Source organism: Oryctolagus cuniculus, chromosome X, assembly GCF_051225735.1.
Source record: "Oryctolagus cuniculus isolate XC-2025 breed Fujian yellow rabbit chromosome X, ASM5122573v1, whole genome shotgun sequence".
In the NCBI taxonomy this organism is placed as follows: Eukaryota; Metazoa; Chordata; class Mammalia; order Lagomorpha; family Leporidae; genus Oryctolagus; species Oryctolagus cuniculus.
The window spans coordinates 109,177,374-109,321,552 of NC_142888.1; the positions used below are offsets into that span (position 1 = coordinate 109,177,374).

Sequence of the window (144,179 nt, forward strand, 5' to 3'; positions counted from 1 at the left end):
CTAGTGAGAGGAAGAAAGAATTACAACATGAGTGCTGCTTCTCCTGACAGGCAGTAGGAGGAGTTTGCAGGAGGGCGTGCAGCTTCTAGAAAGGCTAATTGGCAGTGTGACTGAAGAGGGCTCTAGCCATAGAGCTTGATTCAGACCCTTGCTGCTTGAAAGTATGATCTCGGATCAATTGTGTATCACCTCCACCTGGAAGCTGTTAGCAACCCAGAACCTCGGGCTCACTGCAGACTGACATCTCATCCGTGGACATTAAAGTTTAGGTGGCACCGCTTGTTCCCAGCCAGGCTGGCACTGTTAAGTGTGAGCTGGGCTGGTGGGCCTGGAGCCCACCATCAGGTTGGAAATAGTGAGAGCCTGGATTTGCGGGACTAGGAGTAAGGACAGTGAGTGCAGTGATAGCTTTTAGCATCACTCAAAACAAACAGAAACCGTAAAGGAAGTAGTAAGTTCATGACCAGTCAGGTGGGTTTATTTTTTAAGATTTATTTTTATTTATTTGAAAGACAGAATTACAGAGAGAGATAGAGACAGAGAGAGGTCTTCCATCCGCTGGTTCACTCTCCAGATGTCTGCAACGGCCGGAGCTGCACCAGTCTGAAGCCAGGAGCCAGGTGCTTCTTCCTGGTCTCCCACATGGGTGCAGGGGCCCAAGGACTTGGGCCATCCTCCACTGCACTCCCGGGCCACAGCAGAGAGCTGTGGATGTGGAGCAGCCGGGCCTCAAATCGGTGCCCATATGGGATGCCAGCGCTTCAGGCCAGGGCGTTAACCCACTGGGCCACAGTGTCGGCCCCGGGAGCCTGGATTTCAATTTCTAGCTCCACCACTTCGTAATTATGTGATATTTGGGTCAAATTATTTAACCCGGCAGAGCCTTTCCCTTCATGTGTAAAATGAGAGATGAGCAGAAAGCCCTTGTGAATGCAGTGGTCCCTGGGACAAAGAAAATGACATCCACTAATACTAAGACTATGAATACCCCTGCATTATTCCCTGAAAAGGTTTCAAAAGGAAGAAGGAAAATATTTACTGTATGTCTACTAGAGCCCCCAACTCCACGGAAATTGTATGGAGCTGGTGTGTGTGTGTGTGTGTGTGTGTGTACATTTATTACGTGTACAGACCCCTAACAAACTATAAGGGTTTTGAAACTGGCACTTGGATACTATATCCTTCCAATGTAATTAACCTCCTATGCCTTCCCAAAGGTATTTTCATAATGAGATTCCTGCCATTGGTATTATTACCATTGTTACTGTTGTTGTTACGCGTATTAAGTACTCTCAAAAGAGCCCGTATGCCTCCTGGAGTGCCACAGAAAATGGGGCAGAGGCAGGGAGCGCCAGAGACCACTGCCGTGTGTGCTGAATGCAATCATACGTCCTGCTAATGATCCAATCTCATTTCCCCTGCCTCTATTATCCTCATTAATTTGTCTGCCAATATACCATCTGTTTTCCAATTTTCCTCTCCGTTCCACGTGCAGAACTTGGCGATGGTGGTGTAGGTGAAGGGGTGGGGGTGGGGGAGAGGGAGGTAGGGAAGCCCCAGTCTGGCAGTTATTCAACTGATAGCCCAAGAGCTAAGGGTTAGCCTCAGGCTGAAGCCACCTGAGGCATGTCTGGGGACAGGGAACCTGGAAAGAATGCGAATGGCTACGGATCCACCGAATGTTGCGGCCCACGGCTGGGGAGACCCGAAGGCGGGAATGCGCAGAGGTCTGCCGTCTCAGGGGCTCTGTGTGGCCCCACCTTCTGCCAGGTCCGGAAGCCAGGAAAGAGTTCCAACCCTCTGCAAGTTTCAACTCAGGACGTCTCCGACGCTGCCCGCGTCCCAGCCTCGTTTGCCTGTCTGCAACGTGGCCGCGACTGGGACGCCTTCATACCCCCAGGGTCTCCTAAACTCTTCCATTCTCTCTCCAGCCCCAGCCGTGTTCCAGGTCTTCCTATCCCTGGGTTCTCCCCGCCGCTTGCCCACAGAGTCTCCCCCTTCTCAGGCTCCAGCAGCCCCAGCCAAGCCCCTTTGCTGCCTGGAGCCTTAGCTCCCCCGACACCGCCCAGCTGCTGGGCGGGGGCAGGGCCAACGGCGGGACCGCCCCCAACCGCCTCCCCGGCCAGGCGAGCAGGCGGGTTGCTGGGGCGCCTCCACCTCCTCTTCCTAAAGCGGCGAGGCGCAGACGAGCGGCATCACTCGAGCCCAGGTCCCAGCCACCGCCGCACACAGCGGCCCGCATTTAGGAAGAGGAGCAGCAGCGGAGGCGGCGGCGACAGCAGCGGGCGGGCGCCAGAAAGGTAGACTGAGTCCCGGAGAGCCGCACTGCCAACCGCCCACCTCCCAGCCGCGGGCTACGCGCCACTAGCCCAGTAACCCCACTTCTGTGTGTCCTTCCAGGCCCCGGTCGAAAAGCCTGGGAGGGCCGCCGAACTACCCCCGGAGGAGGAGCCAGTCGGAGCCCCAGGCGCCACCGCCGCCGCCGCCGAAGCCGTGCGGAGCAGCAGTCGTCTTCATGGCCCACTCACCGGTGGCTGTGCAAGTGCCCGGGATGCAGGTGAGGAAGCCCAGGCCTCCCCGCCGCCCACGTGACTGTCTTGGAGTCCCGGGAGTGTTTGGCGCTAGGCACCAGGCACGAGGGGCGGCCCCACGGCCCCCATCTGATGGCAGGGCCGGACGCCCGGCCCAGGTGACCCCGGATAGGGCTCGAGGTGTTTCCTGGCGTCTAGGCTAGGTGGTGCTCTGCGCTGGGCAGGCGAGGAGGGACGGGGCGTGCAACTAGGTGGGAATTGCCCGGAGGAGGTTAGAAAAATAGGCCAGAGACACCTGCGCCTGCTAAGTTGTGGCACGATTGCAGATTGGGAGTGGAGGAAGTTAACCTGGGAGAGATGGAGGTGGCTCGGAATGTGTGGGGGCAAAACGCGAGTCGTCCCCACCTCCCCCCCCCCCCCGCGCGCACACATACACACACACACACACACACACAAGTTGGGGCGGGGCAAGACACGGGGTGGTGGTGGCGGTGGCCTTGAATTGGGCTCTTCCTGTGTGTATGAAGCGAAGAGCAGGGTGACTTCTTTTTCCCTTTCGGTGCTGCTGTCTCAGAGCGAAGTTGAAGGGCTCTCTCCCACCTGGCCCAGCCCCTAAGGGTGGCGTGAGAAAGGCAGGGTCCTATGAAGAGTAGCCGAGGTGATGAGTGCCCAGCCCCCTCTGCCTCCCTGCCCCACATGATGACTGTTGCAAGTGGAAAAGCAGCTTTTTTTTTTTTTTTTTTTGTCCTGGACTAATGCAGGGGACCCAGCTTCTTACTGGGACTCTACCCAGCCTCGCCTCCCGCTCCCAGGCGTTATATGTTTATGTATGAAAGAAAAGTTACCTGGAGAGACTTTTTATGCAGTTATGTTTTTAAATCGGAGCCCTTCAGGCTATCTGCTAATTCCAAAACAACTAACTTTTTAAGGCACTCGCACTTTTTTCCCCCTTTGCTAGCTAGCCTAAACAGCTCGTTTGTGAATAGGTCAGAGGCTAAAAACACTAAAGCCTCAGCCCCTGATGATCTTCTAAAAGTGTGAAACTACACTTTTTCAAGTTCAGAACACTTGTGGCCAAGGGTAAAACAGCGTGTGTTTCTAGTGGGAATCAGAGTGCTGTGCATTGGGGCCTCAATTTACTTCTCGATGCAGGAAATTCATCTTCATTTTTTTTAAAGCAGTTGATCTCATTTGATGCCTAGTCACAAAAGTGGTTTTTAAAATCCCTTCCCACGAGAGGGCCGTTTGTGTGGGACACATATCTGACCTAGGACTCCTGGTGTGTCCCAAGAAGCAGGCCTTTCAGCTGCATTTAGGGCATGTCTGTATCGAGTCCCAGGAAGTCGGTGTGTATTTAATAAGGGGGAGGGTGTGTGGAGAGACGAATGTAAAATAAAAAAAAGTAGGGCTTTAACTTTTTTTTTTTTTTTAAAGTTAATCTATACAAGTTTTGCGAAGTGCCTCAAACTTTTTTCTTCCCAGGCCTTTTCCCCTCTCCCTCCCTCTCTCTTTCCCACATCCACCTCCCTCACTCGCACCCATTCATTCAGTTCTGCCTCTGCCTGTGTCAAGGGAATGAGTAGTTTACAAGCTAACTACAGTTTTGTTCTGTCCCATATGGAAGACAGTGTGAGATTTTCCCACCGCGCTCTCTCTGTTCTGTGGAGAGTTGAACGGTACGGATGTTAAAGTTTGCCTCCCGAGGTCTCCATGCTTCTCTCTCCATTGTGTGTGCACACGCCTGCCTGCCTGCCTGCCTGCCTGCTTGCCTGCTTGCCTGCGTGCGTGCGTACGTCAGCAGAGTGCCTCCCGTTTATCAAGTTTGTGATGGTGGGGGAACCGTGTACTGGGCAGAAAATGGTTTCTGGTCTTTACTTTTGGTCTTTTACCTCACTTTGCCTTTACTTGATGTACATGGATTCTGGTCTTTATTTGATTTGTCTTGACTTTATTTCATTTATATGGTTGAGGAGCTGCTTGTATTTCTTATTGCTCCCTGCTTTGTTTAACTATCTGAGCTCCCTATGTTTTGAATTTTTTAAAATCTTAAAGTAGGTTAGAATGTGAATTAATTATTTTTTACAAATTCTGCCTCTCAATTTATGCCCTCTGAAAGTTGCAATGACTTAGTTCAACCTCGTTTGAGTAGCTCAGTCATCTTAGTGTTAGCTGAGAGAAAGCTATATCATTCTCTCCATCTTAATGAACTTGCAGATCCTTAGCTTTTTAGTTCCATTAGCTTTCTAGTTACGGTTCTTAAGCACTTAGTGCAACACAATGCTTTTTGCCACAGCAGAAATTGCACAGTACCCTAAAAATCAATTTGCTAGCACAAATTAAGCCCACACTACTTTCACTATACTTTGTACAAAACTGTTGTGGATGAGATGCACAAATATACCACGTGCTTATAAAATTCTCCTCGAGTTTGGTTTAAAAAGGAGGAGGAACTTTTAGACTGTTCAAGTAGGAAGAAAGCTTGAGTTAGCCATGTGTTCTTGAAATTAATGTATAGTATTTCCACAAGTCACAGTGAAGTGGTTGACTGGCCTATAACTTGTAACAGTTTATTTTAGAGAATTATGAAGATTGATGGAAAAATGATTTTTCCAGAAACAAAAACAAAATTACTTTATCCACAATGTTTTTCTCCCTCTGAGGAGAGACTAGGAGTAGAAGCTGAGCTACCTGTTCTATCACTTAAGACTTCCAGCATTCCTGACTTTCAAACAAAGAAATTTCTGTTGCCACTAGTTTAAAATAGAAAAGAAACTTGGAGTGAAGAAAGAAAACGTAGGATTTGATCCAGTTCAAACTCTTCCTCATGAATCGGTTATTCAACTTCACATTGTTGATTTTTCTTAATATTGTGGTAATAAACATTTTTGCCATATTACACCAAATGTAGAGGGTATGAATTTGTAGGTATTTAACTTGTGCTTCCTTTTTGAGTGCATAAGTAAAGGAATTTTCCGTAGTGGGTGGTGAACTCTCGAAAAATATTTAAAGTACAGCTTTAAAAAATAATAAACCTATAAACCTGTTTCTTTCTGTCCAAATATTTATTATTTAATGGTTTAGAACGTGTTTTTTCCTTTGAAGCTTTCTGTTATAAATTATATTTAAGTTTAAGATATTTCTTCCTTAGAAGTATTTATGAAGACATATTTTAAATTGATTGTTAGAGCTTGCATAAAATGTAGTTGGGAGAATAAAGTTAAATGTTGGATTAGAGTTGTAAATGTTATTATATATAATAGTTTTTTTAAAGTTCCTGCTAATGATTTTCAAAACTAACCTTCATGTATCTTTAAATAAGTTAAGGTGGTACAGGTTTAAAATAGCTGTTGAGATTTGAAGTGGAAACGAAGTTTAAGGATTCATGAAAACTTTATTGAACACTTTTCATCTAAGAGGTGTAAAATATTGCCTCGCACTGGTGACCCTGGGTTCTGGGTTCTGGGAAGGATACAGAAGTACCCTACATGACTTCACTGTATCTTAAAATCTTTGCGGGTGGTTAAAACGAGTGCGTAAAATACAATGAAAAGCCTGTGAACTTCCTGTAAGGGTAATCACGGTTTGCAACTGGAAGTATTGAAGGCTTCTCTTAGAAGGTGGGCTGGCCCCGTACAGGGAGGGGAAGGTGGAGATGGACAGACAGATGGGGAAGAGCAGATGTGCCTGCACATGCACATGCAGTCTTTGAGAGCAGGATAAGATCACTTGGGCTGCCTTACAGAATTCCTCTAGAAAAGCAACAGAGAGATTATTGGAAAATTGGATCAGGTCCAGGATATGGTGGTCCTTGAATGCTAGGGGAGGATGTTGGCTTTTGAAATTCCCATTAAACATGCCTGAGTGAGGGATACTCAAAGATGTAGACATTGAAATCTCCAGATTGGAGGAATAGATGAAGTGGAGGATTGAGAGAAGTAAGGCAGTTTGCTCTACAGAGGCTATTTCAGTGGGAAAATCAAGCTGTGCTGATACAATGGGCTTTGCATTGACAGCTTGCCTTCCATATGCCTAATACTGTGGTAGAAAATGACTTACCAAACTTAATAATTAGCTAGTTACAGAAGGAGGAGCCAAAGCCTTTGTGGTGTTGAATAGGGAGTATGAGAGAGTTATATTACATCTGAAAGAAATTGGGATGTGATTATTAAGAGCCAGATCCGGTAGGAAATTAATTATTTCTGTTCTAGAATTCTGAATTTCGAGGTAATAGCTGATGACCAAGTAAACTTGTTCAGTGAGTAGTTAAAGATGTAGCACTGGAACATAAATCATTTATGAGACATTTACTGAACATCTATTATATACCAAGTATTTTACTTAAAAATGAAGGATGGAGCCTCCAACACAGGAGAGACTAATTTCTAAGACAATATGTGGAGGTGAGGGCCCCTGATGAGGCTGTAATAAAAGGAAGCATAGCAGCCGGCGCCGCGGCTCACTAGGCTAATCCTCCGCCTAGCGGCGCCGGCACACCGGGTTCAAGTCCTGGTCGGGGCGCCGGATTCTGTCCTGGTTGCCCCTCTTCCAGGCCAGCCCTCTGCTGTGGCCAGGGAGTGCAGTGGAGGATGGCCCAGGTGCTTGGGCCCTGCACCCCATGGGAGACCAGGAAAAGCACCTGGCTCCTGCCATCGGATCAGCGCGGTGCGCCAGCCGCGGCGGCCATTGGAGGGTGAACCAACGGCAAAGGAAGACCTTTCTCTCTGTCTCTCTCTCTCTCACTGTCCACTCTGCCTGTCAAAAAATAAAAATAAAAAATAAAAAAAAAAGGAAGCATAGCTTTAAGATGCAAGGGAGGATGAAAACATGTGTGGAGACCAAGCGAGTTAACTGTGGGGAATTCTTTATTTGCCTGCAATCAAGAAGGAGAAGGAATTCAGTTTAGTAACAATTTCCAGGATGTGGAGTTTTTACCTCTCTTTACACCTTTGGAAAGAACTAATTAAATTTGCAATTTGAGGTGAAGCATTGCCTTGCTTTGTTGAAACCAAAGCATTGTTTTTTTTTTTTTTTAAAGATGGGCCGGTGCCGCAGCTCACTAGGCTAATCCTCCACCTGCGGCGCTGGTACCCCGGGTTCTAGTCCTGGTTGGGGCACTGGATTCTGTCCTGGTTGCCCCTCTTCCAGTCCAGCTCTTTGCTGTGGCCCAGTAAGGCAGTGGAGGATGGCCCAAGTGCTTAGGCCCTGCATCCGCATGGGAGACCAGGAGGAAACACCTGGCTCCTGTCTTTGGATTGGCACGGCACGCCAGCCATAGCGGCCATTTGGGGGGTGAACCAACGGAAAAGGAAGACCTTTCTCTTTGTCTTTCTCTCTCTCTCTCTCTCTCTCACGTCTAACTGCCTGTCAAAAAAAAAAAGATTTATTTATTTGAAAGTCACAGTTACACAGAGAGAAGAGAGGCAGAGAGAGAAGGAGAGATCTTCCATCTGCTGGTTCACTCCCCAATTGGCTGCAGTGGCCAGAGCTGCACTGATCCGAAGCCAGGAGCCAGGAGCTAGGAACTTCCTCTGGGTCTCCCACGCGGGTGCAGGGGTCCAAGGACTTGATCCATCTTCTACTGCTTTCCCAGGCCACAGCAGAGAGCTGGATCAGAAGAAGAGCAGCCGGGACTAGAACCAGCGCCCATATGGGATGCCAGAGCTTCAGGCCAGGGCATTAACCTGCTGCACCACAGCTCCAGCCCCCAGAGCATTATCTTTGTTGTTGAGTGGTCCATGAAGAGGTGTTGAATATGCTGCTGATAATGGCAGAGGACCAGCTAGAACAAAATCATCAATGCCAACTCTTACCTCAGAGACGTGAGGGTACTTGGAAGCTTTGAAGTTAGTGGACTAGGGACTGATAGGGAGAGTAAATTGGAATTGGGGATGTTAGGACATGTGCCTTGAACAGTACTGAAAAATGGCATTTGTGTATATGGGTCCATCTTGTATCTCCCTTGGTTGAGTCATAAAAAAATGAGAGATATAATTTAGCTGGTACTTGAGAACCACCAAATATTTTGATGCTGTACTTTTTATTCTGCCTTTCTTTTTATTCAGTGACCTTGAGCAAATTACCTACCAACTGGGGAATAATAAAAACTGCATTTACTTTGCCTCAATGAGAGGTTAATAGGATAAATTAACTATCATCTGTGCAATATACTTTGCTCTGCTTTCTAAACATTGTTATGATGTATATGGGCAGTTCATCCTGAAAAACAGTGCTAGGCTAAGCACATGAAAACAGGTCATTCTCTCATCTTTCTCCTGCTTGATAAAGCACATTTTTAAAAAAATGATTTATTTATTTGAAAGTCATAGTTACAGCAATAGAGGGAGAGACAGAGAGAGATCTTCCATCCACTGGTTCACCCTCCATCCTCTGGTTCACTCCCCAAATGGCTGCAATGGCCCAGCCTAGGCCAAAACCAGGATCCAAGAGCTTCATCAGGTCTCCAACATGAGGGCAGGGGCCCAAGCACTTGCGCCATCTTCTATTGCCTTCCCAGGTGCATTAGCAGGGAGCTATATTGGAAGTGGAGCAGCTGGGACTCCAACTGGTACCCATAAGTGATGCTGGCACTGCAGATGACAGTTTAACCCACTAAGCCACAGAGCTGGCCCTGATAACCCACATTTTTCTATTGAAACCCAATCTGTATTCTTCCCGCACTCCCCTCCAATCAGATGCAAAGCCCTCTGCTCAGTTTTTCATATGTTCTCTTGTCTGGCTCCTCTAGATAGATCAAAGTTTAGTTCTTACTACTTCCACAAAGAGATCTCTTTTGCTCTACCATGCCCACTACAATTCAGTAGTCACTGATTGGCCCAATCCTACCTGATTTTCAAGGTCTCCATCATACCAACTGCATGAACCTTCTCAAAACATTCCATGCTATAGACATCTATCCCATTTCCAAGCACATATGTACCTACTGTCAGCAAACCAAACTAGTCTTTAAGTTATATACTGCCTTAGATTGTCTCTAATTATGTATGTTACATTTGTCTCCCAAACTAAGTTGTAAATTTCTTGGAGGCAGGGACTATGTATTTTACTTTTCTTTATACCCTTAGGTATGAATCATATTTAATAGTGCTGCCTAATAAGTATACTACAGACTTGACATTTTCATTTTCTCAAGACTGACCCTAAATATGTTGTATAATGTTTGGATTCTGTGGATCATGAAGGTTAATTTGTGTATGAACAACGTAGATTTTCTATACTTATTAAAATAATTGTAATCTATTATACATAATGTGCCTAGCAAAATATACTTGTAACTAATCAGTTGTTCACACAGTGGAATTCCCTTCCCTTCCAAGACCTCTGAGATTAAAAATTGTGCTTCAATGCTTGCCTAGTAAGCAGTGCTGATTTCAGATAAATTCATGTCGTTGGGGAAACATTCTCCCCTCCATCCGCTCCTCCATCTCTTCCAATACAATCCCATCAAGGTGGCATGTACCAATGCCATTTCACTAGTCCAAGGGATCAATTTCAGTTCACAATTGATCATAATGATAGGTCTAAGAGTCAAAGGAATCACATAAATAAGACTAGTGTCTGCTAATACTAACCGATAGAATAAATAAAGGGGAGAGTGATCCAACATGGGAAGCGAGATACTCAGCAGACTCATAGAATGGCGGATGTCCTAAACAGCACTCTGGCCTCAGAATCAGCCCTAAAGGCATTCGGATCTGGCTGAAAAGCCCATGAGAGTATTTCAGGCATGGAAAGCCAAGACACGCTGGCAAAAGATCTCTGTGAGTGAGATCCCAGTGGAAAGAACAGGTCTTCAAAGAAGGAGGTACTTTTCTCTGAAGGGAGGAGAGAACCTCCACTTTGACTATGACCTTGTCTAAACAAGATAAGAGTCAGAGAACTCAAGGGGCTTCCATAGCCTTGGAAACTCATGACTGGTGCATAGGGAGATTACTGATGCCATAGACAGGAGTGTCAATTTGTAAAGTCAACAACAAGAGTCACTGTGCACTTACTCCTCATGTAGGATCTCTGTCCTCTCTCCTTTTTTTCCTTCTTTCTAGTTGTAGTTTCTCTTGACTCTTCAGTGTTCTGTCTTGGTCATTAGGACACACCTACTTCCTGTCCCTTCCCTCTGGCCTACCCTTCCACCTAAAACAAACAAAAAATTCTTTCCTTTCATGTCCCAGAAGTCATGTTAGGAAAATCTGATAAGATGGTCTTGATTAATGGCTCAGTATGAGATCTCTCCTATGGATGTGCATATTTGACAGAATAATGCCATAATGAAATGGAAATCTAATAAGAGAATTTCCCATGTCTTGATAATAGTTTTTGATTGAGTTGTGTCTTCTGAGAGAGTGGTGGTCTTACTGTTTTCATTTGCTACCAGAAAAGGGAGTGAGGAGAACAAAAATTAATACTATGATTAGGTGTGATACATTTCTTGTAACTAAGACTCAAAGAATTTCTACCATAGGTACATATAAAATAATGTCTCTTCCCAGATTGTCTGGCTTCTAACTTTGGCCTGGGCTATCCCTGGGCTGTTGTGGGCACTTGGGGAGCAAATCAGCAGATGTAAGATCTCTCTGCCTGCCTCTGTCTCTGTCTCTGTCTCTGTCTCGGTCTCTGCCTTCAAAATCAATCAATCAATTTCTCTGGAAGTAACTTGCCTGAAAAAGAACAAAAATCAATGAAATACCTACAACTAAATTTGTAAAAAAGTTTTTTATTGGGGGGGAGAGAAACACCCCCATCTGCTGATTCACTGCCCAATGCCCACTAGTCTGAAGCTGAGGGCCAGCAACTTAATCCAGGTCTTCCATGTCGGGGGCAAGGGCCTAATTATTTGAGCTATCACCACTGCCTCTCAGGGTCCCTTATTTACAGGAAACTGGCATGAGAAGTCAGAGCTGGGTATAGATTCTAGGCACTCTGATGTGGGACATTGGCATCTTAACTGGTAGGTTAAATGTCCTCCTTGCACATCTAAACTTTTCACTTCATCTACATTTCTTACTTGGTCATCTGTCATTGTAGACTGAGATGTTGTTTTGTTGTTGCTGTTTGTTTCATAAAAAGATTTATTTATTTATTTGAAAGGGAGAGAAAGAGAGGGATCAATCTTCCATCCTCTATTTTATGACTCAAATGGCTGTACCAGGTAGGTCTGGGCCGGGAGCCAGGAACCCAATCTGGGTCTCTCGTATGTGTGGCAGGGGCTCAGGAGCATTAGCAGGAAGCTGAATTAGAAGTGGGTCAGTTGGGACTCAAACCAGCACTATGATATAGGATGCCAGTGTTGCAAGTGGCAGCCCAACCTGCTGGCCACAGACTAAGGTATTATATGGTAGGGACCACGTCTTTGAGTTAATGTTTGTAGGAATCAGGTATTCAAGATATTAACCAATTCCTCTCAACAGTTCTATGAAATAGGAAGAGTGATTCTTTAGGGGATTTCAAATTTGTATTTAAAAATAAAACCATGAGGGGTGGGCATTTGGTGCAGTAGTTGAGACACTGCTTCTGTACTTCCTGACCTGTGACAACTAATAGAGCACCTAAAAGATAATCTATAGAAGTGAGATTGACACTTTGAGATGTGATGACTTTGAACAGCCCTTGTCTCAACTGTTGAGGAACAGATTTTTTTTTCCATAATATTTGTTGAACTCTTAACATAGAGTTAATCATATGTGTATAAAGTTAATTGAAAATATATCTTAGTAAAAAATAAGAATGGGAATAGGAGAGAGGGCGGATACGGTGGGAAGAATCACCATGTTGCTAAAGTTGTAGTTATGAAATGTATGAAGTTTGTATTCCTTAAATAAAAGGTATCTGGGTGGAAAAATGAAACAAAAACAGGTAATATAGAAAAAAGAAGACACTGCTTCCTGTATTGGAGTGCTTAGTTTTGAGTCCTGGCTCTCCTTTCACTTCCAGCTTCCTGCTGATATGCACACTGGGAGCTAGCATGTGATGGTTAAATACATGGATCCCTGCCACCCAATAGAATAGACACAAATAGAATTCCTGGCTCTTGGCTTCAGGCTGCTGCAGCCCATTGTGGTGGGTATTTGGGGGGGGGCCAACAGATGGGAGAGCTCTCACTGTTTCTCTCTCATCCTCCAATCTCTCTGTCTCTCTGTCTCTCCCCCCTTCCTCATTTCCTCCTCCCATCCCTCCCTATGTCTCTCCTTTTCTAATAAATATTTAAAAGCAAAGGAAACTGCAGCTGCCACTGTAGTGTAGCAGGTAAAGCTGCTATCTCGACCCTGGCATCCCATATGGGTGCCAGTTCCTGTCCCAGCTGTTCTACTTCCGATCCAGCTCTCTGCTATGGCCTGGGAAAGCAGCAGAATATGGCCCAAGTCCTTGGGCCCCTTGCACCCACATGGGAGACCTGGATGAAGCTCCTGGCTCAGCACTGGCCATTGTGGCCATCTGCAAAATAAACCAGAGGATGGAAAGTCTCTCTCTCCCTCTGTCTCTTTCTTTCTGTCTCCCTCTGTAATTCTGATATTCAAAATAAAAAATAAATAAAACTAGGAGCACATTGCTGCCTACTCCCCCCGTGAACCTTGGTTTTCTGTCCCCAAAACTCCATAACTCAGGAAATCACTTGATGTGCATGCTCAGAGAAGCAGGAAAACCTACGCATGGAGTAGAGGTCCTGTCCTGTATTCCTCCCTGCCTGCCTCCTTCCCTCCCGCACTTTTCACTGGCGTGTGCCTCCCTGGGCCAGAGCTACAGGATGCTGTTGAGAAACCCACCCCACCCCACCCCCACACACACACTGCATTTTCTGAACTTGTTTTGGCAGTGCCCTTCCAGCAGCTTGCTGGGCTGCCTTTTCCTTCACTTATCATAAGATTATGGATTAGAGTGATTCATGTCCCCAAATATCAGATTAGCCATTCGTATGGCATAGCTTCGGATCATCTGGCGAAATGAGAACAAAGTTGTGGTGCCTATTTCTTGGCTTCCAGAGTAAACACATTGTAGACAGTTTAGATGAAAGAGCTGAAAGTAATTCTCTTTAAAGTCGTCTACTTTCCCCCTTGTTGGTCAAGTAGCTTTAAAAATGTACTGTTGAGGAAATCCAAGGCATTGTGTTTTTGTATTTTTTTCATGAAAAATACTTTGGATCCTTTCTTTGTGATCCTTGTAATAGATACTGTGTGGTGTTAGTGATTTTCTTTTTTATTCCCCTCTCCCGCTTTTCACCTGTTAGAGTGGCAAAAAGAAATCTGTAAAACCTGTTCATTTAAAATACAAAGGAATGAAACAAGTTGAGTTCATCTCAACCATCATTGGATTTTTTTTTCAATTTGTTTATTATGTCACAGTAGGGTATCTAGCCAAACCCTAACAGTTACTTTCAATTATAAAAGCAGCCTTCCAGTATCAAAGTAGTGAAGTTTTGCTGGATTTGAAATCCATATCACACTAGATATGTTAGGAAATTTCTAAGCATAAGAGTGAATTACTCTACCAGGTTTCAATAGTGCCTGGTAACACAATCCTGTGAGTGAATTTTTGGCAGGTGGTGGAAATACTTCAAGAACATCTAGAAGCATCCAGACTTCTTTAAAAATGCATTTTTAGAAGCTCTGTTAGTGCCTTTTTCACACTCCCCACCCCACCCAGCTTTCCATTAAACTGTTTGCTTTGGGACATTACCACTCACAACCTGTTGTATTAAACTAGGTTTAACTGCTTGACACAATATAGTATAAATAACCAAGCAGTTTCGATGGGAAAAGGCTGGGCAACATAGGTAGGTAGGTAGGGTATAAGTTGTTATTAATGTAACAAAACTTGGGCGAAGCTGGTTCAGTAGGAACCATAAAGTCAGAAGCTTTTCAAGCCTCTGCTTCATCATGATTGCTGCCCACTAGACCTGGGAAAGTTTCTAGACTCCCTGTTCTCAATTTCCTGCTGCCCGCCTTAACTTTAAGCAGAAGCACAATAGAAACCAATCTGCAAAGCATGCACACATGCTACTCAGTATGGTGATAGACAATAGAACTTTGACCTCTTGTGGTTAAAGAGACTATAGTCAGAAAAAAAAAAGAGAGAGAGAGACTATAGTCAGTGTGTCTAGCAGCCTCGGGGAAAGAAGCATATTTCAAATGTATGCTTTTTAAGTGTTACTCACCCCGTGGGAAAAATGGTTAGCAAACTCATTAATTAGAGTCCTGTTTGCTTCTCTGGTTTTTGTTCAGATGCTTTGTTTGAACTGAGTTCTGAGCCTTCCTCTGTGCTTATCAGTAAATGGTAATATATTGGACTTGCCCAGGTTGGACATCGGTGACCTGGGTTTAATGTTTTTACACATTTGGTCTTCATGAGACAATTTCTGATTTAAGCTAGAAAATTATTAACAGCAAAGTTTGGAAGCCCTGTTTTGCATTGGACAAAGGGCTTTTGATGTCTGTCTTTAAGATACAAAAAGTTTACAGAGTCGGTGACCTCAAGAAGTTTATACTCTGCCTGGAGTGACTTAACATCTAGAAGTCTCACAATGCAGACCAATAGGATGAATTGCAAATGACATGGAATCTGATCTAGAAGCATCCCAAGGAAGACTGGAATAGGAAGTGAAGTTATCATTTGTGGAATACCATTATACCGGACACTGCCTGACTTCTGGGCAGGCTGGCCTTCAACATGCCCTTTAAAAAAGAATGGGAGATAATCAGAAGAAAAGGCATAAAATGACACCCATCATGTTCCTTCTATAACCGAGGTTCAAGGTAGGCGTCTATTGGCTGAACCCATGTTAGGGCCTGATTGTAAAAGACCTTGAATGCCAGACTGAGACATTTATTCTTTACTCAGTCCGTAATAAGGAGTTTCTCAGCAAGAGAGTGAGAGGAGGGAAGCAGTATTGGTTGGTTGGTTGGTTGGTTGGTTGGGAAGATTTCATGAGGCCTGCAACCCAGCAGGTGGGGTTGGAGATAGGGGAAGGCTGGAGACTTTAGGTGATAAGAGTTTGATCTAGGGCAGTGATGGTCAAACTGGAACACACACGAGAACCCCCTGGAGGGCTTGTTAAAGCAGTCTCCTGGCTCTGTTCCCGGAGTTTCTGATTTAGTGAGTTTGCAGTGAAGTCCATGTATTTTCACTGCCAACAAGATCGCAGCTGAGCTGGGGACCACACTGAGCACCACTCAAGGAAGAGCTTAGCATATCACGGTGACTAATTGAATGTGGGAAAAGGAGAAACATGATAGGGGACAAGAGAGTCAAAAATTTTGCTGAGTTTGGAAGAAAATGTGTTCATTTCTAGAGATGTTGAAGTGCTGGTCACATATCCAAGTGGAAACAATTAGCAACAGGTTTATTGAGGAGAAAAGCTGGAGATTGGAGAGTCCTGTATGTGAAATTGTGCGAGGTGAACATAATCAGATTTGCAATGATCCTTCCAAGAAGAGAACTCATCGTTGGGTTCAATTCTACAGCTGGCAAAATCTCCCTGTTGCCCATGGTTTCTGTTCTCCTTGATCCAGGTAGGTTTCCAACTCTTGACAGCAAATGCCCATTCTCATGGCTGTATAATTACCTTTGGCCTATGACTGCTGTAAGTAAGGTACTTCTGTTTTTATTCATTTTATTTCTCTATATTTATGTTTTGACACTCTTCTGAATAATTGTCTTAGATGTCAGGTTCTTAGAAATAGAAGCTTTCTGTGGATTTGTGTTATTATCACATTCAGTGTGGTTAGGTGTTTATCATAGTAAACAGTGTAGTAATTGCTCTTATCTTCAAATGTAAACACTAAACATAAAATCTGTTTATGCATACAGTTGTGGAAATGAAATTTAGCTAAAGGCAAATAAAATGTCAGTGTCTTAAATACCAGTAAGTAGTAATATCTCCCCCAGTGGTAGAGATTTTAAGACCTTTGGTAATATTGATAACATTCCACCAAATTTTATTGCTCAAAATTCCTTTCCTTCCCCTTATCACCTCCCCCCAAACAAATAAACTGGACCTAATAGCTCTGAGCTGCTAGTGTATAAAATACTCCCATTCACAATTATGACATTCTGAAGCCAGTTTGGATTACATTTTTGAATTCCTGGAAGGGAAAGGAAGTTACTTCTGAATCTTTAAGGAAATATCAAACAATTTCCCAAATGACTTCTCTGCTATCTAAAATAGTCTCTAGAGGTGACTCTTAACTCCAGTTAGGAAGTCTATATCCCATTCTGGAGTGCCACAATTCAAAAGCCAGTTCAGGTTCCTGACTCCAGCTTCCTGCTAATGCAGACCCTTGGAGGCAGCAGTGATGGCCCCAGTAATTGGGTTCCTGCCACCCATGTGAAAGACCCGTTTCCTGGATCCTAGCTTTGGCCCTAGTCCAGCCCAAGCGGTTGTATGCATTTGGGAAGAGAACCAGCAGATGAGAGCTTTCCCTATCTGTAACACTCTCTTGTGTGTCTCTGCCTCTCGAGTGAATGAATGAAATAAACCATGTGCTCTGTACTCTGAGATTAATATATTACCTTTTACCAACAGGTACCATATAGGAAAGCTCAAACTTTAGTTCAAACAAAGGATTAGAACTGCAAATAAAAGAAAATAGGGCCTATTTCATGAGTTTGCCAACACTAGACAATTTGTGCAAGCTTACCCACCTCATTCACCAGTCTTGCACTTAAATCACTTTTCATGACATATCTAAAATGAATACCCAAGCAACAAAAATGAATCTATCCTTCTGAATCAAATGTTTGCCACCAATAAGATATTTAGCAGCATGTGTCGGAAAGTCCTCTTAAAAACATTTCAAGGTATGTTTATCATTAGAATAAATTCATAGAATCATTACATGACTTGTTTCCCCTTTGGGGAATAAAATTGGTTTGGATATAAGAATTCCAATTTATTTCCATTATATCTTACACTACTTAGGTATCTGTCTCTTTTCCAAGGTGCTTAGTCTTTTGACCCATTTCTCATTGTGGATAGTTAAGGTTTTCTTGTTCTAAATGATAGATAAATGATAGCAAGATAAGTGGATCTTGCATATTTGTGTATGCAATTTATATTACACATGAAGCATATTCTGTGTTTTAATTTGTAATTTAAAAGGCTCAATATTTGCCCATAGAGTTTTTAACCAGTTGCACTAATTACAGATATAACTACTTTTAAGAAGTAGAAAAATGCATTGTCAAAAGAAAAACAGAAAAATACCATCTGACAATGTCATCTAAGGAGGCTTGTGTATAAAAGTAAATCAGTAAAAATTTACTTAAAATTATGTATTCATTAAACACTGAGGTATCAATGGCCTTGATAAAGTTTTTAGTATATGAGAAATGTATAGAAAATAATGAATTGTTTACTTCAATTAACATATTTACCCTAAGGTAAAATCATCTGTGTATATGTCCCTATATCTGAATGTAAAAGGATTATCAGGAGTTGACACATGTTGCACTTTTATTGCGACACATCTCACACTCCTTTCACAGCTACTTCTTTCTGCCTTTGATACTGAGACTCTTAGCATGCTTGAAGAAATTGAACTCACAGCGGTCTATTCCATACAGCCTACAGATCATGGGAAATTACTTTTAATGAAATTCAATACTAGTGTTAAGCAGTTTTGGTGAATTGGAATTGAATTGAACATTACACAGGATTACATTTATCAAGACTTCCAATTCTGCTTAATTTCTCTCATAGAACAGTCTTAGAGAGAATCATTACATGAAAGCAAGTGCTTTTGATAAATACAAATCTGTTTGCCTGTTAGTAGAATCAAAGAAACTGGGTGGTATACAAATGACTTCTAGGTGACAGTAGCTTACCACCATTGTGTAAGCTCTTATTTTGAAGCAAAAATTGCTATAGGTACTTCACACTACAGATTCTAAGGTGATAAGGAAGGGAGAAAGTGGGCTTCGGATTCAGTTTCAGTGACAAACAAAAATCTTGTACCAAGAGAGCTGCTTTTTGTTGTTGTTGTTAACTCTATCTCTTCATGAAAAATGGTGACTGTCTGCAAAAGATCTTTTTTACTCTGTTACAGGCTTCTCAAAGAGCACATAAAATGAAAACGTGGGAATCCACTGGTTAAATAATGAATCAATTTTGAGGTTTTAGCACAGGTGACACCTCCATGGTCGTCTTTTTGGACTGTGCTTTCTGATAATAGCAAGTGGGGAGAAAAACTCTTCTGCTGTTGCTAGGGATCTTCTATCTGCTGAGGTTCAAGCATCAGTTTTTGGAGGCTGCGGTCTAAACCCTGCTTAGGGAAGGTAGAATTTCATAATGCCAGAGGATTACTGCTGCCTCATGAGCAAACAGAAAATGTAGGTGAAGGAAGCGGTGTTGGACTGTGGAAGAACAGAAAGACAGTATTTCCAAGGAAAGAGAAAAAGTAGTCTTTTGCTTTACAGGTTGAGAATTCTCTCCATATTTTTTTAGAATGGGAAATTTCTCTACTTTCTGCAGAGAAGAGAAAAAGCTAACAGCAAGTGAAATTGGGGAGGTAATAGTAATTCATTTCTTACTTGTTGTTTGTGACTTCTGCAATGCAAGTTACATTTCCATAGTTAATTTTTGTGGCAAGAAAATACATGTCTGTGAAGTATCTTTTTTGTTGGGAGGAAGCTTTTGAAAGATTGGGGGAGGAGGAGACATCATGGGGGGACGGTGATTTCAGGTGCTTTTCTATTGAAGATGGCAAATTTGGGGGGCATGTGAATTGGGCCAATAAAAATGTTTCTAGACACTTGGAGTCGTTTGGGGTGGCCCTTTTTGCCTCTGTAGCCAAAATGAATATCTTTCATTAACAAGGGAAAATGCCAGAATATCACCGCATTTTCTTTGGCTAATTTGGACTGTTATTTTGTGGGGAGGGGAGGCTAAACAGGAGTCTCACTTTCAAATGACTGCAGTCAGTATCATTGTTACTTTTCCAGTAGGTTCTGGCATGAAAGTTCGCCCTCGGGGAATGATTTAAACAGTACTTTGGAGAATTTCAAGGCTGAGTAGCATCTCAGATTTACTTTAAAATCAGTTTGCCTGATGACTTTTTAGCACCACTTGATTTATGTTTTGGCTGCAAGAACAGTTCTAAGTAGTAGTAGGCCGGTTAGTTTTTTCTAAAAATACTTACATATCCAAAATACAGCATTGTTTCCGTTAGTGTCCAGTAGTTTAAAAGATAGAAATGTCTCCGTATTAAACAACAAGAAGAAAACAAAACAAGAACTACTGTTTGCCCAGGGATTGCAGCCCCCTTTCCAAGTTTCAGGAAAGAGACACTTCCCTACCATTCTCTACACATGTGGCTGGATTTTAGATACATTTGTTTAACTAGACACATTTTAATTCGGTTACTCTGGTTTATACATTTTGATGACAGTGTGTCATGCAGTTATAGTGTAGTGGAGATCCTGGGTGGGAGATAAAGCACAGTTTTAGATGCTTTAAAAAAGCTCTTTAATTGAAAAGATGATCTGTTCATTTTAAGGGAATATTCTTATTTAATGTTGTCAGGTGGTTCCAGAGCTGAAGAATTTAATTTTCCTTCCTGGTAGGACACTAAATCATTTCCTCTTAAGTACTAGAATGAAGACTATGGTGTATTCTATTCCACTACCCTGTGGAATAATGCCTACATGCATCTCCTTAAACATAAGGTGAGAGAATTGCATAGGTAACCCTTAGGCCCTAAAACTGGGAATTTGGGGATTCGGCTCTGGAGTTGGGATGAAGTTCTTGTTTGTAAAAGATAATACACTCACAGGTGTTTATGCATCAAAGGGTTCAAATGCCCATTCCAAGCAAAATTTGAATTAGAAGTAATTGATTTTCTACTGAGGCAATTAATATGTAATTACTTTTTAAATATGTGTAATTAATTTTTACTAAAGAGGTAGTAAGGCTATCGTGTTTCCTTAAGCTTTGGAGACAAAGAAAGTTCCTGAAATTTTGCATTTTGAAGTTCTTTGTGGTAAATATTGCCCGATGCCTATATTTTAAAAAATAACAATCATCTACCTTCTTCCAGTACTGTTCTTGGCACTGTGTTAATCCAATGTAGCCTTTCTGAAACAGGGCTCCTCATCTGAACCATGAAACAGAGAACACTGTTTTTGTTACTGTTTTCTCAGATTCCCCCAAAAGGACATGTAACTAAGACCAACTGTAGATGCACTGGAGAGCAGTTCATTTATTACATGCGGTGGATTCCTTGTAGCTTGTTTGTGTGTGGCCGGCAAGCTTTTTTTTTTTTTTTAAAGGTTTTAAAAGAGTTATTTAAAAAGAAGAATATGGGACACGGACTCAGGCTGCAGAGTGTACGCGACCTACACAGCCTAAAATATTTCCTATTTGGCCCTTTACAGAAAACGTTTGCTGACCCCTGCCTTAGGGTCTGGAATCCCATTGAGAATTAATTGCTGAGCTAAAGAAAGGAAGCATTTTATAGTATCTTCACTGAGCTTGGAGATGTAGTATGGTAATAATAAAGATTTCCCCTTTACCAAGGTAACTGACTTGTATATCATCCCACTATTGTAGTGCTTAATTCAAATAACCTCAGATTATAGTAAATCTGTAGTCATCTTTTACTGGTGTTATAATGGTAAACTTTTAGCCATTGAATTGTATGAAAAGTTGTATATCTGACAATAATGAATAATAAAGGACATGGTGTGGTTGTGTGCGGGTCCATTTTAATGTTCTTCTCCATTTCTGGAGAAAGAAAAAAAAGGGGGTTACTCTGTAAAGGAATATAAGGGAGGGCAGGGAAGAGCAGTAATTGCTTTTATCAGGATTTTAAATTAGATGGCCAAATGTGTTAGAGAAGGCTAGTGAATAGCGAGTGTTAAGTGTTGTCTTCATCCAACAATTAAAGTCTCAGGTACCTTGTCAGCAGAACAATACCTAATCAAAAATGCATTAAAATTAATAGATCATAACCTATGGAAATAATCAGGCTCTGCCAAATGACACTTAACACTTGATGATTCAGTGGGGGAGGTGCCATCGGTCATCAAACATGGATTGGTAAATTGCAAACTTATCGAGGGCAAAAAAGACCAGGCATTATTTGCAATTTGCTGCTGATTTCCTTTTATGTCCATATTTGGTTCATCAGGAAGTTCTCTTGGCAGTTTTTTTTTTTTTTCTGGAAAATGTCAGGCTTTCTCTCTCCTTTTAGCAAGCCATTCTGGCCTTTGTCACTAAGTAGACCCGAGGCTGTGTGCAGATGTGATGGAATTACCTGAAACACAGCGTTTATTTTTTTTCCCCACTCCTCTGCTGAAAGCTTTCAGTGGCTCCGTCCTAGCCCAGCCAGAAATTTTGAGGAAAGAGGAGTGAAGCCGGACTGCTGAGATGCTAAGAAAAGGTGTCGCCGGATCACAGAACTGGCTTTCAGACTGGTTGTGAAGAAGGAAATAAAGGAAGGGAATGAAATTAGCCAAGGCAAGGGTGGAAAGTATCGCCATGTTCCTAAGTCTATACATATGAAATACATGAAACTTGTATAACGTAAATAAAATTTAACAAAAGAAATTTAAAAAAAGAACACAGAGTTTTAAGGTTGTGTTTTTCAAAACCTTTTTTGAGTCCATTTGGGATGGGTAGTGAGAATTTGGTGAATGGTACTTTCTCTCTGGTTAGGACTGTAAAATGATAGGGTACAAGTTAACTCAAGTTGTAGATCACAAATCTTTTGGGCACACATTGTTCCAAGCATTTCAATTATTTTGAAGTGCTCATCAAGCTTATTTTGGCGATGGCAATTCAAGAACTAATTAGGGAACTTTATCATTTGTCTTTCCTGTGGTTACTTGCTTGTCATTGTCTTTCCCACCCCACACCCAGCTAGAAATCACTCATTACAAAAGCAAAAAACCCAAGTATTTTATAAACATCATATCCAGTTCTAAACTCCTATTGCCCCCTAAAGTTCTTAAAGAGACTGTGGCATCTTTTTGAAGGGAAAATTTAGATTTTGCACATGTATGCGAATTTGGCACTGGATGTTGAGTATTTTAATTGGAGATTTGCAGTTTTGTAAAACTGATTGCTAAGTAGAGAAGGGCTATACATTTTAACTAATCAAATGCTTTGTATTTGATATATATGCTATATATTTGGTATTTGGCATATATATTTGCATGGAGAGCTTGGAAACAGCTCTGTGCTTATACTAGCTAAAAATTGAAAGCATCAACTCATACTAATATTAGTAGACATCTCATGACTTCGGTAGCATTTCCTACTTATTTGAACATGTAATTCATGTTTTGGTAATATGCATAGACTTCAGCAGTGTCACAGATCAACGGATGTAAAAACTGGTGAATCCGCTGCTGTAGAGATATGGATTATGATGTTCACAAATGCTCTTGACAGTGAGCACAACAGGGTGTCGAGTGGAATGGCCATATAATTCATGGACAAATGAAATTTAAAAGTATTTTGGTGCAAAAACAGGTTTGGAATTCATGTGTACTTTTCCCCTAATATATGCATTTTCCTTCAACTTTTTGAAGACCTCTCATAGGATTGAGAAATTTTAGTTCAGGAAACATTGGGGAACTTTAAAAGGAGATTATCCTTTTCTACAAAAATTAGAAGAAGCTGGAATTCTTTGGGAAAATGGAAATATGACAGCGCTGAGGGCTTTGTTTTCAAACAAATGGTACTCCTTGTGCAAAGTGGAAAGAATAATGATGATAAAATCATCATCATTAAGGATGCTGAAATCTAGCCTGCCTCCCGTCTTGTTAACGAGCTACTTTCTTAAGCATGTTGAGTATATCATAGTGCTCAGTGAAGATTTTATGCTTATTTGTAATATTTTTTAGCTTAGGCTTTCGGGTACAACTATTTCAAACATACTGACATATACCATTTTTAGTTGGTTTCTGAGTGTATTTGTGTTTGTTAATGAACTATTCCAAATCTTTTGAAGAAGTACAAAGGATATAAAAATAATAATAAGCATTCTTCTACCTGTGCACACACAAACATACACTCTGATGATATGTTGTACTTTGGGGAAATGAAAAGCAAATTGCTGAAAATATTAGAGACCATTTTTTTAGAATATACTAAAATCTCTCTGCTCCAGTGGTTGCCAAGAGTAAAATCATTTGCTATTGATGCCTTCATGCCATCAGTATTTTTTTCTTGTGATCATAAATGGTAAAGCCAGCAGGCCCCTAGAGATAATTTTCTTAAGTCCTAAGATTCCATTGGGTAACTCTTCACAAACACTATTTGATTAAATGCGTTCAGAGTATAGATTTGATTAAGGAGGAAAATGTTGGAGGGAAATCATTCTGCAGCCACTTTCTCATTAGGAATGAAAAGGTAGGTCTATGTAAAATTCCACTTTTTCAATCAGTGTTAATTTTCTAAAGAACTCATGGTGTTAATAATTTAGTGCTGTGCTTACAAGCCTCAAGCCCATTGATTTTAATTGGAGTTCCACATCTAGAAGGAAGATAGGCTGTGAACAAATCAATTTGGTTTTAATCCAATCCATTTTAATAAGTGTGCTGAAGATTCACCATAACATGATAGTTCGATATTTTCTATAAGAGTCTGCTGCCTTAGATTTTATCCAGAGGTGTTTATTTCTAAAAGTACTAAAATTATATGCTTTAATTTTACCTCTAATGTGAATAGCATAAAATGAGGCTCTCCGTGTCCATCACTTGAAATTGTCCATCACTTTAAAGTGCCCTGTGTGGATTTGATTAAATAATGGCCTGAATAAATTAGGATACCTGTTTTATCATTTATATACAACCATTAAGAGAATCTTAGTCTTCCTTTCATTGTACAGCCTCCTCCCCCTTTCCATATGAATATTTTATAGATAGGGCTTGTTATCAATCCCAGGCCATATCTATGTAACATCCTGGCTAGTCAGTAATAATCCCTTTAATATTAACATGAATGCTTGTGGCTAATCCTGACCCCTGGTTGAATTGTATATTTTTATATGTTTTTAGCCCAACTAAATTAAAAGAAATGTACAGCAGAGTGGTTCTGTGAGGCCTCTAATCTTTACAATGAAGTATGACATCGTTATATATATTCCAGGACATATAGTAGTCATGTGACTCTGGTTAAAAGTGATTGCTGGTGTGTTTCTAAATGAGATTTGCATATATCAGTGATATGCATCCTTATGTATGTGGCTACTACCAATTGTACTATAGCTCCATGTTATTTCAAGAACTACTATTTTGCAACATAAAGAGCTCTCCAGCTGAAAGAAAAATGTCTCAAAGGTGTTACTTGGAAAGTTTTTGTTAATTTAATCATATGAGAGTAGGGATTGACTTTGCATTTCACATATTTTAACAACATTCCCTTTTTTGAATGTAATCTCACTTATACCAAAAGTCAGAAACAAAATTCCAAATGTATCCAAGGGCCATTATGAGGGTACCTGGCTCTGAGTATGATAGAGCTCTATTCTTAATGACCTTAATGAAAATAGAATGGTCATAGCAATGAAAAAGTTTGTGAACATAATAAAATATGTACTCTTATAAAGGCACAAGGAAAGAGGTGGCTGCAGGAGGGCAGAGAATAAAGCATTCAATTCTTCCAGGGAGCTGGGAAGGTTTGTTTGTTGCTGTTGTCATTAATCAAAGATACTTCAATCAGAGATGGACAAATGGGCAGGGTATTGTAGACTAAAAAAATGGTACACATCAAAGGCTCAAAAATAAGAAAGTAATTCCCTAATGGAGAATTGCATTTAAGGTTATTTGTCTAAACTACTACCTACTGAGTCACTGGGCTTGAGTTATGGTTAAGATATGCCTGGAATTTTCCCTTTGGTCACTTAGTTTTGTTGGATGCTCAAATTCAATATGTGGTTGCTTACAGTTATATTACTTTCTGAATACTACTTTACTTTCAAATGAGTTTACTTCACATTTAAAGGAGAGGAAGACTAATAGGAGTTTAGGTCCCGAATAAAGTGAACTGATGACCCTCCATGACTTCTTTGGGGACAGTCACAAACATAATGGGGCATGGCTAGTGTGACAGGTGAGAGATCAATGTGGACAGTGACTCATTTTGCTGCTCTTCAGCCATCTTCATCACAATATCAGAGACTTGAGATATGAATGCAGTCTACTAATGATTCTTAAGTTCTTACTGGGACATTAAATCGTGAAGGTATTTACTGTCACTACAGATTTGGCCATGTGGCCAAAGCCAGTTCATCCCTTAGCTTGTGTGTCAAAACTAGGGTGGTGACTGCTAGTGATAAAGGGAAGGGAATAGAGGGCTTTGGCTTCCAATACTTCACAGATTTACACAGCTTCATAATAGCAAGGGATTCAGAGAGCATGGAACCTACTTCTCTCCTTCATTACACAGATGGTGAGGCTTGCATTTAATCACTGATTTCTTGTAATTTTGGGGATAAGCACAATTAAGCCAATTTTGCCTGACCTCTTTGCTCTTTTTACGTCTGTAATACGTATGAGAAACTAGACCTCCTTTTTCCTTTCTAATGGCTATAAGGTCAGAGAGAAATAAGCTAAATGATGCAATGGAATTTGCATCCAGCATTTATTGTGATGGTAGCCTTGGCTTTTGGTTTATTGAGAGAAGACTCTGATTGTTTGCAGGATGTTTCCTTTGCCCTTACCCATGGATGTAATTAAAGGCTTAAAAGGAACTTCAGATCCCAGAAAACTAGTCAAAAAGACAAAATCAGTTCTTCCCTCTAAGATGTCTTGGATCCAAAGATAATTTAGCTGGCTAGTCAAAATGATCAGACATTTCTACTCTCAATTAAAATAACAGGGATATGAAGACCTCTATATCTGGGAAATGGAGCTAATGACTCCATTATAGGTGCTACCTTTAAGTGACTTCGGTGCTCGCATGGGGAGTTCTAAGATGTAGAAGATATGGTTCAATTTATTTTCTTGCTAGATTTCATTTTTCTTTTGAAAACGGTGGTATGTGGTAAAGTGACAACGGAATCCAAGAAATGTTTCATTCTTTTTTACCCAATTATAAAGTGAGTGTCTTACAGACATATGTAAAGAACTACACTCTTCACATCCCAGAATGTGGCCAGCTTGCCTTGTTGTTCTTTCCCTCAGCTCTGAGCCCAGGTAAAGAGAAGAAGTAAGGTTAGAAGGCAGAGCAAACTCTTCTATCTACGGTTGAGTAGGAGGAATTAAAATGAAGGAAAATACGGTTGAGTAGGAGGAATTAAAATGAAGGAAAATTATCAATTATTCTTTTGTTCTGAAAGGTAAAGTAGACTCAAAATTATTAAGCAGGAGAAATTCCTCCAGCTGCTTTGTTATTCGTGCAACTATGTCAAAACCTTTTCTAATAATTTTAACCAAGTTATCCTTTATGAAAATATTTGCATTCCAAGTGTTTTTACTAATGAGATGCACTAAAAATAGGAATAATAAAATAAAGGAGAGATGGAAAAGTACTTATAAATTTAATTTTATTTCTGCCTTATGAATACATTTTTCTTGTTGCTATGAACAATATGAGTGAATGTTTAAACAGTTGCCTTAAGAGTATAAAATTACATACCATGTGAGACTTTTGACTTCATGCTTTGCCATTAAGACCAAGGTTGCAGTGCTGCTGCCTCCTCCATCTCAGAACTACCTTTCAAGACAGGGCATCAGCTGTGAGTTGAGAAAGTGCTATCTGGTTACCACAGGAAGCCCATGATTGTTGTAACTGTGTTTCTGACTATATTTCATTGATTTTCTTGCATACATGTAAAATTGGCAATTTGGTACTTTGTGTGGCAAAGGAGAGTTATCATAACCTTTCAGAGAGATGTAAAAATGGGAACATTCCAAAAGATAGGTAAACCAAGAACATTTTCTTTACCCACTTAGTTAAATATTTTGAGCTCTTATAAACATGGAAATCCAAACTGAAGCAACTGACCACCTGAAGAAATTTGATCTCAAGCCAAATTCTTCATGTTTAATTTGAAACATACACAGACCTACTTAATTTTTTTATCTTAGTTCTTATTCTGTCATATGCGAAAATATAGCAAATATAAGTATTTTACTTTAGAAATGTAGATCACAGAGGTTTCTTAAGAATTTCAAAAACCTTTATCAGATTCTTGTAACATGAATGGTAGGTTTGCAAAGTAGAGAAATGCTCTGCTACTATCACATCCTTCCCAAATTTAGAAAAATTTATGGGGAGCTTGTTTCACCCTTCTCATTATTAAAGTAATCTGAGCTTTCACATGATCATTTTAATAATTATAAGCCTACATAAAACCTAGTACAAAATCAACAATTGATGCTAAATGTTATTTTTATTCCTGTGCAGTTTCATCAGTTTGTGGTCATTTTTGTGAACAGAACTGGAAACCATAGTATTAAACGGTTACTGAAGTCTACAATAAATCACAGACAAAGCTGGAATTGGAGCTGTTGGCTCACTGACATCAGATCCTATGGGAATTTTGTTATTGAATATCCTTACAACTTTGCCTCCCACACTCTATAGGCTAGCCCATTCCAGTCTAGTTATTGACATGGGAAAAAATGGCACGGGTGTAGTAAACTTGCCAGAAAGTCAGGATTACTTATAGATCACTTTTTCTTAACATTATAATTTGAAATATTTAGCAACACACACACGTGCACACACACACACACGGGGCAGACAGTCTTATAGTTGCTCAAAAATTGTGAGATCATATCATTTGGACCAGTACCTACTTGACAACCCCTTCCTCCCTTCCTCCCAACCACCCAAGCCCCTGGTAACCAGAATTTTGCTCTCTAGTGCTATGGAGGATCAACATTTTTAGGTTCCACATATGAGCAAGATCATACAGTATTTGTCTTTCTGTGTCTGGCTTATTGCACTTAACAGCATGTCCTTCAGGTTCAGCTGTATTATCACAAATGATTGGTCAAAGGATACAAATCTCAATTAGATGGGAAAAATAAGTTTAAGTTCAAGAGATCTGTGTTACAATATGGTGACTATAGTTAATATATTGTATTTGTTAAAAATGCAAAGAGTGGCCGGCGCCGCGGCTCACTAGGCTAATCCTCCGCCTAGCGGCGCCGGCACACCGGGTTCTAGTCCCGGTCGGGGCGCCGGATTCTGTCCCGGTTGCCCCTCTTCCAGGCCAGCCCTCTGCTGTGGCCAGGGAGTGCAGTGGAGGATGGCCCAGGTGCTTGGGCCCTGCGCCCCATGGGAGACCAGGAAAAGCACCTGGCTCCTGGCTCCTGCCATCGGATCAGCGCGGTGCGCCGGCCGCAGCGCGCCGGCCGCGGCGGCCATTGGAGGGTGAACCAACGGCAAAGGAAGACCTTTCTCTCTGTCTCTCTCTCTCACTGTCCACTCTGCCTGTCAAAAACAAAAAAAAAAAAATGCAAAGAGTAAGATGTCTTACCACAAAGCTTTGATAACTTTTGAGGTATCATGTATGTTAATTAGCTAGGTTTAATCATTCCACAATGTATATGTACTTTAAAACATCATGTTGAACATGATAAATACATACACAGGTATTTCAAAAAGTGTGTGGAAGATAGAATTAAAAGATTATTTTCTATGCAAACAGTTTTTGAAGTTCATGCAGTTTTTTCCAATGCTGTGCATTTTCCATGAACTTTTTGAAGATCCCTTGAATGCGTGGATTACAACAATTTTTTAACCAAAATAAATTTTTTAAAAGATTTATTTGTTTGAAAGAGTTATAGAGAGTGAAAGAGAGACAGAGACAGAGAGAGAGAGAGAGAGAGAGAGATCTTTCATCTGCTGGTTCACTCCCAAAATGGCCTCAACAGCTGGGGCAGAGCCAGGCTAAAACCAGGAGCCAGGAACTCCATCCAGGTCTCCTACCTAGGTATCAGGGGCTCATGAACTTTGGACCATCCTATGCTGTTTTTCCAGGTGCATGAGCAGGGAGCTGGGTGGAAAGTGGAACAGTCAGGACTTGAACCAGTGGCCACATCACAGGCTGTGACTTAACCTGCTGTACCACCACATGGCCTCCTAAACTTATCTTTCAGTTTTGTTTTTCCATGAACTTTTTAGAGTTCTCTCATACAATTTTGTCTGTAAATTAAAAATAAAATAAGTAAATATATCATTTGGAGAACAGGAAAGTCCTGTGCTTTGCAAATTCTTTTAAGTTTAAAGTTTTCAAATTCTTTATAAATATTGGGATAGTATAAAATAGACACTGAACAATGGTGTGATCTGTTTATGATAGAAAATCATTTTTATTTTATAGCAAAAGGAAGTATGACTTAAGTTACAAATGAATTCAAGCCCTGATGAATGAACCTTAGACTTAAGAGTCAGGATACTTGAGTTCAACACTGAACTTTGCCACTAGTCAGCTACTTTATATCCTTGAACAATGTATAACCTCTTTAAACTACAGTTTTGTTGATAGAAAAAATTGATTTTGTTTAAGGTGTTTGTTCCATTTCAACTCAAAAGATTGTACACACACACACACACTTTTTTTTTCATTCCAAGCACTTGATCACTTCATCACCCCTCTACCTCTCCCATTGTTTTGACATAATTGATCTCAAATTTCATGGCATCCATTTTATGGTATTGGCCAAGGACACAGCAAGCATACATTAAATGCTTGCTCTTTATGATAGTATAAGGAGTTGGGTTGTATGGCCTATGCATTTCTTTCTAGCCCTAAAAGTCTGTCACTGAGTTAGAAGTCAGTTGTGTGCTGATCATGATTTAGCACGTAGAAAAGGTGGTCTTTTTCTCTATACCTACGTCTACATCTACTGTAGTCTTGAACTCAGCAGTGCTGACATCGATGGCTGTTGATTTTGGCCCCTCTTCTGGCCATACCTTAATTAGGAAACACTCAACAAACACCAATAGCATGGATGTCGTTAATGTAGGGTGACAAATTCAAAACAGTGAGTTCAATGTTGCTTGGCTTAGTTCTTGGTTTTTGAAAGTTCCTCCAGTGTTCCCGAGCTCAGTCCTTCCTGGTCAAATCCTCTGAGCAATCTGTTGATCATTCTCAGTACTATGCTGGCGGTCTTCCTCAGCTACCTCACATTCAAGGTCTTTCACGTTGCTCATCTTCGGTTCTTTCTCACCTTTGGCTTTCTAGGTCTGTGTTCTGCTAGAACTCTATAGCTAACTCTAGTTGTGTCTATGATTCCTTTGGTGCTCCTGGCCACCCATTCCTCATGCTCTCCTTGCAATTTGGACCCATTTTATATTGCTGCCTAGATCTAAACTTTTACTCCACCAAAACTCTGAAATCAATCACATCTTAGCTTATTATCCACTCTGTAGATTATACATAGATTGTGTTGGGTAAAAATAATATTGAAGTATACATACACAAAGAGTTTGGGATATACTGTGCTTAATTTATATGTCTAGCCTCGAGAACAAGTGCTAATTTTAGAGACATGTACTTTTAAGTGTTGCAGATTTGATTCGTTTTAGCATATTAAGTTTATCTACAAAGATACTTCAGGAAGTTCATGGAAATGTAATTAACAGATAAGTTTTTTGGTGTACAATAAATTTGAAATCCATGCATAGAATTTTTCATGATACACCTTTTCCTCAAAACTTTTACAGTACTCTGATATGTAAATACCAGAATCCTCTTGGTTTTATTTTCATTCCCAAGTTGTTCACTGTTAGTGTACAGAATTACATTAGACCCATATGCTTGCCTGGGAAAAATAGGGATAATGAGTTTCCCGGAAACAAGTATACAAAGTTCACATCTGTCTGCTCAGCAGTTCCCACAGGTTGATCTCAAGACTACTGCCACATGCCTACATAGGAATCATTGCGGTGCTTTTTAAAAAGTCTTGGTTGCAAGGATCCAATCTCAGATATTCTGAACCAGTGGTTTTGGATGAAGTCTATTTGCCTACTTTTTTTTAAGTTAAACTCATAATGTTAATGTATCACCAAGATTAGAAAGCTCTTAGAGAACTGTTACAGCTTCATCCAGTTCTCTTTCTGTGGTTTAATATCCAAGAAGTCCTCTTCCATCTACCCCCCGGAAGACAAACAGTTGATCACCTTATATTTTTTCCCTTTTGGACTTCCTGAGACTATTTCCATCCTGAGTAATTGTTGTTGTTGTTGTTTAATGATAATGATAACCTTCTGTTTAAGACTTAAATTTGTGACAATGGACATTAATGTGAAGGGTGAAGATTTAAGGCAAAGAACAGGTGTAAAGTAAATCATGCAACAATGTGAATGTCCTGAGGTGCGTCTGTGAGGTTTTCATTTTCACAGACTCATTTTTATGGGACACGTGGAAATGGTCCATTGTTGTAAATCAATATAAAGTTAATTTACCGGTTCCTCTTGTTTGCTGCTATAGAACCTACTGCTCCTTCCTTTATGGCAGGGGTAAGGAACCTTTTTTTCTCCCAAGGGCCATTTGGATATTTATAACATCATTCACGGGCCATATAAAATTATCAACTTAAAAATTAGCCTGCTACAGATTTATTGAATTTCGAGTCCCATCTGTGGTTGCCTTGGCAGAGCCAGACCAAATGATTTCACAGGCCTTATATGGCCCATGGGGAGGATGTTCCGCACCTCTGCTTATGGCAATGCAAACACAGATATGAACTTATTGCTCAATTGTAATTTTTCAGTAGAGGCAGAAAGATTTAGAAATTTTAATATTCTTAAAAGAATATTGGATTTAGATGGAAAGGGATCTGACTTGGCTTTATTTTCTTACAGGCTCCAAAGAACAATGGGAATTCTTGGATAAACCAGCTTTCTTTTTATAAATGATTTTTAAATTGTTTTACTTGGGATATTTACCATTTATTTACTTGACTTTTTCCCCCTTGTGCTAAAAACAGGAAGGAAATATGTCTTATAAAGATTTAGAAAACTTTGGTTTAAGATGGTAAAAGAGGAGTTAGAACCTGGGAATCATATATTAGGGATTCAGGGATTTATAAATGGGACAGGGATCTCTATCCCTTCAATAGTTCAAGAAAATTGGTTATATTAGTGCAAACTTGTTTTCATGATCCTCTCCACTGTGAAAGTTGATGATTTGCTTGAAAAGTGTAGACCCCAAATAAAAGACTGAAGTGCAATCAATTTGTAAATGATGAGTCTTTCTCCTTTTCTTTCTCCAACCTGCCATTCCTCAATTTAAAATCTTAAACTATATTAATGAGTTAGGCTTCACTTCAGAGCTTCTTTAAACTGCAAAATGTGACTTGGATTTTAAGTCTTTGATTTACATATTTGCAGGAGCTAGTTTATTACAGAAAGCAAGGAACAGCTGTATCCTCCCTGGAGTTGATTGTTTCATTCAAATCCTTTCAAAACACTAATTAGTAAGATTAGGATTTAATTTTTGTTTCTTAACAACAGATGATAACTTCTTATACAATTAATATACTTCCTGGAGTGTGTTATCAGAATGCACAGTCTGAATTTTTCAATACATACTGTATTGTAAATTTTAGAATTATTTTGTGACTGTATGAGAAAAAAAGATTTAAAAAAACTTTCCAAGACCACTACATTTAGGAAGTTTAGAGGGAGGTGAATCCTTCACCAAGTTATTTGGTGGGTATTTTTACCACAAGGTAAAGACAACAACCATCACCCAAAGTAGGAAGAAGTACCTGTGGGTTAGCCACTGTGTAGTAGTAAACCCAATGAAGTACAATGTCTTGGAAAAAGAGGACACCAAATAAATTAATTATGATAGTTCTGTAGTGTTTGAGAAGGCATTATAACAAAATGTAGACGAATTTGCAACTTACTGAAGTCTAAACTATTTCTGAAAGTGGGAAAGTCATGTGGGAAAGTCAACATGTGTATATTTGTTCCATGTGGCTGCTGGATGAGGATGGGGATACACAAATAGGTTGCAACATCAAAGAGACTACCACATGGAAAGTACATCTTTTAAAAATGGGGAAAAATCCAATCAAATGGAATAGAGAAACTCATGAGGTAAACAGGTATGTCTTGTGCAAACTGTATTATAGGCAGCTTGAAACAAGAGAATTTGGTCAAATTCTTTATAAGGAGTTTACTGAAGTAGTGGTGTATAAATTTGGCAATCATTGTGCAAAGAACTTGGTAAGAGAAACATAATAAATTTTAATGGCCTCTTTGTCTAATAAAAGAAGACATAAGGGACATGAATCCTCCATAATTGTCATCGGAAATTGATGATGAAGTGAAACTAGGTAAAATTGTAGTACAGGAACAGGTATTCTAGGTCTAATGGACAAATTAATTATAGATACCTCACCAGAACCAGATAGCATCCTCATATATTTTACAGGAATTCAAAGTAACATTTTAGCATAATAAAGTCATTAAATGTAATTTAGTAATGTTAATTTTTGAGAATTTGGAAATCTTGACTTTCTACTTTATCAACCATGTATCTTAAGCAATATAAGTCCAAATAAAGCTATAAAGATTGTGTCATGGGAGTGTAATTTAAATTCAAGATTGTATATGCATATTATAAGATAAATGGTATTTCTGACCCATGCATGGACACTACATTTATAAATGTAAATGTGCCCTATACATTTTTAGGTCTAAAATCCTACACTTGATTACAGATTTTATTGTAGCATATTCTTGTTCCTCACTGTGAATTGTGAAAGTTCAGCATGCTACTATTTCTTTTTCTTTCTTTTTTTTTTCTTTCTTTTTTTTTTTTTTGCCAGGCAGAGTTAGACAGTGAGAGAGAGAGAGAGAGAGACAGAGAGAGAGTTACAGACAGTGAGAGAGAGACAGAGAGAAAGGTCTTCCTTCCATTGCTTCAATCCTGAAATGGTCACTTTGGTCGGCGCGCTGCGCCGATCCGAAGCCAGGAACCAGGTGCTTCCTCCTGGTCTCCCATGTGGGTGCAGGGCCCAAGCACTTGGGCCACCCTCCACTGCCCTCTTGGGCCACAGCAGAGAGCTGGACTGGAAGAGCAGCAACTGGGACAGAATCTGGTGCCCCAACCAGGACTAGAACCTGGGGTGCTGGCGCCACAGGTGGAGGATTAGCCTAGTGAGCCGCGGCACTGGCCCATGCTACTATTTCTTAATGATATTAACAAAATTAAGGCACAGAACCTTATTTCAACTACTGATTTACCTACAGATAGGATCCTAACTAAAATAACTAACCAGCTAAATAAATAAATAAATAAATAAAAACAGCTTGTTAACCCTGGCTGGCGGTTTTGAAGTGTGGGTGTAGTAACTGTGATGTTGGAGGCAGAGAAGGAAAGTTAGAGGTAACACATACTGGTAGAATGTTCGAATGTTTAGTGATTCACCTTCGCTTAAGGTTATGTGTTCTCTCACCATTGCTAAATTTGCATGATTGTACAAACTGTGCATAATTAGTTGCTGTATTTAAAAAAAAAACGCCTGATCCTCTGGCAGGCACTGGAGACCACGTTTGCTGTATGGGATGTTTTTGTATAGCAGGATCAGCAAAGCCCACTGCATGTGGGTGACTCAGTAGAATGTGGTCTAGCTGACCCTTGGAGATGACAGTAGTTCTAACAAAGCATATATGTAGAGTCAAAAGACTTTGCATGCTTTGAAAAAAAATCAAGAAATGAGAAATGTTTAAGGAGATGAAAATGCCAGTTACCCCAATTTGATCATCACATTGTATACATGCATTGATTTGTCACATTTTATTCATAAATATATACAATTAAGAAAATAATAAAAATAGGAAAAATCCTATAAAATATTATCTTATGTGATTTATTTTCCTTCCATTAAAAATATTTGATTCAAAACATTTTTGTTCTTTGTCTCTTTCCTTCCCCCCTTAGAATAATATAGCTGATCCAGAAGAACTGTTCACAAAATTAGAACGCATTGGAAAAGGCTCATTTGGGGAAGTTTTCAAAGGAATTGATAACCGTACCCAGCAAGTGGTTGCTATTAAAATCATTGACCTTGAGGAAGCTGAAGATGAAATAGAAGACATTCAGCAAGAAATAACTGTTTTGAGTCAATGTGACAGCTCATATGTAACAAAATACTATGGGTCATATTTAAAGGTAATGTATGTGTTGTATTATTTAAGTCATAAGGTATTTTCATTACTTTTTTCTTTTTTAAAAATTCTATTTTTTGAAAGGCAGTATCTTAAATTAGAACTTGGCAGTCTTTGGCCTCAAGACGGAATCCAGCCCCATTTATAGAACCAAATAATCCGTTGTTAGATTTAGCAGATGTATCCTGCATACATCTAGTACTCAGCTGTACCCTTTTTCCACACCTGAACTGGGGGTTGATGGGGGAGCAGAAATACAGCTGGTCCTTGGGACGTATCTTTTGGCAGGAAAAGGCTATCCCCCAGATATCCACATATTATTCTCAATGGGCTGGTGTTCTTCAACCTCAGATTGGATAGACTATGTAAGTATGTCACTTATTCCATTGAGTTATAATAGTTATTTAAATGTCTCTCTGCAAACAGGTTGTGATCTCCTTGATGTCTTGGCTTAACTAGTCTGGGCTTGTACATCAGTTAGCACAGGGTATGACACATCTTAAGCAACTGATAAATATGATTATTTTTCAGTACACGCTGGGGATAGATTGGCTCCACAAGATGCCTTGCAGATATCAAACTGCATGGCTGCCCAAGTCCCTTATATAAAATAGCATTTCCATATAACCCAGACACAACCTCTCAAATAAGTTTATATGTCTTATAACATCTAATGCAATGTAAATATTCTGGAAATCGTTGTTGTTATTCTGTATCATTTGGGGACTGATAACAGAAAAATATCTGTATAGATGAATAGATGCAATGTTTTTTGAATATGTTTGCCCTGCAGTTGGTTGGATCTGGGGACATGGAAAACATGGATGTTGGAGGGCTGACTATACTTGTTAAAATGGAATTAAGTGGAATAATATCTGTGTGCCCTCCCCCCAAAGTTGGAGTTAGCAGACAGCTAAAAAGTTCTGGCAGATGGCGATACCATTGCAAGAGTTCTAGGGTTCCTGTGTTAGAAGGCAGAATTGGTGTCTATTGGAATATGAAGAATAAATAGCTGGGAAAGTCTTAGCTTAGTACAGGGTGGGGAATGTCAGGCGGGCGGGCCATATAAGGCCAGCAAACTCATTTGGTCCAGCCCTGCCAAGGCAACCGTAGGCGGGACTCAAAATTCAATAAATCTACTGCAGGCTAATTTTTAAGTTGATCATTTTCTGTGGCCGAGGAATGATGTTATAAATATCCAAACGGCCCTTGGCAGGCCAAAAAAAAAGGGGGGGGGGGCTCGAGTTTAAGTTATTTTAGAATTAAAATTGTTTCTGACAATGTTGAAAAATTTTTCAAAGGAAGCCAATGAAAGTATTAGGTCCTTGCCCTTCAGGGCTTTCTATAAGGGGGGGAGGGGAGAGGATTTGTTGTTTCTTGTTGCCTTAAGTTAATGTCTGCGAATTTGCTGGTGCACTCACCTCTTCTGCACATGCCAGGCTGGCTTCAGCGTGGAAAGGCCTTCTCCCGTGGGCGAGTGTGAGGGCACTGGCTGGCTGCTCCACAGTGGTTCTGCACCCTTTAGTCTGCTGTGTCGCTCTGCCTGCTGAGGTCCTTGTTAACAGAGATCTGTCTCAGCAACAGAGGAAAGGGCTTGTGCGAGTCTTTGCTGGCTTGAGCGGCTGGGTTTCCCCAGTCTGTTCTTCCTCCCACAGAAGTCATGACCGAGGGGATCCCTCTGGACACGGGGTCTGGCTTATGAGCAGGCTCATCTGATGAGTGGAAGGCCAGATAGCTGAGGCTTGAAGGCATGGGCCCGTGAGTGTCTGCCGGCATAATGCGGCAGTAGTGAGGTGTAGTTCTTCCCATCCTCTCTCCCTACCCCTGCAGCTGCCACGTTGCTAACGGTAGGCAAGGCGTGGGTGCTTGTGCCACACCAGGGTCAGGAGGGCGGGCTTACAGAGCAAGCGTGGTTGGGAGGAAGGGCGGAGTTGAACTCATGGCGGGAGAGCAGGTGCCCAGACCGCTTGCTTGCGCAGAAACCTCAGATCCGGCAGACTGCGAGCCAGCTCGCTGTTGCATTCACTCCGGCCTCTGCATTGGAGGTGTGGTGGTTGCAGGTTAGCCACAGGAGACAATCCAGAGCGCAGACCGGCTCAGTGGTGGCTGAGCCACCATTTAGAGCGCGGACAAGGACAGAGCGCTTGGCTGTGACGCGGTTGGAAGCCATGGCTGGTATGGCAGTGTCAGGATATCTCCATGGCTTGAGCTACAGGCTGGCGAAGTTCACAAAGCGCAGGTCTGCAGTGTGGATGTCACCTCTCCAGGGGGTCAGAAGCGGTCCCCAACAGCGTCTGGTTAAGAGAGGATTGTATCACTGTGCCTTTCTCTCTGCAGTTCACTGGCAGCAATGGCTGCCGGCTACCTCAGTGTTAAGAGACGCCAGCATTCTCCGCCCAAGTGGGGACCATGGTGGTGCCTCCACAGTGCCCTTGGTTCTTGGCAGTCTCCTGGTGGCTTGGACATGTGCATCTCACCAGTGATCCTTTCTGTGCCGAGAGTGCAGTGTTTTACCCCACGGGGTTGCTGAGGATTCTTCTCCTGGGTTATCTTGGATTATGTTATGTTGGCTTATTTGTTTGTCTTTGTGGGATGATTAAGAGTGATACCTCCTGCTACTCGATCTTGGTGACTTTACTCTGTCACCACTTTGTTGAGCTATCTATTACTTAATACAGATGAGGAAATTCATTATGTATTTCTCTGCCTTTTCACAAAGCCTAATTATGCTAATATTACATGAATTAGATGAATATGGAATGAAAGCTTAGAATGAATCATAAATCAGCCAAATAGCTACAGATAGAAAAATGAGATCTCTCTACTTCTGCCATCTAAGAACTTACCTTCGAGTGCGATTCTAAAATGTTGCAGATATTCTGATTAAAGTATGTAGGCAATACAGATAAGTCACAAATGAGGTGGTCATTTTTGTCCTTCTATGGAATTACTTGAATAAAAGACCTCCCAGAGGAGGTAATAAGACTGGAAAGTTTCTATCCAATGTCAGCATTTCCTTCAGTGTTGTAACTACTGTCTGTTCTGTATTTTACCATGTCCATACTCTTTTGATCTTTTGTAGCATAATTTTTCCATTTGTATTCATCCCGTAGAAGTTAATTTAGCAGGTCAGATTCCTTAGAAATCTGTGTGTGTGTGTGTGTGTGTGTGTTTATACATTCTAGTTGGATTCCTAGTAATTCTAGTAGTACTCTCAAGCAAACCTGAATCGTTGCTATATTTAGTTATCTGTAACAGATCAGTTATTTTTGATAACTGACTTAAAATATTAAGTTAACCCTATTCAAAATGGATTGTGCTATGTTAAATTGGATTTTATTGATTGCTTATAGCCTTTATTCAGTACCCTCAGAGACAATGTGTTGCAGCACTGTATTTTTCATTCCTCAGATTTCAAGTTTTTGGAAAAATTCCCTGCAAAACCTAACAAAATAGTATGCATATACTCATCATCCAATAATGGCTTAATCTTAAATACAATCTAATTTGCTGTCTCAAATCTTGACTTTTTTTTCTAAACTAAGACTGTGTCAAATATGATGGGGGTATGTTTAATGCCGTCAGTGTAATTCAAGGCCATGTCCTGTTAGCACCATCAGAGAGCTGCATTATCAATCCGCTGATGTACTTATTGTGGCCCATCCAGCCATTTCAGAGGACATGGAGGATTTTGTGAGTGAAGTGAATTGAACAAAGCAGGATATGGGTTTTGCTCCAGTTGCCCCCCCCCCCCAGGACATCATACATAACCAAGACCTCACTGTAAGCTAGAGGAAAAGGTTATTGCATTTGAGAGAAAATTATATGTTCTCTGAAACTGCATACAGTTGTAGTGATTTCCCTGAGACATGCAAAAATGACTAGGTATTCATTTTGACTGAGGTCACTGTGTAGCTCCAGTTTGAAAAACAAGAGTAAAAACCAGACAAACACATCAGCATGGCCACAGTGTTTTCCTTTAATTTTAGCTCATTGCAGATTTTCTTAACCGAGTTAGTCTTTATGAAGAGTGCTAAAATAAGCAAACCCTTCCCTTCTGATCTCACAATATTTAAAGAATCTTTTATAATCCTGAAATATTTTTCTATTTTGGTATAAATCTTAAAATGAAGCTCACCCAGGCATTGAATAGAATTTGAATCATGCCTTTATTTGCTACTGAAAGAAATTACTTTTAGATTTTTTTTTAGTGAAATACTGAGTTTAATGAAACATAGATTTCTTTTTATGGCAAAGAAATATTGGCCTTCCCTGCACACTACCAGTATTTATTTGAAAACAGCAACAATAATAAAAAATTGGATGAATGAAGTAAAGTATTCCATAATCAAGTTTGTAAGTCTTTTAGCCTCATTTTTCACGGAAACTTTGTGTGTGCTTACATCCAGTGTGTGCTCAATTCTTCTAAAATATTCTATTTTTTAAAAAATAGAATTTTTTTATAAAACTTGAGGGAAATCAAGAATAGAACATTTTCTTCTGTTTAAAATGTTCTTTTCTCAAAATAAGAATAGCTTTAAACCTAGCATAATGTGCTCATAAGCAGCCCCATATTAGTTTTAGTTCAATACATGCTTATTTATTGAGTGCCTACTCTGTATATTTCTCTGATTCTGCATTTTTGCCCTTATCAATCTGCTTCATTCTCACCACTTGTAAATTCCTGCCTCTGGTTCCATCCTCCCTCCTCAGCCCCACCTATGTACTGGCCACTTGCCTCATATTACTCATTAGGCCTGTGGGTACATTAAGTACAATAACTTGACAACAGGAGCGGTAACATTTGAACTGGATCTTGAATGTGATTTTGGTTGGGGTTGGGATGTGAGGGTGGACAGAACATTCTAAACTGGAAAGAAATGACTCAGAGGTAGTGAAGTATCTAGCCACATCTAGGCAAGATGATCTCTGCTGTCCCCTGCAGTTCTATAAAGTCTGTGTGCTGTGTTTTTTCACTTGTGGTAAACTGTACATAACATAGAGTTTCCCATTTTAGCTCTTTTTATGTATCAGTTCTGTAATATTAAGTAAATTCATATGTTTGTGTAACCATCACCACCATCTATCTCCAAAACATCTTCACCAGTTGAAACTTTATACCCACTAAAGCATAACTCCTCATTCCCCCTCCCCACAGTCCTTGGCAACTACTATTCTATTTTCTGTCTCCATGAATTTGACTGCTCCAGGTACCTCATATAAATGGAACCCTATACTATTTGTCCTTTTGTGACTGGCTTATTTTAATTCTACCTGCTAGTATATGTGGCCAGTGTTATGATTGGCTGTTGGATTGAAAGATCAGCTCATTTAATTCAATTTGTATATGTATATATAACAAATTACAGCTCACATAATTCGATATATAAGTAACTTCTATCAAATATATCAGTAAGTTGTAAATTATAGCTTATTTACTCATAGGTGTATTACAAATAATCTAATATCAAATACCTATAATGGTAATTTTAATGTTTTTTTGTATAAACAAATAAACTGTAAGTTCCACAGTAGCATTTCTCTCCTCATTGGCCAAATGCCTGCTTTAGTGGCAAGGAATTGCTGGTCGGAGGCCTCGGTGGGTAATAGTTGATACTTCAGATATCAGTAATTTGTTAACACTAGGCTCCAACTTCTTCCAAGTAACTAGTATAACTCTAGAGCAGTTACTCTTCAGGTGTTCTGAACTTAGGGACAATTTCATAATCCCTGACTGGCCACCCATGTTGATACAGGACGTTACCTTTTTAAAATATTTAAAAAGCAAGCCAAGCACACTTACTTGCATTCTCCACACTAAGTCTCTCAATGTGGAAGTCATCATCCCTCAAAATAATAGGATCATATTATCTAGGTTTTTCAGTTTGGTTTTGTCTGTGGTTGACGTTTCCATTGAGCCAATCATGCATGTTGTGGACGAGGAACATGTTAGAAGAATCTCTTGTGGATTAAGCTTCCATGAGCCTAGAAGGGGCCCACCAGCTGGCCAGTCCCAGCAGTACCCACTTAGGCCTTGCTTCAGGCTATTCCTGCCCAGGAATCTTCTGAATGTCCAGCCCAATGGCCATCTTCCACTGAGGCTTGTCTCTAGATGTAGCAATCAAAAGGAGGCAGCCAGAAAAGCTATTGGGTAGCCCTGGTCCTCTGCCCATTGGAAGAAGTCCTGGTTCCACTGAACAGTTTGCTTACTGATAAGAAGCATTATTTTCAGACCTGAAGTTGCTTAGACATTAACATCAATAACTTGGCAATATGTATGGACTGCTTTATAAAGTCACTTTTAAAGGTTTCTGTGAATACTTTTTAGTGACAGAGAGTTGGTAAGTTTCTGTTTTGCATTAGTACAAACAAAAAGCACACAGTGTTTTTAACTTGGAAAACAGGTGCTTTCATTCACGCAGAACTGCAAAACAGATAAACATGTTTTAGAAGATCATTTTTTTAAAATGTCAGGTGCTTGGGAAACTTTCTGAATTCATAATGTAGAGTACAATGCTTGTTAGAAACAAACATGTCAAAAGAAAATTTTTGAAGTTTATTTTATTTGAGAGGGAGAGTGTGAGATTAAAGAGATCTCCCATCTGCTGGTTTACTCCTCAAATGACTGCAACAGTGGGGCTGGGCCAGGCCCAAGCCAGGAGCATGGAACTCAGTCCAAGTCTCAGAAGCCCAACTGTGTGTACTGTTACCCACTGACCACTCCATTCCCCAAGGTGTGTATTCACTAGCGGCTGGAATCCAAAGCAGAACTGAGACCCAAACCCAGTCCTTTGATACAGGTACGATGTTGGCATCCCAAGCAGTGTCTTAACTGCTAGGCCGAATGTTCACCCTAAGGGAAAAATCTTAAGTTATCATAAATAACACATTTTTCTTCCCTTGATATAAAGATTATTCGGGTTCACAGTTCTCACCTTCTGGTGCTGAATTTCTATACATAAATACAAGGTGCATGCGCCACTCCCAGAACTCCTCTTCCCACCCCACTATTGTGGGAATTTATTTCCTCTCTTCCATATTGTATACACTGCTACTAACAAAGACACTCAACTCCTTCAGTTCAAGCTGCTTTGCTGTGGCCTGCCAGAGTGGATGTCACCATTAGTGGAGGGGCTGAATGGGGTCAGGGAACACTGTTTCTCTCTTTCTCTTATACATCCTACATAGTTGCAGAATTAACAAAGGAGAATCCTTTTGTCTCAATATAACCGAGCCCTCCCTGCAAGGTCCCTAACCTCAGGCCACATCCCACCCCCCACACTACCATGGAAACCCACTTCTGACTCTTCGCCCCTCCTCCACCATCTGTTAAGCACTCATCATTACGTCACTGGAGTTCCTTCTCTGCCTTGATAAAGTTCCAACTCCATGGAGATGCTTGGAAATTTTAAATTGAACTCCTGAGTACTTTCCAGAAGTGGCAGAGTTTGAGAGTTGAGCATCTTCATCCCACAGCTGGGGCTGTAAAGGTGAGAAATGTATTCCTGGCATCCCAAGGTGAACCACAGCACTGAATATAGTTTCCTCCCAGAAAAAAATTGTTAAGGGATAAATAGTAGTTTCTCTGGAACCCTTCATGCTATACTACGAATACATTTCTGTTCAATTGTCTTTTGCAGGGACTACCCCAGGAACCTAGACATTGTTTTTATGGGAAAATGCTTACTTTCAAAATTCCAAACATCTTACTTAGAAATGGACTTTTGGAACCATTTACAACTTGGCTGTTGCCAGTATAGTAAAACCAACCATTCTGCTTCCAGTCAGCTCTGTGGTCCCACAAAAATTCAGAGAATACCACTTATGAAATGGTATGGAGAGATATCCCTAGTATTTCAGGCTGTAGGTGGGGGAAAAGGGGGGGGGTAATGATTCATTCCAAAGTTTAACTGAAAGAGCTGAATGGTATGTGTTTATGTATGTGTGCACAATTGTTTTAGAATTCATATGTATGTATGCTCTTCTGTTTCTTCTTGTGCAACTCATAGTGAAGTTCATTCCAATTGCAGTAATCATCTGCTTTTTAAGCCACATAGTCCCTTTTTCTTAACCATTTACATCAGAAGAAAAATAAGCAATATGCTTTCTAGGTTCCAATATATACTAATCATGACTGGTACATTTAAAAAAGGAAAGCCAAAAAGTGAAATAAAGAAAAACATCCAGCCAGTGTCCCCTAAGCTCAAGACTTGCAAGAAATGGGGCAGGCATTGGGGCAGTGGTTAAATCACCATTTGGGCATCCATGTCCCCCAAGTCAGAGAGCCTGAGGTCCAGTCCTGTTTCCTCCACTGCCAATGCAGCTTCCTGATAATGCACCCCCTGGGGGGCAGCAGGTGATGGTGGCTCAAATCCTTGGATCTCTGTCACCCGTGTGGCACATTTGGATTGGTTCTGAGCTCCTGCTTTTCACCTGGCCCATCCCTGGCTGTTGAGGGCATTTGAGGAGTGAACCAGTAGATAGGAGATCTCTCTCTCTCTCTTTCTCTCTCTCTCTCTCTCAATGAATAACGATCTTTTTTTTTTAAATTGCACAAAGCTATTAAAGAGGATTTTGAATGTTCTCACCACAAAGAAAAGATAAACATTTGAGATCATGCATCTGCTAATTACCCTGATTCAAAGATTGCAAATATGTACATTTATCAAAACATCACATAGTACCCCATAAACATGTATAATTTTATGTGTGAATTTAAAAAATAAATTCTATGAAACTCTAAAATGGCAGGAGAAGGATTCAGAATTTCTACATGTGTCCACTTGCCTCCTCAGTTTTAAATGCAACTGTCTTTTCCTTTCAATCTCATCATTCAATATTAATTAATTAAAGGTGTAGTTTACTTTTTCTGGATTTTCTGAAAATCAGTATTTGCAGCTCAACAACAACAAACAGTACTTGTGTTGGTTTAGCCATATCAAAGGGTGAATAGGTTTGGAGAGGCGAACATTGGCTGGTTCATTTTGTAAAGTTCTATGGAAAAATATGTTCTTAAGTTCCAAGCAATAGCTTTTAAACCTGTATCTTAGCATCAATGCATTGGTATGTGAGGTTTAACATTTTTCCTAGTGTGTTTTTTTGGCTCAGGTTTGTAATTGAAATGTTTCATGACTTTACAGGGTTCAAAATTATGGATAATAATGGAATACCTGGGTGGTGGCTCAGCACTGGATCTCGTAAGTATCTTAATTACACACAAACACATGTACCAATGCACACTTTTTAAAAATGAAGATCATCAAATAATGTCTTCTTATTTTTAAAGTGGAGCTGAGTTTTCCTAACCAAAAGTGATCAAATGCATTTTCTTTTTTTTTTAAGATTTATTTATTTTAAAGGCAGAGTTACAGAGAGGCAGAGGCAGACGGGGGTGGGGGTGGGGGGTCTTCCATCCACTGGTTCACTCCCCAAATGACCGCAACGTTGGAGCTGGGCCAATCTGAAGCCAGGAGCCAGGAGCTTCTTCCAGGTCTCCCATGTGAGTGCAGGGGCCCAAGAAATTGGGCCATGATCTACTGCTTTCTCAAACCATAGCAGAGAGCTGATTGCAAGTGGAGCAGCGGGGACTCGAACAAGCGCCTGTGGGCTATGGCTTCACTTGCTATGCCACTGCACCTGCCCGTCAAATGTATTTTCAAGACTTCAACCCTGACTGCAAGTGACTCAAAGTTTCAAATAGTATTAGGAACAGAGATGACTATAGGAGATTTTCTTTCCTTTAGGCAGAATGATGGTTAAACCATTCTAAAGAAATGGTAATTAAACTTGAGGGAGAGCCTCATCTACTTCTAGGCATTCATCTCCATGCAATCAGTTGTGCTGTGCTGTTTGGTAATCCTTCCCTGTGTCTCTGTGTCTCACCTGATTTTTGTATCCTAAAGCTTGAGTTTGTTTTTTCCTCTCTCTGTTCTGTAGTGAGAGAACTCCACTGGCATTTCTTTGCATAATAATTGATCCCGCAAATGGAGTCAGGCTTCATTCTCTTTTTTTTTTTTTAAAGATTTTTAAATTTATTTATTTGATAAGTAGAGTTACAAACAGAGAGAGAGAGATAGAAAGGTCTTCCTTCCGTTGGTTCACCCCCAAAATGGCCGCTACAGCCGGTGCACTGCACTGATCCGAAGCCAGGAGCCAGGTGCTTCCTCCTGGTCTCCCATGCGGGTGCAGGGCCCAAGCACTTGGGCCATCCTCCACTGCCCTCTTGGGCCACAGCAGAGAGCTGGACTGGAAGAGGAGCAACCAGGACAGAACCCGGCGCCTATATGGGATGCCGGCGCCGCAGGCGGAGGATTAACCAAGTGAGCCACGGCGCCAGGCCCCTCATTCTCCTCTTGAAGTTAAATGATCTCCCTTCCAGTTGTCTTGTCACAGAGTCAAATTGTCCAATACTTTGTTCATTAATTCCACAAGAAGCCTTTCAATTGCTCCACAGTCCTCCTTCCATTGTCTAAATATTACTGGCCCTTTCCAAATTTATCAGTTACCTTATCTGGTCCCCTAGGCAGTCACCAAGTCCCTTCCCTTTTTTTAGGCATTGGCAGCTCTCATCCACTCTTCATCAGGATCGCTGATAACAACATTAAGCCTTTAAAACAGACCAACCCCAACTAATAGCCCTAATTCATATCCCCTAGTAATACGACAGTCACTTTTATGAAATCTCTGAGTGAAATGAATTGTGATATCTTAATCTCATCCTGCCATTCTGATCTCTGCCTACCAAAACAAATGGCAATTAATGAATATGAAGCCAACAAATTAAAACTGTTCTTAGCACTTGGTCCCAGTTTTACCATTGATTAGCTGACTAAAAGTTGGCAAGCCACTTACTGTCTCTCTACCCTAATTTCCTCAAATGTTAAATGAAAAAATTGGAAGCTGTCATCGTGGCACAGTAGGTTAAGCCACTGCCTGTGACTCTGGTGTCTCAGATAAAAGTGCTGGTTTGAGTCCTAGCCACTCCACTTCTGATCCAGCTCCCTGTTAATGCACCTAGGAAAGCAGTAGAAGATGGCCCAAGTACTTGGTCCCTGCTACCTTCTGTAAGGCCACGATGGAGTTCCTCGCTCCTGGCTTTGGCCTGGCTCAGACTTAGCTGTTATGGCCATTTAGGAGGTGAACCAGTGGATGGAAGATCACTTCTTTTTCTGTCTCTCCCTCTCTATGACACTCTGCCTTTTAAATAAATAAAAATAAGTCCTTTTTTAAAAAATATGAATAAAGTAGCTTAGTAATCATTAGTTTTTATTATTTTAACTAGAAAATTCAATAATATGGGATGTCATCCATAAATTTGTGGAACTGGGCTTTGTAGGAAGAGAAATGTACTTCTTCTCCATTTTTAATCCTATAGAAATGAATGCTGTCACTTGGTGGAGCTAAGAAAGAGTTAGGTGTAGAGGACAGCTCTGCTGCCAGGAACAGGAGAAAACAAGAAGCATGTTGAGCAGAGTGTATTTCTCACTTTCAACTGCTGCCTGACTAGATGTCAGCATTATGTAATGTGATCCTCAAGAGTCCCTCCCATTCTTGAAAAAACAGTGGCATGTGAACAAACTTGGAACATATTATACGTTATTTTGTCGAATTTATTATAGCCCACTGCTTTCCAAAAAGAAATATAGCCACCTACAACAAAAATACATATAAAAAGGTACATAGCATAAAACATGAGCACCAAGAAAGAAACTAATATGCTAACTGTAAGAGAAGATATAACATAGCATGCTGCATTGGGGATTGGCTGAAAGTCAAGGCAGTTTGAGGAAAATCTGCAAGTCCAGAAGTGTAAAGTATTGAAAGAGGAAATGCCCCTCTCTTGCATATCCTCACTTGAAAACAGAGGCACATTTCTCAAGATGAGAATACTGCCCTGGAGAGGAGGGGTTACCTATTGGAGACAGTGGCCCAGAGTAGTTCAATTAGCACTCCAAGGACAGTAGGCCAAGACCTTGGCATAATCTTTCCCAAAGTTGTACTGGTAATTTAAAAAGAAGAATCTCTGTTCCGTCTACTTTACTTTCCTGCTGTTTACAACTCCCCCTCTTCTAATCACTACCAACACGTCTAAGGAAGCATTTTAACCAGAACATCTGGGACCATATTCAATTTGATAAGAAAATAGCAAAATGCACCCATACCACCTGTCCATGCCCGTTTACCTGCCACAGTCTTCCTTCCCATCCTCCTCCAGCAGTTAGCTAATAGTTTCACTGAACTTTAAACTGAATTTAGGGTGTAAAGATAAGTCAGTGGGCCTTTAGGACTCCTTTTTGAGGCTTTTACCTAAGTGTATTTTAAAACTCTGGGTTAGGCAGTATACTGTTTTATCCATGTGAGTAGTAGCTAGTACCCCATGGACCTTGCCCAACTTCTTAAGTAAACAGGGCATACCTCCTTTGGCCCTGCCAACGTTTTATGATCAAGTGATCCTGAGCACCAGTCTGAATAGTATGGTGATTGTCCTTCAGTTATTTACTACTACTTGAGAATTTCATTGCCAGCCATCAATGAAATGATATGCCGTTTTCACCTTTTAGAATGACTTTAATCACTACTGTTTAAATAGAAACTTTTGGGGTGGAAGTTGATAGATTTAAAAGTAAATAGATAATGTTACCTAGGAAAGGGACCCATGGTATTAGAGAAATCCCTAGTGTATACTGTATACCCAGACCACAGTTAATATTAAATGGTGAGACCGAAGTATGCGTTCTATTTTAAGCTGTTAAATTGCAACATGAAAAGTGCCCTGTATTCCGCATAAATATGGCATTCATGAAAGATGAAATACACAAGGTGCCAAAGAGCTGTGAATCCCTCCCAGTGTGAGGCAGCATGGGCAGTGTTTGATTTTCACCACCTCTTCCCTCCTTCCAGCAAACAGAACTCTACCTCAGCTCTGACTTTAGCTTCCCACCCTTTCCTGTAATAATATTGTACAGTCCAGTGTTTGTGCTTTATGAGGTACCAGAATTTTAAAATAACCATTTAGTTTTAAAGAGAGATTTTCAGATATTCCATTACAAGTTCTCCTGAAACCTAATCATTGCTTGCCTTGTATTCCAATTGGAACTATTGGCTTTAGTACAGGGATGGGGAAAAGAAAGGGAAATGTGTTACATTGACTTGAAAAACTATCCCTCCATGACTTGAAAAAAAATTATTTTTTTTACAATGGAAGTCTGAAAATTTTAATTATCATATTCCTGGCTAAATTTAAAATTTGACTCTCAAAAAGGCTCTATTCCTTACAATATTAGTGAGATACATGAATGCTAAAAGCTGACCTATCTGAGCAGATAGTTGCAATGGAAATCTCATGGGCGGTCTCATCTAAAAATCAGTTTAGTGTCAATGTCTAAAACTTTGAAATAGCAAATGCAGAATTCTTTTGTTATTTGTGCATATTTAGGCATGAACCTTTCAGGTGAATATTCAGGAAACCCGAAATTCAAAGCTAATAAATAAGTAAAAGTGCTTGTATTATCTTTCAAGCCTGTTCATTCTTTTGGACTTAACTAACCCTTTGGCTATCTTCCCCTACATTTTTAATTTGTCCTCATTTCTTTAAATATTGGTTTAATAAACAGAGCTGTTTTCATATATCTAATTTCAAAGGTAGCCATTTTGAATTTTGCCTTTCCAAACTTTTATACATGTGTGAGTGTGTATGTGTTTTTCCCCTTAAGCTGCGAGCTGGTCCATTTGATGAGTTCCAGATCGCTACGATGCTAAAGGAAATTTTGAAAGGTCTGGACTATCTGCACTCAGAAAAGAAAATTCACCGAGACATAAAAGGTATACAAAAGTCTAATACAAACCTGAGAAAAAAATACGTATATTCCAAGAAAGCTGAATTTTCGTGTTTTTTTTTTTCCTTTTTTTTTTTTTTCCTCCTAGCTGCCAATGTCCTGCTCTCAGAACAAGGAGATGTTAAGCTTGCTGACTTTGGAGTTGCTGGCCAGCTGACAGATACACAAATTAAAAGAAATACTTTTGTGGGAACTCCATTTTGGATGGCTCCTGAAGTTATTCAACAGTCAGCTTATGACTCAAAAGTAAAGTATTACCTATACAAACTGTTTTCGCTAGTACATTTTATATAGCATACTATCCTAGCTAATAAAGTACCTTAGCTTTCCTTTTTTTGTTTTTCTGAAGCTAAGCTTATGTCATTTTGCAACTTATGCATGAACTCCCTTGATTCTGGTACTGTCTGGGTCATATTCATGTCACTGCCTTTCCATTTCACTTGTAATAAAATCCGAAGTCTTTATTGTGACAAATAAGGCTTTACATGACTTGGACACTGTCTGCTTTTCCAGCATCTTCTCTCACCACTCTCTTCTGTGATCTCTCTGCTTCAACCACAGTGGCCTCCTTGTTCATCACACATAGCAATTATAGGCGGGCCTCAGAACCATTGCACTTCCTTCCTTCTGTCTGTGATACCCTTCCTCCCAGTCAGCTCTCTGCTTGAATATCATCTGCACAGTGAAGTCTTCCCTAGCCATCCTATGCAAATCCGCAACTCCCTTGATCCCATCATTCACTATTCGCTTACTCTGCTTTCTTCTCAGAACTTAGCCCCATCTGACTTTTCATATTTATTTATTTATCTCTTATTAGAATGTAACATCCTTGAGAGTAAGGATGTTTGCCTAGCTTATTCACCTGAATCCTCCATGCCCAGAATGTTACCTGGCACAAAGTAAGGAATGTGATATTTTTTGAATAAATAAATGAATCATATTAATAAAATATATTACCATCAACTTTCTCTTACCTTAGGCTGACATTTGGTCGTTGGGAATTACTGCTATTGAACTAGCCAAGGGAGAGCCACCGAACTCAGATATGCATCCAATGAGAGTTCTGTTTCTTATTCCAAAAAACAATCCTCCAACTCTTGTTGGAGATTTTACTAAGTCCTTTAAGGAGTTTATTGATGCTTGCCTGAACAAAGATCCATCATTCGTGAGTATAAAGGGCTCTTACTATCATTTGTTTTCTATTATTAGAACTACTTAACAGCAAAGATGGCCTTTGTAACAGTGGGGATACAGTACATGTGAAAATTGTCAAAGGTCTGTCCAGAAACCCGGTTCTTCCCTCTGTTGTTAATTCTATTCCATGTTTAACCAGATCTTTAGTTTCTTTTTTCCTTCTTCTGCACCTTTTTCTTGGTCCCCAGCTTCCTCTTTATTCTAGTGCTGACTTCCTATTTCAAGGGGAAGGAAATTTGAGAAGTAAAGTTCTTTTATGTTATATCGTTATTAAAGTATGTGTAAATATTCACAGTGATGTATTCACTTGTGTTTTCATTTTTCATGAAAATTTATGTTTGTTTATTTTTATTTAATGTTTATAAAGGGCAATAAGAAGTTATATATTTTGCTGATCCGTTGAACTCCATTCATATACTTAGCACATTTGATTATAGTTGGCTTATTGTTGTTAAAAATAAAAACTGCCTTGTGACTTCTAGAGGTTAGAAATGTAGAAGACCTCTCTAAGCTTGATATAACCATCTTTAAGTTGATAACAAACATTCTGATATTAATAAAATGCTGGTGGGGATAAAGCGCCCCCCCCCCTTCCCAGTGCCTGGTGTTTGCATTTAGATGCATTAGCATTTGATGGATGATGGAAACTGGATTATAAGATCTGTACAGATGAACACAACAGGATAGCCTTGTTTTCATAAATTTTTTTTCTGAATTTACAGTAAACTTATTAAAAGTAGTTTAAAGCATTATTTTTTACATGTATTGTTCTACTTTTGAGAAATCCCTGGTTTGTTAGCTTGGCCACCTTCTACCCATTGGGTTTTAGACAAATTGTCATACCAAAGTAGTGAATTTAATTTGAATGCCTTGAGCCACTTCAAGCATAGAATTAGCAGGGCAGGTGTTGCAGTGCAGCTGGTTAAGCTGCCGCTTGAGACACTCACAGGGCATGTTGGAGTGCCAGTCCAAGTCCCCACAAGTGTGCCTCCTACCCAGCTTCCGCCTAATGCATCTTGGGAGGTACCAGGTGGTGGCTCAGGTGTTCGGGCCCTTGTTACCCACTTGGGAGACCCAGATAGAGCTCCCAGTTCCTGGCTCTCTGCATGGCCCAGCCCTGGATGTTGCCAGCATTTGGGGGCAGTAACCAGTAGATGTAAGATCTCTCTCTGTCTCTCTGTCTCTCTCTGTCTCTACCTTTCAAATAGATGAAGACAAGTAAATTTAAATTATTAAAAGAATTTTAAAAGAGTGTTTTTAAAATAATAGAATTAGCCACTTTCTTCCAGCTTTTTAGTTGTTATATCTTTAGACATACTATTACATCTTTTAGCTTAATGAGTTTGTTTTTACCTCTTTTACAGTCATAAAAAGCCAAGAAATAATCCTGCACCCTTGATATTTTTTCCATAGCGTCCTACAGCTAAAGAACTTCTGAAACACAAATTCATTGTAAAAAATTCGAAGAAGACTTCTTACCTCACTGAACTGATAGATCGATTTAAGAGATGGAAGGCAGAAGGACACAGTGATGATGAGTCTGATTCCGAGGGTTCTGACTCGTATGTACAATTGATTTAATTTTTATGTAGGTAGCCCGTTTTAATGCTGCATGTTTTAGCTATAATCCAGTGCGCTTGCTCTACCATAAAATATCAACTGTGTTCTGAGGTTTTACTTTAGCAGCTATGAAAGTCTTTTTTCAGTCACAGTATGTGGAATACATTGAATTTGGAAATATGTTTTTCTTGGAAGTGAATGGTTCTAGTTTTAAATGGTCTCAGTCTAACCCCTAGTGGATACATGAGTATATTACAAAATTTTGGAACAGAATTTGATTAAAGGTGTTACATAAGTTGGCCCAAACTAATAAGGAACTATGTCTTCTCCTACATTGGTGGCAATCTGTAAATCCCCCTAGAGAACTGACCTCCAGGCCTTTCTCGCCTCATCGCTACATTGCAAACGTCATCAGATTGGTACATTTAAATATTCATTTATGTATGAATTTTGCCCCTTGCAAAAATGGTGTTATTTTTTTAATAGCAGCATTTTCATTAACAATGCAGCCTCAAACTAGGAAAGCCTATTATTCCACCACCAGGGAACTGGTACAAATGCAGCACCAAACTGCTTTCGAGTATACTCTCAGATTCTTGCATTTATGAGATATTACCCAACACTTGAAAATGAGGGGAAAATACCAGAAGAGTCTGTAGCTTGTTCTTCTGGCTGTTAGCCTTAGCTGCTCATGAGAGTTACCCATGGGGCCTTAAAAAACATCACAAGTCCTGCTGCTGGACATCCAGATTAGTGAGTGGGAGCAATGGGAAACATAGTTACAGATGTAGGAAGTCTCCCTGTGGGACTCAGAGTGCACACAAACTGCACGTTTGGCGCTGAGAACTTCTGCTAGTCTGTGGTAGGATGCAGTATCCACCTGAAACTGACATCATGGAAACAATGGGACAATGATCTCTTCCAAGTCTGCCTACATTCATTTGATGTTTTCACCACATTTCATTATTTTGAAATTTATGGAGGTATCTTTGGCGATTTCTTTAGGGAATCCACCAGCAGGGAAAATAATCCTCATCCTGAATGGAGCTTCACCACTGTGCGCAAGAAGCCTGACCCAAAGAAACTGCAAAATGGGGCAGTACGTATGTGGGGGTGATCGCTTCCCCTTTTTGGCCAAAAAGTATTAGAATGACCGTCTGCCTTGCAATATACACAGTGTGCTTCGTTTGCCGTTAGTTTGCAGCTAATTGAGAAAAGGTAGAAGTCGTTAAGGTGGCCATTTGTGTATTTTAAATGTATTTCACTTAACAGATGCCTAAGCCTGGGGAATTGGCAAATCTGATGTAGCCCCGGAAGATAGAGGCCTTCTGGATGGTGGATCAGCAGAAGGCATAGGGACTTGACTTTTGTTGGGGCTTTTGGAGGAGCCTCAAATTAGTGCACATTTGCTATAGAATAACGAAGAAAAATACGAATCCATCTTTTCATTTCATGGATATAACCTTATATTATTTATTCAAAGGAGCAAGATCTTGTACAAACCCTGAGCTGTTTGTCTATGATAATCACACCCGCGTTTGCTGAAGTAAGTGCAGGTTCTCTAGCATTGAATGCCTACGTTAAGTAGTAGTATAGTAGTTTAAATGTTATAACCGCCCATCTTTCTCAGCTTAAACAGCAGGATGAGAATAATGCTAGCAGGAATCAGGCCATTGAAGAACTCGAGAAAAGTATCGCTGTGGCTGAAGCTGCCTGCCCTGGCATCACAGATAAAATGGTGAAGAAATTAATCGAGAAATTTCAGAAGTAAGCTTGAAATGCCATTTAAAAATTATCGTGACATTTTTGTGGCATGTTAATTTATGATGCAGTATAACTTTGATTCAGCCATTCCAGTTGTTGCTAACAGGATCACTGTTTAGTAGATGTGAGTGTGTAAAGTGTTTTATTCACTGCCCAGCTAAACATTAGTTTTTGGAATTATTCTCTTTAGGCATGACAAGGTAATTTTCCACTGAATGAAATGGCCATTTGCTCTCTTTTCTTTTCTCTGCTGGTAAGAGTTGGAAAAAAGGTCACTAAGCATGTTCTTATTTGGACCCTTGTAAAACATCATTTAGGAATGTTTTCATTCTTGCCACTACCCTCAGCCTTTGCAGGAACACCATTATTCACAGTTGTCAGCGCTAACATTCCTAAGTTTGACCCCCATATGAAAAGTTAAATAAAGGATTTTAGATAGAGGAACTGACTCCAAATGATATAAGACCCTTATGTTTAACTTCAGTTTCTCTTCTCTTGATTTTGCTCACATTTAAAAAAGTTCGTACATTTAAGACTTTTCCACGCATGCACACACATACTTCTTAGCTAAAGCAAGCTTCCTTAACCCCATTTTCTCTCTTCTCCGTGCATCTTCATAGTTCTCTGTACAGGTTGGGCATCCCTCTCCTGAAAATCCAAAATGCTCCAAGATCCCAAACTTTTTGAGTGGCAACATGCCACTTAGCAAGTTTCAAATTTCAGATTTTTAGATCAGGGATGCTCCAATGGTACAGTCTATGCAAATATTCAAAGATCCACAGAGCTCCAAAATCTGAAACACTTCTGGTGCAAGCATTTTGGATCTGGGATACTAAACCTATTTATGACGCCGCTGGGATCAAGATGAAACAAATCATATGGTCTGTAAAATCACACACTTTTAAAGATCCTTTTTTTCTGATACAGCCAACTTGTACTCATAAACTAAAGCCCCTTTTAAAGTCCCTTCGATTTCAGTGGAAAACTCCCATCTGTTTTCCAATTTGCCAACAAAGCCATTGGAAGTTGTGAAATCAGAGGCAGCAGGGATTTTTGAACTTACTTTTATTTTGACATCTACACAATAAGTTTGAAGAGAAACAATTTCTCTTGTTTGTTGAATCATTTCCTCAATACAAACATGCAGCATAGTTATACATCAATTGAAGTTTTTCTCTCAATTTTATAGGTGTTCAGCAGATGAATCACCCTAGGGAACTCATTGTTGGTTTCTGTTTCATATGGACCCAGAGAAACCCACCAAAGCTACTTCAAGCTTAACAATGCTTAATTCATGAGCTCCGTGTGCCTTTGGATCTTTGCGACTTTGAAGATTTGGAAGAAGCTATTCGACTATTTTGTGATGGTGTTTATCATTTTATATTTTAAAGAGATTATTTTGTAAGGAATAACTTTTAATACTATAGTTTCACCTGTATTCTAGTAAATGTTGAGATACAGTGTTGCTTTTAGGTATCATTATTTCTTAAGTTACTAGGTTGAATACCGTTCATGTTTTGATCTTTAGTTAACTGTACACTCGTGAAATATGCAGGTCTTTCAAAGTTATCCTAAATATTCAACTTTTATAAATCATCAGGCTTCAAAAAACCATTTATTTTTCAACACAAGCATATTCTAAAAATGCCTATTGGTGATGAGGTGGAAATCAGTCATACCTTCTTAAAACACAAGTTTTTAATAAGCTCTTGGCAACGAAACCTGAAAAAGTATTGACTCTTTTACCAAGTTGGTATGAATTACAGGCAGCTCAATGATTATCACATTTGAGAGCCCTGTGTTTGAAGCATTTTTAGGCAATGTGTAGCAACGGAGGTATCTTGTGGTGTGCAGTATTGACCTTCTCTTTTAGATCGAAGAGGCAATTGACCCTTATGGTTAATGGTTAGGAGTTCAAAGCAATATCACTTAGCCAAGAACGGGGTTTTGGTAATACTGGAAGATTTTGTCTGCCTTCATTTTTAAACTCTTCAGCTCAAACTGCATGGTATATGCTTGAATTTAGAGAGCTTACATAAAGCTGATTGTCATGTGATTAAGCACTTGATCAACGGGTATAACTTACACCAGCATACATGTTTCATTTTATTAAATTGTCCTATAAACTATTTATACATTTTTGTTCTTCATAATTATCAGTACATAAGCATCATTTTTGAAAGGATATTTAAATGAACATTTTCTAGTTCATATGAAAATAACCATAGTACAGGACAATTTCTGTCCACACAAAGATAGACTGTACAGTTAATTTTCAGTTATATTTATGGTACTGTTAAGTGGGTAATACATTTTTTCTGTTAAGCCCGGTATATATATTATGCCTGCCTGAGTTGTGAACTGGGGCTATATTTCAGTAGTTGTAGGATTGTTGCTATTAATTAGTTTTGATGGCTAGTGTTTTATTGTTTGGGTCTGCACAATTTGATTTTTGCACAAGTAATTTTTTAAGAAAATCTGAATAATTGCCAAATATCAGAAGAAAGATGTTCTTCAAGTAACGAGTAGCTTTTAAGAAAATTAGCCATTATATCCCCCTTTTAAAAAAAACAATAATAGACATGAGAAAGTTGTTACATCATATGCCCAGAAAATTCTTTTCATTGGCCTAAACTGTATTTCAAAATAGTGGTTCCATTCAATTTTTACCTACTCTGTAACTGAAACCCAATTACAGTTTATAATCTATGGAGGGCCAGAAATAATTTGGCAATACATATTATGGATTCAATGAACTTTTGTAAAAGTAAAAGCAGCAGATTTATGAATTGATTATTTGAAACTTTACAACACTCCCTCTACTCAAGGTTCTGGTCAAATGTGTGGTGTCTCCATGGGGAACTCTTCACAGTTCCACCACAAAGTTTGTGTTTTCATTGACATGTTCAGTAGAAGACAGGTGCACATAATGCATACACCTGTATTTCTCCATGATGATTGATATTATCAGATTCAGTCATGCCTTTAACTATACACCTCAATTTTACAAAAATTGTTCAATGGAAAAAATAAAAAAACAGCATCACAGATGCAAATTTTACTGCTTTGTCATTATAGTCATTTGTCCTGTACACTGTTTGTATGTGAAACATATTCCAGTGTTTTGGGGATTTTAAAAATAAATATTTAAATTTCATGGTCCTCAGTGTTTGCTTACTTGGGGGATGTTCTATTTTGTTTCAACATATTTCTCCTTTGCCCTTAATTGTCGGAATAATCAAACCACAGTTTCTGTTGGAAATTTGAAGATTCTCTTCACATTTATAGGAGATACTGACATCTACCCCAGTTTCTGCCTTCTATCTTGACAACATTATCAATAAAATCCCCTTTGACTCAAAAGTGCCCTGGGTTAGACAATAAGTTCAATAGTCACCTTAATTACTGTTTTATTAGAAGATCATATACGATTTGAGACCTACAGATCTCTGAAGAAAACATAAGTTCAACAAAGACTTCCAGAATTTGAGGAGAGAAACAGCATATAGCATGACGGAGTTTCAGCTTTTTCTAGAGTAAAGGTTGAGGATGACTTGAATATAGCTTCAGGGATCTATAAGATTATAGGTGATTGGGAGTCAGTATATTCCTATGATTAAATAGCTACTCTAGATTTGTGAGTTACAGGAAATGAATTCAGGATCAGAGAAGAAAGTACTAGAATGTAGGAAAGGGGTGGAACGAGGTATATGAAAACTGATTTTCATGATGTGAGGACTAGAAAGAGTAAAGAAACTATTCCATCCATCTTTTCTCCATTAAGTTATATATAACAACAGTTTGCCCATATAGTTACATCACTTCTTTGAAGTTAGTACTTAACATTATCTTATAAATATATTATACTTATCATTAAAAGCAATAAACAAAGTTCTCAAATACAATATGATACCTTCCAGGAGGGCTAGTAGAAAAATTCTGAATGGGCTAAGAAACAACGTTGATTCCTTAATTTACTCTGGTGGCAATACTATCCTTTTTCTTTTTAGCTATAATTTAATCCTATAATTCTCCACTCCTGACTATACATTTTCTTTTGACTCCCTCCTTTTATTGTGTGTTCTGTAACTGGCCATTTCCTTACTAGTAGAACCGAACCAAACACTTCTGAAACTAACCATACTCATAACTTATTTTTAATTAAATGGAGTTTTCTACTATTTATTAAAATAACATTCCTTTCATTTCCCTGCCTACATACATGCAACAAGATTTGGGAAAAAAAAAACACCACAAATTCTGGCAGGAGGGAGTAGATAAGCTGCCATGTTACTTTTGCCATTCACTAACATGTAATAATTAAGAACAGAGAAGTTTTAAGTTAAACATCATAGTGTCCTCTTCAGGTATATAGCTGGCTTTAGAAATTGTTATGATTCATGAATTCCTTGGGTTTAGAAATTGATGTAATTCCTGAATGTCCTGGGTTAATTGTAAATGTGTGTTCTGTTGAGAGTATCTATGCCACCAACTCATCCCTGAGGCTATAAGGGGCCATGCTCACCTACACATGTTATAAAAATTGAATTCCTTGACATGTAAGACCATTTTTTACTGGGCCCTAGACAAATAATGAGGGCTGAAAACGTTGTTCAGTATCATTTAAGAAGCAAATAATCAACACAGTCACAATCCTCTAAATCACACAGTGTTTTTAGACGCTAATTGCATATGCCAACCCATACCATCACTATTCTTCAGCATGGAAGAGCTCACCTTTCATTTGAAACGTCTCTACAAGGACATGTGTAATGAGGATGACAAATGTTCCCCTTCCCCCACCACGGTTGCTGGAGACGAAAGGGCATGTTCCAGAGTCCATTCGGGTGGCACAGAAGAGTGAAGCTCAGGCAATGAGGCAACAGCTGGAGTTGTCATAAGCTAGGTGCCCCAAATCAGAATAGTCCCTTAACACCAATGAATAGCAGCTAAGAAAATGGTTTAAATAAAAGTTCCCATTTTTTTTTCTTAAGCTGACAACATGGAATTGGCTTTAAAATGTTCAGAGGTCAACTTCTAAGCTAAAAAGTAATTACATGATTCTAGCAAAGTCCTGTCTTCAGCAGCTGGGATGTTGACAGATACATCTTCATCTTCTTCATCAAGCTGTAGGCTGCCAGAAGACAGGCGGATTCTGGCCATGGGTGACCTTATCCCCTTGCCATACAAAGAGTAGTAGTCTGGTTTAAGAATCTCTGATTCAGAATCACTGGATTCACTGGCTACATACCTTTCTGCTGTACTTTGATCCATTAGCACTGCTGGCAGTTCCTGATCTGCAAACATATAGGTAAACAAGTCTGCTTTACGGCTCAGAGCAGGACAAGGCCCTAAAGGTCTAAATTCCGACCCAAAAGGAAAACGGATGGTTTTCATATCTGATTGGCTCTGGGACCGTTTAGGGGTTTGCTCTTGAATGTTACATGCAAATGCATCTTCTAAATGCGGGTCTTCCTCTTCTAGATCTACGCTGATGTTACTCCTACCACTAGTCCTGGCCATAGCTTCTTGGAGTTCTTGGAGGTCTTGCTGAAAGCTCTTCAGTCTGATGCTCCTGGGACTTCTTTTGACTGGCTTCATGGCAGTGGGCTCTTTACAGCTTTCTGGCCTTGACCTTTCCTGTGCCATGATTGGAGACCGTCTGGGCACCTGGGGTGGCTTGTCCACATAAAAAAAGACTTGGGGAGGCATAATATCAACCTGCTGACCCGTGCAAGGAATATAGGGCACATCTGTGTAAGTTAGCTGCCTTGCTGAACTCACTTTAGTTGGGAGCCCAGAAGATGCGCTCATGTGGTTGTCGGCAAACTTGGAGCTGGTCTGAAAGGAACTGAGAGGACTCCTCTCCTCAAAGAAGTCTCTGGGATCAGGGTCAGTGTTAAAGACAGGGTCTGTATACATGAAAGGGAATGAGGAAGTGCTTTGGGACTGATGTAAGGATGTGGTATCTGCCTCTGGCTTGGAACGCTCCAGCTCAGCTGCAAACGTCACCTCCACAGCCGAGTTCCTCCTCCTGCTATCCAGCACAGGCTCCGATGCGTGCACCCCATTCACATTCCGGTAGTACCCCCCGCCGCATGCTAGTCTCAAGTCTTCCACCTTGAGAGAAAGGACACAAGGGTGAAAGAAGGAAGAAGCCGTTTCCTTAGGGTGAGAGCAGAGATCTACGGTAGCTTCAAATGTCAACAAGGTAGACGGTACAAAGTCATTTCAATGCATATTCTATCCCAGGGTTGATAAATAGATATGGAAAGGGTAATAACTTGTACCATGTCCCAACTTGTGTGCTTAAATGTACATGTGAAAAGTTGGGGCCAGCGCTGTGGCGTAGCAGGTAAAGCCACCGCCTGCAGTGCCAGCATCCCATATGGGCACTGATTCGTATCCCGGCTGCTCCACTTCAGATCCAGCTCTCTGCTATGGCCTGGAAGGGCAGTGGAAGATGGCCCAAGTCCTTGGGCCCCTGCACCCATGTGGGAGACTCGGAAGAAGCTCCTGGCTCCTGGCTTCGGATCAGCACAGCTCCAGCCGTTCCGGCCAATTGGGGAGTGAACCAGTGGATGGAAGACCCTCCCCCGTCTCTGCCTCTCCTTCTCTCTCTGTGTAACTCTGACTTTCAAATAAATAAATAAATAAATAAATCTTTTAAAAAAAAGTACATGTGAAAAGTGGCTTTTGAATGTTCCCAACACACAGAAATGCTACTTGTAAATGTCTGAGGTGCTCTATATGCCGGTGACACTGATCTGATAATTTACACATTGTACACATATATTGAAATATCATATTGTCAATTAAAAATTTTCAAACTAAAAGGCAAAGTACATGTGACATTCTTCTTTCCCAATGCCATTCCACTTCCAGCCTCTGAGTCTCTGTACTTCAGGGAGCATTGATTTAGTAGTTACGTGGATGAACTAGCAGTCTTGCCTGCTAGTCCTGGCTCTGTCTGACTCGCTGTGTGACCTTAGGCAAGTCTCAAAGCGTCCCTGTTCCAGCCTCCTCCCTTTTCTACATAAAACGGTGGGGAGGAGAGTAGGTTCACATACTAGATGGTACCTTTCATCATTTTACCTCTGATGCCTTTTAGATAAAAACTGCCTGTGACCTTGAATGAAAGCATGAAAGTTTGAGACCTATAATTAATATTTTAGAAAGAGCCAAAGAAAAATAATTAACAAGGTTCATAGCCCAAATAAAGCCACCATCACCTCACAGTTCCAGGGGAACAACACTTCCTCCTTGAGTTAAAAAATGACATGGCAAAAATGCTGTAAAACCTCAACCCAAGACTATACCTTTCTCTAAAGCCTTAAGATTTTTGTAGGCAAAAGAGGAGAGCTTTTAGTTTAAAAAATACATAACGAGGGAAATTCACTTGGATTGTTGCACTTTGCAAGATGTTAGCAATACCGGTTGCAATGTGAAGATGTGCCAGTTCCCTCTGGTCTACAAGTAGTTTACTACATGTTCTATTGGCAGGAAGGTCTGAGCTGACAGACCCTCCCAGGAGACTAACCTACTCATACAGACTAACCTTTTTACATCCTGGGAGATTCTGGCAGAATCAATTCTTGGAAGCATTTGAAATTTGGATGAATTTCCCATTTAGCTAATGAAACAGGAATTTTCAGAAAGCTTACTTGTTTCGACACATCAGAGAGGATGTCTGGTGAGGACCTGCACTGCCGTTCATGGTGCTGAGATGGGTAATGTTTCCTGAAATCCCCAAACAGAGAAGACATTGAAGTGGTCTTCACATGAAAACTAGCATACACGGTACATATCTAGATTCAGCTTAAAATAGTGTGTGAGAGAGAGAGAAATGAAAGCCAGTACTGGGGCCGGCGCTGTGGCATAGTGGGTAAAGCTGCTGCCTGCAGTGCCGGCATCCCATATGGGCGCCGGTTTGAGACCTGGCTGCTCCACTTCCGATCCAGCTCTGCTGTGGCCTGGGAAAGCAGTGGAAGATGGCCCAAGTCCTTGGGCCCCTGCACCTGCGTGGGGGACCCGGAAGAAGTCCCTGGCTTCGGGTTGGCGCAGCTCCAGCCTTTGAAGCCAATTGGGGAGTGAACCAGTGGATAGAGGACATTTCTCTCTCCCTCTCTTTATCTCTCTCTCTCTCTTTCTCTCTCTCTCTGCCTCTCCTTCTCTCTCTGTATAACTCTGACTTTTAAATAAATAAATAAATCTTAAAAAAAAAAAAAGCCAGTACCTTTCAAATGGCAAGCTCTTCAACCTCCCTTTTTTCCCATATTCCAAAAGTTGCCTTTGGGTTCTTCCACTAGTATTGAAGATAAGATAAAAATCATTCATTCCAGTTATCATTCAATCGGTTACTAAAAGTTCAAAAGCCTCGTTTGTTGTTGAAACCAAGAGTACTAATGAATGACATATGTTGTGAAACTTGAACCATCACATTAATGGTAAAACTCACCCACCCATAAACGAGGAATAGAGCAATCAACAGAAAATTGTTTAAAGTCTCAGAAATTCTGGGCTTGAAAAACAATATACTTTCCTTTAAAAGTCTTTCCCCTCCCTCTAAATCAACTGTTGATTCTTAATTTTACACACAGCTTCTAATGAGGCTGTTTATCTGTTGTCCCAACTCATGGCAGAAGGAAAAAAACATCAAACTAAACAGTAGAAGGAGATTGCTCCAGTCAGGCATACACTAGTAAAGAAAGCCAGCTCACTGCTGGGAAAAATACAAGAGTCTAAGTAAATCCTTCTGAAATAAATAAATAAACAAATAAATAATCATGAGAATAATAAAACCCAGAAAGTCTGGGCCATTTATCACTAAAGTGCAGCATCTGACATGCCTCTCCCGCCCCAAGGCCATCCCCACATTACAGCTGCCTGCAGAGGATAATAAGTGATGTATAGAAAAACTCTGGTCATTATGAAAAGGGCAAAATATGCTCAGTGTCATCTGCTTACGAAGGCAGAGATTTTCAAAATATACATTGGAAAGATTCCATCAGAAACACATAGATTGAAAATTTCAGTTCTTACTGGGGCAGGCTTCTCTTGGAAAAAAATGTCTTAAATAGAAGCCTTTGATTCAAATGTTCTTAGTTTTGAAATGCCTTTCCAAAGAATTCCTACGCTTGTGTGCTCATGTAAAAACAAGATCTTACTTTGACCTCACTTCTGTTCCTCCAGGATGTGGAGATGTGACCTGTCGTGAAGAGCCTCTGGCAAACATTGCTCAATCTTTAACATTTATTTATTTATTTATTTATTTATTTATTTAAGAGGCAGAGACAGGCAGAGATCGCCAATCTACCAGTTCAGTCCCCAAGTGTCTGCAATGGCCCAGGCTGGGCAGGGCCAAAGCCAGGAGCTGGGAACACAATCCAGGTCTCCCATGCGGGCAGCAGGGCTCTAACCACTTGAGCCATCAGGTCCTGCATCAGCAGAAGGCTGCTGTCAGGAGCCAGAGCCAGGCTTTAAGCTCAGGTACAACAACGTGGAATACAAACATCTCTACGGCGGTCTAGCTGCTAGGGTAAATGCCTACCTCTGCTCAATCTTTTTAATGCACTATATATTTCCCTATTTAAAAATGAAACCTGAAGGGCCCAGGTTTGTGACAGAACAGCTAAAGCTGCCACCTGAGATGCTGGCATTCAATATGGGTGTCAGTTTGTGAACTGGCTGCTCCACTTCCAATTCAGTTCCCTGTCAATGGACAGAGAAAGCAGCAGAAGATGACCCAAGGGTTTGGGCCCCTGCTATCCATTTGAGAGACCTGGATGAAGCTCCTGGCTCCTGGATCCTGGCTTTGGTCTGGCCCAGCACTGGCCATTGCGGCCATCTGGGGAGTGAACCAGAAGATAGAAGGTCTGTATCTGTCTCTTCCTCTCTCTGTAAATATGACTTTCAAAATAAATAAATATGGTTTTTAAAAAAAATATGAAACAGAGCCGGCGCCGTGGCTCACTAGGTTAATCCTCCGCCTACCGTGCCGGCACCCCGAGTTCTAGTCCCGGTTGGGGCGCCAGATTCCGTCCCCATCGCCCCTCTTCCAGGGCAGCTCTCTGTTGTGGCCTGGGAGTGCAGTGGAGGATGGCCCAGGTCCCTGGGCCCTACACCGGCTTGGGAGACCAGGAGGAAGCACCTGGCTCCTGGCTTCGGATTGACGCAGTGCGCCGGCTGCAACACACCGGCTGTAGCGGCCACTTGGGGGGTGGACCAACGGAAAAAGGAAGACCTTTCTCTCTGTCTCTCTCTCTCACTGTCTAACTCTGCCTGTCAAAAAAAAAAAAAATGAAACAGAGAAGATTGGATATTGATTTCTTTCACTATAAGAAATTGTTAAATTCTTGAAGAGATAAATATATTTACCAGTTAGACATTATACAATGTATATATGTAACAAAACACCACAAGGTACCCCATAAATATATACAATTTTTAAAATAAATTTTATTACTTTATAAAACAATCTTTTTCATTTTTATCCTATCTAGTGCTTTCTCTATCTTTTCTCTATCTTTTGCCTAAGTTTTCTTTTCCATGACTTATGTGTAAGTTGGATATAGGGGAAATAACAGATTCCTGGAATACATTTTCTCAAACTGCATATGTTCCCCCAACCTTGCTGAGATTCTGATCTAACCCTTAAGTCCCCCCATTTTCCTGCCTCCCAGTAAAGAAACTGTCACCTAAAGAATAAATAGTAAAAGGTATAACTCATTACCTTTTAAATGACTGAAATGGATTTTTTATTGCTTCTAGAATTTGAACGCCTATCACCCTGCTTGTTACTGAAACGAAGCAATGTGTATGCTTGCCTGTGTGCAATTATTTAATTACCTATAGCGGAAACTAGAACCCTTGCTGCAGAGTAAGGTTTTGGGCTTTGATTTGGGCTCTTCAGAAAGCCTGAAAAAAGCATGGTACTCCACACAAGTCTTCCAGAAAGCCTTGCACGCGTCTCGGCTGGCCATGGTAAACTCCAAGGTGTCCTTGCACAGCACCTGTATAAACCAATTCCCATCAAGCAAAACATCTTGCAAGAATATCAAAGACCTTCACATCCCAATGCCTTCCGAACTATGGGTTGAGGGGCCCATGCAGCTTTTGATTTTCCACTTGGCTTCCCATAGGCTTCACACCTACTGAAACCAAATGATTGGCAATCTTCCAAGGAACAGCCAAGGCCACTGCTCGCAAACAGATCCTTCTCTAAGAAGCTAATCTTGCTTTGCACACACCCTCACCTCCAACACTTTTTTACTCCTCTTCTCTGCCAGAAACACTTTTATGAAGCTGTAAATTAGGTCAGAGTGAACATCAAAGGGCATCCTTTCAAGGTGACAAGAAGTTATAAATGACCAGCGGGAAAGGGGAGGGAGATTTCCTGACAGATGCAGTGGTTTGGAGGATGATTACATGTATATGAGTCTTTTTAGTGTGCTAGCTAGAAATACTTCTTCCCCCATATGCTACCTTGTTTTATGATGCCATGTCTTGCTCACTTAGCAAATTCTAATCTGTCCTAGAGAAACTTGGCCTTCCGGATCTAAAGTTCAAGTTTTCCCTAGCTCCTAACTTACAATATACTCCCCTTTAGATGGCATGTTTGTAGCCCAGTTTTCAGCAGCCCCACCAATCCACTGCACTGACCACCTTTTCTCCCATTCATCTCCAGCTTCCTACATGCAGCCCGCAGGGCTTTCCATGAGCTCCACATTGGATCTGGTCTCCTGAACGGCCCAAAAGGATATTTTTACGTAAGGCCCAGATCAAAAGAAGGAAACCCAGACAACTGGATCTTCTATAGGTCAAAAATTAGTTCATACACATGTTTATTGCTTTTATGGTCATAAAAGAAATCCTTTCTAGCCCCTTTGTCTCACCCTGTACAGCGCAGCCTTGTTGAATAATGGCTTCTTTTGTTTATATGTATGGTCACCTCACATATCCTGCTTGGCTTTGGCATGTGGTAGGTAGCAATCGTTTTTGTTAAGGAAAGTCAGTGAAGACACGTTCTAAAATGGAACAGACTATATGGAATTAATATGTCCATAATCCTAGATCTAGTTACTCCCATTTGACTCAAATCCCTGACAAAATAGTATTCAAGGAGACTTGTCTTTCAGGCCAGCTGACCCACTTTCCTATTCCTTATTCACTCTGAACTGCGAAGCTGACTTCTTAATGTTTTGCCTTTAGTGAAAATACGACAAAAGCTCTGGTTTATTTATGAAGACGCAAAGGAGGTGGCACATCATCCCTAAGGACCAGTCAGCTTTTACCCTCATAGTCAAACAATTTGCAGAAGCAACCAAGAAATTCCAACTGAACAGAATGGAAAATAATTTATTAGAAAATTACTTACCAAGATATTGGCATGAAGTTTGATGAGAAAATGCTTTCTCTTGAAACTCAACTTGCGAATTTTAGCCCAGTTGAAAGTATTGATCTTTGTATTTCCCTATAATGAAACACATGGCTGATGACTGAATATCAGCATGAGTCGGTTTGTAAGGTAGTGCAAACCTAATAGCAAATTAACTTCAAGAATGAGACCATCTTGGACCAGTCTCTTATACATATTGATCCTGCTGCACTCATTACAAGATATGGCTAAAGAAGGCATTTCAGGTGGAATAGAAGGCTGCTCTGGACTGCAAGCAAGAAAGGATATGTCTTCCCAGGGCTGAAGGCACAGCAGTGCTTAAGTGATCAGCCAAGAGGGGCTTGGTGCTTAGTAGGTGGTCAATAAAAGTGTGAATGAGCGATGCTGGATTTAAGAAAGATAGGAGGGAAGAAGGGAAGGAGGGAGGGAGGGAGGGAGGGAGGGAGGAAGGAAGGAAGGAAGGAAGGAAGGAAGGAAGGAAGGAAGGAAGGAAGGAAGGAAGAAAAAAGGAAGGAAGGAAGAAAAAAGGAAGGAAGGAAGGAAGAAAAAAGGAAGGCTACGCCTGGAGAAGATCTTGCCAAGAAAGGGAACTCACAATAGGAAAGGGTTACTGCACTAGCTTCTCCAATCTTATCTTTTTCCCATATTTACTGATTCAACTGCTAAAAAATATGCTCTAGTTCTCCTGCCCCCCATTTTGCAAACACCTTCAATAGCTTCCCACTGCCTGCATCATCAAATCTTGGCTGGACTTCCCTGCCCTATCCCTACTGAATATACAACTTGTTTTCCCACTGCTCTCAGAAAACACCATTTTGTCCAACTCTGCACCTTCCCTCCTATAGTCTCCTCATTGTCTTTATCCCACATGCCATCCACATGGTCAAACCTTCTTGCTGCTTCTGACAGCACCTCTTCTAGGATATTCCAATTACTGTAGCCCATACCCATTTCTAACTCCCTTAAACTCCTTCAGGTCTCCTGATCTGCCTCCAAAGCTTAGCTTTTGGTTTCTTTGTTGTTTGTTCAATAGGTTATCTATTTACATGGTCCAAAAATCAAAGGTACACAAAAAGATATATACTATTGAGAAGTCTCATTCCCACAACTGTCACTCCTACTTCTGTCCCTATATTCCCTTTCCCTGTAGGCAACCACATTTATCATTCTATCATGTATACTTGCCAGACAACTACAAGTAAATGTGGCAGATTAGCTGTTGACTACTTACTGTCTGATATTGATCACTATTTCTCTGGTCTTTCAAAATAGACTATAATCATCTTAATGGCAGGCACATGTCTCCTGTTTGATGTTAATTTCTTTATTATGTCATGCTTTATTCTTCTCAGGGTATTTTCTGTTTGCCCTGTCTCTGGAACACCATTCTTTATCTCCCAATCATATCCCTTTGGCCAAAATAACCTCCTCATGTTTTAGCTTAAATGTTAACTCCCAATCACTTGTGTCACCTTAGCAACCCCCCTCCCCCCATTCTCCTCGAGCAAAGCACATCACATGTATTTGGAATTATTTGTTTAAGTATCTTTGTTCCCGCTATTAGAGTTTTAGTTCCATGAAGGCAGAATCATTCCTGTTCAGCTCTGTAGCTCTGCTGCCTGGCACAGAAAGGGTACATAAGAAGCATACTGACGAAAAGGATGAATGAATATATAGCTGCCCGCCTCTGGAAACATACTACAAACCACTGAATTGTACAGTTCAAACAGGTGAATTTTACAGTATGTAAATTATATCTCAATTAAGCTGTTTTTAAAAGAACACAACGAAGAACACATAGAAAGTATTCAATACATAAGTATGTATTCTTTGACTGGATTTGGGGTAGGGACAATAGATACTCTAATTAAGACCAGTTGGGGGTCAGTGCTGTGTTGCAGCAGGTTAACACCCTGGCCTGAAGCGGTGGCATCTCATGTGGGTGCCGGTTCTAGTCCAGGCTGCTCCTCTTCCGATCCAGCTCTCTGCTATGGCCTGGGAAAGCAGTACAAGATGACCCAAGTCCTTGGGCCCCTGTGTCCACGTGGGAAACTCGGAAGAAGCTCCTGGCTCCTGGCTTTGGATCGGCACAGCTCCGGCCATTGCGGCCATCTGGGGAGTGAAACAGTGGATGGAAGACCTCTCTCTCTCTCTGCCTCTCCTCTCACTGTGTAACTCTGACTTTCAAATAAATAAATAAATAATAAAAAAGACCAGCAATACTGTTCCAAACTGTCCACGGAAGTATTCACACTGAAAGCAATCACAGCCAACATAATGGCCTTGCAAAAGTGGGAGGAAGAGGAGAAGCCTTTCCCTCCCCATCCTCTCTCATGCAATATAAAAAGGCAAGAATAAAATGTTCAAGTGGAATTGGATAACAAGTCTCTCCTGGGTGAACAAGTGCTCCATTAGGTATTTTTCCCACCATTGTGATTCTCATACTGAAAAATTTACAAGCAAATAAATGAGAAGGCCAAAACCCTTTGCCAAGTTCATAGCTGCCCTACTTTGTGACTTACTTTGGTCTAAGGAGTTAGTGGGCCTGAGGTCATCCCTTCCTCTCTCACAAGTGGTTTAGTCACAAAACTGCCTAGGTGTCTGTCCATCATTCTTTTATCTTTTTGAAGATTAGGCAAGTGTTCTTGAACCTCAACTTGGATCTAAATTCGCGTGTTCAGAGACATGAGGAGATCTACTAGGCTAAGAAACTGATAAAAAAAAAAATAGCTTCTGGTAAAGTTCCCTGGAGTGGGCATTATTGATGACGGAAGACCAGAGAGTCCTGAATTGGTTTCTAACCATGGAAAACAACGCCCTGGGAAAATAATGATCCAGTAAATAAATAAAAGTAGTTGCTGGCAGGGCTGGGCACTAATCCCCTGAAAGCAGGCTCTGGAACAAAAAGAACTACATTTTTTACTCCTTGTGTTGTCTCTGGAGAATCTGGACAGAGTAGATGCACTTTGTGTCACAGTCTAAGCTTTTACAATGCCCAAATCCAGGGATCGAACTTTCCAAAGAGCCTCTGGAGATTTCGCCTCTCCACCATATTGCCCTAATGTGTGAACGCCTCAGAGGCAAGAGTCGATTTCAGACTGCACGTAGAAGCAGCGCGTTGAGGAGAGAGGGCTTACTCCAGACATTCGCAAGCATAATTTCCATCTCTGGCTGGAGGTAAGACTGAGGAGGGGATCACCATGGGGATAAACATCCCAGTTTGAGCCACCCACCTCCCACCCAAGCTGAAGCGCTTGAAAGGGAAAACGTGTTACCCGTAACACCAGTACGCCCATGTGAGCAACAGCCAGGTGAATCTGCATCCCTTCACCATCACTGGCAGGATGAGGTCTGATGCCGTACATGTCCAGCTTCCTTGCTATGTCCAGTAACAGAATATCAGACTCAGCTGGGCTCCTGCCACTGCAAGGGGAAAGAATTTATGAGCCCAATAAATGCAGCAAGAATGACACTTCCCCCCTGAGGGCCCCATGAGAAGCTCAACATTTTCTTGAACCTGAAGCCTCTCAAACTTGATTATTTGCCTTTTTAGAGTCTGTCCCAAGCTTTAGTGGTCTCTTTTAGGGAAAACAGGTGGCAAGTTAAAGTACTTACACGTGCTTCTGATGAAAGTGCATGATCTTGGCCTCCAAACAATCTTGGTTTGGTAAGTACCGGGTTTGTGCCAGATGTTTCCTATCTGTTTCTTCATGAAAGTCTCCCAGTTCTGCTGCATGATAGAAAATGTAACATTTTTCACATTACCATTGAGGAATTAAGGAATGGAGTGCCCAGCATACCCGCTGACCTCTGCCAGACAGCGGTTTCTTTGCATCTAGTGCAGCCCCATGTCTCCCTTTCCCCACGTTATGTGTATTTATATTCATATGAGGAGGGAGACTCAACTGCATCTTTTTCAAATCAGAAACTGTGGGTTGCTATGAAGTCTCAGTACAGTAAGCCACAGACCCAGTGTAGCTCTGGTTTTTTTTGAAAAAAAAAATATTTATTTATTTCCTTAAAGGCAGAGTTACAGAGAGTTAGAGATCTTACATCTGCTAATTCACTCCCCAAATGGCCCCAACAGCTGGAGCTAGGCCAATCCAGAGCCAGGAGTTTCTTCTGGGTCTCCCACGTGGATACAGGGGTCCAAGTACTTGGGCCATCCTCCGCTGCTTTTCCAGATGCATTAGCAGGAAGCTGGACCAGAAGAGGAGCAGCCAGGACTTGAACTGACGCCCATACAGGATGCCAGCACTGCAGGCAGCAGCTTTATCCACTGTGCCACAGCACTGCCCTCCCCAGTGTAGGTTTCAAAGGCTCTGAGAACATAGTTAGATTTTTCCTGCCCCATCCCACTTTGTATTTGCAATCTTGCCAACTTCCAATAAGCCCCTGGTATAAGTTGAATTGTGTTTCCCTAATTCGTATATTGAAATTCTAACCCCTGCTTGCAGAGACTTTGACTGTATTTACAGAGAGCCTTTAAAAGAGGTGATTAAGTTGAAATAAGGCTATTAGAGCAGACTCTAACCCAATCTGATGGCTGGGCGTTTAGGAAGAGGATATCTGGGGGACAACATTGTGGTGCAGTAGGTTAGGCAGCCACCTGTGATGCCAGCATGCCATATTGGAGTGCTGGTGGAGCCTTGGCTGCTCCATTTACAACCACGCTTCCTACTAATGCACCTGAGAAGGCAACAGATGATGGCTCAAGTATTTGGGCTCCAACCACCCAGATAGGAGACCTGGATGGAGTTCCCAGCTCCTGGCTTCAGCTTGGCATAGCTCTAGATATTGTGGCCATTTGTTAGAGTGAACCAGTGGATGGAATCTTTTCTTTCTTTCTTTCTTTCTTTCTTTCTTTCTTTCTTTCTTTCTTTCTTTCTTTCTTTCTCTCTCTCTCTCTCTCTCTTTCTCTCTCTTTCTCTCTCTTTCTTTCTCTCTCTCTTTCTCTCTCTCTCTTTCTCTCTTTCTTTCTCTCTCTCTTTCTTTCTCTCTATTTCTTTCTTTCTTTCGCTCTTTCTTTCTCTCTTTCTCTTTCTTTTTTCTTTCTTTTCCTTCCTTCCTTCCTTTTCTTCTTCCTTCTTTCCTCCTTCCTTCCTTCCTTCCTCTCTCTCTCTCTCGCAAATAATTATTTTTAAAAATATTTATTTATTTGAAAGGCAGAGTTACAGAGAGGCGGGGAAGGTGGGGGGGACATGTCTTCCATCCCTGGTTCACTCCCCAGATGGCCACAATGGCCGGGGCTGGGCCAATCTGAAGACAAGAGCCAGCAGCTTCCTCTGGGTCTCCCAAGTGGGTGCAGGGGCCTAAGGACTTGGAACATCGTCTACTGCTTTCCCAGGCCATAGCAGAGAGTCAGATCAGAAGTGGAGCAGTCAGGACTTCAAATGATGCCCCTATGGACTTCTGGCACTGCAGGCGGCAGCTATACCCACCATGCCACAGCGCTGGCCCCTCAAATAAATAATTACTTTAGAAAATAAAGAAATCGGGGCCGGTGCTGTAATGTAGTACAATAAGCAACAACCTGCGGCACTGGCATCCCCATATGGGCACTGGTTCGAGTCCCAGCTGCTTCTCTTCTGATACAGCGCCCTGCTATTGCACCTGGAAAATCACTGGAAGATGGCCCAAGTGCTTGCGCTCCTGCACCCATGTGGGAGATCCAGAAGAAGCTCCTGGCTCCTGGCTTCGGTCTAGCCAATTCCTGTCTGTTGTGGCCATTTGGAGAGTAAACCAGCAGATGAAAGATTCTCTCTCTCTCTCTCCCTCTCTCTCCCTCTCTCTCTCTCTCTCTGCCTGTAGCTCTACCTTTCAAATAAATAAATCTTTAAAAAATAAGGAAATGCAGACACCCAGAGAGACACCAAAAATGTTAGTATAAGGTAAGAAGCTAGCCATCTACTTGTCAAGGAAGGAGGCCTTAGAAGAAACCAAGCCTGCTGACACCTTGGTCTTGGACTTCTAGACTCCAAAACTATGGGAAAATGAATGTCTGCCATTTTAAACCCTTCAGCCTCTGGTATCTTGTTATGGTAGCTCTAGCAAACAAACAGTGCCGCGACCTCACTCTACCCTGATTATACACTGTCAAGAAAGGGAAATAAAAATACCAGCGACGATGCAAATCTGTCAGCCGACTACTCTGCACATTTGTAATCTAGTAAATTTCCGGCCATCTAGAATCCCTAATAGATGAATCATTCTGGAACTTACTCTGGCTTTTCTAAATGGCTTGCAGTTTATTCATGATCATAATTTACTCTTTTCTAGATGTCTCCAATTTGTTTGGTTATAACCATCTATTACAATAGGAGACCTACAATGGCAACTGAGGTATTTACCTAATGTAAATGATCTCATACTGTTTTCAGTTTTTAATTCATTTATCTTCTTTGTAATTTTTACACCTCCTCCCTCTCAGATTTATGTAAATCACTTCCTGGTCATTGATTGACCTTGAAGTCAGACTTCAGACCATTGTTGTAAATTGTGACATGTAAATGTTAAGCTAACACAAAATGAGGATCCAGGTATGCAAACCTGTTAGCATAAAAGACACTGTCAGAGCAAATAGACTCTCCACGAAATCCTGTGGTGCTTTCTTCTTAAGTAAAACACAGGGACAATAGGCCCTGAGTTTGGGTGCTGGAAGGCTGTCCTTCTTCTCTTCTATCTTGGTTTTCCATTTGTGTTTTTAGACAGATGATATGTTCACTTGTAGACAGGTGAAGTGTATATGTATATTTCAAAATCACAATAAAATGAAAGCGTCTATATAAAAAGCATTTTTAAGAGACCAAAGGAATAGCTCTTTTAGTTGTGTTTTTTTTCCCACCAATATTGACAAATGTAAAATCTCTCTAAAATACGATCAGCCCCAAATGGTTTCATTAATTAATTTTATCAAAAATTCAAAAAAGAAATAAATAATGAATTCTGTTCAAATTCTTCTAGAAGACAGAGGAGAGGATACTTGCCAACTCATTCTTTGAAGCCAATATTACTTTGATATGAAAAACAGACAAAACCTAAGAAAACTACAGATCAGTCTCTTTCATAAATACACAAGTAAAAATCCTCAACAAAACACTAGTAAACTGAATCTAGAAATACATATAAAGGATTATACACTATGACCAAATGAGATTTAACCCAGGATTGCAAGGTCAATTCAATACATAAAATCAATTAATATAACACATTATGTTAATAGAATAACGGAAAAAACCACCACACATTGTTGTCTGAATAGCTACAAAGAAAAAACCCAACATCCATTTATTGTTAAAACCACTCAACTTCTTCTTTAACCTGATAAAGGTTATCTATGGAAAACCTACAGCTAAGGTCATCATCATACCACATGATGAGAGGTTGAATGCTTCGCCTAGACTAGGAACCACATAAAAATGGATGCTCTTGCCCTGTTAGCTAACTTTATACAGGTGGTTCTAATCAGTGCAATCAGGCAAGAAGACTAATATAAAGAACTTGCACTGAAAGGAAGAGACAAAACTATCTTTACTTGTAGTCAACATGATCCTATATAAAGAAGCTAATAGAATAAAATAGAATCAATAAATGAGTTTAGTAAGGCAGCAAGATAGTAGACCAAAACAAAAAATGTAATTACATTTGTAGATACTAGTAATGAACAATCATAAAATGAAATTAAGTAAACAATTTCATTTACAATAACACCCAAAATGTACAAAATACTGAGAAGTAAATTCAGCGAAAGAAGTAAAAGAATTGTATATTGAAAACTACAAAATATTGGTGAGACAAATTTTTAAGAGTTCTATATAAACAGAAATATATTTCAGGTTTATGGACTAGAAGACTCAATATCATTAAGGTAGCAATTTTTCCAAAATTGATCTATAAAGTAAATGGAATTATCATCAAAATCCCAGAAGGTTTTTAGTAGAAATTGATAAATGATCTTAAAATTTATACAGGACACAGAATAACCAAAACAATTTTGAAAAAGAATTAGAGCATGTACACTTTCCTAATTCAGAACTTACTACAAAGCTACTATAATCAAGTCAGTGTATTAATGGCATAAGGATAGACATAAAGATCAATGGGACTTAACTGAGCGTCCAGAGATAAACTCCTTACATTTATAGCCAAATGGTTTTTTTTACAAAGTTGCCAAGATAATTCAATGGGGAAATAGTAGTCTTCAACAATGGTGCTGGGTCAAATGGATATCTATATGCTAAAATATGAAGTTAGATCACACGCCACACACGCATACAAAAAAATTAAGTCAACAGTGATCATACACTTAAATATAAGAGGTAAACCTATGAAAGTTCTAGCAGAAAATTCAAGATAACATCTTTCTGACCTTCCATTAGGCAAGGGTTCTTAGATGTAATGTCAAAAGAATGATACACTAGAAAATAATCAGAAAGTGGAAATCCAAAATAATTCTTGTACTTCAAAAGACATCATGGATAAATGAAAAGAAAATATTATAAAATAAACTGACAGCCTAGAGATTGGAGGAAAAAATTGCAAATTGTGTATATCATGAAAGACTTTAATTAGAATTTATAAGAATATTTTAAAAGTCAAGATTAAGGTACCAATTTATTGTAAAATGCCAAAAGATTTGAATAAGCATTTTACTAAAGAAACAGGAATACATACGTGAAAAGTTGCTCATTATCATTAGTCATTAGGAAAATGTTAATTATCATTGCAATGAGATATATCTTTATACTTACTAGAATGGCCACAATAAAAAAGACAATCAATAGACAATACCAAGTGTTAGTGAAGGTGTGGAAAAACTGCAAACCTCACATGGAGGACTTTTAAAAAGTACATGGAAAATGCATACTATGAAATAAACTATATTTGGATCTCAAAAGTTTTGCACCAAAATATGCTTACCTTCTAATTCCATTTGCCACAAACCTTTTGAAGTACCTGTACATTTCCAGTGATATTGTAACAATTTGGAAAATAGTTCAGCAGTTTCTTAAAATGATCAACATAAATCTATTTATAAGACTCATCAATTACACTCCTAAGAATCTACCCAAGAGAAACAAAAACATGTATCCATAAAAGACTTGTATGCCAGAGTTTAGAGCATTATTCATAATAGCTAGACTAGAAACAATGCCAACATCCATAATTAGGTGAAGAGGTGAACAAAATGTGGTAAATTCATAAAACAGAATACTGCTCAGCAATGGACATTTATGAATCATGCTAGAACATACATGAATTTTATAAACATTACATTAAGTTCAAAAAGCCAGATGCGAAAGACCACATGTTTTATCATTCCATTGACATGAAATGTCCAGAAAAGACAAATTTACAGAAATTAAACTAGTGGTTGCCTAGGACTCAGCATAGGAACAGGGAATGACTGCAAATGGGCACAAGAGTTTTCTTTTAATGTGATGAAAATGCTCTAAAATTGGAGTGTAGCAATGATTGTACAACTATAAATTTACTGAAAAAATTGAGCTGTATATTTTAAATGGGTGAATTTTATTGTTTGTAAATTGTACCTCAATTGAAATATCTTTTAAAATACATTACACATATATGTGTCCTCTCTCTCTTTCTCTCTCTCTCTCTGCAATCTTTCAGTTCATTAGGCACAAGTCTGCGTGTTGAGCCTAAGGAAACACAGGTGCTTTTTTCCCCTCTACATTCAAGACTGTAACAATCTAGGAAGAGAATGATAACATACAAATGAGGAAATAGCACCAGTAACAGAAGATGAAAAATGTTATGAGCACTTTCACTGTTCCCATGCTGGTCCAAACCACCATCACTTCTCTCCACGGCAGTATCCTCTTATCTGGCCTCCCACTTCCACCACTCCCTCGTAGGGTCTACTTGCACCACAGCAGCCAACACGATCTCGAGAAAACCCTATTTACATTATTTCACTCCAGCGCTTAAACTTCTTCAGTGCCTTCCCATTTCATCTAGACTCGCTTTCTAGGTCTTGAGCATGCTTTTTCCACCCTCCTTGATTACTCTCGTCCTCTCACACTCACATCCAGCCATACGTACAAGCTTTTCTGATGTTTCTTGAACACCTCTGGCATCCTTCCCCCTCAGGCCTTTTGCACTGGATGTTCTCTCTGCCTGGAATTATTTTCCATCAATTTTACCACTCTCACTTCTTCCAAGTCTTTATTCAGCTGTTACCTTAACAGTAAGCCTACACTGACCACCTTATTTAAATATTTAGTACCTACCCCCAGAATCCTCCATCTCTCTTCCAGGTTTTATTTCTCTTCCTTGCTCTTATCACCTTCTAGCATCCATGGTATAATTTGTTTACTTATTTTGGTCATTGTTTGATTCTCCTCCATGCCCAGAGTGTGAGCTCCATGGGGGGGGGGGAGGGTCTTTGCCCATTTAGTTCACTGCTGAATTCCCAGTGCCTATAATAGTATCTGGCACAAGGCAGGGACTCAATAAATTTTTGTTGAATGAATGACAAAGAGTTGTTGCTACAGGAACTAATGAGAGGAGGCTTCATTTGAAATATACAAATCATGTTTAGGAAGAACTGTTTGGCTAGAGCAGAGAGGTGTGTAAAATAGAATTAAGCAGGCAAATCGTCACACGTGGAGGTTCTTCAATGTCTAGAATATAGCAGGCATCCCACAAATATTGGATGAATGAATGAATGAATGAACGAATGAACAGGTGGGCGGTCTGGTTGTGTTCAGTGATACAGTCTGACTGAAAGCAATTCTGACAAGCTATCTCACTGCAAATTTACCCCCCCCCCCCCCCGAAAGCGCTTCTATTGACAAACCAAAACAGCCTCTGGAAAAGCAAGTGCTCTGTGCTATGCCTGAAATGGCCACTAGGGAATGCCCAAACCCATAAGGCAGAACTGTTAAGAATGAAATTGAGCTCCCCCAAAAGAGGCTGTGCAGGAGCTCCAACTCATGCCTGCTGTTCTCCCAGGCAGCTAGTGCAGAAGGATGTCTTCCAGCATTCTTTTCTTTCTCCTCTCTAGGCCATGCCCTCAATCCCAGTGCCAAGTACAATACTGGACATACGGCTAGCATCCTTGGCATTCAAGACCGTCCAAAACAATGCTTCATTTTCCACCACTTCTCCTAAACAGACCCTATGCTTGACCTGTACTGGGTCATTCTTCAATCTCTATTAGTGCTGCTTCTTGTCCGACCACTGTTCTCATGCTGTTTTCTCTATCACTACTTATCCAACTCCCTTTAAATCCCAGCGCCAAGGCCACCTCCTCAATCAGCCTTCTCTGATTACTATTTTTGCTACTTCTCACTGTCTTTATGAGATCTAAGGGTTCCCATCTCCTGTCCCTGTCAGTAGTTTCTTGGTAAATATTCGTTCAGTGCTCCACTGTGGAGTTCCCAGTGAAATCTGACATCTACCATTTCTAAACTATCAGGAAGGTAAGGGACTTAGGTCAAAAATGAATGGATGAAACAAACAAACAAACAGACAAAAACAAAGTTATCATTCTGCAGCACTAGTTAGGAATTGCTTATTCTTGGGAGGCCTCTCTAGAGGAAGGAGAAAGTATAGCTGGCCCTAGAACAAGAAATACCATCTCCAGCTGCCTAGTCCCTGTCCTTATGGCTGCAAGAGCAGCCTGCTCAGCTCAGGATCACCTCCTCCCAGGCAAGCTCTTGCTGTTCCCCAGGGCTCCTTCTACCTGTATTCTTAAGCCTAGTCCAGCTACTTGGCTGTTAGAATATAGGGAACTCTGCTAGATGCCTCAGGCCTTTTTCCCTCTTAGTGTCTCTCCACCTGCTGCACTCTGGCCTTTGTTCTCTGAAACCATGATAAAGCACAAAACAGAAATCACATGGAACGTGACAATGTGCCACACAGAAAGCATTACCAGAGATATATCCTGGGGCAAGCAGAGAGAGCGGGGTTTGCCTGGCAAAATCTATGCCCAGATTTATCAAAACCAGATCCTGCACAGCAAGCCCAGGGGCAGTAGGACAGAAAGGTTGGACAGAGATAAAAGAAAATCACTGTTAGCTTTTCATCTACACTGTCTGCACAGAAGGTATTCTCGTCACTATTTGAAAGACAGGAAACTCAGTCTCAGAGAAATGAGGGGAACTTCACCCTACAATAGTCAGGAGGTGGTAGAACTTGGACTTGAATTCAAATACAAGTGACTACAATGAAGCAGCCTCTTTCTACTGGACCGTGCTGTTTCTCTCAATCTAATCCATGTTTTCTCTCCTCTGGAGGACCTAACACAATGACAGGCATGCTGAGGGTGCGCAGCTCCTTTGCTTGGTTCTCTCCCTGGCTGAGAGGTCCCGAAGCAGACATTTGCTACTTACATTGTAAGATGTGAGATACCATCAACGCTGTACACTTGTCACTGCATGGAAGCCTTCCTAGAGCCAAATCCTTCTTTATTTGCAGAGTAAAAAGATACCTGCAAAGAAGTTGGAGGGAAATCTCTTGAGAAAAGAAACAGGAATGAGAAAGAAGCAGTTCCCTTCTCTCCGTTCCGAAATGATTCAAGACAGGAAGTGCACCCCCAGTAAGTCAGATGCCTTTTGAGGGTAGTGAATAGTAATACAGGCTTTGCTTCAGCTCCAAACCAACCCCAGACCACAACTGGGCTGATCCAGCACTCTGGCAGTTTTCACAGCCATTAGGAATAACCCTGGTCCAAATGCTCTCGACAACTTGAGGGAGTTAGATAATCAGTCTCTGGTGGTTTCTGCCCCAAAGCAAAGGCACATCCCTAGCTAGAGAGAAAAGGAGATCCAACAAGAATAAGGACACTTGGGAAGCCAGTACTGCACTGTTCACAAAGTGTCGCCAAGCACTCACTATGCCTACAACTTAGGAGTTTGGTGGGACAGGAAAGATCACCACATTGTACAATTAGGAAAAAGGACAGGCCTTTAGCTTTGTCATGAAGACGCTAGTTAAGACACCTGTGCCCCATATTGGAGTACCTGGGTTCAATACCTGGCTCAGGCTCCTGACTCCAGCTTCCTGCTAATGCAGACTCTATGTGGCAACAATGATGGCTCAAGTAATTGGGCTGAGACGTCCATGTGGGAGACACGAAATTCAGTTCTCAGCTCCCAGTCTTGGCTCCAACCCAGCCCTCACCGTTGAAGGCATTTCGGGAGTGAACCAGCAGATGGAAATTCATTCCTATTCTCTCTCTTTCTCTCTCTCCCTCCCCTCCCTTGAATAAATAAATAAGGGGGAAACTTTAAAGAAAAGACAGGAGTTAGGAATTTTTGATAAGGTCACATGACCCAAAGAGCTATGGCACTGAATCCAGTCTGCCTCCCAAAACAAAGATTGTGTTTCCGAAATCACGGACTTGAGGCCATGCTTTCTGCCCATACTGCTCCTCCTGCCTGTACCACTATCTCTCCATCACCAGAGCCCAGATCAGCACTTTACACAGAATAGGTATGTAATTCATGCTTGCTGAGTGGCATTAAGGCAGGTTGCCCTTTTTCCCACATACAGCTCATCAGAGACCTAGAAAATACAAGTTGGTATCCAGGGCTCTGCCAGACAGATTGCATTTGTCCCATACTTTAGAAATCAAAAGAAAGTCAACTGTTGTGGGAAAATGTATACAACAAACACTCCACCACAGATTGCTTTCTAACATGGTCCAAAATTTTTTTTCCAGCATTTTAATTTATACTTTGTAACATTTATGGAATCTCTATTGCAGGCATTTTCCTACATACAGAAGGCTTTCCAAAACGTTATTAAAAATGCTTCTTTGGGAGGCAAAAATATTTTAAATAGATGCAATTTTTCCATAATATGCATTTTCCATGAATTTATTGAAAATTCATATAATGCGATTTTCTAAATGAAGTTCTATGTGGAATATTTCTTTAACCAATTAAGCCTTGAAGGCAATGTGATGAACTAAAATTAATTACAGGGAATAGATGAAAATCCAGATTGAAAAAAAAAACAGGTAAATAAGCAAGGTGATTATTCAGCTTGCAAAAGCATTCATTATTATAATCCTTCAAATTGTGAGCTTCCCTAATGCATTAGTAGTGATGCAATTAGAAAAATTATATTTGCATACCGCTCTCAATAACTCATGTATTAGCCCCAAAGCAGGCATCCTTGTACATTCAACTATAATAAAGAATCCTTAAATGAGCCAATGGAGAAAAACAAAGAAAGCCTAACCTTTGACATTGCCTGTTTTCAAATGTAGATGTGAATGAGCATAATCAACTTCGGCTGCTAAAAGGAAAGTGAATTTCATTTTGCTCCTAGCAAGGAAGAAAGGAAACTTCTTGTCATTTGACACGTTCCTTGCCGTTAAGAAGGCAGCTGTGTGCTACAAATACCAAATCATTGCCCTGAACAGCTGATGAATCATTTATCATCACATTGATTTTCTCATTCTCTTTTTTTTGAGAAAGTTTATCTCCATCAAAATTGGTCACAATTTCAAACTCAGTTGAAATGAGTTAGCAAATGCAAACTGATACCAAGATATCAAATTATCTGGCAAAGTAGGCTACAACTCACAAATGTGGAAAAAATTAGAAAGAGAAAGGGAGGCTTGTGAAACGGGACTTCTGCAAAAGCCTCTCAGAAAAGACCCTCTTATGAAAGAGGTGAAGGTGAAGGTGAACTGGCCACGACCCATGTTGGGGAAAAGACATCGGGGAGAACAACTGCCCACGTTCCGCTATCTTGACCAAATCACGTTGGATCCCCTAGATCTGTTTCCTCATCTATAAACCAAAAGGGCTGGACTAGATTATCTCTTAGACCCCTACTATGTGTAGGAGTGTGTCAGTCTAGAAAGCAGAGTAAAGTTTTGGAGATTCTTACATTGACAATGTATTTTTTGCAGTACTAGGTTTACATTGTAATTCTGAAAGGCATTTTTCCTAAGTATCTATCATCATTACAGAATATTTCACCTCTACCTATGGGATACACACACACACACACACACACACACACTCCTTTGTCAATGACTCTTCAAATTAACCGGCATACCCATTCTATTAAGCTACCCCTGGTCGAAACACAGATGCCATGAAGGAGAGCACACTTATTGTTATAGCAGTTAATGGCACAACCACCCAAGTGGTCGCTCAGGCTTGTTCCCATGTTGAGAACACCACCCTCCTGTTCCTTGCAGTCCCCAGCCTTCAGGAAGAGCAACACCTTAGGGACCAGCCGGGCCCTCCCTCTCTCCAGCTCTTCACCATCTCCCAGAAAGTGACTTAAAGCCAAGCCTTGCAAAGAGGGTCAGAAGCTCTATCCCAGCTAAGTGGAAAATAATGATTCTTAAGTAACATCATGCAGCAGACACACAGGTAAGTACTATACCTTGTAAGTTCTTCCCGCAGATGTCCAGGGTCCACTGGGAAAAATTTCACCATAAATTTGAAAACAATCTCCTTAGGATCTTAAAACACAACATCTCCATAAGTTTTATTTAAATGTCCATCACAACAGTTACAGGTCTACACACACATCCCTCTCCTCTTCCCTCCCTTTATCATCTCTCCCTCCCACAGACTTTTACATTTCCATTTTTCACATGTATAAACTGTTTCTGGAGTGAGTCTATGTGGATAGAGATTCAGTAAGTCCTTCCACCCTTCTTTCCTATTCCCCCTCCCTCCCTTTGAGGTTTTGTTTTGTTTTGTTTTGTTTTGTTTTGTTTTTGTAAAGATGTACTCCTTTGAGGCCTACTATGCCCTCTCTTTAAAATTGTCCCATTCAGAAAAATATATCACTTGCCACTTAGGATTATGCATTCTTGTCTTTTAAAAGGGGAGAGTGCAGGCCGGCGCCGCGGCTCAATAGGCTAATCCTCCGCCTAGCGGCGCCGGCACACCGGGTTCTAGTCCTGGTCGGGGCGCCGGATTCTGTCCCGGTTGCCCCTCTTCCAGGCCAGCTCTCTGCTGTGGCCCGGGAGTGCAGTGGAGGATGGCCCAAGTGCTTGGGCCCTGCACCCGCATGGGAGACCAGGAGAAGTACCTGGCTCCTGCCTTCGGATCAGCGCGGTGCGCTGGCCACAGCGCGCTGGCCACGGCGGCCATTGGAGGGTGAACCAACGGCAAAGGAAGACCTTTCTCTCTATCTCTCTCTCTCACTGTCCACTCTGCCTGTCAAAAAAAAGGGGGGGGGGGGAGAGTGCAGATTCAGCTGGAGCTGGTGAATATCACCTAGCCTAAGGATTTCATCAAGGGAACTAGAAGCAGTGTGCACTGGTGCTTCTATCTAAAGTTCACACTAAGAAAACACGTGCTTGTGGCTGGCATTTGGCAGTGGTTAGGATGCCACTGGGACACCTGCATCCTGTATCAGAGTTCCTGGTTTTGATTTCTAGCTCCACTCCTGAGCCCAGCGTTCTATTAATGTAGATCATTGGAAGCAGCAGTGATGGCTCAAGTGATTGGGTTCCTACTGCCCATCTGGGAGACCCGGATTTGGAGTTTCCAGTTCTTGGCTTCAGCCCAGTCCAGCCCTGGCTGTTGTGGGCATGTGGGTAAAAACCAGTGCATGGGAGCCTTTCTCTATTCTGTCTGTATCTCTCTTGCTTTGTGTCTCTCTGCTTCTCAAATAAATAAATAAATAAACAACCTCCTTATCTTTACAACCAATTCCTTAAAGGAATTAAAAGATAAGGTTGATCTTGGCGTAAAATTCTCTGAAGTCCACGCATAGTTTTCTCATAATAAACATTTCCATGAATCCGTGAACTTTTTCATTTGTTTATCTGGGATTCCAATTTAATTAATCATCCTGCATGTTACCTTTGGAGCCTATACCTGAGATTAGTTTTGTGGAAGTCAGCAGAGGTAGGAATATCAAATGGTTAGTGACAAGGGTGAGGCCAGAAAATTATTCAGAGTCCAGTGCCTTGTGTATCATGCTAATAAGTCTGGGCTTCACTCTCAGAACACTAGGGAGCTGTGAAATCGTTTTAAGCAGGAGAGTAGTATGGACAGGGCTTTCTATTTTTTTTTTAAAGATTTATTTATTTATCTGAAAGGCAGAGTCATAGAGAGGCAGAGGCAGAGAGAGAGAGAAGTCTTCCATCTGCTGGTTCATAAATGGCCGCAACGGCCAGAACTGGGATGATCCGCAGCCAGGAGACAGGAATTTCTTCTGGGTCTCCCACGTGGGTGCAGGGGCCCAAGGACTTGGGCCATCTTCCACTGCTTTCCCAGGCCATAGCAGAGAGCTGGATTGGAAGAGGAGCAGCCGGGACTCGAACCGGCGCCCATATGGGATGCCAGCACAGTAGGTGGTGGCTTTACACACTGGGCCACAGCACCGGCCCCAGATTGTGTTTTCAATAGATCCCTCTGGCAATAGTGTAGATGATGGATCCGGGAGAATCAAGTTGGAAGCTATTGGAATACTGTCACAGATGATCCTTACACAGTGTGAACAGACAAAATTGTGGAAAGCACCAACATGTGAAGAGTGGCCAGATTTAGAGGAATCAGAAAAAGAGACACTGAGACAGTGTTGCTCAAGGTGTTGATTGAAATCTGCCTCCCAGGGCCAACATTGTGGCACAGGAGTTAAGCCAACAAATGGGACACAAGCATCCCATATCTGCGGCCGCTTGGAGTCCCTTCTACTCCACTTCCAATCCAGCTTCCTGCTTATGTGCCTGGGAAGGCAGTCAAAGATGGCCTAACTGCTTGGGACCTGTGCCACTCATGTGAGAGACCTACATGGAGTTGCTGACTCCTAGCTTCAGCCTGGGCCAACCCTGGCTGCTGCAGTCATTTGGGGAGTGAATCAGCAGATGGAAGAGCTCTGTGTGTTTCTGTCTTTCTGCCACTCTGCCTTTCAAATAAATACTTTTTTAAAAAAAGAAAAATAAATTTACCTGCTTCAGAAACATCTGTGGAGTATTATAATATAAGCAGGTTGCTAGCCCCCAAGCCAGGAACAAGGCCCTGGAATGTGCGTTTTATCAAGAAACCCAGGTGATCCTAATGCACACTGAGATCTGAAAACAACCACACTGGGTTGTGAAATATAGGGGGAACTATTTCACACACAGTAGGCGCTGAAGTACGAACTGAGGCGAATGGACAATGCTTGTGATGACATAAAACTAAAGCAGCTTCAGGCAGAAGGTGATGGCATTGCGGATTGACATTAAGGATGCTTGAAGATTTGTAGTGCCCGAGCGTGAGAGAGATTCCCAGAGCCAATCTGCAGAGTGCTGTCATTATCAGGGTTGTTCAGATTTACTCAAAGATCCAGGGGCATGATTTCTGTCATCTCAGGCAAAAATTAAACCATTTTCTAAATTGCTACATTTACTGGACGTATGAAGGATTGAAATAATGTATCAAAGCTCCTTTGTCCCCTTATAGTAAGGTGAGGAATTGTGTGGTGCTGCTGAAGTATTTTTCAAGTTTGAACTGCAAACTATATTCCTTAAATTATTTTCCATACTTACTTTTTACTTGCTTTGTTATGGGCTTCAGAAGTTCCAACCAAACCTGGAATAACATTAATGAAAATGTTTTTGAGTGAAGCCTTTCTTTTCCTTTGTGGTAACAGATAAAGGTTAGCATGAAAGAAATAAATACCAGAACTATTTCAACATCTAACGATACTTAGAAACAAATAGCAGTGTCAGAGAGAGGACATACCTTTACCATATTCAGTCTGCCCCTAAATTTTCCCTAAGGACAAGTGAACATTTTTGATCTATAAGCTCTGTTGACATTTCAATCACTGCACCTCTGCCTCAGTAGGACAATGGAAGTGTCACATAGAAGGCTCATTAGTTGCTACAAAGACTAATAATGAAGGCATCTGGCTCTGTGTTTAAATGCTACAGTGCTCAAACGCCAGCTTAATAGACCTAATGAGCCTTTCTGGGCAGGTGCCAGATTACAGATGGCCAAGGCAGGACACAGTGGCAGAACCTGGGTGAATATGAGGACCTGAGAGAGTGGAGAGGAGAGCCACCCCCCCACCCCGAATACGCCCTGCTGAGGGCAGAGTCCAAATTCTGGATGCTGAGGTCCAGCCTCTGCAAAGTCAAAATAGATAAAGCCTGGTAGCTGATCACAAAGGGACAAAACAAGTTCAAGGGTGAAAGAGTTTGCGTTTGACGGATGGAAGTGACTTTAGCACCACAAGGGGGAAGAAGGGAAAACAGGTACCAGATTCAACAATTTTGCAAGGATGAACATAATTTTGTGCCATTCCATCCGAGGTTAGAGCCCTACTGACTTCACTGAAAACTGCATTTAAAAGCAATGTTAGATGGACTTACATTATTTCCAGAATGGCTGCAGAATTCTAATCCAAAATATTCCTTCTCAGCAAGGTTGAGATGGCTGCAACTGAGGTTAAACAGTGCCTTTCCGGAAGATTTTTGCTAAAGAAAACACAGACATCACAGCACAGTTTGTGTTCTTCACCTGATACTATTGCTGCAGTGTGGAATAAAGGGGAGAAGCCACAAGGCACTCTTGAAGCCCCCACCCCCACCCCCACTCCGCCCGCCAGGTTCCTTGAAGCTTGTCTTCCCGAATGAAGTTGAGCTTTAAAGATGGATCCACGCGTCTATTTGGAAGTTGCGTTAGGGATATCCCCCCCAAACAACCTCACACTGATGACCAACTCTTTGGACAGAAGAGAGCCTTGCATTTAACTCCAGCAGCAAATTGACCCTCCTTTTGATTGAATTCTTTCATCAATCCCACAGGCGATTGGAATGATCTTGCCTGAACTGTCAGTTCAATCAAGCTGTAAATCTGACCCTACTATTCCCCTGCTAAAAAGCCTGCAGTGGCTCCCCTCAGGATAAAACTTTTCCCTCGCTCATGTGGCCCTGCCTGCCCCTCCAGCCTCATCTCTCACCCCTCGTTCCTGACACGTTTCTCTCTAATAATCGCTGCCTGCTCCTAGTTCCCCGCACTTGGCAAGTCGTTTCATGCCTCGGTGCTTCTGCTGTTGTCATTCCTTCTCTACTGATCGCCCTTCCCACCTGTCTGGGGTTGCCTTACTGCTACTCAGCTCGGATGTCATCTCCCCAGGAGAGCTTTCCCCAGCCAGTCAGCAGCAGGTTAAGCCAAGGGCAGTCTCCCGTGCTCCCAGACACCCTCGGGCTTACCTCACCCCTGGCACTTCTTATTACACTGGACGTCTACCTTCCCCATGCAACTGAATTCCTCCACAGCCCAGATCTGGCTTTATTTTCCCCCATTGTTCGCCAGGTCTAACTCAGAGCATGGCACATAGTAGCAGCTCCTGAATGTTTGCTTCTCCAAGTTGAACCTGATCAAATGAATCAGAGGAGTTCGTTCTTCATTTTCTTTTCTTTCTCCTTTCCTTTCTTTCTCCCTTCCTCTCTTTCTCCCTTCCTCTTTCTCCCTTTTTCCCTTTCTCCCTTTCTCTCTTTCTCTCTCTCTCTCTCTTTCTTTCTCTCTTTCTTTCTTTTTCTTTCTCTCTCTCTTTCTCTCTCTCTTTCTCTCTCTCTCTTTCTCTTTCCTTCCTTCCTTCCTTCCTTCCTTCCTTCCTTCCTTCCTTCCTTCCTTCCTTCCTTCTTCCTTCCTTCCTTCCTCTCTCTCTTTCTTTCTTTCTTTCTTTCTGTCTTTCTGTCTTTCTGTCTTTCTGTCTTTCTGTCTTTCTCAGGTGGCCTCACCGAATCTGCACACAGCGCTCTGTTTACCTAAGGCCACCTTATTTTTTTTTCTTCATAAAGCCCACAAGGTACCATATGGGGGGGGGGGGGAGGCTCCGAGAACAAGAAGTTTGAAGAGCTCTTTGAAAATCTCTTTGCCCGGAGACCGGCTGAAGCTGATCTCTAGCAGTCACTGTGGCTAAAACTTGAGGGTTGCTGTTCCAGGGAGGAAGGTGATGGGAAAATTGGGCCCTGGCTGATAGGCACAAAGACAGGCTGCTGAAAGCCCCTAGTTAGAGCGGAGTCACGCGGTGCCTATAGCGCGCTGCAAAGGAGGCCGGGTGCAGGCAAATGTCGCTGGAAATCACCGACCCACAGAATTCGCAGCAACCTTGAGAGGTCAGCGAGTCCATCCAGCGCCCACCCCCACTTCTCCCTCAAGGCAGCAGCAGCAGCACAGGAACAGAGCCCACAGCTGGGATTTAATAGCTTCCAGGAAGGCGGCCTCCCTGCCCCCCTCCCCCCACTGACCAAAAATACACCCCTCTGCCTCTGGACGTCTCTCCACACCCCAGAGCTGCACCAACTCAAGATTCATTGGGGTTAACCAGGGTCCTATTTCTAAAGGCAAGTCGGCCACAAAGGGTGAAATCTGTTGCATCCCTAGCACCTGGAGAGAGAGCTGCCATACTGAGGAACCCGAGCTTCGATTTGATGTGGGCAATGCCATCAGACAGAGGGCCAGGAAAAGGGACTCAGCCCTTGCGGGGGGGCGGGGGTGCTGACACTGAGAGCACTGGGGGCTGGGGGCGGGGGCTCTTGGTAGGGGGCAGGTAAGGGGGTAGTTTTTGCCTATGTGGCAACCTTGCCTGGAGCAAATGCTGACACAAACCATTCCAGACAGATGAAATCGCTCCTATTTTTAAAGTCCTCCAGACAAGGAACTGCCACGAGATTTTTTATTATGAAACAACAACAACAAAAAAGAATTTCTAAAGAGAGAGGGATGACAGCAATACTTTTTCCAACAGTAAAGAAGCATTTCAGTCACGAGGACCAAATTCTGTCGTAGGCTCCAGTTTCTTTGCAAACAGTTCAGGAAGCTCAAGATTTCCTTTTGGCTTCTTCATTTTTCATTCTTATTTTGCATTGCGGCACTTAATCCTCCCTATCAACACTGCCGCATTCCATGTGTCTGTATATTTCAGTGTTTCTGCAGTCACTGAGAATATATAGCCCTTCTCCCCCGAAGTTTCAAATCAAAGCCTTCTTTTTCCTCCCCTCCGGAAGATCCCATACCAAGTCCTGGTATACATGAATAACCCCCTGATTTGTCCAGTCCTGTAAATGTTGCCAACAGGCTCCAAAAGCCTTTGGCATTTATGCCCCTGGAGATCAGGCACTCACATGGCTCCAGCTCTCCACCCCCATCTCCGGGAGCGGCACTTCCCTGCAGTCCTCCATAGCCTACGTTGAAATTGGCCAGCCCTGTGGAATGTGTTGCATAACAGGTAAGGTCTTGGTTACGTCTCAACATGCAGCCTTTCATTTTTTTTTGTTTCTTTTTTTTTTTTTTTTACCATTAGGATCCCATTCCTCAATTTCTGTGTTATGATTATCTGTCTCATACTCTCTGTTTATGTACAACTTTCTCCTTTTCTCTGAGTCTCTGAACAATTGCTCGCTCATGGGTAAGCCGCACTTTTCAGCATTCTAATCAAGTTGCTTAGTGGATCTAAAATTCTTTCCCACCAGTCAGTCCTCCCACTCAAGGAAGTGAAACTACAAATCTGTATCCTGTCTTGCCCTCATCTCCCTTGGATTACAGTACAGCAGTGTCTACCTTTGAATAATGCATGTACTATTTTCTTTATTTTTTTAAAAAGAAATTATTCATTTACATTTTAAATCTCTTTGAGAGACAGACAAAAAAAGAGACAGAGCGGCAGAGCGACAAATAGAGAGCTCCCATTTGCTGGTTCACCCTCCCATCCTCCCCCAACTGCCCCTAAGAAATTCCTCCAATGGCTGGGACTGGACCTGCCTGAAGCTGGGCGCTGGAAACTCAGTACAGCTCTCCTGCATGGGTTGGCAGGAACCCAACCACCTCCATCACGACTGCCTCCGAGGGTCCATACCAACAAGAACCTGGAGTCAGGAACTGGAAGCAGGCAGCAAAGCCAGGCACTCCTATGTGTGACTCAGGTCTCTTAACTGCTCTGCTAAATTTCTGTCTCCTATGTATTATTTTGAACAGGCCTTTCCGAACTTGAATTTGTAAATGCAGTTCATGGGGTCATAACCATTGGACACTGATTCTTAGGGTGCCAAAATCATCTTCTCATGGAAAAAAAAATACTAATCAAAATGGCTAGCTCTAGAAACCAAATCATTGAACTTTCTTTGCCCCCAGAGCGGTCGCCAATTTGTTAAAATAAACCCGATTGTAATCTTGTACTACTTTCTAACTGGAGGATTGGGGCAAATCAATTAGCTAATAGACTTATCTACCTTTCTCAGGTATCTGAAGACAAAAACCACGTGATTGGTTTAAGCGCACTGCCTGGTAAAGAATGGACATTCAATAAGTGGCTACTGGAAAAAAAAATAGATGAATAGGCCCCCCAATTTTTTATGTAAAAAAGTAGTTTTTCACAAAAATATGGAACGCTTCACGAATTTGCGTGTCATCCTGTGCAGGGGCCGTGCTAATTTTCTCTGTATCATTCCAATTTTACTTTATGTGCTGCTGAAGCAAGCACTAGGCCCCTAAATTTAACTTGATTCATGTTCATTAGTGTGAACATGATTAGTCACTATGCGACCTTGGGCAAATTACAGAACCTGTCTGAGCCTTGGTTTACTCATCTATAAAATGGAGGTAAAAATAGTATCATCTCATAGGGTCATGATGAGGATTACACAAGATAATTCAAACCAGGGTCTTTGTACAGTCACCGGTACATCATGTGACTTACACAATGCACACATGTAGAAAAGTGAGTCAGGGGGGCCGGCGCCGTGGCTCACTTGGTTAATCCTCACGCCGGCATCCTATATGGGCGCCGAGTTCTAGTCCCAGTTGCTCCTCTTCCAGTCCAGCTCTCTGCTGTGGCCCGGGAGGGTAGTGGAGGATGGCCCAAGTGCTTGGGTGCCTGCACCCGCATGGGAGACCAGGAGGAAGCACCTGGCTCCTGGCTTTGGAATGGTGCAGCTCTGGCCATTGCGGCCATCTGGGGAATGAACCAGCAGATGGAAGACCTCTCTCTGTCTTGACCTCTCTCTGTAACTCTTTCAAATAAATAAAAATAAATATTAAAAAAAAGACATTGGTGGGATGCCCATTTGGCATAATGGTTGAGACACAGTTTGAGATACCTGCATCCCCTACCAGACAGAGTGCCTGAGATAGAATCCTGGCTCTGCTCTTGATGCCGGCTTCCTGCCAATGCACACCCATGGAGGCAGCTGCTTATGGATCAAATTGTTGGGTTCCTGCTACTCACATGGGAGACCCAGATTGAGTTCTTGGCTCCTGACTTTGGCCTGGCCCAACCTTAGCTGTTGCAAGAATTTGGAGAGTCAATCAGTAGATGGCAACGCCCTCTCTCTCTGTGTATGTGTCTGCCTGTCTGCCTTTCAAATTAGTCAAATAAATTTTAAAAACTAAAAACAAGGATTGGCAGACTCCCACATCATGATGAAAGCTCTTGGCTAGTTGGACACTCTAATATGATGGTACGCTTTGACACCTACCAGTTGAGTCCCATGTTTACAAATAATTATCTTCTTGAACATATTTTTGACAGCTCTATTTGGTATTCCAATTACATAACATAAATAAATTGTAGGTATTTCAAAAACTATTATGACTAGTAAAAGCAGGAATTGTCTCTGGGAAAATTAAGTTGATCTCTTTCCAATGACTGTGCAAGGTGGGCCTATCCAAAAATGTGCTGTCAAATTAATTTTGGATATGACAGCAATGAGAGAGTGATGGGGAAAAAACCAAAAATTTAGAAGGATTCTGTTCTCCAGTTGTTTTTGGAAACATCTATATTCTTATTCCACATTAAAGAAATAGGTGCTGGGGGCTGGCAGCACGGCACAGCAGGTTAAGCTACAACATACAATATTGATTTGAGTTCCAGATCCTCCACTTCCAGTTCAGCTCCCTGCTAATGCTCCTGGGCAGGCAATGGAGGATGGCCCAATTTCTTCAACTTTCAAATAAATAAATAAATTTTAAAAAAAATAAATAAATAGGGGCCGACACTGTGGCATAGCAGGTAAAGCTGCTGCCTGCAGTGCCAGCATCTTATATGGGCACCAGTTAGAGTCCTGGCTGCTCCACTTCCAGTCCAGCTCTCTGCTATGACCTGGGAAAGCAGCAGATGACCCAAGTGCTTGGGCCCCTGCACCCACATGGGAGACCCAGAAGAAGCTCCTGGCCCAGCCCCAGCTGTTGTGGCCATTTGGGAAGGGAACCAGAGAATGGAAGATATCTCTCTCTGTCTCTCCTGCTCTCTCTGTAACTCTGACTCCCAAAGAAATAAAAAAATAAATATTAAAAAAAGGAGAACACAATCAGAAGTCTGTATTCAAAAAAAGTCCTTGGCCCTACATCAAAAATTGGCAGATGAATATAAATGTGCAAGTTTTATACTAAGATTGGCGATTAAATGTGTTTGTGTATTATGTATATGATTTATTATGAGTCTCTGCTTTGGCAAATTTTATCAATCAACTGACCAACAACACTTTAGACAGCATTAGAAAAAAGAAACTTTTAATATATCCACATATTGATTGTATACTTAACAATACACATTACAATTAAAGTTTCAGAAAAGGATAGTTCGAAACAAATAGTGTATTATGAACAGAAGTGTAATAGGGTATTTTTTACTTTTTCCTTATACTTGTTATGTTCTTCAAAGGAATGCTATAGATATGACAAAAGTTAAAAAGCACAGTAAAGCACAAAGTTTCTTATAATCACTTCTGTTTGCATTCCAAATATTTCTTACCTCCCCCTCAGGAAATTGTTCTCAAATGTACACATAATAATCACTCATGCTCCTTTATGTTTATGCCTTAATTTTTAACCCAAAATACAACCAGCTTAGTCGGCTCAGGCTGCCATAACAGAATACCATAGATTGGGTGGCTCAAACAATAGAAATTAATTTTCACACAGCCTGAAGGCTAGAAATCCAAGATGAGAGTGCCAGCATGGTCAGATTCTGGTAAGGTATCTCTTTCAAATGGCTCGCAGATAACCCTCTTCTTGCTATGGTCTCAAATGGGGGAAAGGCAGGGAGGTAAGGAGGGAAGAGATGGGAAAGGAAAAAGAGGGAAGAGGGAGAATGAGAGGGAGGAGAGAGGAGAGGGAGGAGAGAGGAGAGGGAAAGGGACAGGGACAGGGATGGAACTAGGGTTGTCTGTTTTGAATCCTGGATGCTTCACTTCCTGATGCAGGTCCCTGCTAATATGCCTGGGAAAGAGGTGGAGGATGGCCCAACTATATGGTTCCCTGCCACCCACATGGGAGACCCAGTTGGAGTTCCTGGCTCCTGGCTTCAGCTTGGCCTATACCTGGCTGTCATGGCCTTTTGGGGAGTAAACCAGGGGATGAAAGATAGCTTGCTCTCGCTCTCCCCTGCTCCCCACCTTTCAAATAAATAAATCTTTAAATAAAGAGAGAGGGATAAGGGCAAGAGGGAGGGGAGGGAGAAAGGGTAGGAGTGGAGAAAGAGAATTCTCCTCTTTTTATAAGGGTACCAATCCTATTGGACAAAGACCCCACCCATATTACCTCATTTAACCTCTATTATTTCCTAAAAGCCCCATCTCCTCAGTCACACGGAGAGTGAGAGCTTCAATATGGAAATTTTGGGAGGATACAAATCAGTCCATAGCAAGGACCCAGGTTTACCGTTCACATCAGTTACTATATTTACTCTTTATGACTTTTGGCTCTTTTCAAACACTAAATCCACTCTCAGATAATGAAGATTTGTGAGGCATTTTGGAAAGAATGCACTCAGTTTCAGAAGGCCAAAGAAGAGTTCCAAGAATGTGCTGAGCACCTGCAAAAAATATGAGGGGCAGCACACCATGGTGGCTAAGAATGTGGGCTCTGCAGCCAGATGTACTTGGCTCTAGTTCTAACTCCTCCACCCACTAGAGGGCTGATCACGGGCAGGCTGCTTAATCTCTCAGAGCCTCAGTTTCCTCAATTCCAAAATAGAATTTTCAGAGGCCAGACACAAGAGGCCACATACAAAGATTCCATTTATATGAAATTTCCAGGGGCCGGCGCTGTGGCACAGCAGGTTAACACCCTGGCCTGAAGTGCCAGCATCCCATATGGGCGCTGGTTCGAGACCCGGCTGCTCCACTTCCAATCCAGCTCTTTGCTGAGGCCTGGGAAAGCAGTGGAAGATGGCCCAAGTCCTTGGGCCCCTGCACCCATGTGGGAGACCCGGAAGAAGCTCCTGCCTCCTGGCTTCGGATCAGCTCAGCTCTGGTCACTGTGACCATTTGGGGAGTGAACCAACAGATGGAAGACCTCTCTCTCTCTCTCTCTCTCTGCCTCTCCTCTCTCTCTATGTAACTCTTTCAAAAAATAAATAAATCTTTAAAAAAAAAAAAAGAAATTTCCAGAATAGGCAAATCCATAGGAATAGAAAGAAGATTCACGGTTACTGGAGGCTGGGGAGGGGTGTAAAGAACAGTGACTGCTAATTAGAGGCTTCTCTTCGGGACGATGGAAATATTCTGGACTTAGATAGTTGTGATGGTTGCTCAATGTAGCAAGTTACTAAAAATCAGGGATCAGAAGTGGCAAAGCCGGGACTCTAACCCGAACCCATATGGGATGCTCGCACTGCGGGCAGAGACTTAATCTTCTACACCAGGGTGCTGGCCCCAAACTTGTTATTTCTTTACTCTCCTTTTTAGTTCTTTTTGTTTTCCCGCTGTAATTTTCATCCTCTCAAGCTGTGGGCTTAATTTTTATGTACTTGCCTTTGTGCTTCTGTACAAACAGCATTCAAAAATTTCATGGAGGCCGGTGCCATGGTTCACTAGGCTAATCCTTGCCTGCGGCACCAGCACCCTGGGTTCTAGTCCCAATTGGGGCGCCAGATTCTGTCCCAGTTGCTCCTCTTCCAGTCCAGCTCTCTGCTGTGGCCTGAGAGTGCAGTGGAGGATGGCCCAAGTGCTTGGGCCCTGCACCCGTATGGGAGACCAGGAGGAAGCACGTGGCTCCTGGCTTCAGATCGCCGCAGTGCACTGGCCGTAGTGGCCATTTGGGAGGTGAACCAAAAATTTCATGGAAATGTGTATTATGAAAAAAACTACACAAGGGTTTCCAAAATGCCATGCACCCAAATAAACTCATCTTTTAGTGCCCCTTCTCCATGAACTTTTTAAAGTTCCTTCACATATACTTTTACCCTTTTGTGACCATTTCCACTGTCTCTTCAACCAATAATGTATCACTGAGCACCTGTTATGGGCCAGGTACTTTCCTAGGCTCTCGGGGAACTGACATGAACAACACTCAAGCATTACTACCAAGGAACACATAGACTGGCAGTCAAGACAGGCACAGCAGTGGTTCATCACAGTAGTTTGGGCAAAGTGTCTTTGCAGAGGTGTGTATACCAGGGTCAGTACAGGATCACGCCCAAAGGGCACTTAACCCAGGAAGATGGGTAAGGGGGTAGTACAAGGGATCCCTAAGAGAGAAGATGGCTAATTGGAGGTGTGAAACAAGAATTGGAATTCATCAGGTGAAGAGAAGGAAGCTAGAAGGGAGTCAGAGGCAGAAGAGATTAGAAAACTGGGTGGGGCCAGCGCTGTGGCCTAGCAGGTTAAGCTTCCGCCTGCAGTGCTGACATCCCATATGGGCACCAGTTCGTGTCCCAGCTACTCCTCTTTCAATCCAGCTCTCTGCTAATGTGCCTGGGAAAGCAGTGGAAGATGGCCCAAGTCTTTGGGCCCCTGCACCTACATGGGAGATGGAAGAAACTCCTGGCTCAAGGCTTCCAATTGGCCCAGCTCCGGCCATTGCAGCCGTTTGGGTTGTAAGCCAGTAGATAGAAGACCTTTCTCTCTCTCTCTCTCTCTCTCTCTCTGTAACTCTACCTCTCAATAAATAAATCTTTAAAAAAAGACATTAGTTTCAAAAGAAAGAGAGAGAGAGAGAGAGGAAGGAAGGGAGGGAGGGAGGGAGGAAGGAAGGAAGGAAGGAAGGAAGGAAGGAAGGAAGGAAGGAGGGAGGGAAGGAAGGAGGGAAGGAAGGAAGGGAGGAATAAAGAAAACTAGGTGTGAACAGTGAACCTGCAAGCATTTTGATGTTACTAAAAGTGAAAGTGAGGCACAGCGGCTGACATACTGGACAGAAGCCATACGAAGGAGGGCCTTTTGTGGTACATGAAGCTATGAGCCTTCAGGTGGGGTGCAACATGAGGCTGACTGACTTTAAGCAGTGAGTCGCTCTCATCAGACTTGTATTTGAGGAACACTGGCCTGGAAGTAGTGAGGGCACAGCTTCCCAAGCTGGAAAGCACATATGAATCACCTGCAGGTCTTGTTGCAAGGCAGATTCGGATGCCAGAGGCCTGGAAATGGACATTCCTAACAAGCTCCTAAGGGAGACACCTGCTGCCGCTCTGTGGCTTACACCTTGAGGAACAAGAGGGGAAGGCTGAGAGCGTGGGGAGGCAAAACTGATGACAGAGGAGCACGGCTTGCTGCCACAGTTCGGAAGAGAGAAGCTGGTTTGGGGCTCTTCAAAAAGTTCACGGCAAAGGACATTAAAAATAGCTTCTTTTGGTGCCAAAATGTTTGAAATCCATGCATCCAAGGGGTCTTTGAAAAGTTCATGGAAGGGGCTGGCTTTGTGGTACAGCGGGTTAAATCGCCCATTTCACTGCCTGTATCTCATCATGGAGTGCTAGTTCCAATCCCTGCTGCTTCACTTCCAATCCAACTCCCTGCTAATGCACCCAGGAAGGCAGCAGAAGATGGCCCAAGTCCTTGGGCCCCTGTCAGCCATGGGGGAGACCTGAATGGAGTTTCTGGCTCCTGGCTTTAGCCTCACCGAGCCTCGGCTGTTATAGTTATTTGGGGAGTGAAGCAGAGGATGGAAGATTTCTCTCCCTCTCTCCTTCTTTCCCTTTCTCCCTTTCTCTCTGTTGCTCTACCTTTAAAGTAAATAAACATCTAAATCATATTTTAAAAGTTCAAGGAAAATGCACATTATGAAAACATTATGCTTGAATTTCAAGGGGTATTTTTTGTACCAAAAAAAACTTATCTTTGAACTTTTTGAAGTGGCCTTGTATAGGGGACGTGTCCCCATAATGATGCAACTGGACTTGGGGTGGTAAGAGACAGGGAGGATCCCAGAGATTACTGGCACTCTCTCTGCAGGCCTTAGAGACTTGCTTCCCTCTTGCTCACTGTCCGGGTAAGAGTTGGCACCCACTCTGAGCTTAGGCTACATCTTGCAGTCTTTATGCATCACTTTGCACATCTCTGACATTTCTTTCTTCACCAACTGGTCTACCAACCACATGGACAACAAGAGGAGACCCAAGCACCTTGCCTAACCTACTCCCCATCCACACCTTGTTACTCAATTCTCCCTACACCACCCTACTTAAAAGGCAAGAAGTTCCAGAACATTCTTCACCACTTATCTATGCACATATTTAAGCCTCTCCTGTGAGATTCCCTACCATTTGCACAAGTCTGAAGAGAAAATCCTGGCTCATCATATCAAAAGCTTTCTGCTGGCATAAACTTATAGAAGATTCTTTTGACATCCCACCTCTGATGTGTTCTTATTTCCTTCTAAAGATACTCATCTAGCACAATTCTTCCTAGTGTTTTATGGGGAACCTCAAGGCCTCCTCTTCTAGAAGCCCTTTTGCGACTCACCCCTATCGCCCACCCTGGCATTAGCCCGGAATCAAGTCCATCCCTAATTATATAAGCACATTGCCCACTAGCACCGGCTGGCTACTTTCCATCTCCTTTTACTCTTCAAAGCCTGAACTCCAAATGACATATTTTGGAACTCAGGATCGGCTAGGGAGTGGACTTGTGCTGCTAAGTAGACCATGAAGTCTGAAGGTATTTCTGTGTTTTGGTACTATCTGATGTAGATGCAGGCTAAGACCATTTGCAATGGTGCTGATTTCATTTTGGCCACACAGTGAAACCTGCTTCTGCATCCTGGTCCATTAGTACCCTCCTTCACTTGAACCTGCTCTCTGTTTATGAATAGCAATAGGTACACACCTCACTCGGACCCCCCTGAAGGCAAGCCTTTCTCCTCTCTTATACCCATAGGCTGCATCAAGGAATCTCAGAGCCTCTTGAGTATTAAGGCCTGAGATTACTTTTTAAAGATTTTTACTTCTCACTAAAAAAGCAAATAGTCTGACATGGAGGTGAAAAACGATGAGTCTGATGTGGTACAGTGGGTTAAGTTGCTGCCTGTGACACCAGCATCCCATATGAGTACCAGTTTTAGTCCTGGCTGTTGCACTTTCTGAGCCAGCTCCCTGCTAATGCACCTGGGAAAGCAGCAGAGGATGGCCCAAGTGTTTGGGCCCCTGCCCCCACGTGGGAGACCTGGATGGAGTTCCTGGCTCCTGGCTTCTGCCTGGTCAACCATCGTGGTCATGTGGGGAGTGAAGGAGCCAATGGAAGATCTTTGTCTCTCCCTCCCTCTCTGTAACTCTGCCTTTCAAATAAATAAATAAGTCCTTAAAAAGAGGTATGTGCATATCTTCCACGCTTACCAGTATAATCAAGTGAAACTAATTTTGCAAGAAATAAATCGAATCTACTTTGAAAGTTTGTACTGAGTAAGCCACCCAGGGAAATAGGCAAAATGCCCCTTCCGACTAGGGCAGAAGAAGTTCCATTGACCAAGCTGTGAGCCTTCTGGGGTTTAACTCCTGGTGAAAAGAGAACCGCTGAGAGTTGCAAGAGGCTAATTGCCAGGTAGCAGCAATTCATTCTAAGAGAGAGCGCTCTCCACCGGCAGTCTGGTCTTTGAGCAGCTGGTGGAGGGGAAGGTGCAGGTAGACACATCAAAGAGCAAAGACTAAGTAGGAAGTCAACTGGGGCCTTTTCCCCAGAGCCCATAGGACTCAGCTATAAACCCGGGAGGGAAGCACAGTTTAACTGTGTTCTTAGAAGTTCCTGCTCGCGGGGTAGAGCAAGGATAACTGTGGGGAGCAGCCCGGACTGGACTGAGTTACTGGAATTAAGACTTATTCTATGCATCTGCTCTCCCACAATATGGCGCTGGGAGAGAAGTAAACAGCTTCTACACAGCTGCCTCCAGTTCAGCTAATAAACTGTAGGACTTGCTCCTGATTGGAGGAGAGCAGCGTACTCGGCGTGTGGGCAGCCGAGTTAGGATTGGCGGAGGAGGACTATAAAGGAGGAGAGAGACGGCATGCACCAGGAACATCTAAGGGGAACATCTAAAGGAACACCTGTGCAGCCCCCGAGAAAGCCAGCCGGCGGTGTGCCGCTCCCCTGCGGAAGTGGGGAATGTGGCCAGGGGGAACTGCCCTTCCACGGAGGTGGAACCAGCAGCAAACCCGGGGAGGGCCGAGCAGACGAAAGAACAGCGCAGGGTCCTGTGTCGTTCCTCCATGAAGAGGGGGAGCGACATAATGGTGCCGTGACTCGGATATGAAGCCTAGGCAGGGCTTAGTGTCGTTCCCCCACGAAGAGGGGGAGCGACATAATGGTGCCGTGACTCGGATATGAAGCCTAGGCAGGGTTTAGTGTCGTTCCTCCACGAAGAGGGGGAGCGACAGATAACCCTTATGTTGCTTGTGCACGTGTGAAATTCACACCAAATAATAAATGGCTTTTATTTTCTTTCTGAAAGCATAAAGCAGTTCGAAGTTACAAGTGTGAGAGGCAGAAGGTTAAAAGTTGCTCGGGATTAACTGCTCACAAGGGTTACTGGCCCAGGCGACTGAGCCGGCAGCTGAATGAGCACCTCCGTGCCATGTGGCCATACTGGTCCTGATGAGACCAAGGCAGGAAGAGACCTCGGGAAGCAGTCAGCTGGCCTAGGACCTGAGACATGATACTTGGTGGGGCAGACACCTTTTCCTAGCTGCAAGATGTCATTGCCTGAGGCCTTATGGAGGCCTGGCTGGGACCTTGACGGCTTGGCAGCTGATTCACACTCTTGGCTGGAGTAGGCGGATGGAGTAGTTGAGACTCTCACTGGTTAGAGTTCTCCTTCTTAGGCGGGGTTTGGCACAGCAGTTAAGATGCTGCTTGGGACGAGGCCGGCGCCGTGGCTCACTTGGTTAATCCTCTGCCTGCGGCGCCGGCATCCCATATGGGCGCTGGGTCCTAGTCCTGGTTGCTCCCCTTCAGTCCAGCTCTTTGCTGTGACCCGGGAAGGCAGTGGAGGATGGCCCAAGTGCTTGGGCCCCTGCATCTGCATGAGAGACCAGGAAGAAGCAGCACCTGGCTCCTGGCTTCGGATCGGCGTAGCTCCGGCCATGGCAGCGATTTGGGGGGTGAACCAACGGAAGGAAGACCTTTCTGTCTCTCTCACTAACTCTGCCAGTCAAAAAAAAAAATATTCTGCTTGGGACACCCACAATTCCTACATCCCATACAGGAGTGCCTGGGTTCGAGGCACGGCTCTGCTCACAATTCCAAGTTCCTGCTGATGCAGACCCTCATGAGCAGCAGGCGATGGTGCAAGTTCTTAGGTTCCTGCCACCCACATGGGAGACCTGGCTTCAGCCTGACCCTTGGCTCTTGCAAGCATCTTGGGAGTGAAACAGTGGATGGGCGACATCTCTCAGACTGCTTCTGCTCTCAGAAACAAATATAACAAATAAAAGTGTAAAAAATAAAAGCACAGTTATCCTTAATACTAAGAAAATACCCACAACGTTCCCACCCTAACAACAATCTTACCCCCATTCCTTGGACAGGGAAATTAACATGCCTACATTAGAAAGACTGTTGCAAAGTGACAGCATAATAACAGCATTCTCAAGACTGTGCTCCCAAGTTGCTTGGAAATTACTAGCTACTCTGGGTAATTAAAACAATTATAATTGTTTGTTTCTACGCACTGCTGTAGCACTAAATCCGTACGGTGTGCATGATGCACGATTCTAAATGGTAGTTGGAATTTTCTTTCAGGCTTGAAATTGAATCTGTATATATCTAGCAATGAGAGACACCCAGGACACAACAGAGCCCATTAGCTGTCTTGGACTCCAAGCCCTGCCTTTTGTAAACGGATTTAGAACCAGAGCAGGTAAGATGCTGGCCTGGGGTTCTTTCAGCAGGTGAAGAGCAGACCTACAAGTGGAACCCACATCTTGCCTCCAGTAATGGGCTCATTTAATCACACCAGGCTGGCCTAAAAATGCAAAAGGAAAACTAATATCCAGGTGCCTGAAGGGGAAGAAAGAACTAAACACCGGCAACTTGTTCTTTTGATCACTATTTCCTTTCGTATTCACTGCTCCTGACTGTATCATCCTTTGTAAACGTTGGACTGCATTGTGGTGGACTCACTCTTCTCTCCCCCCTCCCCCCCGCCGTGTTGTTTTCCGTTAGGCTCACGTGCTCCCAGTTCCTGTTTCTTCCTTCCTGTGATGAGCTTCCCTTCCTTGAGAAAGAGTAGTCACTCTCTTGCCCAGGTGGGGCTGCGAGCAGGTTGAAAGCGACTGCATTCTGACAGGTTGTGAAATTCACAGAAACTCTATAAAGCAGCCCTTAAGGAATGGGACCTTTTAAAACATCTAGACCACGGAGCCCAGCATATTAGGGTAACTGCGGAAAATCTGGGTGGACTATTCAGAAAGTCTTTTAAAAATGTATTCAGGAGAGGCTGGCGTGGTGGCGCAGCGGGTTAACGCCCTGGCCTGAAGTGCCGGCACCCTATTTGTGTGCCGGTTCAAGACCCGGCTGTTCCACTTCCGATCCAGCTCTCTGCCATGGCCTGGGAAAGCAGTAGAAGATGGCCCAAGTGCTTGGGCCCCTGCACCCATGTGGGAGACCCGGAAGAAGCTCCTGGCTTCAGATCGGTGCAGCTCTGGCCGTTGCAGCCAGTGGATGGAAGATCTCTCTCTCTCTCTCTCTCTCTCTCTCTCTGCCTCCACTTCTCTCTCTGTGTAACTCTGACTTTCAAATAAATAAATAAATAGTTTTAAAAAAGTGTTCAGGAAACTATTCCCAAATAAGTGGAATGGGAACGCGCATGTGGAGTTTAGGGATCGGTAACAAAGTAATATTTCAGTGTTTAAAATATATAACAGAGATGGGCATTTGGCCTGGTAGACAAGATGCTCCTGTCCTGTAATCCAAATGTCTGGGTTGGATTCCTGGCTACAGCTCCTGTCTCTAGCTTCTTGCTAAAGCAGACCTTGGAAGGCAGTGGTGATGGCTTAAGGAACTGGGTTCCTGCCACCTACATGGGAGACTTGGATTGAATCCTGGCTCCTGATTGCAGCCCATGCCCAGCTCCAGCCTTTGTGGTTATTTGGGGAGTAAGCCAGTGGACAGGAGCACTGTCTAGTGTCCTCCCTCCCTCTCTCCCCACTGACGTTCTCTCATCTCAAAAAACTGCTTATAACAGTCCTTATGTGTGTATGCTAAAATTTGAGTGCCGAACTGATACTTGAATTTCATTGTGTTCCTTTTGCTTCTCAGAATCTTTTTTTAAACAGATTTTATTTCAGAATAGTTGTAAATTTACCAAACAAAAACTGTGAAGTAGTTACACATAGAGTTCCCCTATAGCCCTCAGCCCATTTCCTCTGTTAACACCTCACAGTAGTATGTCTGCCACAGTTGTTTATAATGAACTGAGGTGCTATTGTTTATTGAAGGTGCACGTGAAGGTTTTAGTAAAAGCAAAAACAACTGCTGAGGGCTTCTGGCTGATTAGCACAGTGAGAGGCATGTGAGCTATCACTCAAGCTAGTCATCCAGCTATGAAGTCCCCCCACCCCAACACCCTCATGCTAGCCAGGTGTGCCTGCTTGTCAACACCTGCAGACGACACTAAGCGACCAGTCCCGCCCGCCCTGCAGCACAAACACTCGGAGGGGCCCCCACCTCGGAGCTGACTCAGCCTCTTGCCAAGTTCCCAGCTTGCGGCAGTCAGTTAGGACCTGTCAGTTCACTCCTGTTTCCCTACCCAGACATCTGCCTGAGCTCCTGACCCGGGTTCATCCAGTCTCTCCACCTGTGTTCCTGCTCTTTGGTACTCACTTGACTCCATGTAGCTCTGCTCGCCTCTTGACTGATCAGCACGTATGAAGGTACTACAGAAAGTTCATGAACAGTGCAATTTAAAGATAAGTTTATTGGGGCCAATGCTATAGCATATCGGGTAAAGCCCCCGCCTGCAGTGCCGGCATTCCATATAGGCACTGGTTCGAGTCCCAGCTGCTCCACTTCTGATCCAGCTCTCTGCTATGGCCTGGGAAAGCAGTGGAAGATGGCCCAAGTCCTTGGGCCCCTGCAGCCACATGGAGACCTGGAAGAAGCTCCTGGCTGCTGACTTCAGGTTGGCTCAGTTCTGGCCGTTGCAGCCATTTGGGGAGTGAACTAGTGGATGGAAGACCTTTCTCTCTGCTTCTCTCTGGCTGTGACTCTAACTCTCAAATAAATAAATCTTTAAAAATAAACCTAAGTTTATTTTGCCACAAAGAACACAAATCTGCATATACAAGTGGTCTTCAGATGTTCGTGGAAAATGCATATTGTGAAAAAACTGCACGGAGTTCAAAAAACAACTTATCTTTCATGTTTTCTTTTTCTTTATTTACTCCCTAAAGGACTGTAACAGTTGGGGCTGGACTGGGGCTGAAGCCGAGAGCCAGGAACTCAATCCAAGTCTGCTATGTGGGTTGCAAGAACCCAATTACTTGAACTATTACCTTTGCCTCCCAGGATCTGTGTTAGCAGGAAGCTGAAGTCAGGAACAAGAGCCAGGTATCAAACCCGAGCACTCTGATGTAGAATGTGAGCATCCTAACCTGAGTATTAACAGATAGGCTCGCCCCCAACTTATTTTTTCATTCTTTTTTTATGAAGTTTTTGAAGTCGTGCACACATTCGATGTTGTGCACCCACTCGATGATTCACGAAGATTTGCTGAACCTGTTTAGCACAACTTAACTCCTGAACCCGCTTGCAGCTTTCCACCCCTTTCCTTAGCCTATTCTGGTTTGTGGCCATCCAAGCCCTTGAGTGCTAACTCACACGGGCGAGCATTCGAGTTTCCTGAACTCTCAACTCGAACTCAGGGATTGTACAGCCTTCTCAGCTGGGCTTAGTCTGGGGCTGACCACAGACTCTGCCATCCTCCCTCCTCCATGTTCAGTGCAGTGGCTCTGTTGGTAAAGTGTGCAACAGAACTCATGGCAGTTTTCTGGGATTCTCTAATCATACGCAGACACAAGCACAGCCAAGCCCAGAACAGCTTAAATTCATATATTTCATTTAAATGCTACGCATCGAAAAGTCTAGTGTATAATAAAGAGACAACATGGGGGTTGAACTTGCGAAGTGCAGAATGATGAAGAACCTGCGAAGGAGGTAGTGGTAGGATTCATGACTGACTTACAATCTTCAGTGGGAAACTGGGTTCCAAGGGATACTGATCTTTGTATCTTAAAATTACAGCATACCCCAGTGTAAGCTTTTCCAATTCCATTCTCTAATTGCTTAGGTGGAATTCTTTGTGTAGAGGTATCCTGTTAAGTGGACTCGTTGCTATTTATAAATCAAAACCAAAGCTCTCTCTCACTTTGGAATGTTGAACTTGGCCTTTGCTTTTCTCAATTTAAGAGACTCAAATCCACATATGCACAGATGAACATGTTCATGGTGGCATCCATGGGGAGATTCGAGAAGATTATTAAGAGATTATTATTAAGAGATTATTAAGAGATTATTAAGAGTAGAGATGACCTCTCCTTTGTTGCCCTTTGTGGAACCCAAGGCAGAACATTTCTCATTTCTGGCAACCCCATTTCAAATAGTTCTACCCCCATGCACAGCTGATTCAGGGAAAAATTGTTACTAAAATACACGAAATGTTCATACCACATCCCTCCTGACTTAACACTTGATGTCAGGGCCAGTGTTGTAGTGTGGCAGGTAAAGACGCCACCTGCAGTGCCGGCATCCCATATGGACACTTGTTTAAGTCCCGGCTGCTCCACTTCCAATCCAGCTCTCTGCTATGGCCTGGGAAAGCAGCGGAGGATGGCACAAGTCTTTGGGCCTCTGCACCCGTGTGGGAGACCTGGAAGAAGCTCTTGGCTCCTGGCTTCAGACTGGCCCATCCCTGGCTATGGTGGCCATCTGCGTAGTGAACCAGAGGGTGCAGAGGAGGGAAGATATTCTCTCTCTCTCTCTTTCTCTCTTTGTCTCTTTCTCCTTCTCTCTCTCTCTGCCCCTTCTCTCCCCCTCTTCCCCTCTCTTCTCTCTGTAGCTCTATCCTTCAAATAAATAAAACAAATCTTTACAAAAAATATTTAATGTGCTAGAATGATTTTCCTGCTGGCCCTTTATCAGCTAACTCAGTGGAGCTGGGATTGGCTGCCTGGCAGCTGAGAGCAGGAACAGAATTCACTGTTTCATTGATTCAACACATATTTAGGGAGCATCTAGTACATTTCAGGTTAAGCACTGATTATTCAATAGACATTCCTTGCATTCATAGAATAGCCCGGTGTCCTTTTGGACTTCTAACCCCACTCATTCCAAAAATGACCTTAGTTTTTAGCCTCATATGATTCTCAGAGGCCACACGTCTTTATAACCTTGTCCACTTCTCTGAGAGATTTCCAGTGTCCCTGTGTCCCATGAAAGCTCCCTAACAGCTCTTGCCAGCCCTCTTCTTCCAAGTCAGTTTTTTCCCATCAACTGCTGACCTTGTTTTCTGCACCACTATTCCCAATACACAAAAGCTAATTTAAGATGGAAAATCCCAGGGTAACTCCAGCATGGTGGCTCTGGAAACACAGGCCTTGGGCAGAGAGTGGCTACAGTGCTCAAGTGCACAGGCTCTTAAAGCAGACTGCCCCTTGCAAATTCTGGTTCTACCACTTACTTCAGACAAGTTTACTTGTCTTCTCTTCTCAGTTTATTTATCTGTCACATGGGGATTTTGACAATACCTACTTATTGAGGACATCAATGATATAGTCCCCTTTAATCCACGATTCCACCCTCCTTAGTTTCAGTTACCCACCATCAACTGAGGGTTGAAAGTATGAAACGAAAAATTCCAGAAGCCAACAATTCCTATGTTTTAAGTTCTGTGCCGTTGTAAGTAGTGTGATGAAATCTTGCTCCAGCCCTCTCTATCATGACCAGAATGAAATTGTCCCTTTGTCCAGCATGTCCATTATGTGTGCACTACTGCCCTCAGACCCCGTTAGTGATTTGTAGCCATCTCAGTTATCAGATTGTTGCAGTATTGCAGTGCTGATATTCAAATAACTAGTATTTTATTTAATAATTGCCTAAAGCCAAAGAGAAGTAATGCAAAGAAGGCACCAGAGCAGAAAACCTTGAAGGACAGGGCCTGGCATTGTGGCACAGTGGGTTAAGGCACAGCTTGCAGTGTTGGCATCCCATGTCAGAGTGCCAGTTCAAGTCCTGAATGCGCCTCTTCTGGTCAGGCTTCCTGCTAACGCACCTGGGAAAGCAGCAGAAGATGGGTCAATTACTTGGATCCCTACCACCCGTGTGGGAGACCTGGATGGAGTTCCTGGTTCCTGGCTGTAGCCTGGCCCAGTCCTGGCATTACAGGCATTTGGGGATTGAACCAACTGATGGACAATCTTTCTCTCTCTCCCTTGCTCTATCTCTTTCTCTCCCTCTGTAACTTTGCCTTTCAAATAAATAAATATTTTTAAAACAGTATTCTTTGATGATCAACTTTTATTTTTTTATTTAACTTTTTAAAAAATTTAAGGTATACAAATTTCATGTATTCCGTATATACAGATTTAGGAACACAGTGATACTTCCTACCCTACCTTCCCTCCCGCCCACCCGCCCATCCTTCCTCCTCCTTCCTCTCTTACTCCCTCTCTTAATTTTTACAATGAGATGATCAACTTTTAAAAATACTGAGCATTATACATTATATTGTGAGGGCAATAGTTATTGTATAGGAAACCACTTTGTTGGACATGTAAGTTGTTTTCTCCTTTCAGCTTTTGCAAATGACATTAAGATAAACATTACAGGCCAAAAATACATGCATATGTCTTTACACAACAATCTTAACCATTTCCTCGGAATGCATTTTTCTGGAAATCAAAGTTCTTCAGCTCACTTGGGGTACTTGTTGGTTGTCTTATTTTGGCTTGGGGCTTTTAATAAATAAATATTAAACTACTTCATTAAAATTTTGTGTCAAATTTTCATTAAACCCTAAAATATCAATACAAATTATGGGAAGAATTCATGACAGTGATTGTTCATGCTTTGTAAAGCAGTGAAAGGATTTTATGAACACAAATTGAGGACTAGAATTCTGGATGCACAGGCCATAAAGGAGAGCTGGGATTCTATGAAGGCCCTTCAAAACATTCACGCAAAAGGGAAATTAAGAGATAAGCTTATTTGGTGCAAAAAAATTAAAGTCCAGGGTGGGCGTTTGGCATAGTTGTTAAGATGTCACTTGGTATGCCCGTATTTCATATCAAGTGCCTAGAGTTGAGTTCCAGCTCTATTCCCGATTCCAGCTTCCTGCCAATGTGCACCTTGGGACGCAACAGGTGATGACTGTTGGATCCCTGTCACCCATGTAGAAGACCCAGATGGAGCGCCAGGCTCCTGGCTTTGGCCTGGCCCAGCCCTGACTGTTGCAGGCATTTGGGGAGTGAAAAAGAGAATGGAGATCACTGCCTCTTTCTCTCTGCCTTTCAAATACATAAAATGAATACATTTCTAAAACATTTAATTGACGTTCGTGCAGTTGTGTTCATAATGTACATTTCCGTGAACTTTTAGAGTTCTTGTATGCCTGGATTTCAAAGTCAGTGTGCACCAAAATAAGCCTATCTTTTCATTTCATTTCCACAAACTTTTACAAGTATTCCTGAACTTTTACTTCCTGCTCCAAGTACTTACTTGTAGTTAGCTCATGTTGCAGAAGCCTAATTTCTTCATTTGAAAAATCTTATTTATGACTGGCTCCTGCTTGTTTCTCTTGTCTCAGCTCTCAGTCTCTCAGCACCCTTTGCCCTCAGTTGTAAGTTGTACGGCAGTTGAGGACCACAAGTTTTTCCCTGCTACTCCCGTGCCTGGACCAACCTTCAAATCTGCTTCCCCTCCCCCTCCCCACCCAGTTCCCTAACACATACCTAAATAATTAGCACCAGCCATTTAGGGGTCAGATTAGCCATCATCATGCTCTGTAAACCCTATCCGACTATCCCCTCCAGAAACATTCTTCAAGCTGGGTGACCCGTCTGTCTCCTATTGTGCCAGAAGAAATGACCATTATTGCTATCATGTTTATAGGAGGGTACGTTAAAAAGTTCACGGAAAATGAAATTGAAAGGTAAGTTTATTTTGGTACAAAAGATTCTTGAGACTCATGCCCAGTTTTGTGATAATATGTATTTTTGGTGACCTTTTTGAAGACCCCTCCTGCACATGCTGTCTGCATCTGTAGCCTATGAGCTCTGGGAGGGGAGGTACCATGTTTTACTCACCTCTCCATCCTCAATAGCTGACACAGTGCGTAGTAGCAGCAAGGGCTCATGTGAACTTGTGAAATCGGTAATGAATGAGTGCAGGATAATCACACCTATTTCACAAACTTATTCATTAGCATAGCTATGAAATAATATAAGTGCAAATACCTGGAACAGGGTTAGGGCCAGAAATTGTATCTGCTAGCTTCCTGGGAAATTGACAGTAACTTTGTAACAGAGCTCCGGCAAGCTCTTCAAATGCCCTGGCTGTGAAGTTCTGGAGAACCTTGGCTGAAGTCTGTTGAAAGGTAAATTTCGTCATCATAGTAGGCCTCTCAGCAGACAAAGGACCTCTTGTTGAAGACAGCTAAGCCCTGCGATGAGTGGTGAGGCGCCATGCCTAAGTGCTTCCAGGGCCTGGGGTCAGCTCACCCAGACAGACCTCCCCTTTTGCTGGCCTCACACCTTGGACTCTGGAGAGCAGGAGCAAATGGGAAAAGAGGAGCAGAGGGGATAAAGAAAGGGGAGGTGACGTCAGAGTCTGTGGGGGTATAATTGTAGCTTTTGCACAGCAGCTGTGTTTAGACCCAGACAAGAAATATCTCAGAGCATTCCAAAGCCCTACCCGACAGGAGCGCCCCTTTGAGCGCCTGTCACCTTCCACTCTTTCTGAGCTTTGCCGCCCTTGGCAGCTCTTCCCAGGGCTGCCTTCCCCTAGCCCCTCATTGGCCAACTCTGCACTGCCTCCTGGGGTGCAGTTGCACTCTTAAGGGTGGAGCGCTCAGCTGTAGAACTGGTCTAACCGAACGCCTTTCCAGCTCTGACAGTCTGGCGCAAAGCTACTTCGCGGCACCTACTCTCACAAAAGCCAGCACCCGGCTGGCAGGCTCCAGGCCCTTTGAGGAAATGACTGGGCCAGTCCAGCTAACTCGAAGATGGTTCTGCCCCTCAGGCCATACCCTTTTGACCCCAAGACTTTGGAGTTTGAAGAATTTCTCCTTTCAGTTGCAACTGACATTTTCAATTGTCTTAAAGTACAAATTAAGGCTAATGTCCTCTGCGTGTGCATGCGTGTGTGTATACGTGTGTGAGTGTGTGTGCGTGTGTGTGTGACAGACCAACAATGCAAATACAGGGTAGCTGGCCGTTTAAAAGGGAGAAAGCCTTATAGACTGATTTTTGCGCGTTAGCAGGTTTCACTGGGAGAGAAGCAGAGAGCTCTGGCTGCAGGGTAGGAAGCCCTTCCAGAGCCGGGATGAAATGTGAAGGGGTGGCAAGGCCCCAACTAACTGAAACTCTTCAGAGATTCCCACGAGTGTAGACTTGCACAAACACCCAACTGCCACCCACCTAGCTCCAAAGCCAGTTCCCCAATCCCCTCCCCCAGCACCTCACATGTTCTTGGCTTCCGGTTCCCTCCCCCTTTCAGCTGTGGGGCAGGGGCAGGGGCAGGGGCAGGGGTGGGTGTAGGAAGGCTGCAGGGCAGACCTCCCCTCTGAGCTCCCGCAGGAAGGCAGCCTAGCAGCCAGGTGACAGCAGATGTGGGGCACCCAAACCACACTTGGCCTGCTGCTCAGCCTGGCCTGGGGCCAACCAAAGCACAGCACTTTCTTTCTTTCTCAGTTCAATTTATTGAACGAATCAACAAGCCTTAGGATATGAAGGACAGAATCAACCCAGTGTAAACAAAGACATTCCCCGGGAACCATGGGACCCATGCAACGACAAATAAACCCTTGGCAGAGAGACAGCCAACATTGGCTAGCTATACGGGGACATTATGATTTGAGGATAAAGAATCTGACCCGATTTAGAAGCTTCTTCACTTGGCATTCTTTTTTTAAAGAATATTTTTAAAGATTTATTTATTTATTTGAAAGGCATAGATAGAAGAAGAACAACAAGAAGAGGAAGAGGAAGAAGAAGAAGACGACGAAAGAGAGAGAGATCTTCCATCTGTGAGTTTACTACCCAAATGGTTGAAACGGCCTGGCCATGAGACAGGAGCTTCTTCTGGGTCTCCCACGTGGATTCAGTGGCCCAAGTACCTGGGCCATCTTCTATTGCTTTCCCAGGTGCATTAGCAGGGAGCTGGATTGGAGGTGGGGCAGCTGGGACTTGAACCAGCATCCACATGGGATGCCAGCATTGCAGGCAGAGGCTTACCCTACTATGACACAGCACCAGCCCCTCACTTGACATTCTTTGCTCAGGCATGGGGAAGAGGTGAGCTGATCTGGTCAGCCTGTTGATCAGTATATCAACAAATATTGACTGAGCACGTAGTGTGGGGCAGGCTGCTTGGGACAAGAGAATACACCATGAAGTCCTGGAAAACCAGGAATCTTGGCTGCACTTACAGCAATCATACCCAAGTCAAAACCCTACCACCTAACCAATGACCAGCCAGAATTTAAAAGAGATATTGATTGACTGATTGATGAAAGAGAGAGAGAGAGAGAGCACTCCCATCTGCTACTTCGCTTCCCAAATGCCCACAATGGCCAAGGCTGGGTTTGGCCAAAGCCATGGCCCAGGAACTCAATCTAGGTCTCCTATGTGGATGGTAGAAGCCAATTTACATCAGCCATTACCACTGCTTCCCAGGGTGTACATTAGCAGGAAGCTAGAGTCAGGAGCTGCAACAAGGATTGAACCTAGGCACTGTGATGTGCCAAATAGGCTAGACAGACTGGGTTTTGAATCTCAGTTCATCCACTAATTTAAATAGAAATATGACCTTGGATACGTCAACCTCCATGTTCCAGTTTCCATGCCTGTAAAATAGACATAAAAATATTTCAAGCATCATCACCTTGGAATATTGCAGCTTAGACATATGACTAAGTATCTGGATATGTGTTCACCATCTAGAGTTGAAGCTAATTTCATTAGGTATCAGTGTAGCAAACACATATCACTGTCTGCCACTGCTCCATGTGTTTTACATATATGAATTCATTTCACCTTTGTGACAACTCTGTGGAATGTGTACTCTCATATTACTCCCATTGTACAGGTGAGAAAACCCAAGACACAGAGAGGATGTGGTTAGTCTCACATTATGCCCATTTTACAGGTGAGAAAACTGGAGCTACGGAGAGGTTATGTAACTACCCTAGACAGTGACACTCATTTGATTTGTGTAAGATTGCTTAAGAATACATATGCAAAATATTTCTAGAACATAGCTTGTGATAAATCCATTTATGATCATTATTCAGTAATGTTGTTAATACTAGTAACTATGTTAGCATTACTCCGAGTAGTGGCCAGGGAGTAGTTTAGAATGTAGTCAAATACAAAGGCTTTGGCTATATCCATCTGCTTCCTTAGAGGAAGCCCTACATTATTTTAGGTAACTCTAGACAGTTGTTATGGGCCCTCCCAGGATTAATGACTCCAGGGGAAAGAGCAAATCCCCTAGGGCTGATGACTAAGCACAGGCCAAACAAGGCAGAAAGTGGGATAAATTAACTCTGAGAGGCCCCACAGGAAGTGCAGACCTGGGGGAGCACAGCTCTGTTGCCTGGAGGTGGGTTGCAACATCAAGCAGTAGCAAAAGAAACTCCAAACTGACAGAGAACAGTCTTTGTTCTACATTGGTTTGTGAAGTGTGGAAGCAAAGAGGTTTGAAAGAAAGAGAGTGGGCAGTTAACATCCTTTTGTGTTAGGAACCTTACTTCTGCTATTCCATTTATCTTCCCAAATACCTCAGGAGCCACGTGCTATGATTAGCCTCATTTTAGAGATAGGGAACAGGCTAGAGAGGTGAGGTCACCCACCTGACGTCCCTTACCTTAAAATCGTAGGAGCTTGGAGTAGAATTCAGGTAGTACAACTTTAGATGTGTCTCATCTCTATAATCCCATGCATAAATGCAAAACAAAACTGATCATGGTCCCCCGAACTTGATCCTCTGCTTTTATTCTCTATGTCAGTGAATGGCACCATCTAAGTGAGAAACTTGGAAGTTATCTACTCCTTTTTTACTCATCTCTCCTATACAAATGGGGCCATCAAATGGGTCCAGAAATTCTATCTCATTAGCACCTCCTTTATCCATATTCCCTATCTGTCTTCACCATTAACTACATTCAGAGCCCTATCAGCTGGAATATTGAGGCTTAGGCAAACCAGGGAGCTGCAAAAGGTTTGCAGGGAAATGGAATTGAATTCATTCATATAAAAATTTTGAAATCTGTGCATAGATTTCTCATAACACACACTTATTGCAGACCTTGCATATGCATGGATTTCAACATTCCTTACCCCCAAAATAAACTTATCTTTTAATTCTACTTTCCGTGAACTTGTTGAAATATGCTAGCATGTATGATAATGTAGTTTGTCCATTTAAAATTAGACTCATTAAATTTGATACTTTCATCAAGATTCTATTGGGGCCGGTGCTGTAGCATAGTGGGTTAAAGCCCCGGTCTGCAGCGCCACATCCTAAATGGGTGCCCGTTCAAATCCTGGCTGCTCCACTTCTGATCCAGCTCTCTGCTATGGCCTGGGAAGGAATTTGGCCCAAGTCCTTGAGCCCCTGCACTTGCATGGGATGAAGCTCCTGGCTTCTGGCTGCAGATCGACACAGCTCCAGCTGATGCAGCCATCTGGGGAGTGAACCAGCAGATGGAAGACCTCTCTCTCTCTCTGCCTCTGCCTTGGCCTCTCTGTAACTCTGCCTTTCAAATAAATAAATAAATAACTCTTTTTAAAAAAGATTATACCTGGCATCTTCAGCAATTTAAGACACATATTTCATTAAATATTGGCTGAGTGAATGAATGCCTGAATTAATGAATAAGTAAATAGATGCTGATGTCCCACATTGAGCTGTTTAAACTCTTTAGTGATTCTGCAACACTTTTCGGATAACAACCACATTCTTTCATACATAGAATATAAGGGTACTTCAAAACGTGTGTGGGAAAATGGAATTGAAATGTGTTAATTTTGCTGTGAAAGATTTTTAATTTCGTGCACATTTTATTATAATATGCACTTTCCATGCACTTGTCGGACACTACTTGTGCATTGCCTGAATGATCTACCAAGGAGCTAACAGAGTACGAGACTGGCCCAATATTATATGGCCAAAATGGCACCGATTTTGTAACTCCCAATTCAGACACACTCGATGACACCAGAGCAACTTGATCTCATTGGATCCGGCTTTATCATATGAAAGTGGGGAGTGGAGGAGGTTGTCTAGTGTCCTGTTGACCAAACTACAAAAGATCTCTCAGCATTAGAGACTGAAAAACGAATTCCTGGACAAACATCCCAAGGCTAAATGCAAATGTAAAAGTTGAAATTTCAACCACTTGTTTCCACTTCAGGCTCCAGAAGCTATCAGTCAACAGGGATTTGGAAATTCAGAAACAGCTTCTTCAAAGACAGAAATGCAGCAGGCAGGGGGATACCACATGAACTGTGCCAGTTACGGTAATGAGACTACTATTTTGGAAACAACTCAGACTTAAAAGTTGATTGTCATCCGAAGATACTGATTACTATTATTGGTGTGTGTGTGTGTGTGTGTGTGTTGGGGGCATTCATAGTCGATCTACAAACCTGACTTTCTTTTCTCTAAGACCTCAGGAAGTATTGGTTTTGGGTTTATCTTCTCCTTTTCTGTCAAGAAAATTTTGGTCCCATGTGATGAAGCAAAACTAAATTTACACCAGACCTGCAATTAATTTTTAAAACATTACCTTACTGCATTTTTTCTTCCTGCTCACCCACCCCCATCATCATTCTAGAGGACCCTCCTTGATTGTGTAAAGATATGCTGTCAATGATAAAAACAGCACTCAGAATGATATTGGTATTTGACAATGATTAGTTTTATGAAATAAATGTAAGGGCTTAAAGAAAGATGAAGTTTTCCCCAAATTCATTTTCTTCATTGAGTTATACTTTACTAGGCACATTCCAGCAAATTCTGAGGACCCCTACGTATCTGGCACCCCCTAAATACTCTCAGAAATTCATAAAGGAAAAAGATTGACTAATTTTATTAGAGCATTCGTCAATAAAGTCAACACACAGTGCCTCAGAGCACAAATATGCAAAGAAACTTTAAAAAATGCCTCTGTGGCCAATCATTCTTCCCAGTTAATCTAACTGAAGGTATTAACAAGTTAAAGACAGAATAGGACAGTCACAGTGGGGTTCCATAAAGGAAGAAGTGAGAGAAAAAGGAATCACTAGAGCCAAGGTTGGTAGTGCTCAGCCAGCACTACCCAGGACAGAGTGTGCTCACCATCCTTACCTACCCATACGGTAGGGTCTATTGTGCTCAGGACAGGGTCTAGAACATGCTAGGTCTTCAATAATAATGATTTGTCAACAAATGACTAAATGAACGAGTGACTAAAAGTTCTCAATGACGGGCCATTGGTGGAGATGCATGTGTAATTAAGCCATCAAAATTTGGCTTCCAATGTAACTGATGAGAGGACCTCTGTGTCCCTATCCCACTACAAATGATGACAGTAGCATTTCCTTTCATCACTTTTAACTTCAGTTCTTGGGGAGTGCTGACAAATCATACTTGTGAATCGGTAGGCCTGAGCTAGATCTTGGATTCTGGCAAATTCACTAAGATAATGGCCCTGGGGGATGGAATATGGGTTCTGGGTGTCAATTAACCTCCCTCAGATGACATTATTCTCTCTAATCATGTGTCCTTTTTATATTTCTACCATTGCACTTTCTGTAAAATCAACACCAATTCCCAAAAGTCTGCTATTTTTCATTATGCAACCAATTGTTTTCTTGAATCTCATCTCGAAGGACAATTCTCCCTCGGGATGACCCGTGCCTCTTGAGACTTTGGCTAAGTGGCTATCAAGGGCCCTTCCAAGTGGCTTTCCTCAGTGACTAATGAGTTTTCTTCATTATTGTCCTATGCATTTCTTCATCTTGAATAAAATGTTACTACTAATAAAAGAGGACACATTTTAGATTATGTTTAAAGCATTTAAATCAGTGGAAACATTCACACCATGATCTCCCAGACCTTTACAAATCACTTTCTTGAATGGCTCCTCATCCATGCAAGCAAAGAAGGGGATATTAACTGGTTCACAACAATCATCAACAGCTCACAGTATGCAAAATTCTATGCCCATTTAGGACAACATAAAATGAAATATAGGAGCAATCTTTCAGTAATAGAAGGCTGCTGACAGATGAATCTTCTGGATTCAAGTGTATATGTAGGATTGGGGAAGAGTTCTGTATAGGAAGTCCCAGTTCCACACTCACAAATTGTGTAATCCTGTGAAAGTCATTTAAGTTCCCTGAGCCTCCATTTCTTTAAAAAAAAAATGTATCTGAGAGAGAAAGCACTCCCATCTGTTTTTTCACTGCTCATGGGGCCAGTCCGAAGCCAGGAGCCTGGAACTCAGTCTGGGTCTCCCATGTGAGTGGCAGAGACCCAAGTACTTGAGCCATCCATCACCTGCTGCTTCCCAGGGTGCATATTAGCAGGAAGCTGGAATCAGGAGCCAAGCTGGGACTTGAACCCATGCACTCCACTCCATGATGTGTAGAGTAGGCATCCCAAGCAGCACTTTACCATTGTGCCAAATACTCACCTCCACATCTCTTACTTTACAAGATGAGAAAAGAATCTTTTTCCCTACTTTCACTCACAGGGTAGAATGGAGGAACAAATGAACTAATGGATGTGAAATTGCTTTGTAAATGTTAAAAAAATATCAAGCTATCCACAGGCAACTCGCTACTGCTATCATTAACATCGTTGGCACCACCACCACCACCATCAGCTTCATCAGTCAACTACCTTTTTTAATAAGTTTTATTTAAGGAATGCAAACTTCATGCATTTTATATATACAAATTTAGGAACATAATGATTCTTCCCACCCTGTTAGGGAGAGAACACATGGTTGGATGACTGGATGGTTGGATGACTGACTTAAGGTGCTGCACCCTCAGGACAAAGCTGCTCATGGGACTGTAGCCAACGCTATTGCCACTCTCGGTAACAGCACGATTACTACTTACAGAGTAGCCTTCCACAGAACAGAGATCAGACACTTTGACACCCGAATTGCTGGGTATCAAATCTCTCTCATTATCTTTCCAAGGAACACATGTGTTGCAGCTGGAAACAGACAATCTGACTTGAAGCCAAAGCATGCTGGCTTCGAGTTGCTGGAATTGGTTCTTCAGAAGGTGAATTTTGTGAAGCTATGATACTGTGCTTCTGCTCCCCCCATTTTAATTGGATCTGAATTGGAACTGCATATTCAGAAAACTCTTCTGTCACTTTTTGTCAAAGATTTTTCTTTGAGTTGCCTGAAATATCTATTAAAAACTTAGCCTAAAGCAGTGTCTTTTGAATACCCAGCTCCCTAATTCAGGTACTGGAGCACCGCGAGCATATACCGCCAGCTCGCAAATGGATAAACTACTCAAAAGACATTTTCCACCCCTTAAATATAGTTCCAAGAAAGAATAGGAAATGCCTTATACCTCTAATGGAAGCTATTTGCTACAAAAACAAATCTTTCAGGTCCGTGGACTCAGAAATGCCTTTTGCACACACACACACACACACACACAAAATGAAAGGAAGAGACAGCAAAACAGCAGCTGAAGCCATGAAGTCATAACCCCCAAAGCACATGATTCAAAGAAAAATGAAATACTCATTTGAAAACTGGGCTACCCACACACCCAGCATCATGGTTGAGCTACAAAAGTTGTCTATTTTTGTATAAAAGAAAATAACCAGCATTTTGCACGAATTTTGAGAAAATGAACTCTGTGTTCCTTTTTAGTAGCTAATGTAAATATCAGAGCAAATAGCATTTGGGGGTTCCAACAAAAATGTAGAACATTTCAAAATGTTCACATATAAATCCTGACATCAAAATATACATATCTTAAGATGCTGGAACACGAACACCAAATGATGTGCTTAATGCATTTGTTCTTTCTTGAAGAGTTGAGGTATAATTGCATGCAATCATCTTGTAGCTAGGAATTATATTAAGAACCTTGAACTAGAAGTACTAAATCAAACTAAATTGTCTTTTATCCTATTTTTCTTTCCTACTTGTCATTACTTCCTGAAGTTCTCATTACAACTGCTTAATTCTACCCCTTGCAACACAGAGGTTTCCTTCAGAAAAGACAGAGCATTTTCCCCCTGTTCTTTCCCCCAGAACCACACTTTTCTCCCCACAAATGCTCACGAGGCAAAACTCAGGGAATTATCCCAAAGAACAATGATATCTTCTTGAGCAAGAGAACGGTTATTGTTGTTTTGCTATTCTACCAATATTTAGCCTATCTTTTAAATTTGCTATTCTTGTCCCTTGAGAAAAGAGAACCTGTTCTAGAAGGAAGGTTAATAGGAAAACATGAGCCGTGCTGTGATATTAAATACAGATTTCTTTTCAAACGCTAAAAACCACAGTCCTCCTCTGTTCGTTCCTAAAGAAGCTACAACATTGCTGGCTAATGGGCTGTCCACAAAATGACCATTATGGAATGAATAATAAAAGAATAATAGCAATGTGATTTCCACTTACATCAACCACAAAAATCTTCTGGGAATCATCCAAAAACTGCACTTTTAAATGGAGCATCCTCGGAGAGGCTGTTGGGCTGCGAGCAGGAACGGAGTGCTGTGGGTGCTGTGACAGAAAGGGGGCTTTCTCCAGGAATTTCACTCTCTGCTGGATGCGGTGCACTGGAGTCCCCCCACCCCCAACCAAGCCCAAGCATCCCCACACTCGGCAGGACCCACTTCTGTTTGCTTAAAGCGATGCACACCAAGGATTGCCGAGTGCTGACAATCAATAGGATCTGGGCAGTCTCCTCTTTGGTCAATGTCAAAGCCAACTGGACTTTGTCTACTCCTCTTAAATTCAGTTCCTTTTTTTCCAAGGAAAATGAAAAGAAAGGAAGTATTTGCAACCCTGAGGATTGTCTTTATTTCACAACAGAGCAATTTCACAATCCTGGAGGAAGCTTTGATTAACTAAGAATAGCCATTCTTCAAAATAAAAAGATTCGAGTTAGCCTCGTATTTCTAGAGACCTCCTGGCCAAGCTAAGAAGCTTTATATCTGTATCTGTATATGTCTCTGTGTGTCTCATTTGAATTTACATAATTTAGAAATAAGAACTATATGAAAAGGAATATAAGGAAAGAATCACTTCTACTCCTGCTTCCCGCACTTTGGGTCCCCATGACACCTCTATCTGTAATCGATTTTATTAATTTTTTGTTGTACTCATTTAGCTTTTGGACATTCCTTATGCAGATACTATATAAGCAAATATGAATGTATTGATCCTATGTACATAGGATGACACTGTTTCATGCCTTCCTTTTCTTACTTCCTATGTCCTGGAGATCTCCCTTTCACTGTGGTTCCTCATCCTTTCTTACAGCTGCATCATGGTGCACTGCATAGATAAATCACAGTTTACTCAACCAGGCTGAAATGAATATCTTCGTACATATATTGTTTCACATGTGTAGATTTAGGAGGAACGATTTCAGAGTGGAGTTGCAAGTTAAAGGTAATGCCTTGGTAATTTTGCTAGTTATTTCTAGATTACCCTCCCTAACAGTTGTTTTGGGTTGGATTCTGTTACATAAAATCCATATGTTGAAATTCTATCCCCTTACTCAAAATCTTCCCACCATATCCACCCTCCCACCCACATTCCCACCCCTCCACCTCCTCCCTCTCCACTTCCCAGTCCCATTCTCCATTAAGATTCATTTTCAATTAAATTTGTACACAGAAGACCAACTTTAAACTAAGTAAAGATTTCAACAATTTGCACACACACACCCACCCACAAACTGTTTGAGAATTTGTTTTACAGTTAACTCTCAATACAACTCATTGAGGACAGAGGTCCTGCATAGGAAGTTAGTGCAGTGACTCTTGTTAGTAATTTAACAATTAACACTCTTATGTATGACGTCAGTGACCACCTGAAGCTCTTGACATGAGCTGCCTAGGCTATGAAAGCCTTTTGAATCCACAAACTCCGTCAGTATTTAGACAAGGCTATAAGACAAGTAGAAGTTCTCTCCTCCCTTCAGAGGAAAGTACATCCTTCTTTGATGGCCACTTCTTTCCACTGGGGTCTCACTCACAGAGATCCTTCATGTAGGATGTTTTTTGCCACAGTGTCTTGGCTTTCCATGCCTGAAATTCTCTCACGGGCTTTTCGGCCAGATTAGAATGACTTAAGGGCTGATTCTGAGGTCAGAGTACTATTTAGAGAGATTGTCATTCTATGAGTCTGCTTCCCATGTTGGAACATTCTCTCCTTTTTAATTCTATTATTATTACAAGACACTTGGTCCTATTTATATCATAACTTTAACACTTAATCCTGTCTATATGTTCACTTTAACACTTAATATGATCCCTTTAACACATAGGATGGCATTTTTACCACCCAGCTTAATGGGATTTGGGGTCTTATGGCAAGTTTTTAAACTGTACCCTTAGAAGTAAGTCTGTAAGAATGTATGCAGAACTATACAGCTTTTCAGTTACAAACTTCCTCCTCCCTCTTATTCCCACTCTTATTTTTTAAATGAGATCCATCCTCAATTGACTTTATACACATATGATTAACTCTGTGTCAAGTAAAGAGTTCAACAAATAGTAAGAAGAGAAAAAAAATACTGTTTGGCAAGGGTCAAGACAAGGGCTGCTCAAGCCATTGCTTCTCAAAGTGTCAACTTCATTTCTACAGATTTCCTTTTAGGTGCTCTACTAGTTATCACAGATCAGGGAGAACTTATGGTATTTGTACCTTTGGGACTGTTTTAATTAAGTATGATGTATTCCAGATTCATCCATTTTGGTGCGAATGACTGGATTTCATTTTTTTTACTGCTGTGTAGTATTCCATAGCATATATATCCCATAATTTCTCTATCCAGTCTTCGGTTGATGGGCATTTAGGTTGATTCCATGTCTTAGCTACTCTGAATTGGGCTGCAATAAACATGGGGGCGCAGATAATGCTTTTATTTACTGATTTCATTTCACTTGGATAAATTCCCAGGAGTGGGATGGCTGGATCATATGGTAGGTCTATATTCAGATTTCTGAGGTATCTCCATACTGTCTTCCATAGTGGCTTTACCAGTTTGCATTCCCACCAACAGTGGATTAGTGTGCCTTTTTCCCCACATCCTTGCCAGCATCTGTTGTTAGTTGATTTCTGTATGTAAGCCATTCTAGCCAGGGTAAGGTGAACCTCATTGTGGATTTGATTTGCATGTCCCTGATGGCTAGTGATCCTGAACATTTTTTCATGTGTCTGTTGCCTGTTTGGATTTTCTCTTTTGAAAAATGTCTGTTTTGGTCCTTGGCCCATCTCTTAAGTGGGTTGTTTCAGAATGGGTGCTGTGGCACATTGGTTACTATGCTGCTTGGCATATCTGTATCCCATAAGAGAGTAGATGAGTTAGAGCCCCTGCTCCACTTTAGCTCAAGTACTCGTGTCTCTCATAAAGTTCTGGTTCCTGGCTTTGGCCTGGCTCAGGCTTGGCTGTTGTGGGTATTTGAGGAGTGAACAAATAGATAGAAGATATTTCTCTCTCTCTCTCTCTCTCTCGCTCGCTCACTCCTCTGTCTCTCAAATAAATAAAATAAATTAAAAAATTTTATGAGCCTTCCTATTCATGGGCTATGGTACACATTTACACATTTCAGTTTCTTCAGGTCTACTTTTATGACCTCTCTGGAGTGCTGTCGTATTTAACAAAGAATGTGTACATAGACAACAGTAAACAATATAGTATACTAAACTTTCATGAATTCATCATCATTCAAAATTGGTATATTGAAGCTCTAATACCTAATACTTCAGAATACGACTATATTCAGCCATACGACTTTTAAAGAGGTCACTAAGTTAAAAAAGGCCATTTGAGTGGGCCTTACTCGAAGCTTACTAGTGCTCTTTTAAGCAAAGAATATTAAGATTGAGAAAGACTATGGGAATGTGTGCACAGAGGAAAGACCATTGAGGACACAGCAAGAAGGCAGCCATCTGGAAGCCAAGGAGAGAGACTTCCTGAGAAATCAAACCTACTAACACCTTGGTCTTGGATTTCTGGCCTCCTGAACTGTGAGAAATACATTTTTATTGTTTAAGCCACTCAGTCTGTGGTATCTTGTTATGGCAGCCCTAGCAAACTAATACAAATAATGTTCTTATATTACCCCAAAGCCATTATGACATCGAACAAAATCCATACTCTCTCATTATCGGATCTCCAATGGTCTCAAATACTTTTTGTTTTACAGTTAATTGGTTTAAAGCAGGACCCATCTATTTATTCTTCAGTAATATCCCTCCATCCTTTTCATGCTTTGGATTCATTGAAGAAACTGAGCTAGTCATCTTGCAGAATGGCCAGTGTTCTGGATTTGTGTGCTTGCTTCCATGTGAAATCATTTAACTTGTTCTACTCTCCACACTTCTGATAAATGTCTGATGAGATTCACATTAAATTCTTTTGTTAAAGATATTTTGCAGTTGATGCTGTGTACTTCATATTACATTAGGAGGCAAATGTCTGGTTGTTTTATTTTTATGATGCTAGGATTGTTTAATGGGTTTGAGTGATAAACATCAAACTAATTGAAAGTATTCTTAATATAGGCTTTGTGCATTTCTTAAATATTCATCCCTACATATATGATATTTTGATTGCGTTTTTCTTATTTACTTATTTGAAGTCAGAGCTATAGAGAGGGTGAGACTGAAAGAAAGAGTTCTTCCACCCACTGATTCACTCCCAAGTTGCCCACAATGTCCCTGGCTGAGCTAATCTGAAGCCAGAAGCCAGGAGCTTCATCCAGACCTCCCACACAGGTGCAGGGGCCCAAACACTTGTGCCATCTTCCACTGTTTTTTCCAGGCGCATTAGTAGGGAGCAGGAGCAGAAGCGAAGCAGCCAGAACATGAACAGGCATCCCTTTGGGATGCCAGTGTCACAGGTGGTGGCTTTGCCTGCTATGCCACAACTTTAGCTCCTTGGTTGCCTTTTTAAAATGGAGATCTTCTTTTACATAACATATTCTAGTTAGTAGTTGTTTGCATATGTATTGAAAAAGTATTTTTATATATTAATTTCACATCTTACTAACTTAATGAATTTTCCCAGATGTTTATTCTTCAGTTCATTTTTGAGTTTTCAGGTATGTGACAATTTTATTCTTTGTGAAAGGAAATGGTTTTCGCTCCTTTTCCAACTTTTGTAACACTAATCAGGTTGCTTAGATCTGCTCATGACATGTTAAGTAATAATGGCATTAGTAGGTATCATTTTATTTTCTCCTGTATTTAGTAGGAAAGCTTCCAATACTTCCTTATTAAGTAAAAAAGGGCTTTGGAAGGAGACTTTTAAAAAAAAGATTTATTTTTATATATTTGAAAGAGTTACAGAAAGGGAGAGAGAGAGAGAGATCTTCCATTCACTGGTTCTCTCTTTAAAAGGCTGCAATGGCCAGGGCTAGGCCAGGGCTGGGTCAGACCAAATCCAGGAACCTAGAGCTTCATCCAGGTCTCCCACATGGCTGCAGGGTCCCAAGGCCATCCTCCACTGATTTCCCAGGTGTACCAGCAGGGAGCAGTATCCGAGGTGGAACACCTGGGACTCGAACCAACACTCATGTGGAATGCCAGTGCTACAGGTGGTGGCTTAACCTGCTACGCCACAATGCCGAACCAGAAGACATTTTAAATAACACATTTGAACCGGATTAAGAAAGAAGCCCCCAAACACCACCCTTTGTCTATATTGAATCAACTTATTCTATGTCAGTAAATAAATAGGTCGGTAAATTAAACCGATGAAATGCTGTCCTCTGATGGACAGCGGTGCATACCTTTGTTATTGTTTCGACAGCTCACAGTACACAGTCTCACAACAACTGCAACTGGAGACGCAGCTGCAAGACTGGCAGGAAAAACAGTAGCTCTGCTGACCGAAGAGTCTATTTTGAATTTTACCAACGATGTGACCTGGAGTGGTTCACTTTAGCAACCTGTGTTGCAGTACCTGCCCTATTTGAGGGAACTTCAAAAACTTCACGGAAAACAGAATTAAAAGGTTTATTTTGGCACGAAAATTTTTGAAACCTGCACATACGAGAGGCTTCAGAAAAGTTTATGGGATATATATATCATGAAAAAGCTATCACACCAAAATAAACTTAACCTTTATTTTGGTTATTTTTAAAAAATATTTTTATTTCTGAAACTGCTGGTGAGTACACTGGTATTCATTTTATTATTATTCTTTACATGGTATAGGTAATCATCCATCACTTAACAATGAGCTATATTCTGAGAAATTTTCCGTTTTGCGATTTTATCACTATGTGAACAGCATTTGAGTGTATTTACACAAACTTAAATGGCATAGGTCAATCACTCAAGGTGACTTCTTGATTTCATCAAGATACATCATAAACACAAGATGTATGAGGGGCCGGCACTGAGGCTTAGAGGTAAAGCCGCACCTGCAGTGCCGGTATCCCATATGGGCACCAGTTTGAGTCCCGGCTGTTCCTCTTCCTATCCAGCTCTCTGCTATGGCCTGGGAAAGCAGTGGAAGATGGCCCAAGTCCTTGGGCCCCTGCACCCACATGGGAGACCCAGAAGAAGCTCCTGGCTCCTGGCTTTGGATCGGTACAGCTCCAGCCATTGTGGCTACTTGGGGAGTGAACCAGCGGATGGAAGATCTCTCTGTTTTTACCTCTCTCTGTAACTCTGTCTTTCAAATAAATAAAATAAATCTTTAAAAAAAAGTTTGCTGAATAGGCAAAGGTCAAGAAATTAAAGATGTACAAATCATTTTTTTGCTTTATTTTAAAATGGCAAATTAAAAATGGATTACCTTTTATTCATCTTTTTCCATCTAGACTTTATTCCTTCAGATTTTACTGGCAACATTTTACTAATAGACTGCGAATCAAAACAGGAAATGGACGAAAAGGAAATTTTCATATTCTACTTCAGAGTAAAAACCCAAAGTTGAGCTCACCCTCGGAAACATGAGCCTGGCCCGTCTGTCCTCAGTCTCTCCACACAGAGGGAAGTAGAGAGGGCTGGGCTGGAGGCCAGAGAGGAGCAAAGGGAGAGTGAGGAACGGATTCCAAGCTTTCTGAGCTGGCTGGAATTAGAAAAATGTGTCGCCACAAGTTTTACCAGCATGTAGAAAGAAAGAAGCTTCCATGAGAAATGAAGACTTCACAGAACTACGTTTACTCATGATGCCGGTAGTCATCTGTGGTGTAACTCAAAGAACAGATGCTGAGAATTCTGACCAAAACTGCGGCCATGAGTCCTGACATCTTGTGAGTGCCCCATTCATGTGAGGCTAGTGTCTGTTCAATTGCAGGGGCCCTTATTAAAGCACCGGGACTCCTGAATGTTAGTCAACCTTCCTACTTCACAATGCATTTAATAGAAAATCAGAGCTTAAGTGACCTTTCTTTTTTGTTTTTCGTTTATATATTTTATTTGGAAATATTCACTCCAGAATGGTGAAGCTAAAGTTTAGAGACAATGATTATAACTAGATTAGAAAGTGTTAGTTTATTATAATAGAGACAGGTAAATTATTTATATGCTAAAAGATTTCAGAACTTTGATGGAATGGGCAGCTTCATGGGATGCCATTTATTTTTTTATTTTTTTAATTTATTTGACAGGTAGAGTTATAGACAGTGAGAGACAGAGAGAAAGGTCTTCCTTCCATTGGTTCACCCCGCAAAGGGCCGCTACTGTCGGTGCTGCGCCGATCCGAAGCCAGGAGCCAGGAGCTTCCTCCTGGTCTCCCATGCGGGTGCAGGGGCCCAAGCACTTGGGCCATCCTCCACTACCCTCCCGGGCCACAGCAGAGAGCTGGACTGGAAGAGGAGCAACCAGGACAGAATCCGGCGCCCATATGGGATGTCGGCACTGCAGGTGGAGGATTAACCAAGTGAGCCACGGCATTGGCCCCCAATGGATGCCATTTCAATAGAGTTTTCAGTCTACATATTTTCCAAGAATGTTAAGTGACCCTCATAAATCCTCTATAATTATATCAAAAATGAAATATATACTTTACAAAGCTTAGCAATGTGGCTAGTGGGTAAATTTGAAAACCCATATAGGTGCAGGTTTGAGTCTTGGCTGCCCCACTTGCGATCCAGCTCCCTGCTTTTTGAAAGAGAGAGGGGGGAGGGGGAGGGGGAGGAGGAGGGAGAGGGGGAGAAGGAGGGAGAGAGATCTTCCATCTTCTGGTTTACTCCCCAAATGGCCGCAATGGGTCAGGGCTAGCTAGGCCAAAGCCAGGAGCCAGGAGCTTCATTAGGGTCTCCCATGTGGATGCAAGGCCCATGGACTGGGACCATCTTCTGCTGCTTTCTCAGGAGCATTACCAGGAAGCTGGATGGGAAGTGGAGCAGCTGGGAATTGAATCGGTCCGTGTATGGGATGCCAGTGTTGCAGGCAGAGGCTTAACCTGCTACACCATAATGCCAGCCCTAGGTAATCACTAGTAATATCTTGGTAACCATTACATATACAAGAGGATAATTCAGAAAGTTCATGGAAAAAGTATATGATAAAAAAAAAACTGCCAGGGCCAGGTATATGATAGAAAAAAACTGCCAGGGTAAAGCCACTGCCTATATGGGCGCTGGCTCGTGTCCCGGCTGTTCCTCTTCTGATCCAGCTCTCTGCTGTGGCCTGGGAAAGCAGTAGAGCATGGCCCAAGTCCTTGTGCCCTTGAATCCAGGTGAGAGACCCAGAAGAAGCTCCTGGCTCCTGGCTCCAGATCAGCATAGCTCCAGCCATTGCAGCCATCTGGAGAGTGAACCAGTGGATGGAAGGCCTCTCTCTCTCTCTCTCTCTCTCTCTGCCTCAGCCTCTCTGTAACTCTGCCTTTCAAATAAAATAAATAAATCTTAAAAAAAAACCTGCCAAGATTTCAAAAAATTTTGCACTAAACCTTTAATTCCATTTTCCAAGAGCTTTTGAAGTACTCTAATATGCGTACATTTGTGTGGATGTGGGTGCACACACTGCATGCAGCATATGCTGTTTATAACGGATGCCAGTTCCCTCTGCTCCTTCTACCTCCCAGGTAAGTCATGTTAATAATGATATGCGCGCCCTTTCAAACTCCGTTCCATTCATGGAACCCTACTGCTTCTATGGCGGTATCTGCCAGGATAGGGGGACAGACAGAGAACATATTTGACTTGGGCTCTGGTGCCAGTACCCATACTTCCACCAAACCAAATTAGATTTTCTTTTCTTATTTTCAAAAGTAGCATTTTCTGAAAAAAAATTTTGAAGAAGGAAGTTATTTTAAAAAACTGAAAGCCACGATCCTAGGTAGTCAGTTCAGCCTTCCTCATTCAGAGCTGAAGCACCTGAGGGGAAGAGACTTGCACAAGGTCATTTAGCTAGTTAGTAGACGATCCAGTTACTGAAGTTTCAACAACCAACTTTATTCTAGAGCTTTTCCCGTTTCATCGTCTCCTCTCACTCATCCAAGAACTGTGTATGTGTGTTTAAAAACATTGCTGATCTACAACTAATCAAAGGGGAACATGATAGCCAAAAAAAATCAACTATCGCTACATAATGTCAGATAAAAAGAAAGATTGTGTTATCCGATTCTTCCGATTCACCTTTGTATAGGAGGTCCCAACTTGTGCAATAAGGCAAGTAAAAGAAATAAAGTCATACACACTAGGAAGGAGAAAATAAAATCATTCAGTCTGCATATTGTGTGCATGAAATTGATAAGGAATTTACCAAAAAAAAACTATAAGAAATAGTAATTGATTTTAGCAAGGCCAAAATACTTTATAATGTTTTACAAAAATATTAGTTATAAAGAGAATTCTGGCAGGACAGGAGGTTGAGAAGTCCTCTTGCCAAAAAATAACTATAAATCTATATAAAATAGTACCAAACAACCATTTCAACATTCTGAAATTAAAACAAATGAGGAGGTGTTTATTCATGAAAAGTACTGAAGTTTGTATGACAGCATGTATATGGTGTTTTTGCCTGGAGATACTTCTATCCACTATCTCCCAGCTCTGTATGAGGGTTAATAAAACGAGGTCTGGGGAGGCTGTGCAAACCAGTAGGAGGGGCTCAGTTGCCTGGCAACATTCTCTGAACTTGGCAAACTGAAGTAGCAAGTGAACAGGATCCATAAGCCTGAGGTTTACTTGGGGCAAGTAAGTAACCAGGAATGTAATAAAATGTTTGGGGAAATGACATAGATATAGGGTGTTAATATGTCTCCCACATATCCTTGAGTTAATATGAGGATGTGCATATGTGCTGCAGAGATTGGAGCAGGCTAAAGCCACCCACATAATCCTGGCTGATGGAGATGACATTCACACCAACAGGGCTCATGAAAAAGCCTGACAAAAAGCAAATGCTTAGCTGGTGCTGTGGCATAGCAGGTAAAGCTGCTGCCTACAGTGCCGGCATCCCATATGGCTGCCAGTTTGAATCCCAGCTGCTCCACTTCTGATCCAGCTCTATGCTGTGGCCTGGGAAAGCAGTAGAAAATGGTCCAAGTTCTTGGACCCCTGCACCCACTCGGGAGACCTGGAGGAAGCTCCTGGCATCCTGACTTCAGATGCGATCATTTGGGATGGAAGACCTCTCTCTCTCTCTGTCTTCTCCCTCTCTCCCTATAACTCTGCCTTTCAAATAAATAAATACATATTTTAAAAAAAAGACTAAAAAAGAAAAGAGCTGAGGTGGCCAACCCCTCCCATACCACCCGCAACCCCTATGCCCAGAAGAAGATCCATCAGCAGAGAGATGAAAGTCTTCCTGGCACAACGTGTTTGAACATAATCTCTGATTAATCCTTGGCTGATCACTAAGCTATGAAGGCCCAGTGATAACCCCTAAGAAATTAGAGTTCCAAACAAAACCACTAAAGATCTCAGTGGCTGTACGTTGTTGGAGTAACATACGATAAAAATTTAGACTAGATAACAACTCTCAGGAGAGAGCATCAGAATTCAGAAGTGCTACAATATTATTTTCTAAAATGCCCAGTATTTAACAACAAAATTATGAGAAGCGCATACGAAAAAGAAAGTGTGACCTGTCCTCGGAGGAACAGGGAGGAATCAGTTAACAGAAGGTGTTTCTGAATGATCTCTGGTTTTCCATTTAGCAGAGAAGATCTCAAAGTTGCCGTTATGAATATGTGTAAACAACTAAAGCAAAGAATTCATTTTTTTTTTGACAGGCAGAGTTAGGCAGTGAGAGAGAGAGAGACAGAGAGAAAGGTCTTCCTTCTGTTGGGTTACCCCCAAAATGGTCGCTACAGCTGGCGCTGCGCCGATCCGAAGCCAGGAGCCAGGTGCTTCCTCCTGGTCTCCCATGGGGTGCAGGGCCCAAGCACCTGGGCCATCCTCCACTGCCTTCCCGGGCCACAGCAGAGAGCTGGACTGGAAGAGGAGCAACCGGGATAGAATCCGGCGCCCTGCTGCACCCCATGGGAGACCAGGAAAAGCACCTGGCTCCTGGCTCCTGCCATCGGATCAGCGCAGCGCGCCGACCACGGCGGCCATTGGAGGGTGAACCAACGGCAAAGGAAGACCTTTCTCTCTCTCTCTCTCTCTCACTGTCCACTCTGCCTGTCAAAAAAAAAAAAAAAGAATCCGGCGCCCTGACCGGGACTAGAACCCGGAGTGCTGGCGCTGCAGGCGGAGGATTAGCCTAGTGAGCTGCGGCGCTGGCCAAGAATTCATTTTTTAAGGATTTATTTATTCATTTGAAAGGTAGACTTGAGAGAGAGAGAGAGAGAGAGAGAGAGAGAAAATCTCCCATCCACTAGCTCACTCCCCAAATGGTTGCAATAGCCGGGGCTGGGCCATACTGAAGCCAGGAGCCAGGAGCTTCATCTGGGCCTCCCACATGGTGCAGGAACCCAAGGACTTGGGCCATCTTCAGCTGCTTTCCCCGAGCACATTAGCAGGGAGGTGTATGGCAGCAGGGACTTGAACTGGCACCCAAATGAGATGCTGGCACTACAGGCAGAGGCTTAACTTTCTGTGCCACAGCATCAGCCACAGGAACTCATGTTTAAAGAATTAAAGGGAAGTATGATGACAATGGTACCAAAGCCATAAAATCTCAATAAGGACATAGAATGTACACAAAAGAGGGGGTCGACATTGTGGAGCAGTGAATTAAGATATGGCTTGCTTTGGCTGTGTACCTTCTTGAAGTGCCAGTTCAAGTCCTGATTGTTCTGCTTCCAATCTAGGTTCCTGCTTAAGGTACCTGAGAAGGCAGATGGCCCGAGTTCCTGACTTCTGGCTTTGGTCTGGCCCAGACATGGCCATTGCAGCCATTTGGGGAGTGAACCAGCAGATGGAGGATCTCTCTCTCTCACTCTCGCTCTCGCTCTTGCTCTCTCTCTTGCTCTCTCTCCCCATCTCCCTATCTCCCCCTCTGTCACTCTGCTTTTCAAATAAATGAATCTTTAAAAAAATGTATACAAAAGAACCACGTGACACCTTGGTAAATAAAAGGTAAAATAACTGAAAGGGAAAAAAATTCTTTAGGGGCTCAACAGTAGATGTGAGCCAGCAGAAGAGTCCGTGAACTGGAAGACAGCACAACAGAGAAGATCCAATCTGAGAACAGAACAAAAAGAAGGAAGAAAAAGAAACAGAAGCTTAAAGACTTGTGGAACACCATCAAGCTACCAACATATACATAATAGAAGTCCCAAAGAAAATGCAAAATCAAAGGACAGAAACAGTATTTGACAAAAGTAATGACTTAAAGGTTTCCAAATTGATTTAAAAATTAATCTACACATTCAAGAAATTTGATGACCTCCCAATAGGATAAGCATAAACAGATCCATGCCTGAGAACATCTTAATCAAACTATCAAAAAAGAGGAAAAAAATTAAACATTTGGAAGTAGCAGGGAAAAAATCACTCATAAGGTACACAGGATCATTATTATTAATGGGTGATTTCACATCAGAAATGACAAAGACCAGAAAGCAATGGAATATCATCTTCAAAATTGGTGGAGAGGGGAGAGAAACTGTTATCTGATTCTTCTATGTCCAAGAAAGTATCCCTTGAAAATGAATGTAGAATAAAAACATTCCCAAATAAACAAAGACTGAGAGAATTTGTGAGTCAGTAGCCAGTCTTAGAAGATTTAACAGATAATAACTAGGTTACTTGAATCCTCTGGAAATGGTAAATATATTGGTAAATGAAAAAGTTTCTAAAAGCACATTTCTTTTCATTTCTACCTTTTAGCCTTTCAAAATAAAAAGCAGTTGTATATGGGTTCCAGAGCTGGGGCACAGTAGGTTAATCCTCCATCTGCGGCACTGACATCCCATATGGGTACTGGTTCAAGTCCTGGCTGCTCCTATTCTGATCCAGCTCTCTGCAATGGCCTGGGAAAGCAGTAGAAGATGGCCCAAGCGCTTGGACCCCTGCACCCATGTGGGAGACCCAGAGGAAGCTCCTGGCTCCTGGCTTCCAATCGGCGCAACTGCAGCTGCTGCGGCCATCTGGGGAGTGAACCAGCAGATGGAACACCTTTCTCTCCGTCTCTCCCACTCACTGTAACTCTACCTCTCAAATAAATAATAAATAAAATATTTTTAAAAATAGTTGTATAAACCAATAAATTTAACACTATGTTGTTGAGCTTGTAACATACATAGATGTAACATACGACAATAATACAAAGGAAGAAAAGGAGGAATATATGTTTGAAATTTTATATTTTATCCAAATTAAATTAGTATTATTCTGAAATAGATTTTAATAAGCTAATATGCATATTGTAAACTCCAGAGCATGCATTAAGAAAATTATATAATAAAAACAAAGTAATAGATGAATTATACACTAAAAATATTTATTTAGCCTAAAGAAAGTAAATAAGAAGTAATATGTGTGAATAAAATGAGACAAATAAAAAATATAACAAAATGAGATAATATCAATAATTGCTTTAAATGTGCATGAAGTAAACTCCCCACTCAAAAGGTAAACATTATACATATATACATATATATATATACAGAGACATAATTTGAAAGTTTGCAAAATGAGCCAGCTTCAGCTCCAGCCATGGCAGCCATTTGTGGAATGAGCCAGCAGAGGAAAGACCTCTCTCTCTATCTCTACCTCTCTCTGTCTGTAACTCTGCCTCTCAAGTAAATAAAAATGAATCTTTTAAAAAGAGATTAAAAGGGAATATTATAAACTAATATATGTCAGTGAATAAACCAGTTTGGATGAAATGGGATAATTCTGAGAAAGACAAAAATAACCAAAACTAAGAAGAAATGAAACATTGAATTAGAAAGTAAATATCTTCAAATAAAGAAGAGCTCAGGCTAGGTGAATTAAGTGGCGAATTATATGAAATATTTAAGAATGAAATAATACCAGCTCTTTGCAAATACTTTCAGAAAATTGTGGCATCAATCCTTCGCAAGTCATTTTAGAAGCCAAATTAACACTGATAGAAAAAGCAAAGACACCACAAGAAAAGCAATTACAGCAAAATAACTTGTTGAGGAACAGCTGACTGAATTCAGCAATATAAAAAACATATTATATAAAATGACCAAGCGGTATTTATCCCAGGAATGCAAGGCTGGTTTAACATCTAAAAATCAACTAATGTAGGTAAAGTATTGGCTGTCCAAAGATGTCCATGCTCTAATCCTCAGAATCTGTGAATATAATACATGTCAAAGGGAAATTAAGTCTGCAGATGAAATTAAGGTTGCTAACTTGCTGACCATAAAATATGGAGATTACGCTGGATTATTCAATTAAGTCCAGTGTTATCCTAAGAATCCTTAGAAGTGAAAGAAGCAGGCAGAAGAGGAAATAGAATGATGTCACATTAGAAGAACTGGAACTGTCAGGGCTGACTTTGAAGATGGAGGAAGGAGGTCATGAATCAAGACACACAAGTGGCCTCTAGAAGGTGTAAATAGCCATGGAATGGATTTGGTCGTAAAGTCTATAGAAAGGAATACCGCCATGCTGGCATCTTAATTTTAGCCCGGTAAGACGCTTGTTAAACTTCAGATATACAAAACTGTAAGGTAATACATTTGTGCTATTTCAAGCCATGAAGTTTGTGGCTTGCAGCAATAGAAAACTAACAGAGACTTGGATACTGGGAATTGAGGTGCAGCTTTAACAAATACCTTAAAATGTGGAGGTGATTTTGGAGCTGAATGGTGGACTGGAAGAATCTGAGAAACTTGGTGGGAAAAATAAATACTAGTTTGCCTTGGACATGCTGTTAATAAAAATATCATTCTAAAAATTCTACCACTGAGGAACATTGTATAGAAGACATACAGCGGCCGGCGCCGCGGCTCACTAGGCTAATCCTCCGCCTAGCGGCGCCGGCACACCGGGTTCTAGTTCCGGTCGGGGCGCCGGATTCTGTCCCGGTTGCCCCTCTTCCAGGCCAGCTCTCTGCTGTGGCCAGGGAGTGCAGTGGAGGATGGCCCAGGTGCTTGGGCCCTGCACCCCATGGGAGACCAGGAAAAGCACCTGGCTCCTGCCATCGGATCAACGCGGTGCACTGGCCGCAGCGCGCCGGCCGCGGCGGCCATTGGAGGGTGAACCAACGGCAAAGGAAGACCTTTCTCTCTGTCTCTCTCTCTCACTGTCCACTCTGCCTGTAAAAAAAAAAAAAAAAAAAAAAAAAAAAAAAAGACATACAGCACCTTCATGAAAAAATCCCGATTATTGCAAAAAAAATGTTATTAGAAATCTGGGTGTTAAAGATGCTGCTGGCAAGTGTTCAAAAGGAGATGAGAAGTATGTTACTGAAAACTTCAAGAAAGGAGATCCTTGTCATATAATGGCAGAAAACTTGGCAGAATTGTGTTTTTAATCTACATAAGCAGAACTTATAAATGGTAAAATTAGACATTGAGCTGCAGTTTCCAAGCTCAGTATCAAAGGTGTAGCCTGGCTTCCTTTTGCTACTTCTAGTAAGGTGTGAGAGGAAAGAGATAGATTAAGGGGAAAACTATTAAACAGGAAGAAACCTGGTGTTAATGATTTTGGAAATTCTCAGCATATCCAGACTGTGAAACAGGCTAAAATTAAGAGATTCCCTCATAGGAAAGCATATCCTAGAACAAAAACTGAGGCTGTGGCTAGACAGGTTTTTGCTAATATAATAGAAAGATCAAAAGTTCAAAATACAGTGGTCCTTCTTTATCCACAATTTCACTTTCTGTGGTTTTAGTTACCATCAGTCAACTGGGGTACGAAAGTATGAAGTGGAAAATTCCAGAAATAAACAATTCATACATTTAAAATAACCTTAATTATAGTATATTATTTTTTCCATTTCATTAATTAGTCTTATTATTTTCTTTTTTTGTATTAGGTTCTTACTGTGCCTAATTTATAACTTGCACTTTTTTTTTCATTTTTTATTTGAAAGAAAGAGAGACAGAGACAGAGGGAGATCCCCTAACTGCTGGTTCACTCCCTCAAATGCCAACAACAGAAAGGTGCTGGTGGCCAAGCCGGAAGAGGACTCAATCCAGGTCTCCCACATAGATGGTAGAGATTCAGCCATCACTGCTGCCCCCCAGAATGTGCATTAGCAGGAAGCTGGATCAAAAACAGAGCAACCAGGACTTAAACCAGGCACTCTAATATGGGATGCAAGCATCCTAAGTGGCAATTTAATCATTGCATCAAGAGCCTGCCCCTCGCTGTGGTGTAGTGTGTAAAGCCGACACCTGCAATGCCGGCATCCCATATGAGCGCCGGTTCGAGACCTGGTTGCTCCACTTCCAATCCAGCTCTCTGCAATGCCGTGGGAAAGCAGTAGAAGATGGCCCAAGTCCTTGGGCCCCTGCACCCACATGGGAATCCTGGAGGAAGCTCCTGGCTCCTGGCTTCAGATACGCACAGCTCTGGCAGTTGCGACCATTTGGGGAGTGAACCAACAGATGGAAGACCTCTCTCTCTCTCTCTCTCTCCCTGCCTCTCTGCCTCTCCTCTCTGTGTAATTCTGACTTTCAAATAAATAAATAAATCTTTTTAAAAAAAGAGCCTGCCCCTATAAATTGAACTTTATCATAGTTTTGTATGTATACAAAAAAGAGGACAGGCTGAACATCCCTAATTTGAAAATCCAAAATCTTAAGTGTTCCAAAATTGGGACTGGCATTGTGGCACAGCTGGTTAAAGCTGCCGCCTTCATAGTTGCCATCCCATATGAGTTCTAGTTCGAGTCCTGGCTGCTCCACTTCCTGTCCATCTCCCTGCTAATGTGCCTGGAAAGCAGTGGAAGATGGCCGAAGTGTTTGGGCCCCTGCACCCACATGGGAGATGAATTTCCTGGCTTCTGACTTCGAAGTGGTTTAGCTCCCGCCATGGCGGCCATTTGGGGAGTGAACTAGCAGATGCAACTCTCTCTCTCTCTCTCTCTCTCTCTCTCTCTCACTCCCCCTCTCCCTCTCCCTATCCGTCTCTCTAACTTTGTCTTTCAAATAAATGAGCTGAATTTTTTTATTTAATAAATGTAAATTTACAAAGTGCAACTTTTGCATTGTTGTGGCTTTTCCCCCATAACCTCCCTCCCACCCGCAGCCATCCCATCTCCCACTCCCTCTCCCATCCTACTCTTCATCAAGATTCATTTTCAATTATCTTTATATACAGAGGATCAACTTACTATATACAAAGCAAAGATTTCAACAGACTGCAACCAACCAACCGCACAACTGAATCTTTTCAAAAATGTCCCAAGATCTGAAAGTTTTTGAGTAGCTATAAGTTTTTGAGTAGCTAAAAGGTGGAAAATTCTAGAGCATCAAACTATTTCATGCAGAAAATTATTGAAAATTGTGCTAAAATGCCTTCTAGCTTTATGTATATGTTACACATGAAATATAACTGAATTTTCTCTTTAGACTTGGGTCCCATTCCCAAAATATGTAATGTATTACATATGTTAAGTGTCCCAAATCTGAAAAAAATCCAGAATCCAAAGCACTTCTGAGCCCAAGCATTTTGGATAAGGGAGAGTCAACCTGGATATGTAAGATTGAGTATCATTTGTGGTTTCAGACATCCAGTGGGAGTTACTGGAATGTATATCCCACAGATAAGGGGAGCGGGTTGTTGCATTCAGTCACACAGAAAGCTCTTTGAAGAAATTAGGACTTGGCTTATAGATTCCGATAGTCATTTCTGCAGAAGCCAGAAAAAATGCAGACTAGATTATCCAGGATGATCTATGAAAGAGCACCTGGCTTAATGGAGTGAACCTCTGTGACAAACATGAAAGACAAATAAGATTCTTGAGACTTTCGTATAAGCAGAAACATTGCCAGCTTGAATTAAAAAGGACAGAGAGGGTATGAATTGAACGAAGGCTGTCAGAGTCCCAGAACTGTACATGCAGAACACAAACTGATAAAAGTCACAACCTGGGGCAGGCGCCGTGGCTCACTTGGCTAATCCTCCACCTGCGGCACCGGCATCCCATATGGGCACAGGGTTCTAGTCCCGGTTGCTCCTCTTCCAGTCCAGCTCTCTGCTGTGGCCCAGGAGGGCAGTGGAGGATGGCCCAAGTGCTTGGGCCCCCGCACCTGCATGGGAGACCAAGAATAAGCTCCTGGCTCCTGGCTTTGGATCAGCGCAGCTCCGGCTGTAGCGGCCATTTTGGGGGGTGAACCAACGGAAGGAAGACCTTTCTCTCTGTCTCTCTCTCTCACTGTCTAACTCTGCCTGTCAAATGAAAAAAAAAAAAGTCAGAACTTGCGCTATGGGCAGCATTGTAAAGCCATCGACTGTAGTGCTGGCATCCCATATGGGCAGCAGTTTGTGTCTCGGCTGCTCCACTTCCTATCCAGCACTCTGCTATGGCCTGGGAAAGCAGTAGAAGATGACCCAAGTCCTTGGGCCCCTGTACCCACGTGGGAGACCCAGAAGAAGCTCCTGGCTTCAGCCTGGCCCAGCTCTGGCCATTGCAGCCACTTGGAGAGTGAACCAGAAGATGGAAGATGTTTCTCTGTCTCTCTCCCTCTCTCTAACTGTATCTCTGACTTTCAAATGAAAACAAATTAATCTCTAGGGGAAAAATAGAAAGTAATAGCCTACAAACCTGTGATGCCCTTCATGAAAAAGGAAGGATGGCTCCGATGGTGGAAGCAAGAACGCAGAGGCAAATCTGCCCGTCTATTACTGAAGCCTTCATTTTTGAATAATTATTTTCTTGGCCGGTGCCACGGCTCACTAGGCTAATCCTCCGCCTTGCGGCGCCGGCACACGGGGTTCTAGTCCCGGTCGGGGCGCCGGATTCTGTCCCGGTTGCCCCTCTTCCAGACCAGCTCTCTGCTGTGGCCCGGGAGTGCAGTGGAGGATGGCCCAAGTGTTTGGGCCCTGCACCCCATGGGAGACCAGGAGAAGTACCTGGCTTCTGCCATTGGATCAGCGCGGTGCGCCAGCCGCAGCGGCCATTGGAGGGTGAAAAAACGGCAAAGGAAGACCTTTCTCTCTGTCTCTCTCTCTCACTGTCCACTCTGCCTGTCAAAAATAATAATAATAATTATTATTATTTTCTTTTTCTTTTTAGATTTATTTATTTATTTGAAAGAGTTACATAGAGAACGAGAGGCAGAGAGAGAGAGAGAGAGGTCTTCCATCTGCTGGTTCACTCCCCAGTTGGTCGCAATGGCTGGAGCTCTGCCTATCCGAAGCCAGGAGCCAGGAGCTTCTTCCAGGTCTCCCACATGGGTGCAGGGGTCCAAGGACTTGGGCCGTCTTCTACTGCTTTCCCCGGCCATAGAGCTGGATCAGAAGTGGAACAGCCGGGACTCGAACTGGCAGCCACATGGGATGCCGGCACTGTAGGCGGTGGCCTTACCCACTAGGGCACAGTGCCATCCCCTATTGAAGCCTTTAACTTGTGAGAATTATTTCCAGGTTTTGAAAACAAATCAAGTTTGCCTTCCTTGATTTTTAAATTGCTTTGTACTAGTGACTCCTTTTTTTATGTTCCTTCACTTTTGAACAGGAATGTAACTATTATTTCGTACTGTCTCCTTATTTTGGGGGCCAGTCACTTGTATCTTGAATTTCACGGATACACTGATGTTGTGCCCTAGATGAATTCTACCTAGAGCCTCATCCATACATGATTTTGATGTTTTAGCTGATAACATGTGGGACTTTTGAGCCAGTAAGATTTAGATGAGACATTCTACCTTCAGTTAATTGTATAATGGGGTGAAATATTTGGGAGCCTTGGAATAGCCTGACCGTATTCTGCATGTGAGACAAACCTTACCTTTGGGGGTCAGAGAGCATACTGTAGTAAGCCACATAATAGTCCCCCCCAAATATCCCAGTCCAAATGTCCAGAACCTGTGGATATGTTACCTTACAAGTCAAAGGGAAACTAAATTTGCAGATGGAATTCAGCTTGCTAATCTGCTGACCATGAAATGGGAAGGGATGGGACTGGATTATCCGAGACAGCTCAGTGTAACCACAAGCATCTTTTTTTTTTAAGTTAACTTCACTTCCTTTTTTTTTTTTTAAAGAAACGTAATTAGCTTTAAAGAAGTACCCAAGAATGATACATCTTTTGTGAGCACTTAGACAAAACTATAACTTATGAGACATAAGAGTATCCTCCACTTAATACACTAAAACGAAATAAATCTTTGAGAACAAGTTTTACTCTTAACTCTCACAATACAACTCTTTAAGGACAGAGGTGCTGCATGGGAAGTTAGTTTTGCACGGTGACTCCTGTTGTTACAAACATGTTTAAAGTGAAAGAGGGATGGGGATGGCGCTGTGGCTCTGTATATTATATACATAATATAATAATTTTGTGTTGTTTCAAGTCACTAAATTTGTAGTTAGTTGTTATAGTTTTAATATAAAATTCATATATCAGAGATACAGAACTAATAAACCACACGATTATTCCAATTGTGCAGAAAAAAAAAATCAACACTCATTTGTGATCAAAGCTCTCAAAGTACTAGGAATAGAAAGATTGTTTTTAAAAAAACTTTTTTAAAAAATTGACTTACTTGAAAGTTGGAGTTACACAGACAGAGGAAGAGAAACACACACACACACACACACACACACACACAGAGAGAGAGAGAGAGAGAGAGACAGAGAGAGAGAGAAATCTTCCATCCACTGATTCATTCGCCAGATGGCTGCAATGGCCAGCACTGGGCCAGGGCGAAGCCAGGAGCCAGGAGCCAGGAGCTTCCTCTGGGTATCCCACATGGGTGCAGGGGCCCAAGGACTTGAGCCATCCTCAGCTGCTTTCCCAGGTGCATTAGCAGGGAGCTGGATCCGAAGTGGAGCAGCCAGGTCTTGAACTGGTGCCCATATGGGATCCTGGCATCACAGGCTGTGGCTTTACTGGCTACATCACAACACTGGCCCCTGTTTCTCAATCTTTTAAAAAGCATTTATGAAATACTTGCAGTTAATAACAATTTTAATTGTGAAAAAGTGAGAGGCTGGCGCTGTGGCGCAGCGGATTAACGCCCCGGCATGAAGTGCCGGCAAGCCATATGGGCACCAGTGTGAGACCTGGCTGCTCCACTTTCAATCCAGCTCTCTGCTAGGGCCTGGGAAAGCAGTAGAAGATGACCCCTGCACCCATGTGGGAGACCCGGAGGAAGCTCCTGGCTCCTGGCTCCTGGCTTTGGATCAGCACAGTTCCAGCCTTTGTGGCCAATTGGGGAGTGGACCATCAGATGGAAGACCTCTCTCTCTCTCTCTCTCTCTCTCTCTCTCTCTCTCTCCTCTTTCTATGTAACTATGACTTTGAAATAAATAAATAAATAGAAAAGTAATCCAGATTGGAAAGAAGTAAAATTGACTTTAGAGGCAGACAAAATAATTATCTACATAGAAAATCATTAGGAATTTACAATGAAACTATTAGACCTAATAAATGAAGCAAATTTGCAGGATGCAAGAACGTCATCAAAAATAAATTTGGTTCCTATATGACAGTGATAAATATAAAAATGGCATTAATAAAACTATTCCACTGGGCCGGTGCTGTGGCGTAGTGGGTAAAGCTGCCGCCTACAGTGCTGTCATTCCATATGGGCACCAGTTCATGTCCTGGCTGCTCCATTTCCAATCCAGCTCTCTGCTATGACCTGGGAAAGTAGTAGAGAATGACCCAAGTCCTTGGGCCCCTGCACCTGCATGGGAGACCTGGAGAAGTCTCTTGGCTCCTGGCTTCAGATCAGCACAGCTCTGGCCATTGTGGCCATTTGGGGAGTGAACTAGCAGATGGAAGACCTCTCTCTCTCTCTCTCTCTCTCTCTCTCTCTCTCTGTAACTCTTTCTTTCAAATAAAATAAATCATAAAAAATTCCATTAAAAGATCATCAATACTTAGTAATAAATGTAACAAATAAAGTGTTTGATCTCTATGAGAACTACAAGAGATTGCAGAAAGAAATCAAGTTTAAGTTTGATGTAAATGGAGACTCTTCATGATCATAGACTGAAAGATGCAGTATTATCAGATGGCAATTCTCCACAAGTTGATCCATGGAAAACAAATGAACTTTGAACCTTACCTCATGTCATATGCAAATTTAATAAACACTAAAATCATAAGGAAAATCTTTCTGACTTTTGAACAGTGAAAATTTGCTAAGCATGAAATATTAAGGAAAACTATGATAAATTTAATATAAGCTTAAAGCATTCAAAAGGTGTCATTTAGAAAATGAAAAGACAAGCAATAGATTGATAAAAAATATTTGTGGCCGGCGCTGCTGTTTAATAGGCTAATCCTCTGCCTGCAGCACTGGCACACCAGGTTCTAGTCCCGGTCGGGGCGCCAGAATCTGTCCTAGTTGCTCCTCTTCCAGGCCAGCTCTCTGCTATGGCCAGGGAGTGCAGTGGAGGATGGCCCAAGTGCTTGGGCCCTGCACCCCATGGGAGACCAGGAAAAGCACCTGGCTCCTGCCATCGGATCAACGCGGTGCACTGGCCGCAGCGCGCCGGCCGCGGCGGCCATTGGAGGGTGAACCAATGGCAAAGGAAGACCTTTCTCTCTGTCTCTCTCTCTCACTGTCCACTCTGCCTGTCAAAAAAAAAAATTTGCAATACTTAATATCTGACAAAAGACTTGTATCTAGAATATATAAAGAACAATTATGGATATCAAGAAGACAAAAAGTGCAGTGAAATATAGGCAAGAAAATTGAACATGTAATTCACAATAAGTATACAAATGACCAATACACACATAAAAAAGTTTCAATATCATCTAATTCTCAAAAAATGTAAATTAAAATCAGCATGAGAAAATTCTTCAGGTCCAAAAGAATGGATACTTTTATGAATTTTGGCCCTACCAAGTGCTATGAAAAATGTGGAGCAGCTTGAAGTCTCACACATTTCTCATACAACTCATTCTTTTGGAATGTTAAATGATACAATCATTCCCCAAAATTCAGCAGCCTTTACAAGTTTATTATGCAACCCAGAAATTCCATTTCTATGTATTCTACAAGGGAGATAATTTCCACACAGACATGGTACATGGGTGTGCAAAGCAGCATTCTTCAGATGACTCCAAGGTGGAAAAAAATGTCAGTTAATAGATGAGTGGATAGCCAAGTTAGAGTATGTCCACATAAAACAGTATTATGCAGCAATGAAAATGAATCAATATAAACAGCATATCAATATAAGCAAGAGCATAAATAAACCTGAATAATATCATCCTGAGTGAAAGAAGCTAACAAACTAATGCATACCACCTGATTCCATTTGCTTGGACATCTATACAAAATTAACATAATGTCTAGAAACAGAAAACAAAATATTCGTTGCCTAGGGTCAGCAACAGGGAGCACTGACCACAAAGAGGAACAAGGGAACTTTTTGAAGTGATGAAAATATTTTCTATTTTGATTGCACTGATGACTATGCATTTGCCAAAAGTCATCAAACTATACTGTCCACATGCATATTTTACTTCATGAATTTAAAAAGTTTCTTAGCCTAAAAGACAAATGTTTGAATTGTTCAGCATCCTTGGTACCATTCTTTTCACATCCCCCCTTATTTGTCTCTATTTGAAAGCAGTAGGCAAATGATTGGATGTTTTTTAAAAAAATTTGTCAATATAAAGGGAAAATATTGTATTCTTTCTTTCCATAGATACAGTTCCAAGAAGACAACCACATTTCCCTCACTCGACCTGCTTCCCCCACAAATTCCCCTTCTCCCATTCCCTCTGTTCATCAGTTTTTGCAAAGTCATAATTTTAATCCACTCTATATTCATAGGCTTAATTTGCCACTAATCATAACATTCAACAACAAAAAGTAGGAAGACCACAGTCCCACAGGAATATAAACAAGAACTAAAAAAGACAATCATATCCCAAAATGACCATTTCATTCCTGTACATTTTAGTATACTATACTAATTGTCAGATATCAGAGAAAATGTATAATTGGCTTTTTTGAGAATGGCTTATTTCACTAGGCATAATGCTTTCCAGTTGCATCCATTTTCTTGCAAAAGATAAGACTTCATTTTTTTTGTATGGCTGAGTAGTATTCCATAGTATGTATATACAACATTTTCTTTATCCAGTCATCAGTTGATGGATATCTGGGTTGATTCCATATTTTAGCTATTATAAATTTATCCACAACAAATATGGGGGCACAAACAATTAATTCATATGCTGATTTCATTTCATTTGAGTTATTTCCCAAGAGTGGGATGGCTGGGTAATATGGTAGATCTGTTTTCAGATCTCTGAGGAATCTCCATACTGCCCTCCATAATGGTTTAACTAGTTTACATTTCCACCAACAGTGGATTAGGGTACCTTTTTCCCAGCATCCTCACCAGTATTTATTGTTTTCTGCTATTTGGATGATAGCCATTCTAACTGGGCTGAAGTGAAACCTCATTGTGATTTTATTTGCATTTCCCTGATGGCTAGTGATCCTGAGCATTTTGTCATGTGCCTGTTACAAAGGTCTGTTAGCCATTTGTATTTCATCCTTTGAAAATGGCCTGTTCATGTCCTTTGCCCATTTCTTAACTGAATTGTTTGCTTTGTTGTTGTTGAGTTTCTTGAACTCTTTATAGATCCTGGATCTTAATCCTTTATCAGTTGCATAGTTCACAAATATTTTCTCCCATTCTGTCAGTTGTCTCTTCACTTTTCAACCATATCTTATATGGATTTCTTTATCTCACAAATTTGTTCCTCTGTGTTTCTGTGTAATTCTGTGTAATCTTTTTTTTTTTTTAGATTTTTATTTATTTATTTGACAGGTAGAGTTACAGTGAGAGAGAGACAGAGAGAAAGGTCTTCCTTCCGTTGGTTCACTCCCCAAATAGCCACTACGGCCAGAGCTATGCCGATCTGAAGCCAGGAGCCAGGCACTTCTTCCTGGTCTCCCACGTGGGTGCAGGGGCCCAAGCACTTGGGCCATCCTCCAGTGCCCTCCCTGGCCACAGCAGAGAGCTAGACTGGAAGAGGAGCAACCGGGACTAGAACCCAGCGCCCATATGGGATGCTGGCGCCACAGGCGGAGGATTAACCAAGTGAGCTACGGTGCCGGGCCCAATTCTGTGTAATCTTATGATTGTTCTTTTGTATTCCTTTTCAGGCTTTTAATCAATCTCTTCATTCTCATATTCTAATATTGAAGGGTTGTTGGGTTTTTTGGGGGGAGTCATGTTGTCGTTCTTGTTCTTGTTTCTTGTATTTGTGCCTTTATTTTTAGGGATTTGTGGAAACACTTGATGGTTTTCTCCTCTGATGATTGTTATCTTCGAACCATGCTTAGTGGAGTGTCTGCTGCTCATGTTTATATCCAGAGGTTGGTGCTGGGTGGGGCCATGAAGCTCTGGTCAGTGCTCAAGGGTGGGGCGGAGTCCAGGGTGACATCCAAGTTGGGCGTGGTAGATCTCCTCTATTATCAGCAGAGGGGGAGGGTATGATCATATCTTCTGGCGTATACAGGCTCACCTCCTCTCTTCCAAGGTGATCAATGCCCAGGGTTAGCCCAGAGTGTTTACAACCCCTGTCCATGCCGGCACAGGAACCACACAGAGGATCTGTGCAGTCCTCAGTGTGAGCACAGAACTCTGCAATGACCCACCCCAGGCACTCAGGGAGCTCTGAGACTCTGACGCCAGACACAGTGATTGCCCAGAGACCCAGCTACATTCTATGCCCTATTGTGCAGTCACAGAATTCCCACAAACATAATGCTCAAAGCCCCCACAGTCCCAGGGTGTGAGGGATCCACTCTGCCCCCCATGCCTGCCCCGTCCACGAGAGAGCAGCGGCATTCCCTGAGCCAGCCGCACGTGGGTGCTCTGCCTTGGCAGTTTGAATCCTGGACCCTGTGATATGCTGGAGCAATGAGAGTGACTCACAGTCCTAAGTGGGTGTCCAGCCCTCTGACAACCCTCTAGCCCAAACTCAGTGTCACAGGGAACATGGATTAGCCATCTGATAAAATCCCACAGTTGCACACTAGAGTCGTTGTTGCCTCTACTGGTGTTAAGATGTTGCTTTCTCCCTGCTGCTCAGCAGGCACCCTTGTGAGGGGATGGGGAGAAAGAAATATGCTTTTCTTCCACTGGACTCTGCTAAGGCTCCTGACTGGTCTCAGTGTCAGTACGGCCCACCCGGTTCTCATTTAGGCATTATCACCAGTGGCACAGGCTGCTGTAGTCTGCTCTTACCTCACTCTCAGTAGCTGGCGTCTCCTCCAGCCTCCAGCCGAGAGTCACAGGTGGTGTCCCCGAGTGTTTGTACTGTCCATGCTGCTCCACAGAGTCTCTTAACTTTCTGTAGAATTTCCACTGCAAATTTCTCTCCAACTCTCCCCGGGGAATGCACTTCCTTCTCTTTTCTTCTATTATCAGCACATTTTTACCTATTCAGCCATCTGTAAGCTCCGCCATGATTTTAAGTTTTAACTAAAATCACATCAAGTCAGAGGATTATGGAAATCATTTAAAAGAGAAGGGAATAATTTTCTAGCCAAAGTCATATAGACAATGTACTAGGCCAGGAATCAAGAAACGTGATGAAGCACGATGTCTTTGGTTATACAACAGGAAGCCCAATTCTAAGTAGCTTAGGCAACTTTATCCAGAAAGATACAGAAGTATATAGATATCTATACCAAGGAATGTCTCAAGCAGTAATGACCAATCTCTGTATTTCCCCTATCTT

General features: G+C 41.9%; 2 protein-coding genes and 1 non-coding gene across 3 annotated transcripts; 1 reads left to right on the plus strand and 2 right to left on the minus strand.

Moving 5' to 3' along the window:
* The first annotated feature begins 2,081 nt into the window (after window positions 1-2,081).
* On the plus strand, window positions 2,082-57,137 carry STK26 (serine/threonine kinase 26). The gene is made up of 12 exons (XM_070066771.2): window positions 2,082-2,300; window positions 2,401-2,557; window positions 35,396-35,626; window positions 44,763-44,819; window positions 49,335-49,443; window positions 49,546-49,703; window positions 50,437-50,622; window positions 52,065-52,213; window positions 53,217-53,310; window positions 53,695-53,757; window positions 53,842-53,978; window positions 55,165-57,137. Exons 2-12 carry the CDS (start codon window positions 2,516-2,518, stop codon window positions 55,187-55,189), a joined length of 1,251 nt encoding a protein of 416 aa, XP_069922872.1. The 5' UTR covers window positions 2,082-2,300; window positions 2,401-2,515; the 3' UTR covers window positions 55,190-57,137.
* A 239-nt stretch (window positions 57,138-57,376) lies between these two features.
* On the minus strand, window positions 57,377-117,458 carry FRMD7 (FERM domain containing 7). Its single transcript, XM_017349954.4, has 12 exons — window positions 117,387-117,458; window positions 85,688-85,792; window positions 84,860-84,902; window positions 81,751-81,829; window positions 78,732-78,829; window positions 69,988-70,102; window positions 69,648-69,795; window positions 66,352-66,447; window positions 64,824-64,987; window positions 62,212-62,280; window positions 61,640-61,715; window positions 57,377-60,095 (listed from the first exon to the last, which is right to left on the minus strand). The coding sequence occupies exons 1-12, from the start codon at window positions 117,441-117,443 to the stop codon at window positions 59,013-59,015; spliced, it is 2,133 nt and encodes a 710-aa protein (XP_017205443.2). The 5' UTR covers window positions 117,444-117,458; the 3' UTR covers window positions 57,377-59,012.
* LOC127484997 (U6 spliceosomal RNA) lies at window positions 89,697-89,802 on the minus strand. Its single transcript, XR_007912206.1, has one exon. It is a non-coding gene; the product is annotated as a U6 spliceosomal RNA (small nuclear RNA).
* Window positions 117,459-144,179: the final 26,721 nt, after the last annotated feature.

Coding starts and splice junctions, on each gene's coding strand:
- STK26 (XM_070066771.2), top strand. CDS start 2,516: ATGGCCCACTCACCGGTGGCTGTGCAAGTGCCCGGGATGCAG. Junction 2,558..35,395: donor TGCAAGTGCCCGGGATGCAG/GTGAGGAAGCCC, acceptor TTCCCCCCTTAG/AATAATATAGCTGATCCAGA. Junction 44,820..49,334: donor GTGGCTCAGCACTGGATCTC/GTAAGTATCTTA, acceptor TTTCCCCTTAAG/CTGCGAGCTGGTCCATTTGA.
- FRMD7 (XM_017349954.4), bottom strand. CDS start 117,443: ATGCTCCATTTAAAAGTGCAGTTTTTGGATGATTCCCAGAAGATTTTT. Junction 66,448..69,647: donor TGGGCGTACTGGTGTTACGG/GTAACACGTTTT, acceptor GTTTCATTATAG/GGAAATACAAAGATCAATAC. Junction 60,096..61,639: donor TCTCTGATGTGTCGAAACAA/GTAAGCTTTCTG, acceptor CTTTCTCTCAAG/GTGGAAGACTTGAGACTAGC.